This window comes from Macadamia integrifolia, unplaced genomic scaffold, assembly GCF_013358625.1.
Source record: "Macadamia integrifolia cultivar HAES 741 unplaced genomic scaffold, SCU_Mint_v3 scaffold631, whole genome shotgun sequence".
Classification (NCBI taxonomy): domain Eukaryota; kingdom Viridiplantae; phylum Streptophyta; class Magnoliopsida; order Proteales; family Proteaceae; genus Macadamia; species Macadamia integrifolia.
In genome coordinates, this window is record NW_024870502.1 from 182,922 (window position 1) to 308,908 (window position 125,987).

General features: G+C 41.6%; 1 protein-coding gene and 1 long non-coding RNA gene across 3 annotated transcripts in view; one reads left to right on the forward strand and one right to left on the reverse strand.

Annotated features, from left to right (window-relative positions):
- LOC122069531 overlaps positions 1-4,376 on the forward strand; it is a 5,659-nt gene extending 1,283 nt beyond the window's left edge. The window contains exon 2 of the long non-coding RNA XR_006137465.1: positions 4,072-4,376. This is a non-coding gene — a long non-coding RNA (uncharacterized LOC122069531). The remainder of the gene's footprint in view (positions 1-4,071) is intronic.
- A 56,339-nt stretch (positions 4,377-60,715) lies between these two features.
- Positions 60,716-120,605, reverse strand: LOC122069529 (probable transcription factor PosF21). 2 transcript variants are annotated; one of them, XM_042633570.1, is made up of 5 exons: positions 120,205-120,605; positions 119,457-120,106; positions 90,844-90,976; positions 90,581-90,665; positions 60,716-61,505 (listed from the first exon to the last, which is right to left on the reverse strand). In XM_042633570.1, the coding sequence occupies exons 2-5, from the start codon at positions 120,089-120,091 to the stop codon at positions 61,060-61,062; spliced, it is 1,299 nt and encodes a 432-aa protein (XP_042489504.1). In that variant the 5' UTR covers positions 120,092-120,106; positions 120,205-120,605; the 3' UTR covers positions 60,716-61,059. The 2 variants fall into 2 exon arrangements, with proteins under 2 accessions (XP_042489504.1, XP_042489505.1); XM_042633571.1 differs by having other exon boundaries at positions 119,457-120,122.
- Positions 120,606-125,987: the final 5,382 nt, after the last annotated feature.

The window sequence follows — 125,987 nt, forward strand, 5'->3', positions numbered from 1 at the left end:
GATGATATAGTTAATGCAATAGAAGATACTGGTTTTGATGGTGCAGTTGTACAGAGTGGTGAACAGGATAAGATTTTCTTGGTGGTAGCTAGGTTGTTCACTGAATTTGATCTACAACTTTTAGATGGCATCCTTGGGGACTTGAAAGGGGTGAGGCAATATAATTTCAACAAGATTCAGTCCAAACTAGAAGTTCTCTTTGATCCTGAACTCATAGGTTCCAGATCTATAGTTGATATGATTGAAGGAGGAAGCAATGGAAAATTTAAAGTCAATGTCCAGAGCCCCTATTCGGGAATGACTTTAAACCATACAGCAGAATCTTCAAATATGTTCAAGATTTTCATATCTAGCCTGATTCTCAGTATCCCTATCTTCCTGATACGGGTAGTTTGTCCCCGCATACACCTTTTCTCTTCTCACTAGCTTAACTAGGGTTTTGAAAAATGTTTAACTCATCTTAGATTAGCTTAAGATAAACATAATTAGTGCAATTATGTTTCATAATTAATTTAATTAAACTTTATGTTTAGTTTAATGCTCCTATACTAGATTAGGTAGATTAGTAAAAATGCATTCATTAAATGTAATTAATCTATTTCATTTTTTTTTATAAATTAATTAGATCTCATTTAATTTATAAATCTTTTTACCTATTAGATTAATAGATTAATTAGGATTGAAATAATTCATTTTACAAATTATTAGGGATTATGATTAATCATTTTAATTAATTCAATTTAGGATTTCAAAAATTCATTAATCATCTATCTAGGTTAGGCTCAATTAATCGAGTTAGTTCAATTTAGGGTTTCAAAAATTGCTCAATTAATCCTAGGTCTAGGCTTATTTAATTAGCTTAATCTAAAACTCATAATACATTAATTAAATCATTTAGGGTTTTAAATTTTTAATTAGCGTAATCATTTCATCATTTGCATCATAACCTAGCTAGCATAATTTAGACACTTGGGTTAGGGTTTTCACATGTCATACTTAGATACTTAGTTTAGGGTTTTCAGTGACCTAGATTTAGGACTAATTAGTAGGGTACAAACAAATTTTGGTCAAACAAAAAGAGACCGGCCTTAGGGCGGGGCAAACTGGGTGCCTAACACCTTCCCAGTCTGTCACTTGACACTTGTCTAGAATCTTGGTGCAAACCAGCCTTATCCATCAGAGTCATTATTCTCTCTCCCTTGATTGGGGGAGACATTTATGGGTCCTAGACCCTTTCTAGGTGGCGACTCCCTTTTATCCATAACGTGTGTCCCCCCCTTTGGCATTTGATGGCCAGGGGATACTATCCCATCTCATTAGGGTCGAACCCTAGTTGTGTACCCGCGACACGCACTATATCGCTATCCCGGTGGAGGTCCATGATACCTACAACACGATGAGCTCAAATTTCTCAATGAAAGACGTATAAAGGCCATGGATAATCTAAAGAAGCATCAACTAAGAATGGCAAGGACCTCCAACAAGAATGTGAAGCCCCGCCACATAGAAGAAGGTGAGCTTGTTCTTCAAGAACAAAGATGTTACACCCTTGCCCTGACTTGGTCTAATTTGAACTGTTCTGGTAGGTCTCAGAAAGGAGATCAAAAGCATGGCCAGGTTTTAGCTCATGGCTACCCATTGTCGAAGGGGGAGAGATGACCCCAAGTGTTCGTGCATCATGTTCCAGTCTAACTGGGGGGTTCGTACCTCCCGATCCTAGATAGTGACCCAACTCTTCACACATAAATCCTGGCACATACCGAAGTTACCGAAATACCACAAGCACGATCGAGGGTAACCACCTATGTAAGACCAGCTGTAGGACAACAAGCAGTCAACATAGCACCATCGAAAATAAGCCATCGGATCCACTGGATTAGAATTCGATAGGCTATTTCTGGTGAGTCTAACAAGCTATTGTCAAGGTTTCGATGCCCGTGGGTCCTGTCACTCGCATTGTAGACCGTCTCGGATGATCCCAAATCATCCTTCACACTTTCCCCATGATGTGAACACCTTTCTGACCTAAGTGGTCGGGTTCTTGGGCTTCAAAAGTTATATTAACCCGATCAGTCCGAATAGGGTACAACCAAACGGACCATAAGGTCCACTTTAACTCAGAAGTTAGAAATGAGGAATTAATTTCATCATTTCTTCTTTGCCCAAAACATAAGAGAGGAGAGGAAGAAAGAAAAGAGCTAGAAGAAGAAGAAGAAGGGGGAAGGGTTTACCTTGGTGTCGACTATCACCTAGTTGCCAAAATCACTGCCAGAGGTATGTACAACCTCCCATACAACTCTCTCTCTCTTCATTTTAACCTATATTAAGCTAGGTTTGGATGGAATCTTAGTGTACAAACCATGTGAAGGTTATGAAATGTTTATTCTACCCTCCCAATGTTGTTGTCGAGCTCGAACCTAGCCCAGTGAGCTCCGGTAACAAGTATTACCAAAGGACCAACTAGGGTTTCGATTGTTCGATCAATGTATCTCCTAAATGGCTCAGTGGAATTGAGATTTTATTTTTTAGAATGATGCTAGGAACATTCCTTAAAAACTCCATGGAACAAGTCTCGGCGATCGGGCCTGAGTCAGAAAGCCCCAAAATGGTTGGACACTTCTGTACCACCACCGGAAGCAAGCCACCAAATCCACTAGACCTGCTTCTAGTGGGTTATTTCCGATGAACCACAAAGGCTTGTGAGCTCTCTGTCACCACCAATGAAAACAACCCTGATATTTTTGGTTGAAATACCCTATTTCCGGTGACATTATTGTCACTGGGAAACCTTGTCTGCACCTTTTGGGGGTGACTCAAGTGGGCCTCTCCCGATCTTTTCAACAAGTACTGATGTACGATTGCCCTTGTGACTAGGACAGTGATGTGCATGAGCCCTGAGACCAAAACTGAGTGGATTGATCGGTAGCCTTATTTGAACCCTAACACAAGCAGAGATCAACAAGGTGAGGGATAGTTGCTTTATTTTTTAATTATTTTATTATTATAGAATTGCTCACATGTGTAGGATTATACATGATTATTAAATGTTCAAATGAAGATGTTCTATCACATGTTTCATTTTATAATTATGATATGAATGGTAATGGAGATGTATGGAGGGATCCGGTGTGGCCGAGGTGGTACTGATACTATGATCACCATGTGTTTGGTTGTATGTATGAGATAGAATCCAGCATGGCCTAGGTGGTACCGGTGCCGTGATTGCCGTATGTGTGTTGCATTCATGCATTGATTATGTGTATTAGACTTAGTTGTAGTCATGGGTTACACTTTGTGGCCGAGGTCTTACCAGTATCATGTACCCCAGGACTGCATTTGGAAATGGATACGCTTCGTGGCCGACGATTGGTACCGGTGTTGCATAGTCCATACTCAGAAATGGTCTCGGGTTTCACTTTGTGGCTGATGTGTTACCAGTATCCTGTGCCCAGGATTGTATTTGGAGATGGATTACACTTTGTGGCCGAAGTCTTGTCGGTATCGTGTAATTCATACTAACTGTATCATTATGAAGGCATATAGCATATATGTGGTTAAGTATCACTCCCTATGCTATGAACCCTTGCCAACAGGGTTAAAGGTGTTGGATAACCCATTATGGTATGTTCGATGTGCCTTTCCAGAATACCACACATGCGGTACGATGTGATTGTTGCTAGAGGCAGGAACTTGTCAGGCGAGGCCGATGATTGGTACTGGTGCCATGATAGCCAAGAAGGGTTTATCAGGGGTTTGTTGGGTGACCCATTGATGCATACGAGGATCGGTAGGCTTCTATTCATGGCTAGGGTTTGTATCCCTACGTAGTCGGTGATGGTTCCGAGATGAGGAATACAACCTAATGTGCAGTAATAGCATTTACCAGACTTAGTTGTATTGTTAGGGGAATAATAAAATAAATGAATTGCATCACGAGCATCATGGACTATGCGTTTAATTTCTATTATCATGCATCATAAATTATTACTACGATTGTTTGCTTAGATGTGCTTGACCCCACCCATCACTGAGCGAGTTGAAAAGCTCACCCCATGTATACACACTTTTTAGATGATGATGCAGGTACGGTTGTGCCCATGGCTAGTGATTCTCTATCCTCCAGACCTGAGTATGGAGTGAACGACTGGTGGATGTTGGATGTTAAGGAGCATAGCCAAGACTGTGCTTGTGACTTCTGTGCATACGCGGCGCCATGAGGTGTTCGGCGTATTTTTTATTATTGTGATACAGGTCTATGGATAGTATGTTTTTAAACTTGATATGTATATGTCTTGAAGGATTGCAACAGGATAAGTCAGTTATGAATATTATGTTTATCATTAGATAATTTCCTCATTTTATTGATGATTATGCTACTATACTCTGATTCCGCTACTTTTGGTCGGTTAGTGATGTGAGATTGTGAAATATTAAAGTACTGCTATCACAGATCCTGGTAGGTTTGTAAGACAGATACATGTTTTACTCACACCACCGATATTTCTAATGGTAAGTTGGGTCTACTGGATGTGGGGTGTGACAAAATAGCCTTAATTTATAACCCAAGAGGAAAATTAAGGCTCAACTGGAGTGGCCTATTCACTGTCAAAGAAATTTTACCAGGAAAGGCTATAAAACTCGTAGACCACAACGGTGAAGAAATACCCGAACTGGTCAACATGGATCAACTCAAGAGATATTATGTCTGAAAGGGTGAATAGCCCAAACTATGCTAGTCCTGATTCCTCTCAAGGGATATGTAGGCAACTTGACTTGTGCAAGTGTGGTCTCAATAATTTTAAGGCAATAATTAGTTCCTAGATTAATAATCAAGGTATCTAAAAGGATCATAATAGAATCACCATTTGGCATATAAGGCCATTAGGTATCTGTCATTCACGTATGGTCCTCCCAATTCTTATCCAGGAGTTCATCCCCCAAAAGTCACCACCCAGCACTAGTATATCAAGGCCAGTTCATTCCCCCATCCTTGATTAGTAAAAAAAAAAAAAAAAAATAGAAAAGGACTTTGATGCAACAGTGGCAAGGGTTTGGTTGTGTCAATAGCTAATGAGTGATATTTTGACAAATCATCACATCTCCTCTTTGCTTGTGATGATTGCAGTATAGGTCATGGGCTCTTTGGAAGAGACGTTGAGAAAATGGACCTTAGACATCAACATAATGGCACTAGGACTACTGGAACCTATGAATATGTAAATGCTCAGTTGGATCAGGAGTGTGAAATTACATCGCAATTTACTCCAGTAGGTGCCTCAACACTGGGATAGTAATCTTTATGTGTTTCGGTTTGGATTAGTTGAGATCTTCCCAACTCTAGAAGAATTCCGAGTTTGTATGATATCTCCACCAAGGGCAGATTGATTCAACCATCTTTGAAGAAAGACTACTCAGAGGAAATTCAGGGTTTCTTTGGATGGGAAAAGGAGGAAATGAAGCAGTTCATTAGATATAGGAAGATTGACATGTTGAAGGCGGCCAAGATCTTCATTCGGTATCTATCACTAGGAGGAATCCATCAATAAAGATCACAGGATGTTTATCTACTTCGCATGATAGCTCGCTATGTTCTTCGAACTCCTAGACATGGTGCACCACTTATTCTGATAGAAGTGGTAAAGAAATTGAAGAAAGGAGGTGATATGAGTCATAGCCATAAATTTGGAATTGATCATTATCAATGAAGTCCTACTATATTTCAAATTTGGCTACTTGAAAAAATGAACCTAACCAAGCCGTTAAATGGATGCCAACTCGGAGTTCTTTGCTACCAAGATAAGAGGGAAGTCCCAAAATTCAAGCTTATAGTTGATTGGGAGGAGTACCTATGAGGAAGAACTGAATAGGATATTGAATGGAGATGCCCATGGTGGCCACAAGAGGATTTTCTAATGAAGACCCTTGGATGCAATTACTTCAGGTTGATGGGATTGACTCATATGTCCTTTTATTTGCCCACTTACATCAGTCGCCAGTATGGATTGAAAGCTGAGGACCCAGAAGAGTTGGTGAACTTCTATCCACCCCAAGAATTGTCTCCCCACCTTGTTACCTACTGATCCTGTCTGTGGTAGGAAAGTTATTTCCATTCCATGTATTGAACTTCATAGTAAAATAGCATGATATTTAGATTTTTGTGTTATTCTGATTATTCTAAGAGAGACTTGAGTTGTGGAATTAATCGTGTCTAAAAATTCAAATTCAAAAATAAGATTTTCTTTATGTCACAGATAGATCTTCATTCATAAAAGGCCAAATCTCATAATACAAAGAGAAGAAAGAATAAACATGGGGAGGGAAAAAGAAAAGGAAAAAATATATACATGTGTTGGTGCTTATAGGAATTACAATAACAGACCCCTAAGAGTTAAAATCCTCATCTGAACCATACTCGAAGTTGTCCTTATGGAATGTCACAGAGCTGGTAGGTGCCAATCCCGAGTTCACCAGCCTCTAGGTGAGATCCTAAATTTACGTATGCTGCTGGGCATTCTCCTGTTGGTAAAAGCTGACTTGACTCTGTAAGATAGTGTTCTCAACTTTCTGGGAAGTATGAGGAATGATCAAGAAAAATAGTAATGAAGAAGGACAAGGTTAAAAAAAAAAAAATAAGGAGATGATACCTTGTTGAGCACCACCTCACACAAGCTTTGGTGCATCCTCTTAAGCTTGGCGTAGGCCTCTAGAGACACCTGATGAAGACTATGTTAGTTAAAGGAAGTCAAAAGCCAATCAAATGAGAGATGGTTAGATATTTACATAGTCATATGGAATAGGCAGCCCAAAAGAAGCATCTCTGTCCAATCTTCGCTCCAAAAGATGAGGGATACCAGGATGGGCTACGTTGGGATAAGGCCAGCCCGAGAAGCCATGAAAGGGGATGGTGGCCATCCTGAGAGATCCACCCACACTAGTAGAAGGCCCAGCTTGGGATGGACCAGCAACACCAACTTGTGACTGAATAGTATAAGGGTCTGCATGCCGCGTTCTCCCTTGAAAGAACATCAATCAAAGCCAAACAAAAGTAGATTGAAGTATGAAGAGGATATTTAAGGAAGAGCAACATACCACTGGACCACTGGGACCAAAGGGAGTACAAACCGTCTCTTCCTCAAGGAAGGTCTTGTAATCCCTATCCTAGTCTAAGAAAGAGTCATCCCATGTTCCTTCGGCCAATCTCCCTATTTGATCTATGGGGATGCATTCTGGATAGTGCATAGTAGGTGGAGGAAGACAAGGAGGGAAGCGCATGTCAGAATCAGACCACTGGGGTGTAACCCACTCTCCTATATACTAAGCATGGCCCCAAATACCCCTGAACAGGACTCGATTCTCTATTAAGTACTTGGCCCGAGTAACTTCATCAAGGTCAAGAAACCTAAGATGCTGGAATGGTCTCCAAGTAACCTACAAATTCAAGAAGAAGTAAGTGTAGCATATGACAGAAGGAAACTTCATGACAAACATGGCTTACCTCTGTAAGTTCATTCAGGAGAGAACGAGCAGTGGTCCCTGGAGGATGGCACCAGCCCCTGAGTGCTCGGCTATTTCCCTATCTCGTGGCTATGGGGAAAGGCGATGCTCGAGGATCCTTCAATATAGGAGCTATAGTCTCCTCCAAATGCTTGTAACATCGGGACTAATTTGAAAAATCAAAGTAAGGAAGTGCAACCAAATGAAGGGAAATTGGTATAGGGATGAGAGACTACCTGAAGGATGTAACCCGCTCCTTTGATGCCTCGATCCCCATATGATAGCAGGTCAAAAGTCCATAGAAGATATGCATAGGTGGCCCTGCCCCAATCCCAGGTGTCCACATCCTGAAGGTTTTAGAAGAAGGCAGCCATGCGAATGTCCACCCACCTCAGAGGTCACTAAAGAGGCACTGACCAACAATAAATAGAAGGAAAGATCGGGTCACCTGTGCAAAGTTACCAGGGTTCACCCGCAGGTATGTCCTCCACCAACGGGCACTAATCTAGCCTAAACGGATATCTTTCTGGTCATCTTGGATATCAATGCCCGTCAAATTTGTGAACTCCTGTGCTGTCAGAGTCTCAGGAAGGGATAGGGGCCTCCCTCCAAATGGTATGCTTGTCAGAGCATAGAAGCATAAGGGTGTAATGGTAATCTCTCTAGTAGGGAGATGGAAGGAATGAGTACTCGACCACCACCGCTCCATCAGGGCCCCTGCCAATGCTGGATTGAACTTCCTAGTCTCTAAGAGGCCAATCGGCTTAGGTAAGATGAATCAACCAACTACTTCACCTTGCGAGGAAGCACCTTGTACCAGTCCCGGGCTGAGTTTGGATGACCATATCTGGCCAAAGCCGGTGGTACTCCCTCATTGTGCCTCTAAAATAAATAAAATAAAAAATGAAATAAAAAAATAATAACAAAAATAACTAATGAATAAAGCAAGTGAATAAAATGCAAGGACTCACCCATGTGCCCCATACTGAGTTGCATATATGATCATGAGTCCGATGAAGTGTCTGCCCAGTGTACCAATCCGCGGGACTCTCGTCCCCTTGAGAAGAAATGTTGTAACTCTCCATGCCATCAATCTGAATTCCTCCACGAGTCATCTTTTATCTCTCAACCACATTTTTCAAAATTATAATGAACCCCAAAAAGTTTCATAATTTACAAAAAAGCCCAAAAGGAGTTCAAATTCTCCAATTGGCTCCTTCCTCAAGAACTTTGGAGATCTTCAAGTGAAGGATGAAGAACTTCAAAGAAAACTTGAAGATCCTTGAAAAATTTTGGAGAAACCCGAAAAAATGCGAAGAACATCAAATCTTCGAGAAAAGTCAAAAACCTAAGCTCACCCGCACACAAATCATTCCCAACTCAGAAAAATCAGAATAGGAAATGAGCAAGGGGGACCATTTTATCGTTAAAAAATTCATTCTCAAAAAATAAATAAAAAATATATATTTGAGAATCTAATTCCAAGGTGCAACTTGAAGATTCTTGCCACAAAACACAAAACCCAAGTTAAATCTTGTGTGGTAGATAAAAATTACATCACAAGAAAGTGGTACATGAAAATTACATAGAAAAGGTAGATAAAAATTACATCACCTAAAAGTGATAGATAGTCACATGCATGTGAAAAATGAAAAGTCAAAGTCAATAGGAAAGTAAAAGTTGAAAACAAATACATGTGAATGGCAAGATTCCAATTCAAAGATCCAAATTCAAGATTCTAGTCCAATGGTTCAAAGACTCTTAATAAAAGGATAAAAGAAGAAAAATCAGGGAAAGGGAGAAACGTATTGAACCGGCCACAGATGGCCCATTCTCATTGACTCAGCCCCAGGTGGCCCAATTTCATCGACCCGGCCCTAGGTGGCCCATCTCTTTGAATCGGCCCCAAGTGGCCCAATCTCATTGGTCTTTTCCTTAGACTGGAACAAGGAAGCTCAACCCAAGAAAGTCAAATATTAACATCTTTTACAGGATTGAAAGGGCAATGAATTTGTTTCCCATAATTTATGGTCCCAGATAGCCTAGATTGGTAAAGACCCAAATTGGAGACCAAATATCCCTAGATTGGCACATGGAAGCCCAGCCTGAGAAAAGTCTAGAATCAAGTGCTAACATCTTTTGTAGGATTGAAAGAGCAGCGAATTTCTTTTTAACAATCAAGGCCCAGGTAAGATCCTAAACTTTAAAGTAGTTAAGAGATATTATCTGTTGCATTTTCAACTCCGTTATTGATGAGAAAGATGATGGTAGTACATTGCTCTAGGTGACAAAATGTGGCCGTTTGTTTCTTTTCCCTTCGACTGTTTGCATAGGACTCGACCAAAGAGGGGCATTCTGTAGACAATAAATTTTATCACCCTCCTCTGGCTATGATGACTTACGAGTCATGGACACGGCCTCACACTTCTGATTAATAGAGATGACAGTTCACTAAGGTAACCCAACCCATGAATATTTCATACCCACCTAAGAATCCCAGAAACCAGATGCAAAAGAAAAGAAAGGTCCAATTATGACTTTTGATATACAAATAAATCTGGTCAGAATGACCATATGGATGAATAGTACTCGGAATCACGATTCCAATGATATATGGTACATCAAAATCGGACCGTCTGATCTCTAGCAATCGTTCCCTAAAAATCATACTTTGCGCTCACGTAGCCCTACCAGCCCCGCATGCACAGCCATGCCTTCCACACACACAGCCCCGCCTACCCCCCAATCACAGCCCTGCCTACCATATGCACAGCCCTACCTGACCCAAGCACACAGCCCTACCTGTCTGAGCCCCCCGTGTGCCTGCGCGCCCTTGCCTTACGTGCATGCCCCAACCTTATGCACACCCCTGCATGCCTCGCTCGTGCCCCCACGTGCCTACATACGCCCTTACGTGCCTCACGTATGTGCCCTCTGTTGCCCCATGAATCCCTTGCTGCCTTGCTACCTTGCTGCCCTGTGCATGCACCTGCTACCTTACGCGTGCCTCCCGTTGCCTTATGCACCCTTGCCCAGCCCCTGTGTTTTCACTAGAACCTTCATTCCGAAGACTAGTTTGGTGAAGGGATTCCATCTTCACCCACTTAAACACTCTACACTGCCCCACTAGTGTACCCTACATTGTAATCCCCCATTAGCCCTAAAAAGGTATCTTTTCATCTCATTGGCCCAAGAAATTAATCTTCACCCCATTGGCCTAAAAATTTACCTCTTCACCCCATTGCCTAAAATTCCACTTTTTTACCTCATTGGTTTAGAAAAATCAATTTTTAATCTCATTGGCTAGGCAAATTCCTCTTTCCTCCCCATTGGTTCAAAAATTCTATAAATACCCCCTCCCTTTGGTTTGACACACTCAAGCCTCCTAGTGAGCATCCCTTGTAGAGAAGCTCTGCCCTCTCTCCTCCTCTCCCCCCTTGAAATTCTTCAAGTCTTCATAGAGATCTTCATAGGATCCAAAGTTTTCTTCGGGCCTTCGAAGTCCTTCAATCATTTGCTTTGTGAGTGAGCCCTTTGCATAGAAGAGATTTTGCTTTAGCCTCCCCTCCCCCCTTTTGAGGTTCTTCTAGTCTTCGGAGAGATTTTCATAAGATCCAAAGTGTTCGAAGGGTTCTTCGAACACTTTGGATCTTCGAAGGGTTCTTCGAGCCTTCGAAGTTCTTCAATCATTTAGGTTTCAATCTATTCCTAACAGAAGCTCTACTGGAGTGCCACCTAAGCCAAAATCTGAAAGTAACCATTCCTAGTCGGAACTCGGTCTGAATATTACCACAGTCAACATCTCTTGAAAAAGGAATTTGAAGGTCAAGGCCTTCTTCTCCTGAGTCAGGAGAATCCACAAGAAAGTTCATATCAGCATTAATTAGGGGGTCCACCCCTCTTGACCCAAAACATGGGTCAAACTCAGGTATAAATTTTCAACTGAATTAGCATAATGTAGACTTTATATTGACCTTGTTTTTAGTGTACATAATTATTTAAATTTAGTCAACTTATATATGTTTGATAACTTTAGCCATGCATGCAGAATAGGATTAGAAAAAATTCGTTCTTAAGCATCTAGTAGGAAGACCGGTTGAACCTGGTAGATTAGGTGTCTAACACCTTCCCTACTCTACAATCTGACAATTACCCTAAATCTCTAGACCAGACCAATTTTTGGGCCCTTTTCTTAGGAATTGGGCCCACCCCTGGGTCCTAGGCCCATAATCCTAGGTGACAACTCCAAACTCTTTTGCATGATCCCAATCCCCCATATTGGACCATCATCAAATCCCTATCTCAATGACGACCTTTACACTCCTACGAAATAGGACTCCACGTATCTCCGAGGGGCGGTATGGCGGTACGGTGGTGCGAGGCCCGTGGGAAAGTACACATGACACACCACTCCCTATGAAAGAGAAAGAGAGGAGAAAGGGTCGAATGAATGCCAGTCTTCTTTCTCTCCCCGTAAGAGGGAGGAGAGGTCTTTTTTGTGGCCACTACCCTCAGAGAGAGAGAGAGAGAGAGAGAGAGAGTGACAGTGGAGCCTTGTGAAATAGGCCCCCATATATCTCCGAGTGGCGATATAGTGGTCTAGGGCCCGCAGAGGCACACATACCGGAAGATATATAAAGAGAGAGAGAGAGAAGAGAGGGCCAAAAGAAGACGAGTCCTTTTCCTCACAGTGGCGACTCCACTGGGGATTTGTCAAGCTTCCAAAAATAGATGCTACCTTTAAATGCAAGAATATTTTCCACCACATCTGTTTGAAAACATGTCTGGCTAACCCCATGTCTGTAAATGTATTCGCTAACCACATCATGCATCGTGCTCGAAGTTAAATCATTTGGCGAGGGACTCCCTGTCATGCCCGCACCCTCGAGGAGGTTAGTGTATGTCATGGAGAGTACCTTGAGAGCAAATGATAGTCGTTTCTTGTACAAGAGTGTGCGGTATCATTAAATGGTGAGGATGTTCACAATTGTGCCATTAGAGAGGTCCAGGCACTTTACGACATTCTGATATTAGATGATGGTAACCTCACATTACACTTATGCACACAATCACTAACAGTTCCACCACCCCCGTGGCCAATTGCTTAACCTCGTGTGTAGTCACGAGTAATGAGCAAGGATGCTACCACTTGATCTCGTACCTTTGGGTATATCAAAAGGATCATGTACCTTGCGTATATAGATCCTATCAAGGAAACATTGTCAGTCCTATTTTACATCCACTGCGTACTCGCATCACGTAGGAAATAGATGGAGAATGGTAGGAATGCCACAAGTTAACTTGTATAACTTGTTTAAGGCCTTGAAAAGGAATCTTCCTCTAATGCATTCTAGTCATAAGGAAATGCTCTCCTAAGTGGGTTTTGGATAAAAAGGTGTCCTTCCTCCTTAGGAACGATATGTGGATGATTTTCTATACATGACTCCGGGGTAATTCCCATCAAAGTCATGCAAAATGCCAAATTATCTAAAGACCGAAGGAAACTAGGAGGAAGGTTACCTAGTGGGGTAAGGTTAAGGAAAGCATGACTTTATTAATAGAGAACATCTTATTCTATTCAAACCATTTATGTGTATCTCCCACCTATGACATTGAATGGACTAGGGGCATTAGCCCCTATCCACACCCTATCATTAAGTGGACTAACTTTAGATGAATTATTAGTTGGTAAATGAAAGAATGAATGAACAAAGGGGTGTGAATGCAAGAATTCTAAAATAAATCACTTTTGGTTCAGGCACAATTCCACACCTCAAGTATTCTCTGCATTCTGTCTAGACATGTTAGGGTAATCAATTGACTCACTTAAATCCAGTGTCACCTCCATCGTCTCTCCGAGACTATCTCCTTCCAAGTGATTACAGTCCAGTTTACATGGATCCACCCAACGCTGAATCACATGAACAAGCATGGGCCCAGTAGAGACATTGCAAACAGAAATGGCTCAAGTCAAGAATGGATTAGCTCAAGTATTGCACTTGTTATTAAACCCTCCTAGAACTGATCCCAGGGCTGACCCTACTCTGATTATAGGAGAGCAAGAATAAAATAGACCCACGAGTCATCATGGAACTTCCTTTAGAGTTGACTAAGGAGAATCGGAACCAACCCATCCAAATGGTTAACGAGGAGCTTATTCTCAAGTTCCTCCACCAAGGGTTATGACTGAGGATGAGGAAGAAGAGTTTGCGGCACATCCATATGGAACCCTAAGAGACGGAGAGAGAAAGAAAAATTAGAAAGCAGATGGGTCAAGCATTCGTGTTAATACTATCAGGACCAGCACTAAAATGGCTCACACAGTTGGAATCTACACAGACATAGAATTGAGTAATAGTGGTGAAAGCCTTCACCAATAACACTGAAGTAGATATGAAGCGTTGGAAACTTGAGGCCTTGAGATAGTAGCCTAGAGAAGGATTCACCACCTTCTTAATGAGGTTTCGAGACAAGGCCACCAAGATGGTAGATCAACCTTCTGAACCTAAGCAGGTGGAGATATTGATTGAAAACCTATCCAAACCATACTATGATGCTCTCTACTATCAGCATCCATAAATTTTTTATTCTTTGATAGCCACTGGGACACATGTTGAGAACTGGATCCTAAGGGATGCACAGTATCATGGAACTTCTCAAGATCTGGGAAAGAATGCCAGAGGTGGGCGAGGAAAGAGTCCTGGAACAAATGTAGTAGGTGCAGTCCAAAAGTCAGTGTTGCCCATCACCTCTTCACAACCGTTTAGCAGATGCTCTCACTCAGAAGTCTCCTCGCCTAAGAAGATAGTTCACTGAGTTGGGGATGCCTTCAAAGGCAGTGTATGAAAATTTGAAGAAGCAAGGATTGTTGGGAACAGTAGTTCCAAGGGTGGTCAGTAATCCTCCCCCAACTCCGTATAAGGATTATGAGTATTGTGCCTATCTTACTCAAAAGGGGCACCTCATTGAAAGGTGCCTAGGCCTTCAACACAATGGGACCATTGAATTCAAAGTCAAACAGCCTCCCAGTGTCACTACCAACCCACTCCCGGATCATGGGATAGTCAATATATTGGCAATGGTAAATGATTGGCGAGACTTTGATCCCTGGTTCTATGATGCAACTCATCTCATCAAGAACTCCAAGAAGTACCATATCTAGAGGCAACATGAGTGGGTAGAGAAGTTATTGCATGTGAAAATTTTGTCTCTCCCCCCTGAAATGTTAAGGCATATAATCAACTTCATCAAGGTAGCTTATCAAAAGGAATGCGACTCTTTCCAAAGGGCCCTTTATATGTACTATGTGGACATGCACTTCTATCATCCCATGTTCTATGGTCCTCACTCTATTCATGTGTACAATCTAGAAGAGGAAACAACAGAAAGTGATCCGACTCAACTCATCAGATCTAGAGCTCGAAAAGGTCATATGAATGCCCATACATACTAACTTATGAGGGGTGTAGATAACCAATTTTTTCACCCTCCCCCGGCAATGACGATACAAGGACGGTGGACGTAAACTCACTTCCAATCAATGGAGATGCTCGATAATGGTAATCTACCATTAACCATCCCCAAACCTGCCCAAACCCTGATTACCCAAAAACCATAAAACCCTATACGGGAGGAAAGAGGGTCCAATTTTTACTTTTTATATGCGAAAGAATCTTATTGAAAGTGACCGTACAAATGGATAGTACTCGAAAATATGATTCCAATGGTATATGGTGCATCAAAATCAGAGTTATGGATCTCCCGTAATCATTCCCGAAAGCCATTTCTGACACTTCTAGAGATTTTCCCAAAATTCTCTCGACAATCGGGTTTTCTGCTAAAAATTCCCCCGATAGTCGGGTTTTTTGTTGAAAATTCCACTTTTTGAGAAAATATTTCATTTTTCAAAAAATATCTTCTCCACTTTCAAAAGTAAGAAAATATCTTCACCATTTTCAAAAATGTCACATCACACTTTATGTCATGTCACTGGTCTTTACCCACTGGGTAAAAATTAGGTGTCATCACCTCATTGATTTCAAAAAACTATAAATAGCCCCACTTTCACTTGTAAAAAGACAACAAAGACTCTCTTAAGAGCAACCCCTTTCTTGTTGGAGCTCTGCCCTCTCTCCTCCTCCTTCCCTTCCCCTTTGAGCTTCTTCGGGCCTTCAAAGCGATCTTCGTAAAGATCCAAAGTTCTGCTTGGATCTTCTAAATGTTCTTTGGGGTTTTGGAGAACTTCAATCCAAGTTTTAGTTCGATTCATTTTTTCCCAAAAATAGAAAGTTGTTAGCTTCCCCTTTGAGTGCTTTTGTCTTTTTTTTGCCAAAAAAAGAAAGTTTCAAGCTGAGCCCTGTCTGAGTGCCACCTCAGACAGGGTGCCCCTTCTATAATCCATCCCCAGCAAAAGCTCTACCCGAGTGTCCTTGGAATCTTTTTCAAAAGTAGTCGGTCCCAGTAGAAGCTCTGCCCGAATGCCCCTAAAATCTTTTTCAAAAATAGCCATCCCTAGCGGAAGCTCTACCCGAGTGCCCCTGGAATCTTTCCAAAAGTAGCTCATCCCTAGCGGAAGCTCTGTCAGAATCAACAGTCAACAAACAAGCCAATCCTAAGTCAGACCTCTGTCCGCAGATAACCACAGTCAACATCTCTTGAAACCGAAAGTTGGAGTTCAAGACCATCTTCCCCCGAGCCAGGAGAATCTACGAGAAAAGTCAGCATCAACCAAGGGCCCACCCCTCTTTGACCCCGAAACAGGGATCAAATTCAGGTATAATCTCTCTCCTTGTTTAAGCATAATGTAGATATCTAATTAACCTTGCTTTAGTTTACATAAATAGTTATTTTTAGTTAATGTACATATGTTTGATAATATAGCCATGCATGCGGAATAGGAATAAATTAAGAAAAATATTCGTTCTTAAGCATCTAGTAAGAAGACCGGTTGAACCGGGTAGGGTGGGTGCCTAACACCTTCCCAACTCTATAGCCTGACTCTTACCCTAAATCTCTGAACCAGACCAATTTCTGGGCCCTTTTCTCAGGAATCGGACCCACCCCCTAGTTCTAGGCCCATAACCCTAAGTGGCGACTCCACACCCTTTCTATATAATCCCAATCCCCTGTATTAGACCATTATCAAACCCCGTCTTTATGATGAACTTGGTACACCTGCAAAATAGGCCTCCCCACATATCCGAGTGGTGATACAGCAGTGCGGGGCCCTAAAAAGCACACACGAAAGCACTCCCTACCTTATCCACCAAAGAATATCAAGAGAGAGAGAAGGCCTGAATCCCAAAGACCTTCCCCTTTATAAGAATATCTCTAATCCGAGGCCCCCTACCATCACAGTGGTGACTCCTCTAGGGAATTGTCAAGCTTCTGATACTAAACGCTACCTTTAAATGCAAGAACATTTTCCACCACATCTATTTGAAAACATGTTTGGCTAACCCCACGTTTGTAAATTGTATTCACTAACTGCATCATGCATCGTGCTCGAAGTGAAATCATTTATCGAGGGTACTCCCTGTCATGCCCTCACCCTCGGGGAGGTCAGTGCATGACATACTAAGTACTCTGAGAGCAAATAATAGCCGCTTCCTATACAAGAGTGAAGGTATCATCAAACAGTGAGGATGTTGTAATTGTTCCAGCACCCTTGGGGAGGTCCACGCACTTTATGACATTCTGAGATCGAATGCATCATCAAACAACGAGGATGTCAGTAATTGTGCCAGTACCCTTAGGGAGGTCCATGCACTTTATAGCATTCTGATATCAAATGATGGTTACCTTACACTACATTTCACACACGTTCACTCATGCTTCCACCAACCCCATAGTGGTCCTTACCATCCCCTCGTGTGAAGTCACATAGAATGGGGTAGGGAGCTACACCCTTGGCTAAGTACCCTTGAGGTACATTAAAGGATCAGTACCTAGCGTTATCGATCTTGTCAAGGCAGCCTTATCGGTCCTATTGCATCCACTATATACTCAGCATCATGTAGAAAATAGATGGAGAAACTAGGAGTGCCAAAAGCTAACTGTAGAACTTGTTTACGGTCTTGGAAAGGAATTTTCCTACATTATATTCCCATCATAAAGAATTGCAATTGCTTTCCTAAGTGGGTTTTGGATAAAAGGTGTCCCTCTTCCTTGAGAAAAATGTCCAGACACGTGACTTTGGGGCAATCCCGTCAAAGTCACGTAAAGTCCTGAGAAGTCTCGAGGAAATCGGGAGAAAGGACACCTAAGTAGGAAAAGAGCAAGGAAAGCATGACTTCATTACATGGAATGTTTTATAGGAATCTTCTCAACATACCATTTATATGAAATTCTCAGCAATGATATCAAGCGGACTAGGGGCACGTTCTCCTATCCACTTTCTATCACTCTCCCCTATCCACTTTCTTTAGTATAGTGAACTGACTCTGGATGAATTATTGATTGATCAAAATGGATAAATGATTGAACATAGGATGGGGTATCAGAGATCTAAAATAAACCGCCCTTTGGTTCAGGCACAATTCCACATCTCAAGTACTCGCAGCAGTCCATTTGGACAAGCCAAGGTAGTCGGTTGACTCGTTTAAGTCCAGTGTCACCTACGTTGTCTCTTTGAGACTGCTTACCACCAAGTGAGTGCACCTTAGAAGATATGGATCCAGCAGACGGTGAAACTCTAGTTTAGGCATGGATACGCCCCGTTGAGGCATTACAAGCTGAAATGAAAGAAGTAAGGACCAGGTTAGCACAAGTACTCCACATTCTTTAGAACTCTCCCAGAGTTGATCCCACTCTGACTATAGGAGAGCAAGAGTAGAATGGACCCATGGGACATCGGGGAGCTTCCCCCACTCATCAGAATTGTCAGAGAGGAGTCTACTCTTGAGTCCCCCTCCAAGGGTGGTGATTGAGGACGAAGAAGAAGAATTTGCAACACATATCATAATAGAAGCTCTTGAGATAGAGAGAGAAAGAAAGCTTCGAGAACAGCTAAAGAAACTGAAAGATTTTATCTGAGTTAGGAAGAACCAAGAAAGTCAGATGGCAGATTCTGATGATATGAGCTTCTTCTCTGGAGCAAGAATCCCTAAAAAGTTCAAGTGGCAAACTGACAGGTTTGATGGACCAAGGGATCCTAAAGCACACTTGAAAGTCTTCCTCAGCATTTCTAAGTTATGGAAACTAGCAGACAATCAGATGGGTCAAGCATTTATGTTGACATTGTCAGGAATAGCTTTGAGATGGCTCACACAGTTGGAGCTATTGTAGACACAAAATTGGGCAATGTTGGTGAAAGCATTCACCAAATAGTATTCGTATAACACTGAGGTAGATGTGAAGCGTCAAGAGCTAGAAACCTTGAGGCAATAACCTAGGGAAGGGTTCACCGTCTTCTTGATGAGGTTTAGGGACAAGGCCTCCAAGATGGCAGAGCGGCCTTCTGAAGCTGAAAAAGTAGAAATGCTGATCAAGAGTAAGTCTCAGCTCTATTATGATGTCCTCTACTACCAACACTTGTAAACATTTGAAGCACTAATAGCTACTGGGACATGCATTGAGAATCAGATTCTGAGGGAAGCACAGTACTTAGGAACATCTCAAGATGCCATAAAGAGCTCTAAGGTTGGACGGGGAAAGGGTCCTAAAACCAATGTTGTCAGTTCAACCCAATAGTCAGTAGCGGCCATATCTCCATGAAAACCCTTTGTGATACAAACGGATGCTCCAGCTCAGAGGCTCCCTCGTCAAAGAAGGCAGTTTTCAGACTTGGGGATGCCAATCATAGCAATATATGAGAAACTGAAAAAGAAAAGGTTATTGAGAATAGTGGCTCCTATAGTGATGTCCAATCCTCTCCCAAAATGGTATCGGGACCATAAGTATTGTGCTTATCATACCCAGAAGGAGCACTCCACTGAAAAATGTCTACGGTTATAGCATGCAGTTCAAGATTTGGTGGATAACAGGATGACTGAAGTCAAAGTCAAGCAATCTCCTAATGTTACTACCAACCCACTTCCAGATCATGGTACAGTTGGTAATCTAGATGATGATGAGTCGGAAGAAAGTGACAGTTCATTCAGCCTAAGAAGCAAAAGGGTCGTCTGACCGCCCGTGACTATCGAAAGATCTTGGCGCAAAGAACAAAGGCCACAAAACTTCCATGTGTAGAAGAATCATCAGAGTCATCAAAAGAAGCATAAAGGCAGATGTCCACCTTTCCTCCTTCATCCAACCAACTATTTCCTCCCTATTGTCCGGGATCAAACCTTCCATCATCATCCAATCAACCTTTACCTCCATCTAACTACCCCCAATATCCACTATACAATCCTTTACCTCTACAATATTATCACCCTCTACATCACCAACAACCTTTACCTTATCCTCAAAGAGAGGAAACCCCATCTCCCTCTCATCATACACCCACTCCATCTTACCATTCACCATCTCCATCAGGATACCCTACCTTTAATGCTACATCCCCATCATACCACCCCGCTTCATATGCCTCATCAACTTCATTTGAATCTCATTCCCAAGGTTTAGTTCATAACCCAAAGGAAGGATGGTTTGGTGGGTACGACTGGAAGAATATGAAAGAATTGCCCGATTCTCCGAAAATGACTTCATTATCAAGATCTGTGAATGCCCCTGAGGAAGACCTCTGATTCAGCCAATGGCCTCACTAGAGCATAAGTCAGAAACAATTGAGGAAGTTTTAGATGATCTCCTGAGGACAGTGATAGCACTATCAGTGGGGGAGCAGATTAAAAAAGATGTCTCCCTAATCCACATTGGGAGTGACACAGAAGAAGATGAATCAGATGAAGAAACCAGTGACGAGGAAGTCACTGAGGAAGAAGACACTGACAATGATGACAATGATAATGACAGTGATAGTGCTCATCCAGATTAGGATGGGGCCATGGGAGTAGGATGTAGATGATGAATCTATGTACTATTCCCCCAAGGATCCAGGAAGTTACTCAGTGTTTGCCATTGGTAGCGATGACCTAGTTCTAGATCCAACAGGTCATGTTCAGCCTTCTCTCAACATAGGAGAAGTTCATTCCACGTTAGATTCAGATGATGATGGGCCTGAGGATGAATGAAGGGAAACAGAGGTTTATATGAAAGAGTAGACCCCTCTATTTGAGATGGAAGAAAAGATGTGTGAGATTTATTCAAACACACTAGAAATGCAAAGAAGGGTGGATGAAATCAGCCAGATGCTAGGTGAAGTGACTATTAGCGAACAATACTATAAGGAGCAGCTAAATGACTTGGAAGAAATTGGGCCACGGGATACATATGTAAAGGCAATGGATGCTGCATTCCAAATACTGTCCAATGCGGTTAAGAAGATGAGAGCTAGGGCTCTCGATATCTATGAAGGACCTAGGCTCCCTACCTCAAGCTGAGAAAGGGAGTCAGATGAAGATGATTCGATGGTAGGGATAATTACCATTATGGACAGTGATGATGAAGATCACTATCCCACCGAGATCATTATAAAGAAGCCAATCACAGTGATGAAAACCAGGAGTGGTAAAAACTATAAAGGCAAGCTCTAGCAGTAGAGCAGCCCAAGAATTATGAGGCAGGTTCTAGCAGCTTGAAAATGGAACTAGAAAATCTAATGTTAGCTCAATTGAAGAAGGCTCAAGCCAACATTTTCATCTGGGGATTGTTGATGGCTTCTCCCTCTCATCGTGAGGTGGTATTGAAATCCTCATGTACAAGTTTCGATTGAGATTGACCCAGTGTAGCTTTCCCACATAGTAGGGGCAACATACGTAGTACAATCTCTAGTATTCTTAGATGTTGACATTCCCAAAGGGGGGCCATACAACAAGGCATTGTGTATCACGGTGGATTACCTCAACAAAACTGTTCCTCAGGTCCTCATCGACAATAGGTCGGCCTTAAACATCTTGCCTTTAAGATCAGCCAATAGCATTGGCGTTAACTTGAGTGAAATGAAAGCAATATAGGCCAAACCTTAAGGGCCTATGATAGCACCAAGAGGGAAATTCAGGGAATACTCACCTTGGCGGTGAAATTTAACATCAACTTCCAAGTCATTGATATACCGTCTTCCTTCAACATGCTATTGGGGAGGCTGTGGTTACATCATGCTAAGGTTGTGTCATCTAGCCTCCACCAGAAAGTCAAGTTCATACATAAAGGAAAAATGATTGTCATCTCAGGGGACCCGAAAGTAGTTAATACTATGGCTAGTATAGAGAAAGGGGAAGAGAAGACAGAAGAGGTCCGCCTCGGTAGATTTGAGATAGAAGGCACTTGTGCCATGATTGTAAAAGGGGTGGTCGAACCAAACACCCCGGTTGACTATGAGGCAACATTGAGCCCTCCTGTGGGCTAAATGATGAAGAACATGAAGTACTTCCTCGTATGGGATTGGGAAAGTATGCACAAGGTGTATCAAAGCTACCAATCCCAGTTGTCAACAAGGGCAAGAATGGATTGGGGTATGTTCCTCCAAGTAAGGGCAAGGCCAAGATATTGAAGATGACTAGAAAAATATCCACCACTTACTACCCCACTCTCAATGGGTACTTTGTAATAGAAGGAAAGATTTCCTGTTTTGTGGAAATGTCGAGCCATGGTTTGATGAGACCGCCGCCAAAATGCAACCAGGATTCGAAGTGTTCTTCTAGGATGAGTTCGACTGGGTGACATATGAAGTAGAATAGTTGCAAGTTCAGAAGAGTGATCAGGAGAGTTGTATTACTGGAATAATTGTAGTTGTCTGCATTGAGAGTGGGTCTTCCAGTATCAATCCCGCAACTTTGATCCGGTCAAAAGAGCCACCAAGCCCTAGGACTCTTCTGAAATGGGAATGGGAAGAGAAGATAAATCTCACCTGGAGTCTACCTTTTCCCAATGATTTGAAGATCCACATTTTCTCTCTTCTATAAGAGCCTCAAGCACAAGAGCTTCATGACCTCAAACAAAGGTCGTTCAGGGGAAGAAGTGTTTTTCCAAGCAGAGAAGAGCTTAGAGGATGATGGTTTGCATGTACTGTGCTAGAACCAATTGTAATGGGAGATCCTATGAAGGTGGTCAAAGATGTGATCAGGGAGCAAGGATGGCTTCACTTAATAGGATGATGAAGCTGGACTACATAAAAGAGGGCTTGAGCATCCTCGACCATCACTTTTCCCTCAGCAAGCTTGGTTTCAGAGACCATAAAATTAGGCAGATGAAGTATGGCCCAATGGAGAAGCTGGACAAGTACACTGCTGCCATTGAAGAGGTAGCAATAATTAGCCTGGAAGGAGAAGAAGATGGCCCTTTGCCTCACTTACTCATCCACTAGTCTACTGAACCACTCCTGAACTGGACAAGCACTAGGGAGGACTTCAAGTTCACTCATGCCATTGAGTCAACCAACCAAATTACCACTAGCATCAAGTCGGTCGTCGAGTCTATCGATGAACCTTATGTTTACAATTCTATCATCAAGTCTTCTATTTATGAGTCTGTTGTTCCCGTAGAGGAAAGTCAAGAGTCCATGTATGTGGGGTCTGTCACTCCTTCGTTCATGAATGAAATTTTTAATTCCGAGTATGACCTGCTATAGACACCCAATTTTGTCACCCTCCTCCGGCTATGATGAAATGTGGATCTTGGATATGACTTCTGGCTTTCGATTAATAGAGATGATGATGGAAACATTCTCCTACCTGAAACCCTAGAAATCCCCACACAAGAGAGAAGAGGGTCTAATTTTGACTTTCTATATATGAAGGAATCTGGTCAAGATGACCATATAAATGGATAGTGCTCAAAAATATGATTCTGAAGATATATAGCACGTTAAAATCGGACCGTCAGATCTCCCATGATCATCCCCTAAAAATTACATTTTCTTGTATGTATGCCACGCACACTGGCTAGCCTGTTGGAATCCTGGAAAAGTCCCATACCCACCCAAATACCCCAAATTCATCCACTACTTGAAAACTCTGAAAACCACGCACGGGAGAAATGAGAGTCTAATATTGACTTTTTATATACGAAGAAATCTGGTCAAGATGACCATACAGATAGATAGTGTTGAAGATACGATTCTGACGATATAAGGCACGTCAAAATCAGACCATCAGATCTCCTATGATCGTCACTGGAAAAATATGTGATAAGGTGCACAGCGTGCGCTAGCCAGCAGGCCAGCCCACATGCATGCTGTGCGTTGGCCAGCAGTCCAACCCGCACGCATGCTGCTCACTGGCCTACATACATGTTGTGCACTGGATGCTGCCTAGCACATGCTTGCTAGCCCATGGCTGCTACCCATGCTTGCTACCCATGCCTACAACCATGCCTACCAGCCCATGGCTACTGCCTATGCCTATTGCCCATGCCTGTTGCGCATGCCTACCTGCCCATGGTTGCCACCCCTACTGCTGCCCATGCTTGCTAGCCCATGGCTATTGCCCTCGCACGTGCCCTCGCCTGGCCTAGCCCATGCCCAACATGACATGGCCTACACCTTCACATGACTCTACCTGTGGCCCCCTGGCTATAGGCTACATGCCCATAGGCTGCTGCTAGTGCCCCCACTGGCTGCTGCACGCCCGCAGGCTGCTGCTAGCACCCCAGCTGGCTGCAACCCATGCTTGTGCATGCTACTGCCCAGTCCATGTGGCTGTTGCCTTATGCCCAGCCAGCCCTGCTGTTGCCCAGCCCGTGCAGCTGCCACCTTATGCCCAGCTAGTCTTGCCTGCTGCCCTGCTAGTGCCCACGTGTGTGCGGCCCTGTGTGCCTAGTAACGCACACCCATGCCACTCCCCCGCAAACCCTCGTGCCATGTGCTGAACACCAATGCCATTACCCACACACTTTGTACACATTTCCTGCCCTCCCATACTGGCCATGCCCCATGCACTTCAGACCAATCTTGGGCACCGCCGTTAATGGCCAAGATTGGTATTCCACTAGCCCAATAGGTGAAGAGATTTCCTCTTCACCCACTTGAGACAAAATCCCACTTTTTGGCTAAGGATTCTCTCTCCCAGAACCCCCTTTTGACCCATTGGATAAAATCCCGCTTCACTCATTTTAGTCCAAGAACCCCTTTTGCCCATTGGATAAAAGCCCTCTTGACCCATTTTAGTCTAAGAACCCTCTTTTGTCCATTGGGTAAAAATTCTCCTTCCTACTATTTGTCCAAAAATCCTATAAATACCCCCCTCCTTTTGATTTTACACACCAAATAACCCCACCTCACTCCATAGTAGTGAAACCTTCTCTCTCCTCCTCGCCCCTCCTAATTTTCTTCTGGTCTTTGGAGCGATATTCATCAAGATCCAAAATCTTGTTTGGATCTTCAAAGCGTTCTTCGGGACTTTGAAGATCTTCAATCCAAGTTCTTAGTCTAATCCATTTTTTTCCAAAAGTAGTATGTTCATGGCCTACTCCCTTTGAGAGTTCTTGATCTTTACCATAAATAGAAATCCCTCCCCCTTGAGGTTCTTTGGGTCTCCGAAGAGATTTTTGTCAAGATTCGAAGTTCTGTTTGGATCTTCAAAGTGTTCTTCGGGGCTTTTGGGATCTTCAATCCATTTTTTCTAAAAATAGCCATTCCTAGAGGACGCCCTGTCTAAGTGCCCTAGCAATCTTTCCAAAAATAGCCATTCCCAGCTGAAGCTCTGCCAAAGCTCCACCTCAGCCTAGCCCTCCCCTAGCCTATCCCCAGCGGAAGCTCTGCCAGAGTGCCACCTCAGCCTAGCCCTCCCATAGCCTATTCCTAACAGAAGCTTTGCTGGAGTGCCACCTCATCCTAAGCCCAGAAATAGCCTTCCCAAGCCGAATCTCTGTCCGAATCCAAATCCAGAAATAGCCTTCCCTAACCGAATCTCTATCTGAATCCAAATCTGAAAGTAACCATTCCTAGCCGAAACCCAGTCCGACTACCATCACAGTTAGCATCTCTTAAGAAAGGAAGTTAGAGGTCAAGACCATCTTCCCCTGAGCCAGGAGAATATGAAAGACAATCCAAGCAGGTATTAATCAGGGTCCCACCCCTCTAGACCCAAAACAGGTGTTAAGTTTAGGTACAGTTTCTCAACCAAATTGTTATCATGTAGACTTTATATAGACCGTATTTTAGTGTACATAGTAGTTTAAATTCAATCAATGTATATATGTGTGATAACTTAACCATGCATATGGAATAGTAATAATTATGGAAAATGTTCATTCTTAAGCGTCTAATAGGAAGACCGGTCGAACCGGGTAGATTAGGTGCCTAACACCTTCCTAATTCTACAACGAGACACTTATCCTAAATCTCTAGACCAGACCAACATTCAGGCCCTTTTCTCAAGAATTGGGCCCAGCCCCGAGTCCTTGGGCCATAATCCTAGATGGTGACTCCAAACCCCCATTTGTATGATCCCGATCCCCATATTAGACCATCATCAAACCCTCATCTCAAATGATGAATTTTTACACTTTTATGAAATAGACCCCCACACATCTCTGAGCGGTGATACGGCAGTGCGGGTCCCATAGGGTAAGCATACATGACACAACCCCCTCCCTCACATGAAAGAGATGAAAGAGAAAGGAGAAAAGGACGGAATCAACTCCATAAGTCCAATTTTTGGCTGCTACCTTCACAGTGGTGACTCCACTGGGGATAGAATGTCAAGCTTCCGACACTAGATGCTACCATTAAATGTAAGAGCATTTTCCATAACGACATTTGTTTGAAAACATGTTTGGCTAACCCCATGTTTGTAATTGTATTAACTAACCCCATCATACATCATGCTCGAAGTGAAATCATTTAGTGAGGGTACTCCCTGTCATGCTTGCACCCTCGGGGAGGTCAGTGCATGACATACTAAGTACCCTGAGAATAAATGATATACGCTTCCTATACAAGAGTGGAAGGTATCATCAAATGGTGAGGATGTTGTAATTGTGCCAACACCCTCGAGAAGGTCTGCACATTTTATGACATTCTGAGATCGAATGCGTCATCAAATGGTGAGGATGTCCATAATTATGCCAGCACCCTCAAAGAGGTTTTTGCACTTTATGGCATTCTAAGGTTGAATGATGGTTACCCTACATTACACATTTGCACACAATCGCTCACGGTTCCACCACCCCGTGGCCAATTGCTTAACCTCGTGTGTAGTCACAAGTAATGGGCAAGGAAGTCACCCCCTTGGTCTTGTACCTACGGGTATGTCAAAAGGATCATATACCTTTTGTATATAGATCCTATCAAGGAAGCCTTGTCGGTCCTATTGCATCCACCACATGCTCACATAATGTAGGAAATAGATAAAGAAGCTAGGAGCGCCACAATCTAACTGAAGAACTTGTTTACAGCCTTGAAAAGGAATGTTCCTACACTATATTCCCGTTGTAAAGAATTGCTTTCCTAAGTGGGGTTTCGATAGATGGAGTCCCTCCTCTTTTAGGAAAAAGTTCAGATACTTGACTCAAGGGCAATCCCGTCAGAGTCACGTCAAGTCCCAAGAAGTCCTGAGAAAATCTAGAGGAAGGACACGTAGTGGGAAAAAGAGCAAAAAAAGCATAACTTTATTACATGGAATGTCATATGGGTATATTCTCGACAAGCCATTTGTATGAATCTCCCACTAATGACATTGAGTAGACTAGGGGCATCAACCCCTATCCACTCCCTATCATTAAGCGGATTAAGTTTGGATGGATCATTAGTTGTTAATCTAGTGAATGTGTGAACAAGGGGTTGGGAATTTAAGAATCCTAAAATAAACCACTTTTGGTTCAGGCACAATTCCACACATCAAGTATTCTCCGTAGTCCCTTTGGACACTCAGGGTAATCGGTTGACTCGCCTAAGTCTAGCATCACCTCTGTCATCTCCTCGAGATGGTCTACCACTGAGTAATTACAGTCCAGTTAGCATGGATCCCAACAACCCCGAATCACCCGAGCACGCATGGGTGCATCTCGTAGAGACCTTACAAATGGAAATGGCTGAAGTCAAGAGAGGGATAGCTCAGATATTGCATGCACTTCAAAAATCTCCCACAATTGATCCCAGAACTGAGCCAGCATCGACCACGGGAGATTTGGAATAGAATGGAGCTACAGGTTATCATGGGAACTCTTCATGAGTTGACTCAGGAGAACTAAAGCAAGTTAAGCCGACTGGTCAGAGAGGAGCCTCACCTGCCCATCCAAATAATCGACGGCGAACTTACTCCAAGGTCCCTCCTCCTAGGGTAATGATTGAAGATGAGGAAGAGGAATTTACAACACATGTCCATATTGAGCCTCTAGAGACAAAGAAAGAAAAGAAATTCAAAGAACAATTAGAGAAGTTGGAGAACATGATTCGAGTGGAAAAAAGCTCAGAAGGCCAAACAGTGGATTCAGAGGAAATGAGTTTCTTCTCCGGGGTAAGAATTCCTAAAAAATTTAAATGGCAGATTGATAGGTTTGATGGGTTAGGAGATCCCAAGGTTCACCTCAAAGTTTTTCTCAACCTCGCTAAGTCGTGGCAACTTGTAGATAAGCAAATGGGGCAAGCCTTCATGTTAACCCAATCGGGACTAGCACTAAGGTGGCTCACACAGTTGGAGTCACCCCAAACTCAAAATTGGCAATAATGGTGAAAGCCTTCACCAAATAGTACTCATACAACACTGAAGTGGATGTGAAGCAACAAGAGCTTGAGACTTTGAGGCAACAACATAGAGAAGGATTCACTGCCTTCTTGATGAGGTTCAAGTATAAGGCCACCAAGATGACAGATAGGCCTTCAGAAGCAGAGCAAGTGGAGATGTTAATAGAGAACTTATCAAAGCCTTATTACGATGTTCTTTACTACCAACATCTACAGGCTTTTGATGCTTTGAAAGCCACCGGTACACGTATGGAAAATAGAATTCTGAGAGAGGCCCAGTATCAAGGATCATCCTAAGATGCAAGCAAGAACACTAGAGTTGGCGGGGAAAGGGTCCAGAAACTAATGTGGTGAGTGTAGTGTAGCAATCAATCTCACCAGCCATTCCTTCATAGCCGTTTGTAATACGATTAAATGATCCATCCCAGAAGGCTCCTCATCCAAGAAGACAATTTACAGAATTAGGAATGCCTTTGGCCATAATATATGAAAAGTTGAAAAAGCAAGGTCTTTTGGGAACTTCAACTCCAAGAGTGATCCGTAATCCTCCCCCGGCTTGGTATAAAGAGTATGAATACTGCTCTTACCATACTCAAAAGGGACATACTACTGAATGATGTTTAGCTTATAGCACGTAGTTCAAGATTTGATAGACAGCGGAACCATTAAAGTAGAGGCCAAATGTCCTCCCAATGGTATCACCAATCCACTCCCTGACCATATGAACAATCTGGATGAAGAAGCCATAGAGAGTGATCTCGCTCAACTTATTGTATCCAGAGCTCGAAGGAATCACATAAATGCCCACACTTATAGGAAAATCATGAGTAAAAGGGCCATAAGGACTCCCAAGAGGAACGAATCATCAAAAGAAGAATCAAAAGATCGGACTCCCACCGTTTATCCTTCCTCATTAACAGAAGAATCTACCATACCATACCTCCAACCTTCACCATATTACCAACCTCCACCATATCATCAACCTTCACCACACCATCAAAGAGAAGGAATTTCCTCATCCTATCATTCCCAATCTTCATATCCTACCTCTCACATTACCTCATCTTTATACCACCCCACCTCATATCCCTCATCACCCTTATACCAATCCCATTCTGAAGGTTCAGTGTACAATGCAGAAGAAGGATGGATGGATGGGTACAATTGGAAGGATATACTTGCACTACTAGATTCCCTAAAGATGACCTCAACAACAGGATCAGTGATTACATTAGGGGAAGACCAAGAGAGTGATCCCACTTCTCTAATTCAATCTACTATATCTTCAGAAGATAATCCATAGGTAATTTAAGAGGTTACAATTAATCTTCTCAGAGCAATAATTGCATTGGCCATAAAGGAACAGGTCAAAGAGCACATCTCCCAAATCCACATAGGGAGTGACACAGAGGATGATGAATCAGGTCTGGTCCAACTTTGAACTAGTGATGTCAAGTCTAACCCTATGGAAATCTTTCGGTCCATATGATCTGAATACTATGAGCGTTTGGATGCAGGAGAATTTGATGGGTAAGAGGAATCTGATGTAGAACCAAGTGAGGGGGAAATCAGTGAGGAAGAGGATGATGACAACAACAATGAGGACGAGAATGAAGATGAGAAGGATGGAGATGATCTGATTCTTAAGAGGATGATGAGTATCCAGACTGGGATGACCACCAAGGGCCCTGGTACAATGACAATGATGATGAGTCAGAATATTACTCACTAAATTATTAGACATGTTTCTCAGTCTATGCTATCGGTGGTGATAATCTAATAGCTAATCCGATAGGTGGCGTTTACCCTTCCCTCTGCATGGGAGGAGAAGATTCTACATCAAATTCAAAAAATGATGAAGAATCTATAGAGCTGACACAAGTTTATATGGACAAACAGTACTCCACGTTTGAGTTAGAAGAAAAGTTGTGTGAAGTGTACTCTAACACGTTGAGGATGTAAGAGAAAGTGGAAGAAATTGACAACATGTTGGGTGAAGTAACTATCAATGATCATTACTACAGTGAGCAGCTGAATGATCTGGAAGAAATAGGGCCAGATGATACATTCACAAAGGTAGTAGATGCCGCATTCCAACAGTTGTCTAATGCAGTCAAGAAGTTATGAGCCATGGCCCTCAACATTTGTGGAGGACCTCGACTTACCACCCCAAGCAGGGAGGGGAAATCAGAAGAAGAGAATGATCCTATGGTAAGGATAATCACCATAACAAATAGTGATGATGAAGATTGTTATCCCACAGAGATTATTATGAAGAAACCTATCAACATGATGGAAACTAGAAGTGGAAGAGACTATAAGGGCAAGGCTCTAGTAGTGGAACAGTCAAGGACCCATGAGGCCGGAACCAGCAGCTTAAAGAAAGAATAAGAGAACCCAATCTTGGCTCAACTCAAGAAGTCCCAGGCTAATATCTCAATTTGGGGATTGTTGATGGCATCCCCCACACACCATGAAGTAGTTTTGAAGTTTCTCACCAATGTACAAGTGCCGATCGAGATAAATCCGGCACATCTAGCACATATAGTATCGGCAACATATGCGGTGCAATCCTTAATGTTCTCAGATTTAACAGTTCCCAAAGGGGTCCAGCACAATCAAGCTTTCCACATCATGGTAGAATGTCTTAACAAGGTGGTTCTCCAGGTTCTTGTTGACAACGGGTCCACTTTAAATGTGCTACCATTGAGATCGGCAAAGAGTATTAGCATCAACCTAGAAGAAATGAGGCTAACTACCCAAACCATATGAGCATATGACAATACCAAGAGGAAAATCCTTGGCATCCTTACTCTTGCCAAAAAGATTGGCCCGGTGAAGTTTGATATTGATTTCCAAGTCATTGATATACTGGCAGCTTTTAACATGCTCTTGGGAAGGCCTTGGTTACATCATGTGAAGGTAGTGTCCTCTTGTCTCCATAAAAAAATGAAGTTCATTCATGAAGGAAATGTAATCACGGTAGCCGGGGACCCCAAAGTGGTTAACACCTTGGCCAATATTGAAAATGGAGAAGAACAAGACCACGAAGTTCAACTAGGTGGTTTCGAATTAGAAACAACTTGTGTAGTCATTGCCAAAGAAGTTTCAAAAGAGGAAATCCCAACTAACTATGAAGCCATCTAGAGTCTGCCGGTGAATCAGATGATGAAGAATATGTAATATTTTCCTGGCATGGGACTAGGAAAATATCATCAAGGAGTTCCAAAGTAGCCTAATTTGGAAGTGAACAAAGGAAAGAATGGTCTTGGGTACACTCCTCTGACCACTAAGGGGCAGAAAGTCCTGAGGATAACTAGGAAGATCTCTCTCTCTTATTACCCTACTCTAAATGGGTATTTTGTGAAAGAAGGATAGGATTTTCCTTTCTGCGAAAATGTGGAGCCATGGTTTGATGAAACTGCCGTAAAAATGCAACTAGGATTTAAAGTATTTTTCCAAGACAAGTTCAACTGGGTGACTTATGAAGTGGAACAACAGAAAATTCTAGTCAAGGAAAGTGATCAGGATAGTTGCATCACCGGGATAGCAGAAATTGCACTGATTGAGATTAGGTCTTCCTCTGGTGACCTTACAACATTGATCCAATCAAAGGAGGCACCAAGTCCTTGAGTCCTCCTGAAAAGAGAATGGAAAAAGAAGATAAGGCTCACCTAAAGTCTGTCGCTTCCCATTGATTTGAAAAGCTACATTTACTCCCTCCTACAAGAACCAAGAGCCCTAGAGCTACATGAGCTCAAGCCTCGTCCTTTTAGAGGAAGAAGTGCGTATACGAAGGAGAGAACAGCATAGAGAATTATGATTTGTATGTACTATACCTGAACCAACTGCAACGGGAAGGCTCGTGAAGGTGGTTAAAGATGTGACCGAGGCACTGGGATGGCATCCCTCAATAGGCTTGAAAAGATAGACTTTATTGAAAGAGGATTGAGCAGTCTCCACCAATTCTCACCCCTTAAAAAGTTCAGCTTCTGAGAGCATGAGATTGACCAACTGGTATTCATCAAGAAACAGACACCTATCCAGAAGAACCATTGCTCCACTAAAGAAATAGCAGCAACTTTTTCAGAAGAAGAAGAAGGCCCTTTGCCACACCTCCTCATCCATCAAGCCACTGAGTTGCTCCTGAACTGGACAAGCATTGGAGAAAACTTCAAGTTTGCTCATGCTATTGAGTCAACCAGCTTGAATACCCTTGGAAAAAGCATCAAGCCAGTTATCAAGTTTGTAGTTGAATCTGTTGTTTATGATTTCGTGTCGGCCTCCCCTCTCGAGGAGAGTCTAGAGTCCTTGTATGACGATTCTGTTACTACTTCTTTCATGAATGAAATTTCTTATTTCGAGAATGACTTGCCTCCTTTTTCTGATGATGATCTTAATAAATATCAAGGATCAATAAAACAATGCAAACCAAAGAAAGCCCAACCCAACCATAGGATACCCGCGTTATTAATCTAGGAAACAACCAATGCCTTTGAGAGGTAAAAATTGGCACTACCCTTAATGACAAAGAAGCAGAATAGATGATTAGTCTTCTGAGGGAATTCACTGAGGTCTTTGTTTGGTCTTATGTGGATATGCCTGGTATCGACCCCAACATCGTGCAACATCAATTGCCGACCTTCCCTCGGGCAAAACTAGTAAAGCAGAATCTCCGAAGAATGGAGTGAGAGGATCAAAGAAGAAGTTGTGAAGCAATCAAATACAGGATTTCTACAAGTGGTGAAGTACCCCCAATGGTTGGCCAACATTGTACCGATACCGAAGAAAGATGGCAAGGTACAAATGTGTGTGGACTTCCTAGATCTTAACAAAGTGAGCCCTAAAGATGACTTTCCATTACCTCACATTGATGTATTGGTAGACAACACAGCGGGACATACCTTGTTAGCATTTATGGTTAGATTCTCGGGATACAACCAAATAAGTATGCACCCAGAAGATCATGAGAAGACAGCCTTCACCACTCTTTGGGGAACCTATTGTTACAAGGTGCTATCTTTTGGACTGAAGAATGCCGAGGTAACTTATCAGAGAGCAGCTACGGCCATTGCATGACATGATGAATAAAGATGTGAAAGTCTATGTGGATGACATGATAGTAAAGTCAAAAGATAGGTAGGGGCATATCCCGCGCTAAGGCGTTTCATTGAAAGAATCAAGAAGTATCAGCTAAAGTTGAACCATCAGAAGTGTGTATTTAGGGTGACAGTAGGAAAGTTGTTAGGATTCTTGGTGAGTGAGAAAGGCATTGAAGTCGACCCTATCAAGATCAAGGCAATTCAAGAAATGCCCACACCTTGGACTGAGAAGCAAATACGAGGATTTTTGGGTTACATCTAATGTATTAGCAGATTCATAACTCAGTTGAATACAATCTGTGAACCAATGTTCAAGCTGCTGAAGAAGGATCAACCCACAGAATGGAATGACCAATCCCAACAAGCTTTTGACAAAATCAAGGGATACCTCATGAACCCACCAATATTGACACCGTCAATGGAAGGAGAACCACTTCTCTTATACTTATCCGTGGAAGAATATTCCATGGGCACTTTGCTAGCACCGAAGGAGACAAAAGAAGGGGTAGAGCATGCCATATATTACCTCAGCAAGAAGTTCCTAGAATACGAGACATGATATACATCTTTGGAAAGAACTTATGCTTGTAGACAACCAATTTTGTCACCCTCCTTCGGCTATGATGAAATGTGGATGTTGGACATGACTTTTGGCTTTCGATTAATAGAGATGATGATGGAAACACTCCCCTACCTAAAACGCTAGAAACCCCCATGCGGGAGAGAAGAGGGCCCATTTTTTTATTTTTATATACGAAGGAATCCAGTCAAGATGACCGTACGATGGATAGTGCTCGAAAATATGATTAAAACGATATATGGCACGTCAAAATTGGACCAACGGATCTCCCTTGATAGTTACCAGAAAAATCCGTAAACTATACGCACTACCCACACTGGCCAGTAGGCCAACCCGCACGCGTGCTTGCTGTCCATATGGGCAGTAGCATATGGTGCCAACCAGCCATGCACCCCAGCCATGCACCCTCGCCCAGCAACCCCGTGTCCCTACATGCACTAGCCTGTGCCCCCACTTGCACTGGCCTGTGCCCCCATGTGCACAGGCCTGTACCCCCACATGCACTAGCTTGTGCCCCCGTGTGCACTGACCTGCGCCCCCGTGGGCACAAACCTGCACCCCCACAGGCACAAGCCTGTGCCCCCGCAGGCATAAACCTATGCCTCGACTGGCACAGACCCACACCCCCGCAATCATAGGCCTAAGCCCTCACCCTGCACACCATGTGAACACATAGGCTAGCCCACGCGCGTGCAGACCAACCTATGCCCACCTGTGCCATGTTGCCCACCAAACCTATGCCCACCTATACCATACTACCCACCCAACCTGTGCCCACCTATGCCATACTTCCCACCCATCTTTTGCCCACTTATGCCACACTGCCAGCACCCCCTCTGTGCCCAATTTGTGCCCACCTATGTGCCCAGCTCACACCCAATGCCACTACCCGTGTGCCATACGCCGCACACCCATGACATTACCCGCATTCCTGCCCTCCTCTACTGACCATGCCGCATGCAATTCGGCCTAGTCTGACGCATCACCGTCAATGGTCGGGATCGATATTCCCCTGACTCGGTGGATGAAGAAACTTCCTCTTCACCCACTTAAGACCAAAAAACCCCTCTTTTACCCATTGGACAAAAGCCCTTCCCACCAATTTTGGTCTAGTGTATAAAAGTCCGTTCCCCCCACTTTAGGCAAGAACCCCCTTTTTATCCATTGGACAAAGAGGTTCCCTCTTTGCTATTGGCCGAAAAAACCTATAAATACCCCCGTCCTTTGGATTTTACACACCAAAATCCCACCTCACTCCCTTGTAGTGAAACTCTCCTCCCCTCCCCCTCTTGATTTTCTTTAGGTCTTTGGAGCAATCTTCGTTAAGATCTAAAATCTTGTTCAGATCTTCGAATTGTTCTTTAGGACTTTGAAGATCTTCAATCCAAGTTCGTAGTCCAATCATTTTTTTTCCAAAAGTAGTATATTCTTCAACCCTTTGAGTGTTCTTGAGTTTTATAGAAATAGAAATCCCTCCTCCTTGAGGTTCTTTGGGTCTACGAAGAGATCTTTGTCAAGATTTGGAACTCTGTTCGAATCTTCAAAGTGTTCTTTGAGGCTTTGGGGATCTTCAATCCATTTTTAGGTCAATTTGTTTCTTTCCAAAAATAGCAGTTCCTAGCGAAAGCCCTATCAAAGTGCTCCTGAAATCTTTTAAGAAATAGCCATTCCCAGTGGAAGCTCTGGCGAAGTGCCACCTTAGCCTAGCCCTCCCCTAGCCTATCCCTAGCGGAAGCTTTGTCAAAGTGCCACCTCAGCCTAGCCATCCCTAGCCTATCCCCAGCGGAAGCTCTGCCAGAGTGCCATCTCAGCCTAGCCCTCCCATAGCCTATCCCTAGCTGAAGCTCTGTCAGAGTGCCATCTCAACCTAGCCCTCCCATAGCCTATCCCCAGCAGAAGCTCTGTTCTGTTGGAGTGCGACCTCATCCTAAGCCCAAAATAGCCTTCCTTAGCTGAAGCTCTATTTAAATCCAAATCCAGAAATAGCCTTCCCTAGTCAAAGCTCTGTCCGAATCCAAATTTAAAAGTAACCATTCCTAGCTAGAACCTTGTCTGAATATCATCACAATTAGCATCTCTCAAGAAAGGAAGTTAGTGGTCAAGACCATCTTCACCTAATTCAGGAGAACATGAAAGACAGTCTGAGTCAGTACTATTTAGGGGCCCACCCCTCTTAACCCGAAACATGGGTCAAACTCAGGTATAATCTCTCTCCTCATTTAAGCATAATGCAGATATATAATAGACCTTGTTTTAATGTACATAGTGTTTAAATTCAGTCTATGTATATGTGTGATAACTTAGCCATGCATGTGGACTAGTAATAATTGTGAAAAATGTCTGTTCATAAGCATCTAGTAGGAAGATCGATTGAATCAGGCAGATTGGGTGCCTAACACCTTTCCAACTCTATAACCTGACACTTACCCTAAATCTCTGGACTGGACTAATCATCGGGCCCTTTTCTCCAGAATTGGGCCCACCCCTCGATCCTAAGCCTATAATCCTAGGTCACGACTCCAAACCCTTTTGTATGATCTCGATCCCTATATTGGAGCATCATCAAATCCCCATCTTGAATGACGAACTTTATACTCTTATGAAATTGTCCTCCACTTATCTCTGAGTGGTGATACAGCGATGCGGGCCCTGCAAGTAAAGCACACACAACACACCCCTCCCTCACTAAAAAGAGAAAGAGAGGAGAGAGGATGGAATCAACGCCAACACTTTTCACAAAAGGGCGGAGGCATCTCCGGCTGCTACCCTCACAGTGGCAACTCCATTGGGGATAAATGTCAAGCTTCTGATACTAGATGCTACCTTTAAATGCAAGAACATTTTTGCCACATTTGTTTAAAAACATGTTTGGCTAAGCCCATGTTTGTAATTGTATTCACTAACTACATCATGCATCGTGCTTGAAGTGAAATCATTTCCCGAGGGTACTCCCTGTCATGCCTGCACCCTCAGGGAGGTCAGTGCATGACATACTAAGTACTCTGAGAGCAAATGATACCCGTTTCTTGTACAAGAATGGAAGGTATCAACAAATGGCAAGGATGTTGTAATTGTGCCATCACCCTCGGGGAGGTCCGTACACTTTATGACATTCTGAGATCAAATGTGTCATCAAATGGTGAGGATGTCCGTATTTGTGTTAGCACCCTCAGGGAGGTCCGTGCACTTTATAGCATTCTGAGATCGAATGATGGTTACCCTACATTACACTTTTGCACACAATCACTCATGGTTCCACCACCCCGTGGCCAGTTGCTTAACCTTGTATGTAGTCACAAGTAATAGGTAAGGAAGTCACCCCCTTGATCTTGTACCTACTAGTATATCAAAAGGATCATATACCTTGCGTATATAGATCCTGTCAAGGAAGCCTTGTCGGTCCTATTGCATCCACCACATGCTCGCATCATACAGGAAATATATGAAGAAGCAAGGAGCGCCACAATCTAACTGAAGAATTTTTTTACGGTCTTGAAAAGGAATGTTCCTACACTATATTCCCATTGTAAAGAATTACTTTCCTAAGTGGGTTTCGGATAGAAGGTGTCCCTCCTCCTTAAAGAAAAATTCTAGATACGTGACTCAAGGGAAATCCAATCAGAGTCAGGTCAAGTCCCGAGAAGTCTCGAGAAAATCAGGAGGAAGGACACATAGTGGGAAAAAGAGCAAAAAAAGCATGACTTTATTACATGGAATGTCTTATGGGAATATTCTCGATAAGCCATTTGTATGAATCTCCCACTTATGACATTAGGTGGACTAGGGGCATCAAACCCTATCCACCCCCTATTATTAAGCGGACTGACTTTGGATGAATCATTAGTTGTTAATTTAGTGAATGTGTGAAAAAAGGGTTAGGAATTCAAGAATCCTAAAATAAGCCACTTTTGGTTCAGGTACAATTCCACACCTCAAGTATTCTTTGCGGTCCCTTTGGAGGCGTCAAGGTAATCAGTTGACTCACCTAAGTCCAGTATCACCCCCATCATCTCTCCGAGATTGTCTACTACCGAGTGATTACAGCCCAGTTAGTATAGATCCACATGGCTTTGAATCACCTGAACAAGACTAGGTCCATCCAGTGGAGACCTTACAAATAGAAATGGCTATAGTCAAGAGAGGTATCGCTCAGATCTTACAGGCACTTCAGAAACCTCCCATAACTGAGCCGGCACCGGCTACTGGAGATGTGGAACAAAATGGAACTATAAGTTATTGTGGGAACTCTTCCCAAGTTTACTCAGGAGAACCAAAGCATGTTAGACCAATTGGTTAAAGAGGATCTTCACCTACCCATCCAAATAGTCAACGAGGGGCCTATTCCAAGGTTCCTCCTCCCAGGGCGGTGATTGAAGATGAAGAAGAGGAATTTATGGCATATGTCTGAATGGAACCTCCAGAGATGGAGAAAGAAAGGAAACTCAAAAAGTAGTTAGAGAAGTTGGAGAACATGATTCAAGTGAAAAAAATCTTGGAAGGCCGAGCAGTGGATTCAAAGGAAATGAGTTTCTTCTCCAGGGCAAGAATTCCAAAAAAATTCAAATGGTAGACTAACAGGTTTGATGGGTCAGGAGACCCCAAGGGTCACCTCAAGGTCTTTCTCAACATCGTCAAGTTGTGGAAATTTGCAGATAACCAGATGGGGTAAGCCTTTATGCTAACCCTCTCAGGGCCAGCACTAAGGTGGCTCACATAGTTGGAGTCATCCCAAACTCAGAATTGGACCACAGTGGTGAAAGCCTTCACTAAATAGTACTCATACAATACTGAGGTAGATGTGAAATTTCGAGATCTTGAGATGCTGAGATAGCAGCCTAGAGAAGGATTCACTGCCTTCTTGATGAGGTTCAGAGATAAGGCCACCAAGATGGTAGATCAGCCTTCAGAAGCAGAGCAAGTGGAGATGTTGATAGAGAACCTATCAAAGCCCTATTATAATGTTCTTTACTATCAACATTTACAAATTTTTGATGCCTTGATAGCCACAGGCACATAGGTGGAGAATAGAATCCTAAGGGAAGCCCAGTATCAAGGATCCTCCCAAAATGTAGGGAAGAACACCAAAGTTGGACAGGAAAAGGGTTCGAAAACTAATGTGGTGAGTGCAGTTCAGCAGTCAGGCCCGCCAGCCACTTCTTCACAGCCATTCATAATACAAGCAGATGCACCCTCTCAGAAGGTCCCTTGTCCAAGGCAGTTTTCTGATTTAGGAATGCCTGTGACTGCAACATATGAGGAGTTAAAGAAACAGGGATTGCTAGGGACAATGGCCCTGAGAGTAATCAACCACCCTCCTCCAGCTTAGTATAGGGATCATGAATATTGTGCTTACAATACTCAGAAAGGGCACACCACTGAAAGATGCATAGGTCTCCTACATGCAATCCAGGACTTGGTAGATAATAGAACAATTGAGGTCAAGGTCAAGCAACCTCCCAATGTCAACACCAATCCACTTCCTGATCATGTGAGCAATCTAGATGAAGAAGCCACAGAGAGTGACCCTGCTCAACTCATTGTACCTATAGCTCGGAAGACCATATGAATGCCCGCGCTTATAGGAAACTCATGAGTCAAAGGGTCAGAGTCATAAGGACTACCTGAAGAAGAGAATCATCAGAAGAAGAATCAGAAGATTGGACTACCGCCGTTCATCCTTCCTCATCAATAGAAGAAATTGTTGTACCATATTACCAACCCCCACCGTACCTTCCACCTTCACCATATTATCAGCCTCCACCATATCATCAATTTTCCCCTCACTATCAAGGAGAAGGAATTTCCTCATCCTATCACCCCCAATCCTCATATCCCACATCTCACATTACATCATCTTCATACCATCCTGCTTCATATCCCTCGTCACCCTCATACCAATCCGATTCTCAAGGTTCGGTGTATAACCCAAAAGAAGGATGGATGGACGGGTACGATTGGAAGGATATGCTTGCACTATCAGATTCCCTAAAGATGACTTCATCAACAGGGTCAATAAATGCATTAGGGGAAGCCAAGGAGAGTGATACCACTTCTCTAATTCAGCCTGCTGCATCTTTAGAAAGCAATTTAGAAGTAATTGAAAAGTTCAAAAGGTCACAGTTGATCTTCTCAGAGCAGTAACTGTATTGGCCATAGGCAAGCAGATCAAAGAATACACTTCCCTAATCCACATAGGGAGTGACACAGAAGATGATAAGTCAGGACTAGTCCAACATCGAGCTAGTGATGACAAGACCAACCCTATGGAAATATTTTGATCCATACACTCTAAATACTACAAGTGTTTGGATGCCGGAGAATTTGATGGTCTAGAAGAATCTGATGAAGAATCAAGTGAGGGGGAAATCAATGAAGAAGACGATGATGACGATGACGATGAGGACGAGGATGAGAATGATGGAGATGACTTCCAATCTTAGGAAGATGATGAGTATCTAGACTAGGATGACTACCTATGGCCTGGGTACATTGATAATGATGACAAGTCAAAATACTATCCACTAGATGACCAATCCTGTTTCTCAGTTTGTGCTATCCATGGTGATGATCTAGTAGTTGATCCGACATATAGCATTTACCCTTCCCTTTATATGGAAGGATCTGATTCTACATCGGACTCAAAGAGTGATGAGGGATCGAGAGAGCCGTTGTAAGTTTATCTGGATGAACCAAGCTCCCCAGTCGAGATGGAACAAAAGATGTGTGACATATTCTTAAACACTGTAAGCATGCAGGAAAGGATAGAAGAAATTGACAACATGTTGGGAGAAGTAGCTGTCAGTGACCTTTACTACCATGAGTAGTTGAATGATTTGGAGGAAATAGGGCCATATGACACAATAGTAAGAGCGATAGATGCTGTATTTCAAGAGCTCTCTAATGCGGTTAAAAAGTTGTGAGCCAGGGCTCTTGACATTTGTGGAGGACCTCCCACTCTCGATAGGGAGGGAGAATCAGAAGAAGAGGATGACTCTATGGTAAGGGATAATCACCCTAACAAATAGTGATGATGAAGACTGCTATCCCACAGAGATTATTGTAAAGAAATATGAAGGCCTTAGCAGTAAAATAGTAAAGGGCTAGTGAGGCGGGAACTAGCAACATAAAGAAAAGAGCCAGAGAACCCAATCTTGGCTCAACTCAAGAAGTCCCAAGCAAATATCTCAATTTGAGGATTGTTGATGGCATCCCCCACACACCGTGAAGCAGTCTTGAAGTCTCTCACCAATGTGCAAGTGTCGATAGAGATAAATCCAGCACATCTTGCACATATAGTAGGGGCAACATATGCAGTGCAATCCTTGATGTTCTCAGATTCAAAGCTTCCCAAAGGGGTCCAGCACAATCGAGCTCTCCACATCACGGTAGAATGTCTTGACAAAGTGGTTCCCCAGGTTCTAGTTGACAATGGGTCTGCTTTGAATGTGCTACCATTGAGATCGACAAAGACTATTGGCATCAATTTAGAAGAAATGAGGCCGACCACCCATATGGGCATATGACAATACCAAGAGAAAGATCCTTGGCATCATTACCCTTGCCGTAAAAATTGGCCCGATGAAGTTTGATATTGATTTCCAAGTCATTGACATACCGGTGGCCTTTAACATGCTCTTGGGAAGGCCTTGGTTGCATCCTGCGAAGGCAGTGTCCTCTAGTCTCCATAAAAAATGAAGTTCATTCATGAAGGGAAGGTGATCACAGTAGCTGGAGATCCTGAAATGGTTAATACCTTGGCCAATATTGAAAATGGAGAAGAGCAAGACCAGGAAGTCGAACTAAGTGGTTTTGAATTGGACACAACTTGTGCAGCCATTACCAAAGAAGCACCAAAGAAGGAAATCCCAGCTAACTATGAAGCCATCTGGAGTCCGCCAGTGAATCAAATGATGAAGAATATACAATATTTTCTTGACATGAGATTATGGAAATATCATCAAGGAGTTCCAAAGCAGCCTAGTTTGGCAGTGAACAAAGGGAAGAATGGGCTTGGGTACACTCCTCCGATCACCAATGGCCAAAAAGTAATGAGGATGACTAGGAAGATCTCCGTCTCTTACTACCCTACTCTCAATGAGTATTTTGTAAAAGAAGGAGACAATTTCCCCTTTTATGGAAATGTGGAAACATGGTTTGATGAAACCGTCGTAAAGATACAACCAAGATTTGAAGTATTTTTACAAGATGAGTTTGACTAGGTGACTCATGAAGTGGAACAATAAAAAATGCTAGCCAATGAAAGTGACCAAGATAGTTGCATCACTGGGATAGTGGAAATTGCACTGATTGAGACTAGGTCTTCTTCTGGTGACCCTACAACATTAATCCAATCAAAGGAGGCACCAAGTCCTCGAGTCCTCTTGAAAAGAGAATGGGAAAAGAAGATAAGGCTCACCTGGAGTCTACCGCTTCCCATTGATCTGAAAAGCTATATTTTCTCCCTCCTATAAGAACCAAGAGCCCGAGAGCTACATGATTTCAAGCCTCATCCTTTCAAAGGAAGAAGTATGTATGCGAAGCAAAGAAGGGCATAGAGAATGAAGGTCTATATATACTGTGCCCAAACCAACTGCAATGGAAAGGCTCGTGAAGGTGGTCAAAGATGTGACCGACGCAATGGGATGGCATCCCTCAGCAGGCTACAAAAGATAGACTTTATAGAAAGAGGATTGAGCAGTCTCCACCAATCTTCACCCCTCAAAAAGTTCAGTTTTTGAGAGTATAAGACTGACCAGTTGGTATTCGTGAAGAAGCGGGCACCCATCCAGAAGAACCATTCTGTCACTGAAGAAGTAGCAGCAACTTTCTCAGAGGGAGAAGAAGGCCCTTTATCACACTTCCTCATCCATCAAGCCACTGAACTGCTCCTAAACTGGACAAGCATTGGAGAAAACTTTAAGTTTACTCATGCTATTGAGTCAACTAGCCTGAATACCCCTGGTAAAAGCATCAAGCCAGTTATCGAGTCCATAGTCGAGTCTGTTATTTATGATTCTGTGTTGACCTTCCCTCTTGAGAAGAGTCTAGAGTCCTTGTATGTCAAGTCTGTTACTCCTTCTCTCATGAATAAAATTTTTGATTCTGAGTATGACTTGCCACCTTTTCCTAATGATGATCTTAATAAATACCAAGAATTAATAAAACAATGCAAACCAAAGAAAGCCCAACCTGTGAGGATACTCGGGTTATTAATTTAAAAACCGACCAATGCCTTTGAGAGGTAAAAATTGGCACCACCCTTGATGGCAAAGAAGCAGAATAGATGATTAGTCTTCTGAAAGAATTCACCGAGGTCTTTGCTTGATCTTATAAGGATATGCCTAGTATTGACCCCAACATCGTCCAACATCGATTGCCAACTTACCCTGGGGAAAAGCCAGTAAAGCAGAAGCTTCGAAGAATGCTTCCAGAATGGAGTGAGAAGATCAAAGAACAAGTTGTGAAGCAACGGAATGTAGGATTTCTACACGTGGTGAAATACCCCTAATGGTTGGCCAACATTGTACCAGTATCGAAGAAGGATGGCAAGGTACGAATGTGCATGGACTTTCGAGATCTTAACAAAGTAAGCCCTAAAAATGACTTCCCATTACCTCACATTGATGTATTGGTGGAAAACATGGCAGGTCATGCTTTATTATCACTTATGGATGGATTCTAGGGATATAACCAAATAAGCAAGCACCCAAAAGATCATGAGAAGACTGCCTTCACCACTCCATGGGGAACCTATTGTTATAAGGTAATGCCTTTTGGACTAAAGATCACTGAGGCAACTTATTAGAGAGCAGCTACAGCCATATTGCATGACATGATGAACAAAGATGTGGAAGTCTATGTGGATGACATAATAGTAAAGTCAAAAGATCGCAGGGGCATATTCCCGCGCTAAGGCTTTTCTTTAAAAGAATCAAGAAGTATCAGCTGAAGTTGACCCCCAGAAGTGTGTATTCTGGACAACAACGGGAAAGTTGTTAGGCTTCTTGGTGAGTGAAAGAGGCATTGAAGTCGACCCTATCAAGATTAAGGCAATTTAGGAAATTCCCACACCTTAGACTGAGAAGTAAATACGAGGATTTTTGGGTCACATCCAATATATTAGCAGATTCATAGCTCAGTTGACTACAATCTATGAACCAGTTTTCAAGATGCTGAAGAAGGATCAGCCCACTGAGTGGAATGACCAATACCAACAAGCTTTTGACAAAATCAAAGGATACCTTATGAACCCACCAGTATTGACACCGCCGGTGGAAGTAGAGCGACTCCTGTTGTATCTGTCTGTGAGAGAATACTTCATGGGTTCTTTGCTAGCACAGAAGGAGACAAAAGAAGGGGCAGGCCATAGCTGATCATTTGGCTGCCCACCCCACAAAAGATAGAAGATCGTTGGATGATGCCTTTCCCAATGAAGGAATCGTTGCAATGGAGGAGGAAGATATAGTTAATGAATGGAAATTATTCTTTGATTGAGTAGCTAATCAAAAGGGGTGTGGTGCGGGAATATTGGTCGTCACTCCTGACAGCATTTATTTGTCTTCATCATTCTGCCTTGATTTTTCCTGTACCAACAATATTGCTGAGTATGAAGCTTGTACTTTGGGGTTAGAAATGGCCCTAACCATTGGGGTTAAAAGGATTAAGGTGTATGGAGACTCATCCATTGTCATTTTTCAGACACAAAGAAAGTGGAAGACTAGAGATGAAAAGCTGAAGCCATCTCAAGAACATTTGGAAGAGGTGATTAAACACTTTGAGAAGATCTTGTTCAAATACTTCCAGAGAGACAACAACAGGTTTTCCTGATGCCCTTGTAACCTTGGCTTCCATGGTAGAATGCAAACCCATGGCTAGGGTCTGACCATTCTTGATAGAACAAATAAGCAGACCTATTTATCAAAATTTGGTGAACTCTCTCACTATGGATGGTCGGTCTTGGTTTTCTCACATAATAGATTTCATCAGGGAAAGGAAGTACCCAGTTGAAGTAACTGATAGAGAAAAGAAATTTCTGAGAAGATATGTCACCCAGTTTATTCTTCAAGAGGATTTGTTATACAAAAGAACCTATGACGGAATATAGTTGTTGTGTGTGGATGAAGAACAATCTATAACCATCATGGAGGAAATTCATTAAGGTCTTGTGGACCCCACATGAATGCTAAGATGTTATCTAAAAAGACCCTCAAGCTGGGATATTACTAGAACACAATTTAAGCAGATTGCGTGGACTTTGTCAAGAAATGCCACAAGTGTCAGATATTTGCTAACATCATACACATCCCGCCAATAGAGTTGCATTTGCTCAGTTCACCTTGGCCATTCTCCACTTGGGACATCGACTTTGGAAAGGTCAACCCTAAAGCATCCAATGGTCATGAGCTCATCTTGGTAGCCATAGATTCTTTCACCAAGTGGGTGGAAGCTCAGTCTTATGCAGTCCTCACATCTGCTAAGGTAGCCAAATTCATCCAAGAAGATATCATTGCGCGATATAGAGTACTTCAAGAATTGATATCAAATCAGGGATCCCATTTATAGGGCAAGACCAATAAAATCTACACAAAGTTCGATATCAGAAGACATCGCTCTACCACTTACAGGCCACAGACCAATGGGGCAGTGGAAGCAACCAACAAGAACATCAAAGTTATCTTACAGAAAATGGTGGAAACACATAAGGATTGGCCTAATAAGTTACCCTTACCTTGTGAGCATACTGAAATTCTATACGATCCTCGATGGGGGTGGGTTGAGGCGGTTCTTCCTGTGGAAATCCTAGTACCATCCCTAAGGGTGCTCCTTGATAGTCAGCTACCTGAAGGAGAGTGGGTAAAGGCTAGACATGATGAGCTCAACTTTCTCAATGAAAGGCATATGAAAGCCATAGATAATCTGAGGAAATATCAATTGAGAATGGCACGGGATTTCAACACATAGAAGAGGACAAACTTGTTCTTCGAGAACAAAGAGCCCCAATTAATGACCCGAGAGGGAAATTCAGGCTTAATTGGAGCGGCATGTTCACTATTAAAGAGATTTTACCAGGAAAAGCTGTGAAACTCATGGACCACAACGGCAAAGAAGTGTCAGGACTAGTCAATATGGGTCAACTTAAGAAATATTATGTCTAAAAAGGTGAAAATACCTAAACTATGTCAAACTTGATTACTTTCGAGGGATATGTCAGAAAATTGACATGTGCAAGTGTGGTCTCAAGTATATAAAGGCAATAAATTGGTTCCTCAATTAATAATCAAAGTATCTTAAAAGATAATCATAGTTTTTGTCCCCCAAGAATCGCCATTTCGCATGCAAGGCTATTAGGTATCTGTCATCCACCCATTGGTCCGTCACCTCTTCCCTAGGATTGTGTCCCCCAAAAATCACCATTTGGCATGCAAGCCCGTTAGGTATCTGTCATTCACCTAGGGTCCGTCAACTCTTACCCAGGATTATATCCCCTAAGAGAAAATCACCACCTAGCATTAGTTTATTAAGGCTAGTTTATTTCCCACCCTTGATCAGTAAAAAAAGAAGAGCTTGATGCAACAGTGGTAAAGGCTTATTTGAGTCATTAGCTAATGAGTTATGCTTTGATAAATCATCATATCTCTTTTGTTTGTGATGATTTCAGGAAAATTCATGAGCTCATTGGAGGATACGTTGAGAAAATGGACATTGGACATGAACATGAGGGCGCCAAGATTGCTGGAATTCATGAATGTGTCATTCCTCGGTCAGATCGGATGTGTGAAATTACATCATCAGTTACTCTTATAGGTGCCTCAACATTGGGATGCCCACTTGTATGTATTTTGGTTTGGATTAGTAGAGATCTGCCCAACTCTCAAAGAATTCTGAGTTTGTATGTTATCTTCACCTAAACGCAGGTTATTCCAGCCATCTTTGAAGAAAGATTATTCAAAGGAAATTCAAGATTTCTTTGGATGGAAAGAAGAGGAAGGGAAGCAATTTTTCAGGTATGGGAAGATCGATATTCTGAAGGTGGCTAGGATCTTCATCCAATATCTACCATTGGGAGGAATCCATCAATAGAGATCACATGATGCTTATTTACTTTGCATGATAGCTCGATATGTTCTCTGCACTCCCGGATGTGGTGCACCGCTTGTTCTGATTGAGGTAGTAAAACAGTTGAAGAAAAGGAGATGATATCATCCCTACGATTCTTGTAGAAACTCTCAAAGGATTTGATGATATGAGTTATGGCCACAAGTTCAGACTAGATCATTATCAGAGGAGTCCTACTATTTTTTAAATTTGGCTCCTCAAAAAACTAAAGTTAAACAAGCCATCAAAAGGAGGCCCACTCGGAGCCCTTTGCTACCAGGATAAGAGGGAAGTTTCAAAATTCAACCTCATCACTGATTGGGAGAAGTACCTGCAGGAAAGGACTGTGCAAGATATCATATGGAGGTGCCCAGGGAGGCCACAATAAGATTTTCTAATGAAGAACCCTAGCTATAATTATGTCAGGTTGATGGGATTAACTCACACATCCTTTTATTTGCCTACATACATCGGCCGATAATATGGGCTAGAGATAATGGACCCAGAGGAGTTAGTGAACTTTCACCCATCTCAAGAGTTGTCTCCCCATCTTGTTACTCACCTATCTTGTATATGGTTGGAAGGTTGTTCCCCTTTTCATGTAATTCACTTGATAATAGAATGAGAAAGTATTTGGATTCTCGTCTAATCCCAATTATTCTAATTATGACTTGAGTTATGGAATTGATTATGCTTGAACATTGCAAACAGAAAAAAAAAATAAAAAAAAAAAAAGGATTTTCTTTGCACCAAAGGTAAGTTTTCATTCATAAAGATGCTAAAATAAAATGATGAACAAATAAAGGGGGGAAAAAGAAAAAGGAAAATATACGTGTGTTTGTGTTTACAGGAAATACAGGAACAAATCCCTATGGGTCAAAAGTCATTGTCTGAACCATACTCTAAACCATCCTCATAGAGCACTAGGGAACCCACAAATGCTAGTCCAGCTTGCTCCAGCCTTTGGGTCGTATCCTGAATCAGCACTTCTTGCCACGTAATCTCTCGATCTTTGGTGACTATCACCTCGCACAGGCCGTAATGCTTCCTCCTAATCTTAGAATAGACCTCCGGGGACACCTGAGAAAGAGCATATCAGCTAAAGGAAGTTAAGAGTTAATTGAAGGATGATCAGATACTAACATAGTCATAATCAGTGGGCAGCCCAAGGGAAGCGTCTACATTTTGTGTTCTGCTCCAAAAGATGAGGGAGACTGGGGTTTGCTGCGTTGGGATAATTCCAAGCAGGGAATCCACGAAAGGGGATACTAGCAACTCTAAGAGACCCACCTGCACTGGTAGAGGGCCCTGCTTGTGAAGGATCAATAGCGCTGGCATGCGACCGAACAGCAGAGGGATCTATACGTCACACTCTCCCCTGAAAGAACGTCAGTCAAGACCAAAACAAGAAAGAATTTGAAGCAAATACTCAAGAAAAGGCAACATACCACTGAACCATCAGGACTAAGAGGGGTGCATACTGTCTCCTCCTCTAGGAAGGCTCTATAGTCCCTATCCTGGTCAAGAAACGAGTCATCCCATACTCCACTAGCCAAACGCTCAAACTCATCTACTGGGATGACCTCTGGAGAGTGCATGGTAGGTGGAGGAAGACCAGGAGAGGGGCGTGGCTTGATGTCCGACCACTAGGACACAACTCTCTCTGGCATTTCAAATTCCTGGTCATGCCGTTTGGGCTTACTAATGCCCCTTCTACGTTTCAAGCTACGATGAATGAAATCTTCCATCCATTCCTAATGAAATTTGTCTTGGTCTTCTTTGATGACCAGCTGGTCTATTGCCCTTCATGGTTGACTCATTTGGGCACCTGGATATTGCCTTCCATGTCTTAAACGGCCATACTCTATTTACGAAGCGCTTAAAATGTCTGTTTGGCCAACAGTTTGTGGAGTATTTAGGCCATATTGTCTCTGCCGAAGGAGTAGAAATGGATCATACAAAAATTGCAGCCATGCTAGATTGGCATGTTCCCACTTGTTTGAAAGCATTAAGGGGATTTCTGGGTCTAATAGGATACAAGCACTTTGTTAGCCATTATCCACATATGGAAGGTCCTATCACTGATTTGATCAAGAAGGGGGCATTCTTATGGACTTCTTCAGGCCAGATTGCATTTGAAGCTCTACGAACAGTCATGACTACAACCCCAGTATTAACCTTACCAAATTTCACATCTCCAATCGTGCTGGAAACCGATGCTCAGGGGTGGGCATTGGTGTGGTGTTGTCTCAAGACGACCACCCGGTCACTTATTTTAGCAAGAACACCAAGGATGCAAGCTGCGTCAACTTATGTGTAGGAGATGAACGCAATCACTCAAGCAATCATGCATTGGCTCCAATACTTGTTGGGATGCAAATTTTTCATCCGAACAGATCAACGAAGTTTGAGGAACATGACTGATCGAATGATTCAAACAACATTGGTTGTCTAAGCTTTTGGGGCAACTGTTGATACCCTATCTTAGCCACCACTATCGAGCTCAGAGCTTTATATTATATCCTCCCCAGTACCATATTTTCTCCCACAATTACTGTCAAAGGTAGCCACAATCGCAGAACTCAGATATTTGTGAGGGGCTTCACAGTAACCCAACTGCTTATATTGGGTATTCACTAAGGGATGGACTTTTGTACTTCAACCAATGACTAGTTATTGCCCCCTACTTCTTCCCTCCGACACATGTTCTTGCAAGAGCTCCACTCCTCACCAACAGGAGGTCATGACGGGTCATCACCCATAGATAAAGAAAAACAAATTATGTCATTTCCTTAACATTGATGATAGGTGTGTGTTTTGTTCATTTGAAAGAGAAACCGATTGGCACCTATGTATCTCTTATGGCTTCACAAAAAGAATTTGGGCACCAGTTATTGGGCGTTATACAACTATACGCAATGACAGTTATGCTAAGGAGACAAATGAAGTGGGGTGGGCACTAGTTATTGGGCGTAACCTGTCTTTATCATACTGCGAGACTTGACGACCTCCACCGATATAACTATTATTGTAAGTTGTTCTTCTCAAGAATTCAATAAAAGAAAAATAAAAACAAAACAAAGCACTCCGAATTACCAAAAGAAAGCAAAAAATAACATGGAACTGTCTCCCTGGCAACGGAGCAACACCCATTGTTTGAATTTTAAAAGTAACCGCAAGCGTACGGATCAGTGTAGCTAACAGCAAAAGTGCAAGGATTGATTATAGTGATCTACCTCTAACTACCGTCCTAACACAAATGCATCTAAAAGCATCCTAGCCAACACATCTAGGGAAATTGGAATTGAAATTGCAATAAAAATTGAACAACCTAACCATTCACATCTAATCCTAACCATTCGTCATCTAGGAATTTAAATACTCATACCAAGCACTTAAAAAGCAAATAACTGAAATAAAAAGTGCTGAAAAATAAATAAATAAAAAAAAATGGAATGAGGCTAGAGAGAGGCACACAAGTAGGTATCTCTGCTTAGCCCGAGGGATGCACCATATATAATATGAGCTTCCCTACTTAACTAGAGAGTACTCTTACAAGAGCTTTTTTACTTGGTTTTAGGGGAAGGGATGCAATATAAATAATCAAAATAAAATTATGGTTCCATGACTAGAGAGGAGCAAAGCCAACAAATAATCTAGCCATGAAACTTGGGGGAAAAGGAAAGCATTAATGTAAAACTAAAAATTTAAAACCTAATTTAAGAATGATGAGTAGAAAGAAGAGGGAATGAGAGGGGGGTGAGAAGACTACTGTAGAAGCCTACTTACTTGAACTTCAATGCTTGAACTTAAAAAGTTGATTGAGATTTGAAATACTACCAGTACTAAAAACCAGATCTAGAATAAACCAAATCTGAAATTGCTAGTACTAGAGAAAACAAATCTGAAAGAGAACCTTGAACTTGAAAGGAAATGCTCCACAGCTTGTTCTTGTCACCCAGAACTAAACCTAGAACTAGAACTTGAAAATTACAACTTCAATTGCATAACAATAAAATTAAAAAACTAAATCAAAGACAAAAGTGCTTGCATTCATTAAATAAAAGAGGATTACAAAAGTGTTTAATAGAAAAAAACTAAAACTAGAACTAAAGGGGGAGAGAGAGAGAGAGAGAGAACAACTAAAAAAAAACCCTAAGAAGAGAAGTGCCTCCCTTTCTCATATGATTCTTATTTATAGGGAAGGGGAGAAAAAATCCAACGAATTGGGTTTCTAAAAGGTAGGATTTTATTTTTAGGATTGAGGTCCTGAAGTGGAGGGGAGAGAAGAGAAAAATTGTGCAAGATGGGAGACCCAACGATTTTTTCTTTTTTTTCTTTCTTCTTTTTTCTCTTATTTCCTATTGTTCCTCTATTTTTCTCTCTCCTTCAAACTTGCGCACAACCCTTGGATGATTCCTCTGCTTGATTGAAGATTTGGACATCTTTGTTGATGATGTGGAGGAGAGAGACACGATTTGGATAGGATTTATTTCTCTTTTTTTCTTTCTTTTTTCTCTCTCTTCTTGTGCAACCCCCCCCCCTCTTGGCTGAATTTCTCTTTATTTGCTTTGACCAATCTTCTAATTTAATGGGAAATCTCCTCCATGCCCTTGGTCTTTAAGTGGTTGGAAAATAGGAAAGCAAAAAAAATAGCCTAGATGTTCAAAATTCAGAACTCTTGGTTAATATGGGATTTTTGCACACCACAACTCACCAACTACGCTAAGTAGTTGTTGTTACCAAAAAAAGAAACTTCAATTACTCAAGGGGGTCCATCAATCCTTATTGGCATTTGGAATATTCTTTTGTACCCCTAGACAACTGCAGACGGACTGGCCTACATCTTGGTTCAGTTCTGGTGTATTATTCTTTTTCTAGCCTGAAAAGAATAATTACATGTACGGGTGCCAAAACGAATGCGTACTTTTAATGCAACAATGCATCTTGCTCAAAATTTCGTCTTCTTCATAGCCATGAAAAGAAATTAGATCTCTTTACATGTAAAATTGGAGATATGACACCCGATAGTCCTTAAGGCCTTTAAAATACAAAATCTGCAAAAAGAGAGTAAAACCAAGGTAGCTCCATTCTAAATATGTAAAAATGCATGCTTTACAACCTAAGATTTCACACATAAATGCGCTCATCGTCGATTCCCACCTCTGCTCTTTAGGTTTCTGAGAGAAATGCGTTGAGCTATATTTTGAGTGCTATGACTTTTTTACCCCTACCTTACACCTATCCCTCAAATACATTATACACTTTCTAGAAACAAGAAACAACCCTCACTACAAAACCCATTTCACCTTTTTCTAAAACTCCAAACAAACATATACACCACAGTTTCTCCTCCTTCTTTCTCTAACCCATCACTCTCCCACAATCATTCTCCTGCCAAACCACCAATCAGGTCCTAGAGTAGTGTTCGGCCTCCACATCACTAGTAGTACTGATGTTGACTCTGACAAAAAATCGACCCAAATACCCACCAACACCGCCTTCAGCTTCTGTGCACCCTTCATCTATGGCATTCACTGCTCACACCAAAACTTCTAGTCCAAGTAAGAATGCCTGCCTCAAATCCTGCAGATCCAATCATCGGAGCCATTATTGCTCCCTTTGGAGCTCACAGTTGAACCATCCATACCATGGGAACAATGGCTCTCTTAAAGGTTGTCATGCCTCACCACTATACTTTTTTGGATATATCGTTGGATTTCCAAAACCAAATCGTGATGTCTTAAGAGACTCTTTGGCTCGACTTTGGGAATCAAAAGGTGTATCCTTTATTGCTTGTTATGACAATGGCCACTTTTATGTGGAGTTTTCCACCTCTCTGAATAGGGATCGAGTATTGTATAACTCTCCCTGGTGGATTGACACCTCACTTATACACTTGGTTCCCTATGCCATTTGATGATGCTATGCATGAGGCTGAACAAAAGTTTATTCTCCTATGAATCCAAATATCGGTATACCCGATTCTTGTTTCTTTGAAGAACCTATCCAAAATGCCATTGCAGGCATTGGCAAGTGCATTGAAATTCTCCTTAACCCTATGGAACTCAGCCTTCCACCCTTAACAAATATAGTCAAAAGTATTTTTCAAGAAAAGCAGAGACTTGTGCCTCTTTTCTAAGCTCAGAAAAAAATATGGGAACAACACATCCATTGCCATTAAGTATGAACTCCACTCCATTTGTTTCACTTGTGGCCAATTACTCCATAGCATAGATTATTGCCCTTTTGACAAGGATGATATGGGAATTCCACTTCCCCCCAAAGGTTACTTCACCAATGCCTTAAATCCTCCAATTCTGGTCAATAAATGGCCTTGGTTTGAGACACTAATCCAGCATATGAATGGTGAGGTTGATCCTAGTTCAAGAAATCAGAGAATGCCTTTCTACAATATTAATGGCATTCCCTTACACAATGATGTTAATGTTAGATTTGCTATGGGTACAAATCCAAACCCCAATTGAAGAAACCACACAGAGAAACAAGAACATGAATCTAATAAAATTATAGAGGATCTAATTGTACCTTTCACCAAGTATGTTGAAGAAGATTTATATTGGTCACTCCCACTTTCGCTCTCTTGGCTTGGCTATGGATCTTCTACAGCCCCTAAAACCTCCTTAGTTCTCTCACTTTAGTGGTAAAGTGGGGAAGAGTGAATAAATGGTTGTAGGGACCCAAAACCTAGTATTTATAATACTGTCCTGCACCCAAAACCCTAAACCACAATGGGTTGAGCCAGCATATCCCTAAACTTGAGAGTGGACCGAACCGGTTCATGCAATTTGACTCTCACCCATTTAATCAACCCGAATAATTAATTTAGCCCATAAATCCAATAGTTATTCCCATGCTTGGGTTCCCAAATATGGATACTACTGGTCCTTATTTCCCTGTAGATTTGCACCTTGTGGTGGGGCATCCTGCTCCTTTCTAGTCACAACCGATGGAAGACACTGAGGATTTCTCTCTTGCATCCTTATTTATGGAGAAACAAACAAACCCCATTACATCCCTCTTTGACAACTCCACCCACTTGCAAGTCAACAACCATAGCACTTTGGATGGAGCTACAAGCCTTGGACTGGTGTTTGGATCATTTCCACCACTACCATTCACCTTACCACTCGTGTCCACCATTCCTTACACCCAACCTCTAAATGCTGCAGCACCAATTAGGCCATCAAACCAATTCATGCCTTGCATCACCCACTAGCTGCACTGACCTGCCAAGCCTTAAACTACCCACTCCAGCCTCCATTACAATTCACCAACACTTCTACTCTCAACATGAGCCCAAGAAAACCATCCCTAACCCAACTGATGCTAGCCCATCTGCAACCACACTTGGCCTCTCATAGGCACAATCACTACACCATACCTGGAAGGTCTTTGGGTTAAGCAGGAAGAGAAAGAGAAACTCACAACTCCTAACTTTTGACCTTGAACTTCAAAGCCTGAAAGCTTTCATACTAGAATCCATTACAACTTCTTCCAGATCTAAGCAATTGTTCGAAGCACTCAAATTATGGCTTAATGATTTCTCTTCGGATTCGGACTCCTCGCCACACAAGGATGCCCAATCTAACACTCAAGGGATAGAGAATAGAGCATCAGATGGGAATTGGGCTGTTGCTGACTCGTCAGACCGAGTACAACCGTCCCCTCATTCACACTCTTTATCAAATACCGACCATCATTATTTATTTCTCATCTTTTGAATTGTTTTTTCCCGGTATAATCTCAGCCACCGAACAACCTATCATTTTTAATCATTCATTTTATTTATTATACTATCCTATTCTTACAATATCTTGTTATACTCTTACATCCCTGGTTTGATCGAAGCAGTTTAGTTTTTCTTACTTTATTTGATTTCCTTTCTCTGTGGAATTACTACCCCAAACCTTTGTAATTAACTTGTTAGAATAATAATTTTTTCATGGAATGTTCGGGGTTTGCATAGTTCATTTACAAAAAAATGTCTACTCCATCATTGCAAATCTTTACATGCAGATATCATCTTTCTATGTGAAACAAAATGTAGGGATCATGAAACCAATAAATTGCCAGGTTTTTTCAACTCCTATAATGCCAGGTGGTATATCAATAGTGCAGGGGAGAGAGGGAACAAGGGTGGGCTATGGGTTCTTGCATCAAAGCTTGATCAATGTTGATACAATACTTATTTTCAACATTTCTTGGCACTAACCATAAATGACAGATTCTGGGGGAACTGGTTCCTTATCTGCCTCTATACACCTCCACAGGTAAATTTAAGAATTCCTTGTTGGCATTATCTACAAGATTTTCTCATGTCAATCTCCATTCCATATATTATCATTGGAGATTGGAATGAGAAACTTTCCAGCTCGAAAAAATTGGAGGGCTGCCTTTCTCTCTCTCCACAGTTGGATCCATCCTTGAACGTATGATATCCGATGAGAATATTTCTGAATTGAAATTAAAGGGGTCTAGATACACATGGTCAAATAAACAAAAACCCCCAAAATTAATTAAAGAATGTCTAGACCGATGTTTTGTCTCCCCGAGTTGGATTAACCTATTCCCTACTGCTTCAGTGTCCAAAATTGCATCTACTGGCTCTGATCATAACCCAATTATTCTCAAACTCAAAGGTACTAGACCCCATTTCAAAAAAAAAAATCCACTATCAGGATGCTTGGTCCTATCACCCTGAATTCTCAAACTTCTGCAATATGTCCTGGCCGTTGAATAAAAATGGCAATTGACCAAATTAACCAACTTCAATCATTTGTTGTCCAAATGGAACTTCTCTACATTTGGACACATTGACTCGCTCAAGTGAGGATAATTTGACAAATTATTATCCATGGAATCTCTTCCTATGGATGATATGAGTTCCTCACAAGTACAAGAGCATATCCAGCAATTACAATGGATTTTTGATGCATAAGAGGTATTATGGCTCCAGAAGTCTAGGCATTTCCATATCACTAATAGTGATCGAAATACCCCGTTTCTATCATGCCATTTCAAAACACAACATCCAGAAAAGGAGAATTGATTTTCTTTGGGATGCAAATAATTCCCAGATTGATGACACTCAAAGCATTGCCCAGGAATTCACATGTTTTCTAAAGGACCTATATAGAACCTCCAATCTGCTTGACCCTTGCTTTGTGGAATGTTTATTCCCAAATATTCTTTTGGATTCTTATGTAGAGTATCTCAACTCTATCCCAGAAGAGGCGGAGATTAAAAAAGCAGTTTATGCAATAGGTCCTTATAAAGCCCCTGGGGCAGATGGTTTCAAGGCTTGCTTTTACCAGAAATTCTGGGCCCTGATTGCATCTGATATAATTGCTTTTGTAAAGGAATTCTTCACACATATTCATTGCTATGTGGTATCAATCATACATTGATATGCATGGTCCCAAAGCGGGACAACGCATCAAGAGTGGAGGAGTTTAGACCAATTAGCCTTTGCAATGTCTCCTATAAAATCATTGCAAAAAATATGGCTAATAGGCTAAGACCATTTCTACCAAACTTTATCTCCCCTTTTCAGGCAACTTTCATTCCAAGCCGCCAAATTTTCGAGAATATTATCGTTACTCATGAGATATTCTATTTCCTCAAGAGGAAAAAGGGTAAGACAAGATTTGTTGCTATTAAGCTTGACATGTCAAAAGCTTATGATAGGGTGGAATGGAGTATTATCCGAGCAGTCTTTGAGTTCTTGGGTTTTGGGGGACACTGGTAACCTAATCAATTACCTTGTCTCATCGGTTTCATATTCCATTAAAATGGAAGGCTCTTATTTCGATTTTTTTGAACCATCTCGAGGTATTCGACAAGGTTGCCCACTGAGCCCCTTCCTTTTTTGCTCTGTGATGGAGGTTCTCTCTAGGCTATTATCAACATCTAAAGACCTCAATCAATTCAAAGGGATAAAGATTGCTCGGCATGCTCCAGAAGTATCCCACTTACTTTTCGCAGACGATACTTTTATCTTCTGCCGAGCAACCATGGAGAACATGTTGACAATCAAGGCTGTGCTAGACCTCTTTTCTGACCTCACTGGACAGAATATCAATTTTGATAAAAGTGGGCTATATTTTAGCAAGAATGTGCCTAATACTGATTGCGCCTGGTTAAGCTCCATTATTGGAATAAAAGAAATATCAAATCATGCGATCTACCTTGGGATAGACCTACTACATCCAAGATCTAGGGTAGCCAGCCTTTGCAAAGTTGTGGATAGAGTTAAAGACCGCCTCGATACTTGGAAGGCTCATATGCTATCCCATGCCGGTCGGAAAATCCTCATCCAATCAATTCTGTACTCAATACCCTCTTACTTAATGTCTTGTTTTGTATTCCCATCCAAAATTTGTAAGAGCATTGATTCTATTTGTGCTCGCTTTTGGAATGGTGGAACACCCAATGGTTAAAAAACAAATACATCTTATTGCATGGAAAAAAATTTGACAACCCAAATATCTTGGGGGCCTAGGTATGAGGGATGCCACAACCCAAAACCAAGCTCTTCTACTAAAACTTGGATGGAGATTGTCATCTCAGCCCAATTCTATTTAGGCACAAATCCTATGTTCGAAATACTTCCATAACAAGTCTATGTTTGACCCCAAAGTTCTCAACGACCATGGTTCATGGGTGTGGAATAGTTTGATATAAATTCTCCCTAGCTTCGACTATGTGTCAAATCAAAATAGGCAATGGGAGGAACACTTTTCTTTGGTATGATCCTTGGCTCTACCAAAACTCCTTGGCTAACTCACAGTCTGACTTGGGAGAATTCAACCCAGTGGACAGGTTTAGTTTGATCATACAAGGGAATTCTTGGAATCTGGCTCTCCTCTATAACCCTGCATACTCCTGTGTCAACCATAATTTGGGTAGAATCATCCCTTCCGACCAAGAGGATAAGTGGACCTGGTTTTTAACAAAGCATGGAGGCTTCTCTACCATATCTGGAGCCCATTTTCTAAAATCAATGTCAGATTCTCAGTCATTGAGACTAATGCCTGACAGATGGTGGAAATTTCACTGGAAATTAAAAATACATCCTAAATTCACTATGTTCTTTTGGCGTACCATTAATAATGGGGTACGAGTCAAGGAACATTTGGGTAAATGGCTGAATATACCCACTACCTGCTCATTCTGCAATATGCATCCGGAATCATTGGATCATCTCTTTTTACATTGTGATTTTACATCACATATTTGGATGGCTAGCACTTTAGGTCTCCGTTTACAGAACCTAACTACTTTATCTTTTGTGCAAGTGGTAAGGTATTTTTTCACCCATCACCAACTCTTCCCTCTCTCTTTAGTCTTGGCTATTTAATATCTTTGCAATCACTATATATTTCATTTGGAAACATAGGAATGATGTTGTATTGCCTCATGTGCAACCTAATCCAATTATCATATTGAACAATATTCATAAATGGATTGTTGCACTTAATCTTTATGATGGAATACTAAACACGTCTGCTCTCATGCCTATAGAAGGTCCACCGAGCTTTAATCAAAGCTCTAAACTTCCTTTTTTGAAATGTACAGTTTTAGTTTGTATTGGTACCTCTAATCTTTTGCATTCAGGTTCCATGGACTTTTAGAATCCTCTCACAAGGTGAATTTAGGTTTCTAGAGTCAGGTACTACCAAAACTGACCGACCGAAAGTAGTGGAAGCGGAAGGCATTCTACAAGGTCTACTAAAGGCTAAGAATGAGAACTAGGAAGTTTTTGAAGTATGGTTCTCCAACAAGAAGCTGCTCAACCTCATTCCCTATCCAACCAAGGGTGCATGGCCACTACTTCATTTTGCTACCTTTTGTAAAATATATGAACTCTCACGGTCCATCACTTCTGTGTACAAAAGGAAATCTAACACCACCATGGCAGCTCTAATGGGGGCTGTTTATACTACTGATCTCCTTAGATACTGTATCCTCTCTTTTATAATTGAAGTTTTTATTTCAATCAAAAAAAAAAATCAATCTTGTTAACCTCTATCTTATGTACGTGGATAGAATAGTTTTTGTGATATTTGTTGCAATATTCAGCTGGAAATTGGAGCTCTTAAGGTTACAAATTTGAAAAGAGTCTATACTCGCGAGGAATTAAAAGTCTCTCTATAGGGGCCTAAGAGTAACAAAAGAGTGAACACTGGCAACTCACACGGATATGGGTACTGTGTATGGGATGACTGCATAAGACAATTTGGATAGACAAGAGAAGTTTAGTTGGCATTCTTACTCCCGTCATTGCACTTGTGTGTGGGTGTGTGCGCCTTTGGATTAGTGGTTGTTATCAGGATTTCACTACTATTTGATGTAGAGGAGTTCTTGACTGAGTTTCTGGATCATCTGGACTGGCAGGAGGCCACATAGTCCGGCCAAAAATATTGATTTTCCGATGTCACTATTGGGACGATTATTTCTGACTCGGATAGACTTACAGGAGTCGTAACCTCAATTCAGAATCAACAGCCAACATTTTTGTCGGTGTGTGGGGTTTTCCAGGAACCACAAAGTTTTGTGCGCAGTTTAGGGTTTTTTCTTAGTTTCTCGTTTTTACGCTTTTGCCCTTCCTTGTAAGTTAACCTACCTATATAAGGTCACTTTAGGATTTCTATAAAGTTGACTTCCACTTCGAATGAACTAGCTGCATTTGCTTTTCTTCCTCACTAGAACTAAGATTTCATTCATCTTGTTGATTCAAGGGTTCATCAATACTAGAACGAAATCTAACCCACCTCATCTCCGACTGCATGACTATTATTCTAGAAATGTGGTAAATTCCATTTGAATCCAAACTTGACACTTGAGTAAGGATGAAAATTTGAGTCCCCCAACCAGAGGCCATGTGAGAAAACATCAAGCCCCAACTGCATTGAGAAAGCAAGTCTTTCCATCCACCCTGCAACCCTGCACTGCACGCCCAAATGAAAACCTGAAGTGACAAAGAAACCTGCCAAAACGACAGAACGTAAAATAGATCCGAGTGTCAGTAATTGTGAAGCAGGGTGGCCCTGGATTGGGTATAACTCGAATCCATCACTGCGATGGGGGTTTGGTTGAGACCGAGTAGACCTACTATTGTATAGGTTGTGTAGACTTTCATTGCCCAAACCGGCCAGTCAACCTGCCAGAACTTGCTGTAATTGCTGCATTCATCCTTGCTTTGCAAAAGACATTTCCTCATCTCAGAAAATCGACAAGGTGGGGGAAGATGCTATAACCATCCTGTGCTTCAAGGTCAACATAACTTTCAGCATAAGGTAGAACGATCAGAATTAAGCACTAAATTGTTGAGCTCCCCCCTAAGCCCCAAAAGGCATCTCAAGGTCCACTGGGACACCCCCCCCCCCTCCTTTTCTCTCCATCCCACACTAGGGTACACCCAAGGCCGGGAACATGCTCTATTTAATAAAGCTATGGTGAAGCATAACTGATTACTTGCACAAGCAACAGGAATTATGAGAACCAATAACCCTGAGATGCATTCCTCCATTTCCTAAGTTAAATGTTGATAGACCTAACCAAACAAATTCAGAGAACTGCCTTGTTTGATCCTGCTTTTTTACGGGGTAGTTTTATGTCCGGAGTCCAAACTGGATCAAAAAAGGGGCAGTTCCAGTTTTCGTGGTTGACTGTTTGTCTGGTCCTGCTTTCAGAATCATCCTGCAATACGGTAATCGTTGAGTAACAAAGCAGCAGTAAAATCAAATGATTTTTCATGGGCTAAGGAGCCAACTGCAGGTTATCACCACCAGCTTAATTACACATTCATTTCTAAGTGAACAATAAGCTATTCTACGTTGGGTGTGAGGATAAGCAAATCCCTTTCTAAAGTTCTTCCTATGAAAAATCAATTTAACATCCATTGATTTTAAAGTTCTTCCTATTCTACGGGTGTCAAATGAAAAATCTATTTAACGGTTTTGAGTATCATATGAAAATAAAGTTCTTCCTATCTGACAAATAATACTAAGCGAAAATCTAACAGAATAAACCATGAATTTGAACAGATGCCAGTCCCTTAGTACTAGACAAATTGTCCCTCAGTCCTTAGATGCTGAGCTAATATCCAATGAGCTATCCCTCTGGCTTGGAGAAGCCAATGCACCTTTCATTCTCAGGTCTGCTGTTTGCTGTTGCGAAAGTTGCTGTTGCTGAACCTGCTGTTGAGGAACTTGCTGTTGCTGTACCTGCTGTTGTTGCTGCTCCTGCTGCTGCTGTTGAAGATGAAGGGACTGCTGTTGCTGTGTCTGTTGCTGCTGCTGAAGCTGGTGCAAAAGTGACTGCTGTGGCTGCTGCTGAGAATGAATCTGAAGCTGCTGAAACTCATGGGCAGCTAAGAGGGTGCGCATCGCATGGCCATTAGGATAGAACTGCTGGTTAGCTCCAATGGATGGTCCATAACTCATCATGGGACCACCATTTGGAATGGCTTGTCCAGTCATCAGTTTCAAATGCTGGACTTCCCCTCTGAGTGTTTCATTCAGGACTATCAACGAAAAGAAACAAAGTAATGTTAATAACAAATGATGAAAAAGGTGGTACAGACATACAGTTAATAATAAAATATGGAAGTGCTAATGTAATGCATAATTACACATTAGTGTGCGCTTGGTGAGTTCTACATAATGGAAGTGTCGCAGGCAGAAGCTCTACAATTTACAACAAATTTTAAACAACTTGAACAAGTCACACAAATTAACTTTAGTTCCTTTCCCTAACACCCAACCCAGGCTTTGCCTAAGTTACACCATACTCTAGATCAATTAAGACTCCCTGTCACCACATAAATTCTCTACCACCCAAGGTCCCAACATAATACTCTTGAAAATTAGATGAGAAGGAACAGGGTCAACAGTGGGGGGAGAATGGTAGGATGAAGATCTAGTACTAGACATGGTTATCAGTGCAGCTACTTTTACTTATTCACATATGGTATTACTAGTGATCCTCCTTTTGTCAGTCTCGGCTGCATCCTATCTGTGAGAGTTTGGCTTGACCTAAACCAGCCCCATTTTATGGTCAAATTGTTAAATCAATTAGATTTCATGAGGTAATGGTGAAACGGGGAAAGAAGAAAAAAACGCATCATTAAATGGTCAGGAGCATTCAATCAAGCTGAATAATTAAATCTTATTTCATTATTGAAAGCATTCCGTGCTCAATTAATTAATACGTATGCTTCTATCCTGCATTCAATCATCCTAACAATCATTATACTTCTGCAGTTCATCATAACTCTTTTACACTCTCATCAGTAGGTTGAATTTCCCAAAGACCAACTTAGGGAGCCAATAGTATAGATAACAAATCTTCGATTAGACAAAAGCAGGTTGTCATAGTGGATCCAAATTGAAAAATCCCTAACGATGTTGAAGGATTTAGCCAGAAGGAAGGTCAAAATGAGATCCCCTTGTCTAATACATTTCTAGAGTAGGAAATTGATCAAGGGTTTACCATTCGTAGTGATAGCAAATGAGCAAAACAAAAAAATCCTTGATCAAGTCTCTCTTACTGCCAAAGCTTTTGTTATCTAAAGCACAGTCAGAAAAACCAACCCATTATTCACCTATGCATTAGTACCATGTTTTACTTCATAATTTCTCGTCTTATCCCTGCAATTTTTCCATAAAATATTTTTGTGAATAAGCATAATTTTTCATTGTTGGAGCATACTTATAATATGAATCATGCAGTAAGATATGTAGAACAAACATGTGATTGTGTTAACTTATTTCTTGGATCTCAAGAACAGCTATAATCAAAGTTTCTGTGAACTAAAGCACATTTGTTGTAATAATGGGTGCAATATGGGTATAAGGGTAAATCAGTCCATAGGGATATAATTGTACTTGTACCTACCTTTCACTCATTATAAATAAAGAGGGCCTATCAACTAGACAGATCAATTCATTCCTCAAAATCAATCATGGTATCAGAGGCAAGATCCAAACCCAGAGCCCTCACCTCTCTCTCTCTCTCTCTCTCTCTCTCTCATAGTTAGTAAGTTCGGTAATGGCAATAATACGGGAACGGATACGTACAGCAATTAAACAGGTCATACAGAAATAGTACTTTTCAGAAATCCAGCCCAATAAAATGCGCATGGCAATGATACGGTACGTGTTTAATACATGTTTAATACGATTTCTATGTAAAAATACAGGTTTATACAGGTTTATTTTGGTGTTAAGAATAAACAAAAACTGGTTGTTTACAACTAAATTCTAATATCCCATGCTCTCATGAACACTTGAATCCGATCTAGCTTTCCAATTGGGGATCATTTCTCAATTTTCTTTTATTTTACATCTAATATTGATAGGGATCATGTCTATCATAGCCAATGTTGATAGGTGATCCATCAACCACTTTCTATCATAGTAAATACTAGCATATATGTGTCAAAATAATAATAATAACATGTGGATAATCATTTAACAAATTAAAATATCATCATTGATAGTATCTTATCAAACAAGAAAATCTAGAACAACCCCTACTGATGTGGATCCGTATTCTAAAATCGGAATCAGATCGCGTATAGGTCCATTCAGATATTCAATAATTCAATCGTAATAACCAACGGTATATTCATAATTAAAGTAAGATTTTAAATTGGGTGACAAAATTATAATTAAGCAGACTTAATAGGCTAATAGATAGGAACAAGAGGGTGGACACATAAGGTTCTTGATTAATAGATTTAAGATAAACTTGAAATAAAGTTAAATAAAGGGTATAAGGTAATAAAAGAGATGGGAAGGGGCAATATGGAAAGAAGGGTTGGAATTAATAAAATAAGGGAGAAGCGTGTCATCCACATTTTTCTCAAAATCGAGAGACCTATGGAAAGGGAGAAGTGTCATTTTGACTTTGGGGTTGAGTTTTTTTTTTTTCCAAACTAAACGTATAATAAGAATGAAATGTATTATAAGCGTAAAATACAGATTTTTTAGATTGATACGCCAAATTGTGAATTTTTTATTGAAATGTTCGGATACGGCAAAAATCCACGTATTAGACGCGAATTTACTATGCTCTCACCTCTTTTTCTCTCGCCTCTCTCTCAGTAGTGATGCAAATGCATCACCGAAATCGGCTTGTTTTATTAGGAACAAACCTAGGGTTGGGTTCCACACATGTTGGGCCTTTGATCTCATGTGTTTTGAATGTATTAGGCCACTTTTTTATGGGCATAAACTAGGGATTATAAGGTTGCATACGGGATTAACTAGTTTGTTTCCTTTTTATCAGTTTCCTTTCTAGTTAGGTTCAAGTTAAGTTGTTTAATCTTTGTTATTTCTTAGGAGTTAAGTTATTAGTTGAGTGTCATTAGTTTCCTTTTTTAGTTTGTTTCTATTTTCAGTTTTTTAGAAAACTAATGTAATAGGCAATCAATTGTCGGGTTTCCTATTTTGGAGTCTTCCATTGCTAGGCTGTATTCTGTCCCCCATTATCACTATCAATACAAAGCAAGGAGGCTCCCATAGCTCACAATTTTGAAAAAAACAATTTCTGTAGCCGTTGTTACTGCCTTTTGTATAGAGATTTGTCTTGTGCTTGATCAAGGCTGATGGAACTAGTTTTTGATCCAATTGACTCTCTATGATGTGAAGCCCGAGAGGTCCTCTTCTTGACCTTATCTTCTTCTTTCAGCTACTCAAGGATCTACTGCTGCTGCAACTCCCTACAGGTATTAAATTCAGTTTCCTCTCAATTCTCTGCCCAGAATTTCCGGAGTTACTTGTGCACCAATTCATAACTCCCTAGAGCAAACCAGACATTATCCAAGGCTGAGATTTTGGTCGAACCATCCACCCATCTAGGGTCCCCTTCAATCCAAATTTCAGGTCATTCTGACCTGTGGTTGGTGAGATACAAGAAATCACCATAATTTTGTCTTGTAGTGATTTTTACTCTGTTTTCAGACCTGAAACAGAGATATACCCCTGCTTTATATGATGTTTAATTATGTTTTATGAATTATCCCTAGTCCTATTTCAGTATCCAAGTTACCCCATTCATCTAGTGCTATTCTGGTCTCAGAAACCCTAATTTCAGGAATTGGTAGACTTGTTTTTCAGATCTGATCTCCTTTTATTCTGACATACTTTGTATTGCTGTAATGCCTTGATTGTTGGTTGTTCTCTGAGAGTATCCTGCAGCATTGGGATTAGGCTTGACTTGTCAATCTAATTCTACATTAGGTAGTGCTTCCCTAAAACTACCGAGAGCTTCTCTAGCCCCTCTCCTCCTTGTCTGGACTCTCAGGTCTCCCTCCCTAATGATCTGAGAGGTCCAGCCCCTTTCTTCTATATCGATTTTTAGGGTTTTTTCACCCTAATCGATTTTTTACACCAGGGTTTTGTCTCCCTTTCTTTTTGCACTGATTTGGATTGACGAAGCCTTCTTCTGGGGTTGCTCACCTGCTATGTGGCTTGTGCAAGCCATTTTTCCATCTCAAGTCACCTCTAGAGCAAAATCAATTACTCAGGGTTTTCTCCTTTATCGATTTTTGCCTTCTAGGGTTTGTTTCCCTACTGCTTGGCATTGTTGCTACTTGCGATTTATGTTATAGGGCTTTGTAGCTTGTTCCATAAATTCTACTTCATCCCTGTACAACTCTTTTGCTGTTACACCATGTCAGACATTATTGATGAATCGACCCGATCAGAGGTGGTGAGTCATGGAGCACATCAGTCTTTCCATCAACACTCCCTATCAATATTGTTTGCCTTGACTGGAGAAATTACTTGATGTGGTCCTATTTCTGTTATCTTGCTATCAATGCCCGTGGCTATGCTGGTTATCCAACAGAAAAGATGGTACAGCCTAAATCTGAAGGCCCATCCCAGGATAAGTGGAGTTCTGAGGACTCGATGGTGATGTCTTTCCTTTTAAGCTCTATGCAACCATAGCTTGCTCGTGGTTATCTCCTCCTGAACATTGCTGCAAAGATCTGGAAGCCTGCAAAGGACACATTCTCAGGTTAGGAATGTTGCCCAAGTGTTTGATTTGCATAAACGTCTCCACAGAGACACAAAAGCTTCAAGTGGTTTACTTCCGGTTGATTGGTCGTGCTAGAGATTGGTGGAGAGTCCATAAAAAGCAACTCCGAGTTCGAAGACATGAGCCTAGGACTTGGGAAGAGATGAAGTATGAGTTAGTGACACAATACCTCCCTATATATTTCCAAAGAAGGCTCTTCCCTCCACAAGATTTCCATCAGAATACATCTACTGCTGCCCAATCTAATGATCAACCATGTTATTTTCATGGGGAATTCCTTGAATGGATGCGTGAATTGGACATGTACTTTGACAACTACAACTTAACAAAGACACCAAAACGCCAATATGTATGTTCCCAGATGAGTGATTGTGTTTGAATGCAATGGAGAGTCAGTGAAAGGCAACTTCAAGCTCAAGGATGTAAACCTAGAACGTGGGACGAGATGCAGTATGAGTTAGCAGGCATTTACCTATCTGAGCATGAACGAAGCAGGTACTTCCTTCCACCAGATGTCCAAAAGCCACCCACAATTGACAAGAGCATGAAGGAATCATCAGCGTCTAATGCAAAGGAGCAACAAGAGAAGACACCTCTGACCAGTGAACCAGAATCAAAAGTTGAAGTTAGTGCTGAAAAATTTTCAGCCATTCCTATTGTTGAGGAAGAACTAGTCATTGATGTTCCCATCAACGAGACTCATGTAGAAGAAATCGAAAGCAACAATGTTGCCACAATGGACAATGGGGTTGAAACTGAGGAACTTGACACTACAACAACTGTGATGATTGTGAACAGCTAAGAGGAAGATCCTAAGGAGTTCAAGAATACAGTTGTGTTTGAACCATCAACGGAACTGATTGGGAACCACCAGGTAGATGAACCAAAAGAGCTTTATGTTGCATTGAAGTTAAAAGAGATCAAAGGTGCATATGTAGATGACCCAATGCATTCCATTAAAGGATCTTGAAGATCAAGTTCCTCACATCTAGACTATATCTTTATTATTAAAGAGCTACCTGAATTTTTCTATGGCTTGAAGAGGGATGTGCACCATGATATAATCACCCTCAAACTCTACAAAATTCGAGGACGAATTTTTTCTAAGAGAGGGCGAGTTGATGTAGATAAGTCACTTGGGCTTATTTTATTGCAAATCAGCCTTGGGTTGTGTTATATATGTGTCGGGCCTTTGATCCCATGGGTTTTCTTTGAAATTGACCACTTTAATGGGCTTAAAATATGGGTAAAATGTAAGAAAATGGGATTTAATTCATTAGTTTAATTAGTTGTTATTTAATTCAATAAAGGCTCATTAGGCTATTGGTTGATTGTACAGTCCTATATGGACTATTAGTTAGTTAGTCCTACTCCATGTTGGAGTCATGAAGTCAAGTCCTAGTCCTAGTTGTAGTAGGAGTGTCTAGTCCTATTGGGAAACTAGCTCCTAGTAGTAGTTTGATTGCTATTCTGCCCTCTATAAATAGAGGAGCCTATGTACTCATAATGGTATATTTGAATAAAGAATATTGCAGTTATTATGTTAAAACAACTGATATAGTTGTGGGTGAGAAGCCTTAGCCGAGACAGCCACTCCTCCCCCACTTTCCCTTGTTTTTTTCTTTGTTTAATCTTTCTATTTTCATTCTTAATTGCTGCTGTTTGTGTTTACTGTTGCTGTGAGTATTAAAGAAGTTCAGATCTGTCCAAGCATTAAAAACCAGAATCGATCAGCCAAAGAGTTCCTGTTCTTGAAGCCAATCGACCCTCATTGCTGCCCAAGTCTAAGATTTAGTCTGCAGATCCTTTTGGGGACTGGTTCTACACTTTTCGAAGATCAATCGATCCTCTCTTGAAGACCATCTGACATCGACCAGCTGTTCTGAAGAATCTTGAAGTTTTCTCTCTCCCAGGTCAGAAAATCAAGAGAGCTTGTAACTTCACAACCAACCGTCAGAATCCTCTCAACTTTGGGGGTTTTGTACCCTCCCTAGGGACTATCTACGCCCAAGAGTGCAACTCAATCGGACTCTTACAGACCTAGCCGCACCTCTCTCTTTCCAACTCTATAGCAGGTCTTTCTCTTTCCTATCGGGTTGGGTTTTGGGCTAGTTTTACTCCTGTATGGTATTGTATCCTTGGGGTTTTATTTGATGGTCTTATTTCTTTGTTTCCTGCTCCTATTTGTATTGTTTAGGGTTATAAACTGCTGGGGTAGTTTCTTGTAATCTACTCCTGCATAACACAGACAATGTGGGTTCCAACACTCACCCTCGTGTAGGTGTGTTGGAGCCATAGTTGTCAAGGTGGCCTAGGAGTCACTCAGGGGACCGCCTTGGCATCCATGTGCGTTCAAAACTAGTGTCGCCATGGTCACTTAGGTGGGCGTTTTAGGCTCTGTATTGTAACGATCTAAAAAATGGATTCTATTGTGTTTTCATTTTTTTGGAACAGAAATGGGGTAAAATCTGTATGGTACGCCCGGTTCAATTTCTTGTTTTTTTTTAAATGAACCGGACACTTTTAAGGTTTTGGAATCCCTTTTTCGGAACATAAAAGTGGTGCTTCTCATTTTCAGAATTGATTCTGAGCAAAAGGCGTCAAACCAACTGTGTAACTTAAGTTAAGAGGGGCAAATATGTACTTTACCCTCAAAACATAACAATAGGTGAAGGTAAGTGAAGCAAAACCCTATTACCCTCTTTCATAGTTGTGACGGCTAGAGATACGAAGCATATGCAGCGTGAAAGGAACTGAAGCAAGAACACAGAGCCTCTGTCGATCTGTCATCGGTGATCCAAGGTCAAGGTCTCTCCCTCTCTTGCACGCTCTGTCTCTCCTTCTCCCTACTGATTTTCTTCTTCGTTTCCAACTTATTTCGTTGTTCCAACAGGATTTAAGTTTGTTGCAGCAACCGTCTATGAAGACGACGCAGATCTTCCGTCAGCAAGGTAGGTCGATCTCTTTCCCTGTCTTTCACTCCCTCTGGTAAACTTTTTTTTTTTTTTTGCTGATTACCTTGTTGATCCAGCCAGGTCGAAGTTCCAAATGCTTGTGTTCACCTATGTTGTTTCGGATTATTTTGGAAATTAAAATGTTTGTATTGATCGTTTTCATGGTACAATAGGAAAACCAATGACCAACAACTAGTGTTAGGGAATTGATCAGTGATTGCCAAGTAACAAAACAGAGATAGAGATCTGGGTTGCCACTGGGGGTTGTTAAGAGAAGTGTAGTGTTGATTTCAAAATAATAATGGTTAGCTATGGTATTCAAACCATGGATTTAAGGATACCCACTTTCCACACTCTTAAAAGTCTTTTGATGGAGAAAATGGAATCAAATGAATCATCCTAATCTGGCCATTTCTGTCAAATCAGCGAAGAAGATTCACTAGTTGGTAGAAGGGCCCTGTTAGTTTGTGTGCATGTATATTTGTCTTTGTGTGGCTGTGTGCCTGTGTGGGTGTGAGAACCATCTAAAACAAGCTTGGTCTGGTTTCATGGATTCTTGCATTTTCATTTTACTTGGTATGTAGAAAGGTTGCAGGGAACAGAAGCTTCTTGAGTTCTTGGGTCCCATCTACATGGAGGATTTTCATTTTACTTGACATTCTAATGGACCATTGACTATTCTTAGATTTTATTTAAAAATCACAACTTTTGACACCCATGGTGAAGATGGCATTTTATGTAAATATTGGTTTCTAACATAAACGATTCTATTAAGTGCAAACCATACAGGTTTCTATTTCTTCTGGTTATAAAATCATTTTTTTTGGGGGGGTTACCACACAACATTTAAGATGCAGAATCACTCCAAAAAAATAGAAATACAAAAAAGTGTGCCAGACCCAGAATCAAGTTTAAAAAATAGAATCGTTACAGTACAGAGCCTTAGTCGCCTTGGTTGCCTTACAACCAGGCCCTCTCCACTGCCTTGGTTCACCTAGAAGTCGTGCTAATTATGGTCAGAACCACTGTACACATGGACGAAGGAAGGGGGCACACAAGCATCATATAAGGCTTCGACGTATATTTCGGCTTCACAGTCTATCGAAATGAAACAGCCTAATATACTAAAGGATTGCAATATTTCGACTGAAATTTCGGTGATTCGTTTCGTTTCACCAATATTTCAATCAAAACCATTCGAAGCCTTTAGTATAAATTCCGTACCACGAGCGAAATGGGTCAAAATTTGTTTCTTACTAGGCCAAATTACAGTTGTACAAGATTGGCACAATTACTTGGGCGGCAAAGGAACATGGCAGAAATGGCGATTTGTTTGTGTTGTTGGAAGATTTGTGCAAGATTCAAAGCTGGAAGTTCACTTTTTCAAATAACTATTTTTGCAAAAATAAATAAATAAATACATGCCAGTGATAATTCCACAGGCATCATCTAGTAGCAATGGCTCACGATCGAGTTCCTCAAGGTTTAGAGATCTATACCCTAGGTTATATAGGGCTGTTGTGGAGGACTTCAAGCATTTCTTCAGCCATACTACATAGTTGTCAAGGCGTCCAAGCGGTTATTTAGGGGTCTGGGTTGTAACCACTTTATTTTTATCACAAAAGGTGACAACTGCCTAGGTGACCGAAACCATTTATCGGAATCGGAACAGACTATTTATGATCAAATCAAACCGGAGAGTGAAGAAACAACACGATTCTGATTTCATAGGTTCTATTCCCAGTTCAGTTCAGTTCAAAACCGGAAAATCGACAGTTGCACTGAATAGAAACCAGATGCGCCGGATAAAAAACTTGAAAAATATTGACTAAAGTACTAAACGGTAAACATGGGTCATGGGGTGACTAGGTGAGTGTAACCATCTAACACTCTTAACCAGACAAAGTTACTAATCCTAATCCCTTTCGTATACCCTTTTACATTTACAACTTAATCTTTCCGCCTTGATTGTCATAGGCTCTTAGCGACTTAGCCTTATTTGGTATATGTATACAAAGATTGGAATGCCTGGAGTTAGCTATGTAGTAATTGAACTAGAGTTAGATAACAGATCAGTGGGGTCAATCATACCTTCCTCTACCTCATCCCCAAAAAGGAAAGGGCGGCTACCATGTCTAATTTCAGACCCATCTCCCTCTGTAATATCCTCTACAAATTCATTGCCAAAATTTTAGCTAAAAGGATCCAAAAAGTCACCTACTCTCCAGTTAGCCCTAACCAGTCTACCTTCATTGCTGGTAGAAACATTGCTGACAACAACATTCTATGTCATAAAATTTTTAGTCTTCGATCGAAAATCCCACTGCCTCGCCGCTCTTCTCAAAATCAAAATTCATAAAGCTTTTGACTACACTCATTGGGACTTCATCTCCAAAGTCCTAATTCAAATGTCCTTCCCTCCCGTCTCCTCCACTCGCTTTTCAGTCACGATAATGGTAGCCCAGCAGGTTATTTCTCCTCATCTGTTGGTATCAGGCAAGGTTGCCCTTCCCCTTCTTCTTCTCCTTAGCCCTTGAAGTGCTTTCTAGATCTATCCAATCTAACACTGATCATCATCTCATCTCCTCGATCCCCAAATGCAACCCCTTTTGCTCTCCCACCTTGGCTTCATTGATGCTCTTATGCTCTTCTCTAAAGCGGACCCGCTTTCCATCTCCACCATCATGTCTTCCTTCCATCTCTTTGAGAACCTTTCAGGCATTCACATTAACCTCCTCAAATCCAACCTCTTTCTTTCTAATGTCTCTGATTCGGTTCAAGCCCAACTTCTTGGCCTTGTTGGCTTCTCTCTTGGTTCCCTTCTGGTTAAATATTTGGGCCTTTCTCTCATGTCTTCTAGGCTGACTACCCACCACTGCTCCCCCATGCTCGATCTCTTGAGGAAAATACTCCAACTTTAGAAGGGTAAGATTTTGTCATACGCAAGTCGCTTAACTCAGATCAAATACATGCTTCAGTCCATGTACCTATATTGGTCTAGCAGTTTTGCCCTCCCCGCCTCTTCTACCAAGGCTATAGAGAACCATTTTTGCTCATTCCTTTGGAAAGGAGTTGATTCCTCCAAATTTCTCCACCCAACTACTTAGGTTGTTGTCTACCTCCCCAAATCTAAGGGTGGTCTAGGGTTAAGCAAAACTAAATAAGCCAACAATGTTGGGATCCTTAAACTCTTTTGGAAAACTTCCTCCAAAACAACATTTTTTGGGTGTATTGGGTCTATTCTTCTCCTCTTAAGACTGAATCCCTTTGGTCTACTCCCTCCCATAGGGATGCCTCTTGGATCTAGAGGAAAATCCTAAATCTTAGACCATTAGCTTTGAATGCCATTTTTTGCATCATTGGCAATGGATCTTCGACCAAGGTTCAAAATATCAGGTTTCGACCCTTGGGGAGTCCAAAATTTCGGTGGAAATTTGGAAAATTTTGAGCAAATCACGGAAATTTTTCCGGTTTGGTGGGAACTTTGGTTTCGATTTTTTTTTTTTTTTTTTTTTTTTTTGGTGTCCACGAGTTGCATACCATAGTAGATGTCGTAGCCGCTCCTCCGAATGCACCACATATGAATCTCATGACATGTTTGGGCCCCAATTGTTCTGATAGTCCGTCACTGCCCATCATAAGATGCATCATCAACATCAGCTAGGTATCCCAGCCAAGGGAATGGCCCAGTTGTGAACCATTATAAATCTTGGTCTTGTGTGGTTGTGAACTTTATTTTATTCTGCATTTTTTTTTTTTTTTTGCAATCACACTTGGGATATTATTTCGAAAAGATTTAAATTTCCCTTAGCATAACCGATTCAAACCCCTCTAGGTTATTTCAATTGGTATCAAAGCAAGAGCTCAACTTATTTGGGACTATTTTGTCTTAAAGTGAGTCAAAGATCATGGCCACATCCCAAGAACCACCAGAAAGCAAGAACGCCTCAAGACCCCTTACTCTCCTTTTGGAAATGTAGGTTTAAGAATTTTGTTTGTGGACATAACATTCTTGAGTGGAGAGCTATAGAGAATGGACCCTATGTCATCACTAAAGAGGTTGAAGGAAAGAAAGTACAAAAGGACGAGATGGAATGGATTGCAGATGATAGTCTTCATCTAGTACAACTTCAGAACCATCACCTTTCTACAGTGTGCCGTAAATGAAAAAGAATTCAACCGGGTAATAACATGTGACACTACCAAAGAGATTTAGGTCATGCTCCTAGTTGCACATGAAGGTACAGAAGAGGTAAAGGAAAGAAAGGTAGGCCAACTAGTTTCAGTTTATGAATCTTTTGTTATGAAAGAAAATGAAACTATCTCTGAAATGTTTACACGCTTTACTGATATTGTGAATAGCCTTAAAAGTCTAGGTAAGACCTATTCTAATGCTGAAAAAGTCAGAAAAATCTTGAGATCCACACCCATAGCTTGGAGACCAAAGAAGACTGTTATAAAAGAGGCTAAAGACCTAACAAAGATCACTCTCGACTATCTATTGGGATCTCTACAGACTCATGAGATGGAACTGACGGCTCACAAACAAGCTCTAGAAAGCAAGATAAGAACTATAGCACTAAAATCGTCCCAAACGGTTGAAGAGGTAAGTGATGATAATGATGACTTCGACATATAGAAGGAAATCTCCCTCATCACAAGAAAGTTCAACAAGTCCCTTAAGAAGAAAGGAAGAGTACCATACAGAGACAAATCCTACGGGGAGCAAGGTAAATCCAAATCCAAATCTAAGGAAACCTCTACTGATAAAAAGGACGTGATATTCTTTGAATGTAGGAAACTTGGACACTTCAAAACTGAATGCCCACACAAACCAAAGAAGAAAGCTTATGTAACCACATGGGATTCGAGTGATGAAGAAGAGAAAAATGACTCCGAAGAAGAAGTCACCAACCTAGCCTTGATGGCTCTTGGAGATGAAAAACAAGAGGTAAGCCAACAAACCCAAATTGAATCCTCCTTAAATGACTCGAATGAAGAACTTCAAAAAGCCTTTGAGGCTTTATATGAAGAGAGTCTAATATTAGAATTAGACAAAAGTCAATTGGAAAAGGAAGTAGTCACTCTAAACCAGAGAGTGGATGCTCCAACTTCCCGGGTGAGTGAACTTAAAGAAGAAAACTCAAAGTTAGCCACCACTCTTAGTACCTTTACCAAGGGACAAAGAAACCTTGACAATCTTCTTAGATCCCAACGCAAAGGTCCTCATGAAAAAAGGACTGGGATATGATGGACAAAACCCATCTAGAAGAAAAGAAAAACAGGTTAAGAACCCAAGAAGGATTGACCAAGGAAACCAACCATCCACCTCTTATGTTAAATGTGGTTTTTGCAAGAAAACTGGTCACTCCATTAACCAGTGTAATGCTAAGAAAAGAAAAACCATCAACTATCAAAATGAGAGACAAAGAACCAAAGCCAACCATGCCTACTACTATACTCCCCAGAGAAGGCAATATAGACCTCAAGAGGACTCAAGACCTATGCCTAGATATAGAAGATTCCAACTTCAAAGGCATTCTCTGTTGAAATGACACCTAGACATTTCCAAACATATAAAACATACCCAGAAGACCTCAAGGGAAATACCAATCTCAAAGACCATACAAATCTCAAAGATCTTATACACCTCAAAGATCATATGATTCATATGAACCCAAAAGAACTTAGAGAAACCCAAGGTCATCCCAAAGACAAACTCAGAGACCCAAGGTTCACGGTATTGGGTTTCGACCCCTGGGAGACCGAAATTTCTGTCGAAACCTAGGAAATTTCAAGGATACTGGGGAATTTTTCCCAATATGGTGGAAACTTAGGTTTCGACCCCCAAACAGTGTTTTTTTTGTCTGATTTTTTGTGTACATCCTATTTTAAACATTTCTAACACATTCACATCATTAGTTTCACAAAAAAAAAAAAAAACACAGTCTTACTTGTGTGGTGAACCAAAGGTCCAATAATCATTACGTTGACTTGTTGATTGAACTATGTTATAGGTAAATGCATTTAAAAAAAAAAAAAAACATTGACATGCAAAAAAAAATTCGGCCACCGTGAATGCGTAGATCGGGTCCTCACAAGTAACATAAAAAACTTACATAATTCTACTCTATTTATAAGTATATTCTATACATAAAATGATTTTTAGGAAAGTTGGGACTTACCTTTTTAGTCCAAGGTGTCTTTCTAATGTAGATGAAGCAAGAACCACCCTTAGATTCAACTTTGTTAGGAAAAAAATATAAATCTCCACTGTTTCCCGCTCCTAAGAGAAAAAACTAAGAGAGGGTCGAATTCTGCTAAAGAAGGCTTAGGTTTCTTTTCAAACTAACTTATATAGGACCTGGGTCAAGTCAAACCAATTGGTTTGGTCGAAATTTCCCATGTTTCGGTCGAAACATGGAAAATTCCGTCGAAACATGGTCAAAACCTATGACTTTTAAAAGTCATAGGACATATCGTTTCGAACCTTGGGGATACGGTCGAAACCTGCGAAATTCTTGAACCATGCAGAGACCTAAAAGCTATAAGACCACTTAAGTCCCAATAGGGACATTTGACACTAACAGTGACGGACCCATGAGATTATGGGGACCAATGTACAACTGAATTTCTGTTGTAGGTATGCTTGAAGAACAAGATAGAAGTTGAATGGATAATAGATAGTGAATTCTCTAAACACATGACATCCAACAAGAATCTGTTCTCAAGCCAACGTGACCAGGACGAAGGATGGATCTCCTTTGGAGATGATAGCAGAGGGAAGATTGCTGGAATTGGAAAAATTAAATTGGGAGGTATTTCTATTTCAAATGTTTATTATGTGAAAAATCTTAATTATAACCTGTTTAGTGTGAGTCAGCTATGTGGTATAGGTTATAAACTAGATTTTGATGTTTCACATTGCTATATTAAAGATGCCAATAATGATTTGATTTTAAAAGGATCAAAGAAGAATAATATCTATGTTTTGCATGCTAGATGAAACAAGTCCTTTTACTGCTTGTTTGGTATCTAACCATAGTGAGTCATCATTATGGCATAGAATGCTTGGACATGTAAATGTCAACCTAATCCAAACCATAGCATCCAAGGATCTTGTTAAGAATCTTCCTAAGATCAAATATAATAAAAGTAATTTCTGTGATGCTTGTCAAAAGGGCAAACAAACCAAGATATCCCATAAGTCAAAGAACATTGTTTCTTCATCCAGACCTTTGGAACTCCTTCACTTGGATTTGTTTAGCCCTATCAATGTATCTAGTTTGAATGGTAAAACATATACTTTTGTGATTGTGGATGATTACTCTAGATACACATGGACTGTTTTTCTTAAATACAAAATGGCGCATTTGATAAATTTGTAACTATGCAAAAGATTACAAAATCAAAAAGGTTATTCAGTAAGAAGCGGTGATCATAGAGGAGAGTTTGACAATATAAATCAATTTGATTTATATTGCAACAAGTATGGCATTGACCATAACTTCTCCACTCCTAGGACACCTCAATCTAATGGGGTTGTTGAAAGGAAAAACAGATCACTACAGGAAACTGCTAGGAGCCTAGGACAATGCTCAATGAGTATTCCTTGCCAAAATATTTTTTGGCTAAAGCTGTAAATACAGCTTGCTCAGTGCTTAACAAGATAATCCTTAGATCTATGCTTTCCAAAACTCCCTATGAGCTATATTTTGGTAAACTACCTACGGTAGATTACTTTAAGGTGTTTGGTTGTAAGTATTTCATCCTAAACATTAAAGATCGCCATGGAAAGTTTGATGCCAAATCTGATGAAGGAATATAAGGTATATTCCCTCAACAGTAGAGCATCTACTGTTGAAGAATCAATGAATGTTGGATTTGATGAATCTTTGCCTAAGGACATGTATAAACCTTTTGTTGATGATGATGATGATGTTGTTCTTGATGAAATAAAAAATAAAATGAATGAAATAACACTTGAAAAACCTCAAGAAAAGGACAAAGAAAAAGGCCGTTGAAAAATTAGAAACACTACCTAAGGAAATAATTCCCCATAGGAATCATCCCTTAAATAACATAATAGGAGATCTGGATGAAGGAATGCAAACTAGATCAAAATCTCTTGAGATATGCAACCATACTGCATTTTTCTTAAAGATTGAACCTACGAACATAAAAGAAGCCTTAAATGATAGTGACTGGATTGTTGCCATACAAGGACTTCACCAATTTGAAAGAAACAAGGTTTGGGAACTTGTCCCAAAACCTAACCACCACACCAGTATTGGTGCCAAGTGGGTCTTTCGAAACAAATTGGATGAAGATGGAAACATTGTAAGGAACAAAGCCAAATTAGTAGCAAAAGGATATAATCAACAGGAGGGCATAGACTATGATGAAACATATGCTCCTATTGTAAGATTAGAATACATTAGAATGCTACTAGACTTCGCATGCCATAAGAACTTCAAACTATATCAAATGGATGTAAAGAGTGCCTTCTTGAATGAAGAGGTGTATGTAGCTCAACCCCCCGGTTTTAAAAACCGAAAATTTCCAAACCATGTTTTTAAACTCGAGAAAAAAGCCCCCTATAGACTCAAACAAGCTCCTAGAGCTTGGTATGGGAGATTGAGTACTTTCTTAATAGAAAGTTGCTTCGCAAGGGGGAAGATTGATACTACACTATTTGTGAAAAATTAGAAGGATGGATGACAGACTCATTGTTCAGATTTATGTGGATGATATTATTTTTGGCTCAACTAATGAGAACATGTGTACTGATTTCAGTAAGAAAATGAGCAATGAATTTGAGATGAGTATGATGGAAGAATTGAATTTCTTCCTTAGACTTCAAATAAAACAAGCTGAAAATGGTATTTTTCTAAAGCAAAGTAAATACACCAAGGAACTTCTAAAGAAATTTGACACTAACAGTCAAAAATCTTCAGGCACTCCTATGAGTGCATCCTTGAAACTCACCAAGGATGAAGATGGCATTTCAAAGGATGTTACTAGATATAGAGGCATGGGAGCCTTCTATATTTAACGGCAAGTAGACCGGACATCATGTACAGCGTATGTGCATGTGCCCGTTTTCAAGCAAATCCTAAGAAATCAAACATCACTGCTGTTAAAAGAATTTTTAAATATTTGAAAAGCACGTGTGATGTAGGATTATGGTATCCTAAAAACCAACCCTTTGACTTAGTCAGTTTTTCAGATGCTGACTTTGCGGGCTGCCATGTTGATCAAAAGAATGCCAGTGATAGCTGTCATTTTCTTGGCTCTTGCTTTGTTTCTTGGTTTAGCAAGAAGCAAAACTCCGTGGCTTTATCCACCACCAAGGCCGAATATGTCGTGGCTGGTAGGTGTTGTGCCCAAATCCTTGGATGAAGCAAACTCTTCTAGACCTTGAGTGAAGTTCGAGTAGTGCCCAAATGTGCGATAACACCAGTTCCATAAACTTGAGTAAAAATCCTATCTTACACTCAAGGGCAAAGCACATTGACATTCGACATCACTTCTTGCGAGATACTATTCAGAATGACGATGTCTCCCTCGAGTACATCGAAATTGAAAAGCAACTCGCAGATATCTTCACCAAACCCCTAAATGAAGAAAGGTTTTACTCTTTAAGAAAAGAGCTTGGGATTTGCAACCCATTTGGATGAAGTAGAGGCATATTCATCAACCCAAATCCCAATGCAAATCTATGTCCAAAATCCCACTACAAACCCCCTACCAAAAACATTTTTTTTTTTTTTACTTTTTGGGCTTGCAAGTCGACCTCCCCTGAACCACAGGTCAACCGCCCTTCACAGAGACTCTGGCCGGTCGATCATCCCTAAATAGCAGGTCGACCGCCCTTGGCCGAATGACTGGCCGGTCGACCGTCCATGAACAGCAGGTCAACCACCGCCGTCGTTTCTTGCGAGATTGGGTTTTAAGAACTCGACTTTTAGCTCTTATTTCCCCACTTTTAAAAACCTAAACCACTTAAACCCCAATTGCGATTTTTCCCCTCTCAAAACCCTAGCCAAAAACCCCTTCCTAACCTAGATCCATCAAATCTCTCATCTTCTTCCCCAAAATCCTTCACTTTCTTCATTCTCTCTTCACCTTCTCTCAGTGGCTTCTCAACGCCCAAGCAAGGGGAAGAAATCCATGGCCAACAAAGGGAAGAGGAAGGCTTCAAGCTCCACCAATGAAGACAAGTGGCTCTCCTCCTCCTTGGCTAGAGAATGTTGAGAGATGTACATCCCTTGCCAAATTGAACAAGGTAAGAACATCAACTTTGTCTCTCTCACTACATATGCTATCAAAGATCATTTTGATGCCCTAGGTTGGGGGACTATTTTGAAATTAGATGCCCAATGCTACCCCCATCTTGTGAGAATGTTCTACTGCAATCTTACAGCGACTGGTGTGGAAGAAGAGTTAAAACTCCATTCCTATGTGAAAAGTGTGTACATTGAATTAGATATCTAAACCTTGGGAGATATCCTTGATATCTCGGTTGAAGGGGATCTAAAATTCTACCAACCCAAGACCTACATTGAAGAGTTCATGGATGTGGATACCGTGTACTCTAGTATCATGAAAAACTATGACAACACCCACTAGATCACATCCAAAGAACTCACGGATTTGGGAAGGATAGTGCACCTTATCATTCAATACAACATCTTACGTAAGGGAGGTCACCGGGAAGTAGTCTCTCCATTCCATGCCTATGTTACTTACTGTGCTGGCGAGTCGGTGAGCATCAATCTCACATATGTTATTCTGATGAATATGGTAGCACATGGAGATAAGCTTCAGAAAGGCAACCTGCTCAATGGGAGACTGATTTGTCAGATTCTAGAGTACTTTGATGTGGACTTCTCTGAAGAGATATTTGAGCCCATCCCCCCAGGGATAGATCTCACCACTGTGCAGAAAATGCACCTCATCCCGAAGCCAAGAACTGCTTCCAGGCGTGCAGCAGCTGAACCGAGTCACCCTGAAGAAGGACAAGGGAGTGAAGCCTCTAATGCCTTCGTCACTGTTGCCGACCTTCAAAAGTTTGGTACTGAAGTGTTTACTCGCCTAGACCAGATAGAGAAGAAGCAGAACGCTATTCTGGAGCTGCTTAATGATGAAGAATAGCATGGTTGTCTCTTTTTATATGCATTCTGTTTGAATTCTATTGATTGAAAAACTCTATTTTTAATGATGCGGATCCGGATTCCAAGGACGGGATCTGATCGCTTATCAGCCCACTATTAACAAATAATTCAATTTAAAACAAACCAGTGGCAGTAATGTAATTTATGGCACAACTTAGAACCCTTTTTAGGATGAAATAGCTGAATGGGACAGATCTGGAATTAATCCCAAAGAAAACTCAATTCTGGAAATTTATTTGGTGTTTCTAATAATGAGTGGCAGAATTGTAATTATAAGTCACCAAGCTAATAAATGGAAACAAGGAATAACGTGAGATGAGGGAGGGGTATTCTGGAATTAGGAATAAAGAAACTCAAGGGAATTAAAAAGTAAAGGCAGGGGTATAAATGGAAAAACAGAAGTTAAACGAGAAAAAAATAACTCACGATAGAACTAGGTCTTCTTCCTTAGTACATAACAGAGGAGGCAATGGGGCGTAACTTCAATTCAATGGAGCTCAGCCGACAGGTCTCAGTTTGGCCTTAAAATTTCAGGCGAAGCTTCTCAATAGGAGGCTCTATCGATCCCACAAGATAGCCCCTTGGATCTGCAAGCTGGGAGGCTGCGGGAAGAACCAAAAATAAAGCCAGGCGGTAGAACTTCTAGCAGTCCAGTTGCAGGCTTGGTTTCTCAACACAGAGGAGCCGTTATGACCTGAGTTTCAAAGAAGGTGAGTCGCCTAGGCACAGATTACCCTCGACCCAAGTCTTAGGGTCACTCGCTGAGGGACCAATCTTCAGGGACAGATTGTTCAGTTCTGGTAGGTATCACCCAGAATAGAGTTAAAAGAAAACAGAAAAATCATGAAGATATGAGGGAGATAAAAGAAGAAGAAACAATGAAGAAGTAGAGGAATGGATTTCAGAGAGTCAGGGAGGGGAAAACAACTCATGGCAGCCATGGTTTCCATATCAAATTTCTATTCTTAAAAACTTCAGATCTCAATATCAGTTTTCTTCCATTACATGGCTATTTAAAGAGAATCAAAACATAAAATTGGTAAGTTATTAAAAATAGAAACTATCCTAATTGGCAACTGAAAATAAAAATTCAATCTATATAAAAATACTACCAACTAATTCTAACTCTAAAAGGAAAGAAAATGAATCAAATCAAAGGCTATCTCAAGCCCAATGCCCAACTGCATCAGCTCTCCCGATCTTAAAAGAACTCGACTTCGTCGAGTTAGGTCATGCTCCCAAGATTCTCATATAAGTTGCTCATTGATGAGGTGGCACGTATCTCAAAGCAGAAGATGGGAACATAAGAACAAGAGGAGGGAGAGTAGGCTGACGTGTCACTAGAGCAGGAGTCAGTCGACGACATGGCATGTCTGATAATGTGTGTGGCCTCAATAAGTACGTACGACCTCCTTGCTTCACCTTGATGGTGTTTCGTACGCCATCATAGAGAATACCAGCATGTCGCTGCCAAGGTCGCCCTAGAAGGATGTCGCAGTGCGCCAATGGGGTGACCAAACAAGTGGCATGGTACTGTAACGGCCCAAACTGTAAATGTACTCAAACAAATTTAGCAGATATAAAATTTGCTTCTGCCCCAGTATCAACAACTGCATGAACATCAGTAAGGTCGGAGCCGTGCAGGAGAGTACCATTCTGTCTGAAGAGAGGAGCCTTGTCAACTAGTCTGTTTGAAAATGATGAAGGACTAGCTGAATGAGCTTCTACATCCTCATCATCATAGTCAAACATATCATCTTTCTCGAGGGGATAAGGATATAAAGTAGACTCATCTTTAATCTTCTCTGTCGGTTGCTTCTCTACTGCATTCACAGAGCGAGTCCTATTGGGACACTTGTTGGAGTAATGACCCTTCTCGCCACAACTATATCATCTAATGTTCTTCACCCCATCACTGTCCTTGACAAACTCTGACCTTTTTTCTTCAACTCGACGAGCTTCAGGCTTCTTTTCCTCCATACGTGGTGGAGGTCTATAAACTGAAGAAGTCTTGAGCATACCCTTCCAATAAATGGACTTCTCTTCAGTTGTCTTGGCATGAGCCGTTCCCACATCAACAGACATGAAATAAGTGTTAGCCAACTCGAGTCAAATCTCAGTACTTAGACCACTGATATATCGCATCACCCGTTGCTGGTCTGTTTTCTGAAGTCGACATCTTGAAGACAGCTTGTGGAATTCGAGGGTGTAGGAATCCACATCTTTGTTCCCTTGTTACAAGTTAAGTAATTCAAGGAACATTACCTTTTCATAATTAAGAGGAACAAATTTTTCAATCAGGATCTACTTCATGACCTCTCAATTAGTAACGGGTCCAAGTCTTCTAACAAACCTTGCATGCAGTACATCATCCCACCATGAACATGCATACCCATAGTTGTCAAGGCGTCGCCTAGGCATCCAGGCGGTTTGCCTGGGGCCTAGGCGACAGTCGCCTTCTTGCACTGCATATTGCCTTGTGTTTTAACACTTATTTATGCCAAATATCATTTAAGTAAATGCTTTTTATATTTGTTATTTCATTTACTTAAGATATTATTCATAAATAAGCAAATACCCCCTATTTGAATCCGATAAAAATAGTTTAAAAATCAAATTCCAAAAGGTAAAAAGTCCCCCCCCCCCCCGCGTCCAAGAAGAAAAACTGGATTTTGGTTATAGGGGCGATTTTCAACTTTTAAACACTGGAGTTTTTCTCAATTATGAAAATTTTATAAATTCTATCATGTTAAAATTGCTAAAAACCAAAAGTCCGGTAAAATAATTTTTTTTTTTGATATCCATAAAATCATTTTCATTTAGGCGATTTTAATAGCATTCACACACTTCAAAATAAGTTTGACCGGAGCATAACTTTGTCATTACAACTTAGATTTAAGTAATCTTAGACTTATTGGAAAGCTGGTTTTATATTATAACTGATACAAAAAGTCATGTAAAAATAATATCATTTGACCAGTCAAACTTATTATAGAACCAGAGCATTTCTCTAAATTTTGATTTTTTATAACTTAATATGACTTAATGTTAATTTTTTATGATTTAATATGGCTAAATGTTGATTTTTAATGACTTGATGTTGCCTAATCTTGATTTTTTATGATACAAGGTATATATAGCTTACTAAATAATGTTAGAAAATAGGAAAAATAAAAAATAACAATTGGTCGCCTTGTTCGCCTCAAGGCGTGCGCCTTCCCGCCTAAGCGCTTAGACAACCCTCCACCGCCTTGGTTCTCCTTGGCACCGTGACAACTATGTGCAAACCCAATAAACTTGATGAGGATGAGTTCACACTTCTTCACGTCTGGAAGAGACTTATATGCAAAAATCCTCTCAACTTTGGTAAGCCAGTCAAGAAATTCCTTAGGTCCCTTTTCACCACTGAACTCTGGAACTTCAACTTTGATGCCATAATCTCTATCAGAAAATTGCCGAGTAACATCTTGTGGGACAACTAGATTAAGTTGCTACCTCTAAGGTGTATCTTCAATCCGTAGGGCATTAAACTGAGGAGGTGGTGTAGATGGTCCTTTATCGACTCGCGTTTCAGACTTTTGCATAAAGGTAAAAATCTTAGCGAGGGCACCTTGAGTGTCGTCCATAAACTTGTCATATTTGGCCTCATTCTTCTCAATCCTAGCATTAGTTTTCTATTGGTTCTCAAATACCTCACGATACAATTTGTTCAACTCAGTATTAGTAATGTTACCTGTCATGGTTAGAGAAGTGCAGGAAATTTTGCTCTGATACCACTTGATGCGGATCCGGATTCCAATGACGGAATCGGATCACTTATAAGCCCATAATTAACAAATAATTCGATTTAAAACAAACCAGTGGCAGTAATGTAATTTATGGCACAATTAGAACCCTTTTTAGGATGAAATAGCTGAATGGGACAGATCTGGAATTAATCCCAAAGAAAACTCAATTCTGGAAATTTATTTGGTGTTTCTAATAATGAGTGGCAGAATTGTAATTATAAGTCACCAAGCTAATAAATGGAAACAAGGAATAACGTGAGATGATGGAGGGGGGTATTCTGGAATTAGGAATAAAGAAACTCAAAGGGAATTAGAAAGTAAAGGCAGGGGTATAAATGGAAAAACAGAAGTTAGATGAGAAAAAAATAACTCACGATAGAACTAGGTCTTCTTCCTTAGTACATAACAGAGGAGGCGATGGGGCGTAACTTCAATTCAATGGAGCTCAGCCGACAGGTCTCAGTTTGGCCTTAAAATTTCAGGCGAAGCTTCTCAATAGGAGGCTCTATCGATCCCACAAGATGGCCCCTTGGATCTGCAAGCTGGGAGGCTACGGGAAGAACCAAAAATAAAGCCAGGCGGTAGAACTTCTAGCAGTCCAGTTGCAGGCTTGGTTTCTCAACACAGAGGAGCCGTTATGACCTGAGTTTCAAAGAAGGTGAGTCGCCTAGGCACAGATTACCCTCGACCCAAGTCTTAGGGTCACTCGCTGAGGGACCAATCTTCAGGGACAGATTGTCCAGTTCTGGTAGGTATCACCCAGAATAGAGTTAAAAGAAAACAGAAAAATCATGAAGATATGAGGGAGATAAAAGAAGAAGAAACAATGAAGAAGTAGAGGAATGGATTTCAGAGAGAGTCAGGGAGGGGAAAACAACTCACGGAAGCCATGGTTTCCATATCAAATTTCTATTCTTAAAAACTTCAAATCTCAATATCAGTTTTCTTCCATTACATGGCTATTTAAAGAGTATCAAAACATAAAATCGGTAGGTTATTAAAAATAGAAACTATCCTAATTGGCAACTGAAAATAAAAATTCAATCTAAATAAAAATACTACCAACTAATTCTAGCTCTAAAAGGAAAGAAAAGGAATCAAATCAAAGGCCATCTCAAGCCCAACGCCCAACTGCATCATTTAATTTCCCTAATTATGAGCTGGAACTCTACTTTATTCTACTTTTTGTGGAATCCTATATGTGTAAGACATTTTATGGTGTTAATGACTTATGGATTTTTTTTTTTTACTTTGTCACTTTTTACCCCTGGCATATAAGCAGGGGGAGCATGTCTTATCTTACTCCTTCTCATGCACCCACCTTTTTGCTGTTGAAAAAAAGGGGAGAAATATGAGATTGTATGTGGATTTCTTGTTTCTGAAAATTACAATTCTACTTGCATTATATATATTTTTTTTCTATTTGTTTGTTATCACCAAAAAGGGGGAGATTGTTGGGAACATGCCCACACTCCTAAATGTGTTTTGAAGATAACAAACAAATAGTGGCATCAACCACAAGTGTTAAGAGTTGCTTAGTGTAAAAGGACATCTTGAAGCCAAGTTCTTGCATAACAAAGCTTCAAGAAATCAAGCTTTGAGAAAACAACACATGAAGCTCAAGACATGGAATTGCAAACAAGAAGAATAGAAGATGAAGTGTCAAGAGTGGAAGTATCAAGTGAAGATGAAGACCACTAGGATAGAATAGTCTTCTCGATGTGATATGTAACCTCTCAAATATATACGTGCACGCACCTCATACATTTGCATTGCACCATACTAGAATGACCTTAGGACATACTTTGATCAAGTATGAAAATCCCTATATGATATGGAACATATTAAGAAAAATATGCTCTAGTGAAATTTAGTGAAAACCACTTTGACCTGACTCAAGGGTATTTTGAGTAACCATAGAGTCAGTATCAGGAGATGGGACCTTCATGAAAGTTGTAAGAAATCGAGTCACGGTTCCAACACAATTGGAATTGGGTCAATCTGAGGTCGGACCAGAAAGTTACGGCCGAAACACTAATGACGGGTCAGTATGACAGTAGTCTGTCAAAATCTGGACAGAACTGCAAGAGGTCAACCGGCACTGTCTGAGCCTACAGGTCGACCGGAACTATCCGAGCCTTGTGGAGGTCAACCGGCTGAAACCCCCGGTCGACCAGTGCCTGTCTGCCTGGCTCCAACGGCTAGTTTTTTACTCCAACAGCTCTTGGAGGACAACCGGCTACCGATGGAGGTTGACAGATGGACCCAAAATATAACTGTTAGACCCAAATTTACTACCTAAAAGGACCACCTAACCTCACCTATAAATACCACTAATGCTCTCAATTAAATATTCATTAATACTAAGCATTAGAGCACACTTTTGATAGCATTCAAGGTCAAAAGGGATTCCACATTACTTGAGCACTTATCACTTTATCACAAGAATAAGCTCAAGTCCTTATCAAAGTCTTCCATATTTCTATTGTTCAAAGTCAAAGCTCACTGAAGACTCACCAAGGTGCATTCATTCCATTATTGCATATCTCATTTGCACCAGCGGTAACCCTCTTCTATTCCACTACTTTTATTTCTCTGTTTTTACATTAAGTCTAGACTGTACTTAGGCTTGTGTAGAGGATTCTCTCATCTTTAAAAGAGTGTAAGGTGTCTCTCTACCTTAAATGAGATTGTAAACATGCCTCTCTACCTGTAAAGGGGATTGTATGGATTCTCTTATCCTTAAAAGATTGTGTAAAGGTTTTCCTCCCTACCTACTGTACTAAATGTGAAGACCTAGTGGAATACCTTACAAGAGAATCTTGTAGGGAGTGGACTAGACTCAAGTTGAGTCGAACCACTATAAATCTTGGTCTTGTGTGGTTGTGAACTTTATTTTATTCCACATTTTTATTTCGCAATCATACTTGCGATATTATTTCGAAAAGATTTAACTTTCCATTAGCATAACCTATTCACCCCACTCTAGGTTATTTCAATGACTACCAGGACGGGGTTATTAGGGGTTTGCCAGGTGACCGATGGTCACATTCCGGGACCGGCAGGCCGATGGTTGTATACATCGCTGGGTGACCGATGTGTCATTTTTGGGACCAAGGATACAACCTAATGCGTCGTAGTACCATGAACCCACTTAGTTGTATATTAGGTGGTTTAATGTAAAATGAACTACATCATTCTTGCATCATGGACTGTGTATATGCTTGCATAAACCCCATCCCTCACTGAGCTCGTTGAAGCTCACACCACGTGCGTGTTGCTGTTTAGATGATGATGCAGGTGTTGTAGTGCCACTGGGAAGTGACACTTCTTCCTCTGTGTCTGAGTACGGAGTCGATGACTGGTGGACACCAGAAGCCGAGGAGCACCACGATTGTGCTTGTGATACATGTGCGTATGTAGCACCGTGAGTCGGGTGGTGATCTGTTATCATCCTAATACCTTATTTTTGGATGGTATTCTTTTTTGAGTTACTATATGTATGTTTTGACAGATGTGAACAGAATAAACTTTTGTAATGTAATATATTAACATTAGTTGTTTTCCCCGCTTGATTCATGATTCCACTATATTATACTCTGATTCCACTGCAATTGTTTAGCTGATTCGGTATTGTGTAATTGTGACGGTTAAGGTACTACTATCAGAGATCCTAGTAGAGGCATAAGACGGTAAGCGTCTTATTCACACCGCTAGTATCCTAGTGTTGGGAGCGGGTTGTGACATTTTGTCTCTTTGTGATTTCCAGATTTTGTTTCCTTTTCCATGGACTAGACTTTGTTTCTTTTTGTGTTTTTCTTAGTTGACAAGTAATTGTTTTAGCTGTTAGTTTCTTAGTTTAGTTACCTCCCTTTTTATGTAGTTTCTTATTTCAACTATTTCCTTTCCCATTACTTACCAATTTTGTACAATGCTGTCAAGCCTATATAATGTAACTGATTATAAGCCTTAGAAGAAGATTTGATTAATGAATAGCTGAGAAGTTTCTACATGGCTATGAGGGTCGACGAGGGGTGGGATGCCCAAAAACTCAAGAAGGTGAAGAGGCCTGAACCAACTACCATTCTTCTTTCCCATTCTCATCCCTCTGTATTATTCTGTTTTTCCCTTTTAATTTCTGTTATTTCTTTGAGTATTGTAAAGCTATCAAGAGTGCAATTGATTTTTGATTCAAGGATCAAAACCAACCAGAAAAGCTGCTACTCTGCTGAACAACGGAGGAGCCTGTGACAGCTTTTAGGTGATTTTTCTGGGCAGATTCCGAGCCCCCTGATCTCAGCATCCCTTGAGCTTCTACCACCAGGCTTTTGTGTTATATTAGGATTTCCAAAAGGCTCCTTCGACCTGCAGAACAGGCCCTACAGTAGTTTGCAGCCTTGTTTCCTAAAGGTTTCCTAATTGATAACCTATCTCCAGTTCTCCCCAAACCAGCCAGTAGTTGAGGCTCAACTTTTTAAGGACAACAGATAGGCATCATACAAAGAACCTTCAATCCAATTTTGAGGATCATCTGGAACTGCTTCCCTAAGTTCTTGGAGAAGTACCAAAGTTTCTTTTTTCTTGCAACCATAGTTGTCACGGCACCAAAGCAAACCAAGGCGGTGGAGGGTTGTCTAAGCGCTTAGGCGAGAAGGCGCACGCCTTGAGGCAAACAAGGCGACCAACTGTTATATTTTTTTTTTCCTATTTTCTAACATTATTTAGTAAGCTATATATACCTTGTATCATAAAAAATCAAGATTAAGCAACATCAAGTCATTAAAAATCAACATTTAGCCATATTAAATCATAAAAAATTAACATTAAGTCATATTAAGTTATAAAAAAAATAAAATTTAGAGAAATGCTCTGGTTCTATAATAAGTTTGACTGGTCAAATGATATTATTTTTACATGAGACTTTTTGTATTAGTTATAATATAAAACCAGTTTTCCAACAAGTCTAAGATTACTTAAATCTGAGTTGTAATGACCAAGTTATGCTCCGGTCAAACTTATTTTTAAGTGTGCGAATGCTGTTAAAATCGTCTGAATGAAAATAATTTTATGGATATCAAAACAAAAAATTATTTTACCAGACTTTTGGTTTTTAGCAATGTTTTAACATGATAGAATTTATAAAATTTTCATAATTGAGAAAAACTCCAACATTTAAAAGTTGAAAATCGCCCCTATAACCAAAATCCAGTTTTTCTTCTTGGACTGGGTGGTTGACTTTTTATCCTTTTAGAATTTGATTTTTAAACTATTTTTATTGGATTCAAATAGGGGGTATTTGCTTATTTATGAATAATATCTTAAGTAAATAAAATAATAAATATAAAAATGAAATAACAAATATAAAAAGCATTTACTTCATTTGGCATAAATAAGTGCCAAAACACAAGGCGGCATACAGTGCAATAAGGCGACTGTCGCCTAGGCCCCAGGCAAACCGCCTGGACGCCTAGTACGCCTTGGCAACGCCTTGACAACTATGCTTGCAACCGGCATGTCTCCCAGTTCAACCATCAGAAATTGACCAAATTTGGGGGGGCTTATTGAATCATACAAGTGCTCCATTCGATCCAAAAATTAGGCTCATCTGAGCCCTGGTTTGCAAGATACAGACTACCCTAATTCTGCCCTAAACCGCGTTTATTTCTCAGTTGAACTTTCTGACGATATTTGAGTCTATTGTTTGAAGATTTTTTTGGAGCCTATCACTAGTCCTTTACTGGGGTTGATTACAACCCTAATCTTCCTTACATCACCCTTCAAATGCCTTTTCCACAAATCATGACCGTCTCAGTGTAGAACATTATAAACAACAACATCCAAAACCTTATCCCAACTTAATCGGGTTGGCTATATGGAGATTCCAAGCAAGGACGAGAGCGAGGATCCATGCAAAAAAATTGACGGGTTATGGCTAATTATAAAGAATTACTTAACTGATGGAAAACCTTTAGTAGGTCCATACATAGAACTCTTCCATTGTGGAATATCCATAGCCATTAGCTCACCAGTACAAAAGTCAACTAACTACAGAAATTATTTTCAGAATGCTATATAAGCCACTTAAAATAAATAATAAGCATTAGGTTGGAAGCTCCAATCAAGTAAGCATGTACACTGCATGAATGTTAGTAAACCAAGTAACTTATGCCATCATATATATATCCTAGGGCTTTCACAAAATCCTCTCAGAAAGGACAACAAAGAAAAGACAAAAGAAGTAGCACAACAGTAGTTTTGCTAGGTCTAGCACAACAAATGGCCTGATTTGAGTTGCATGTGGGGATGATATAGCCAACATGAATGTTGGATGGGAGCACCTGCAAAATTTGGCGATCCAAATCAACCATAAGGGTCACCATGTGTTGGACTATTACCCCTATAATTTCAGCCATTAACCTGATTTGGCCCACCTTGACTTTCCAATCACTTTTCAGAGCATCGTTAAAAGCCATGGAAATCCTCATCTCACTTGCACTTGATACCTAAATAAGGAGGATGGGGCTTACCTGAGCATCAATTTTTGGGTGCCAGGCAACTGAAAACTGCCCCTTGTACCACCTTCCCCATAAAAGAAACTTAAAAACAAGCAAAAAGGTTAGATTCTATCCTTACCATCTTGCAAGTGAACCTGGTGCTCCATTGTCTGCAAACGCAGTTTCAGCTCACTGTTTTCAGCAGTCAGACCTGTGGTATCTCTCTGCCCATGGGGAACCCAAATAAAAAATATCAATCAGATCCAAATAATAGGTGAACAAGCAAGCAAGGTTTATTCAGGGTAGACACTGTAAAACAAGCAAGAATGAGAGGCCATGATTTCAATTTCTACAATGAGATTCGACTCTTCAGTTTGAAGAGGACAATGGTATGAAATACACCTGCAACATTGACAATTGAGCAGACAGTGTAGTTGCTTCGGTTTGCAGTGTCTGCACTTTGCGTTCAAGCTCAGATATGTAGCGCATTTTCCTTTCTTTTGACCTTGCTGCTGACTGCCTATTAGCCCAGATTCTATTCACATGAAACAGATGGTCAATAATTGTTCAATACTTCTTGCCTGGTAATTTAAAAGACCAAGATAAGGGCAAAGTTCTTTTTCACTCATCATCCGAGTAAATTGAAACTAATATGCACATCATCACTAAAGAAAAAGAATTTGAAGTACCTTGAAGTTAGGGTGGCAACGAGGAGTATAGGAATGGATGATGACCTAATCCTTACCCTAAGGGATTTTCTGGGACTTTACCCTTAACATACTCCATCAGCTGATGCCCTCACCTCTACCTAAAGGAGGAAAAATTCATCCACTCGGTAAATAATAAGGTAAGGCAGCTAAAATCCTAATGCTGAATGCTCTTTTAAGTTTTAACCTGTAATTCTGGTCTTGAAGCCACTTACGTTGGGAATTTCAAAGGGGCAATGGGCTTGATAGACTAAATGTTATGGGATGGGTTATGGGTATATGGACCATAGATGTTAAATTTGCGAACTACTCGGCAAATTATTCAGCCAAACAGAAATAATATGAATAATTTAGCTGAATCCAAACTGCTCCCAAAGATTTGGAAAACTTGTGATTTTTTTATCTATCAATGTTTTAAGCTATTAAGGGACAACAATGTATATCAACACACAACAACCCCACCCCTCTCCCCCCCCCCAACCCACCAGCACATGCAGGCCCACACAAGCACACATAGAGCTCTACACGTGACACCATCATGTGGCACCAAGGGGACAACCCATTAGAGAAGCACAACACATAACACAAATCCCTCGCACTTAGCATGGATCAAACACCCAACCTCTAGGTTTTAATACACCATGTTACACCCGCTTACCCCAAAACTGTAAAGTAAGGGCCACAACAATGAATATCAACACAAAACAACATATATAAATATAACAGGAATAATTCAGCCAATTATGAACTATACGAATAATTAGGCTTGGACATGGATGTGATGTGGCCGATGATGATTCCAGTATCATATTAAAACTACCTGTATCTTTATAAAAGGCATGTAGCATAACGTGGTTATGTTTCATTCCCTATGCTACGATCCCTTGCCAACAAGGGGTAAGGTGTTGGATAACCCAACTGTAGTATGTTTAATGAAACCTTTCGGAATGCCACTTCCGATGTTGTGGCTGCCAGGAGAGGGTTATTAAGGGTTTGCTGGGTGACCAATGGCCGTATTCCGGGACCGATAGGCTCCTAATCATGACTAGGGTTATCGCTGGGTGACCGATGTGCGATTTTCGGGACCAAGGATGCAACCTAATGTGTCATAGTAGCATGAACCCGACTTAGTTGCATATTAGGTGGTTAAAGTAAAATGAATTGCATCATTTTCGCATCATGGACTATGTGTATGTGCTTGCATGAACCCCATCCGTCACTGAGCTAGTTGCAACTCAAACCATGTGTGTGTTGCTTTTTAGGTGATGTAGATACCATCGTGCCACTAGGCAGCGACACTTCTTCCTCTATGGCTGAGTATGGTGGCAATTGGTGGACACCAGAGCCCAAGGAGCACGATCCCGATTGTGCTTGTGATACTTATGCATATGTTCCACCTTGAGTTAAGAGCGGGATTGTCGTCTTCTCTGATGCTATATTTTTGGATGGTATATTTTGTGGGTATTTTATAGGTATGTTTTGTTAAATGTGGAAACGAATAAACTGTTGTTATGTATTATAATTAACATTATTTGTTCCCCCAAATTGGTTTACATGATTCCATTATATTTTACTCTGATTCTATTGCTATGATTTTAGATGGTTCAATAATATTGTGCTTGTGATGGTTAAGGTACTGCTATTAGAGATCTTGGTAGAGATATAAATTGGGTAAGCGTCTTATTCACACCGCTGGTATCCTAGCAGGAGGGGGGTGTGATAGCTTGGTACTAGAGCGCGATGCTCTACCTTAACTCACAATTTAACTGAACCTTAGGATATTAGGGATTAGGATGGAATAAAAAACTTTAAATTGACCAACCATTTGATAGTGCACAACTAGGAGACAAGAATAGGTGTAAAAGTCGTTTCATTGATAAAGAACTTGAATACATAAGCTTTTACATCAACTTTCTGAAACATAAAGTACTAAAAGCAAGAAATCCTAATTAAACCCCATAACAAGTGCATAATTAAAAGAAAGTAAAAATAGAAGAGAGAGGTGCAGAAATAAAACCTAAAACATCACAACTAGAATTTAAAGCCTGCTCCACTACATAGGAAATCAAGGAAAGGGAAATCCTAAGGCTAGACAAGCATCCTAGTTCCACTACTCCTGATGTGATGCTGGTGGTGCCGAAGGCATCCCAAAAAACACTAGCATCTCCTTCATCTGCTCTCGAGGGACATAACACGATCATCCAAGATGCAGTGCCTCCGGTCTATGCTTTCGAGCCAATTGTCTACCCTTCTGAAGATGTTGTTCATGGCATCCAAACGACTGACCACGTCACCCATACTCCTGTGGTCCCTGAGAAGAAGAGGCCACAAATGTTCCCATCAATGGTGGTGGTGGTGGTGGTGGTGGTGGTGGTGGAAAGGTCCCAAGAGTGGGTGGAATGTCATGATCTTATCCGAGTGCACCTTCGGGGTTCCCCTCGACATCCATGGGCTCCTGATGCATCTGTGGCTGCCCCTACTGCTGCTACTGCTCAAGTCCAACATCCTCATCTTCATCTTCCTCGGTAGCCTCATTGATGTTGGTGGTCATCATCGTGAGGCATTCGTGATTGAAGTCCGACAAGTCCGCCTCCAGAGCCTCCTCCTCATAGTTCACCCTGAAGTACCATAGCCCAAATTCCCAACCCATCTGTCCTCAACCTTATTCACCATGCTTCACATGATATACGGAAGGCTGGGTTGATTCTGCACATAGATGCAGTATGTCACGTATGCCTGTAGGATGGAGACCTCATCATAGTGACCGCCAGTGGGTAGGATGTTCAGCTGCATGGTCCTACTTATGATTTTCAGGGTAGCGCAGTAGTTGGAGTGAGACCACCCAAACTCCTCCCTAGTCAGCATTCGGTCCATCTCCTATAGACGCCCAAGTTCTGGAAGCCAGTCAAGGCAATCCTTGGAGGGCAGAACACTAACTCTCTAGCATTGGCTGACCTCAAAATGTAGGCCAACTCCACCATATTTAAGGAGATATCAGTCCCCTTCACCCTTGAGGTAATGCGAAAACTCTCTGTGCCACGGTTCTCGCATTAGATGTTGCAGAAGAAATACCTCACGAACCTAGGGTTGTCCAAGTACTCCGGCTTCAGGATTCAATACTAGTCCATCGTATCAAACTTTTAACGAGATACGGAACCGTCGAAAATCCCTAGTTCTAACATACTTGTCTGGGTCGACATTTTTATCCTCGAAGGCATCCCAGTGGGCTTGTTCCACCACCGAACGGAACCATTGGTGATTGTACATAGCGAGCAGTTGCTTTGCAGTCATACGGAGGGAAGAGGTGCGGCATACCAACATTGTTGTGAAAAGTGGAAACCTAGGGTTTTGGAGATCAAAAACCTAAGTTAGAACAAGAAAAGTTCAGCAAAATCCTAGGTTAGAATTGTAGAGAAATTCACCGTGGACACATGTACAGCGAAGAACGAACGCGTAAAGGCTCGAGAAAGGCGGCAAGCAGCTAGGGTACCTTCCCTTGGCTGTTCCCCCATCTTCTCCAGAGCAAAAAATAGGTTTTGGAATGAGAAAGTGGGACCCTCATAATCTATTTATCATAAGTCTGGGCTTCACCGGTAGCAACCGATGAAGAAATTCCTCCTTCCAATGACCTAGTTCCGGTGGAGTTTTAGGGCCAATTGGCCTCTGTTTTCTAGCCAGATTCAACAGTGCCCTTCTGGTGACCTGTTTCCGGTGGGATATTTTTACTTTATTTTGGTTTTTTCTACTGTCATGCTCTATAGTCATATGTGAGCCCCCTCCCCCATGCATGTTATAACTGTATGACATGCTTATCCATGTGTTTGTGGTGGCTCATGGAAATTCCCAAACAGGAATTATGTCGCGTCGGAACACCCAATCCAACTCAAATCCACCACCTCCCGCTTCCCCAACGCGAGGTAAAGGCAGGCCATCTAATGCACCTGTTCACCCACCAGTCCTTAACGCACAGGATGTTGCCGCAATAATTGGTAACATGATGCAAGGTATAGAGTAAAGGCAAACGTAGTTTATGGTTGGGATTGATACCCACATCTTAGCTGCTATAGATACTAGAAATGCACCTCCTGCACCTCCTAGTCCACCTGTGCCAGTTCCATTATATACTGGCCTAGCCACCCCGCCCACACCTGACAGACCACCAGAGCAGGTGAACATATGGACGGTTCTCACAAAGATGATGGAGAAGTTCCAGAGACACCGATCTCCGTACTTCTCCAATGTTGATCAGGATCAACTCCAGCTGCCAAGATGAATATGGGGCATAGAGAAGGTTTTCACAATGATGGATTACATCAATGAAAAGAAGATATTGTGTGCAGGCAATATGCTTCAAAATGAGGCGGATGCTTGGTGGGGGTCCACCCAACCTATTCTGACTGCTACAAACCCCAATCCCACATGGGAAGATTTAAGTTCTTCGGAAACTACTTTCTGAAAAGTTTAAAAGATAGGAGAGAGACTAAGTTCTCAGCATTGGTTCATGGATCCAGGTCGGTGCTAGAGTACCAACAGTGATACGAGGGGCTATTCTATTTTGCTCCCGAGCACATCAAAAATGACAGGGCCAAGGCCAGGAAGTTTGAGAAGGGGCTTAAGCCCAACATCGGCTCAACAATAGTGGGACAAAGTATGGGAAAGAGACAAATGAGGTCACAAGAGTTTAAGGGAACCAGTAAGGCTTCTAGGGGGCCTTATCTTAGTCCAACACCAGTTCAGTTTCAAAGGCCATAAGCAAGTCAAGCTTCCCAATCATCCCAACCTAGTGGTGCATCTCAACTAATTGGGCCCAATCCTCGATGTTTTCATTGTGATCAGACAGGGCATTTGGCCAGGACATTCCTCACCGTCGGCTGGGTGACATACCATACACTTTGCCCCTAGGCCACAGCAGACTTACTCGGCCAGCCATCCAACTAGCCTCAACAGGGTAATAGGCCTTAGGCACATGTTTTTGCTATGACTGCAGAAGATGCGAGGCTGCTCCAGGTATGGTGACAAGTACCTTGTCAATTTCATTATTGCCTGCTCACGTATTGTTTGACTCTGGAGCATCTCATTCATTTATATCGCTGGCATCCGCTAGAAAGATGGGAATTCCACCCAAGAGCTTAACTCACAGTTTACCGATTAGTACACCCATAGGAAGTGTAGTGGGTCTAGATTCAGTGTATGAGCCTTGTCCGGTAACTGTTAATGGTTATGACATAATAGCACACCTAATCAAACTAGACATGACCGACTTTGACCTGATTCCAGGAATGGACTAGTTATCCGCCTATAGAGCCAATGTCCAATGTGCTATGCGCAGAGAAGATGATGATTTTTAGAGCCCGTGATGGAGATGACTTCACCTTTGTGGGAGATAAACCCAAGAAGCACAAGATCATTATATCAGCCCTCGAAGCTACTAGACCAAGGGTGTCAGGGTTACTTGGCATCTGTGATGGATACTGAGATAGAGGTCAGACCATTAACTGAGTTAGATGTGGTAAGGGAGTTTCTTGATGTATTTCTGGATGATTTGATGAGATTCCCACCGACCGAGAGATAGAGTTTGTGATAGACTTACTCCCAGGGTTGACACCTGTGTCAAAAGCCCCGTACCGCATGGCCCCCACAGAGTTGAAGGAACTACAAGACCTTTAGAAAAAGGGATTCATTAGACCATGTGTGTCCCCATAAAGAGCACCAGTACGGATGTACATTGATTACCGGGAGCTTTATAAATTAACCATCAAGAACTGGCATCCTTGGCCAAGGATTGATGACCTATTTAACCAGTTGCAGGGTGCTAAGGTGTTTTCCAAGATTGACCTTCGATCGGGCTACCATCAGCTCAGGATCAAGGGTAGTGATGTGAGCAAGACAGCTTTCAGATCTCTACGAGTTCTTGGTAATATCTTTCGGATTAACCAATGCACCAACTGCATTTATGGACTTAATGAACCGGGTATTCTAGGATGTTTTGGACAAGTCTGTAATTGTGTTCATTAATGACATCTTGGTATATCCCAAGAGTGTAGAGGAAAATGGCATCCACCTAAGACTGGTATTACAAAGTTTGAGAGAGAAGCAACTCTATGCCAAGTTCAACAACTGTGAGTTCTGGCTTCCTCAGGTGGCATTTCTAGGCCACATTGTCTCAAATAAGGGTATAGAGGTTGACCTAGGAAAGATGAAGGCAGTGTTTGATGGCACACTCCCAAGAGTGTAGCTGACATCCATAGTTTTCTAGGATTGGCCAGATACTACGAAGGTTTATTGAGAACTCACGCATTTTGGCACCAATGACCCGACTGACACGGAAGGGCATGAAATTTGGGTGGTCCGATGCATGTGAGAAGAGTATCAAAGAATTGAGATAGAGATTGGTATCAACTCAAGTTCTGACTATTCCAACCATTACAAATGGTTTGGTTGTGTATAGTGATGCATCCAAACTGGGTTTGGGTTGTTTGCTAATGCAGGATGGGAAAGTTATTGCTTATGCGTCCCACCAGTTGAAGGACTATGAGAAGAACTACCCTAACAATTTGGAATCGATAATTGTGATCTTTTCTTTGAAGATCTGACAGCACTGCTTATGTGGTGAGAAGAGTGAGATATACAGTGACCGAAGAGCCTAAAGTACTTCACCCAGAAGGAACTCAATATAAGACGAAGGCGGTGGTTGGAACTAATGAAGGATTATGACAGTACTATCCACTACTATCCAGGAAGGGCTAATGTAGTAGTCGATGCACTTAGTAGAAATTCACAGATCCTGACTCTTACTTCATTGACAACCAATGAGCATCTGATTGAAGAGGCCAGGAAGTTGGATTTGGAACTACTAGTGGAAGGTGTCAACTTGTCATTATCGGCATTAGTGGTATAGCCTAGCCTTGTGAACAGGATCACTGCAGCTCAAATTATTGATGCAGAGTTGTAGAGATTGATAACTGACATCAAAAAGGGAAACAGAAAGACCAAATTTCACCTTAACTGATGAGGGAATCCTCAGGTTTAAGGGAAGATTGTCCGTGCCCGAGGACGGTGACTTGAGGGATATTATCCTGAGAGAAGCACACAACTCTTCATACTTCATTCACCCCAACAGCACTAAGATGTACAAGGACCTTAAAGGTTCCTACTAGGTGCCTCACTTGCCAGGAAGTCAAGGTTGAGAGGCAGACACCCTATGGGTTACTACAGTCACTACCCCTCCCGATCTGTAAATAGAACATCACCATTGACTTTGTTATTAAATTGCCCTGCACTAATAAGGGCATGGATGCCATTTGGGTGATTTTTGATCGCTTGACCAAAGTAGCACATTTTATTCAGATGAAAATCACCTTCCCCATGGAGAAGCTAGCCAAGTTGTACATTGACAACATAATTTATCTGCATAGTGTACCAATTAGCATTATCTCTGATCAAGATCCCAGATTTACTTCTAAATTCTAAGGAGGCATACAGAAGGCTATGGGTACACCTGAACTTCAGTGTGGCATTTCACCCTTATACCGATGGGCAATCAGAAAGGACCATTCAGACCTTGGAGGACATACTCCAGGCCTGTGCTCTTGATATGAGTTACAGCTAGGATGAGCACGTCTCACTTATCGAGTTCTCCTACAACAGCTATCAAGCTACCATCGATATGTCCCCGTGTATAGCACAGTATGGTAAAAAGTGTCGGACTACTCTTTATTGGGACGAAGTTGGCGAGCGGGATATCTTAGGTACAAATTTGAAACAGGCCACTAGTGAGAAGGTGGGTGTGATCAAAAAGAGAATTAAAGCAACTCAATCTAGACAAAAAAGTTATGATGATGTTAAGACTTAAGAGAGCATCTAGAATTTGAAGTTGGAGATAAAAGTGTTCCTGGGAATCTCCCCTGTCAAAAGGGTGATGCTGTTCGACAAGAAAGGAAAATTAAGTCCAAGGTTCATGGTGGACCATATGAACTGTTGGCACGAATAGGATTGGTAGCATATAGGATAGCACTACCGCCAAAGTTGGTGTTGCACATGTTGTTTTCCATGTGTCAATGTTGAGGAAGTACATACCCGACCCAACTCACGTCCTGACTTACATACCACGTGAGCTGGATGGAGATTTTTCCTACATGGAGTATCTTGAGAAGATTATCGTTCGAAAGGACCACACCTTCCGCAATCATACTGTTTCCTTCGTCAAGGTACAGTGGATGAACCACCCAGAGCAAGAGGCATCTTGGGAGCGAGAAGATGAGATAAAGAAGAAATACCCCGAATTGTTCATCTTACCAGGTAAGATAAATTTCGAGGACAAAATTCTTATAAGGTGGGGAGAATGTTACACCCGTGACCTAATCGGATCAAATTTAAAATTTTGTGATAGGTCTCGTGCCAGATGTCGTTAGCACTAATGACTTCTGGATTGCAGCAAGCCAACAATCTACTATCGCGAAGGAAGGGATGACCCAACCTATCAATGCATTTCTTGGCTAAAGCATTGGAAGGGATTTAAGCCTTCCAAGCCTAAGCGGTGAGTGACCTCCCCACTTGAGTCCCCACACGTAGTGAAATTTATTGGGAAGACCTTACACACATGCCTAGGGAACCCCCTGGTGATTGGCAAAAGATGGACAAAAGGCTGTCAAATACAGCACTAGGGTCAAGGGCCTAGCCCCATTGGATCTCTTACAGGCAAGCCTTTATACTCTAATAAGAGAACCAAAACAATAGATCGTTTGTCCTTCGCCCGAATCTGCATCGAAGTCTCGGTTGATCGGATTTTGCCTTCATCTGTCATTGTTCTTGAAGGAGATGACCACTCGTTTGAACAAGAAATCCACTATGATTGGATCCCCCCCAGATGCTCAACACCCAACTGCTTCGGACACTCAACCATGTGTTGCAGCAAAACAAAAGAAAAAATAATTTCAAAAAATACTTCAGATGAAGATACTGGGGGAAACACAGTTGAGTCATCTCTAGGATCAGCCAGGCAAGACCCGATCGATGGTTTGTCTTCATACTCGCTCCCTATCAGCCATTTGGGTGACCAGAACTCTCCAAGAAAAACACCCAGACGTAAACGAGGTAGAAGCCAGTGCAGTCCGATCGCCATCTCCGATGATGTTCCTCTTCCATCTAGTACCGCTGGTCCATTGGAAGATCTACTAGGTAATAATTTGTACTCTTTTGGCCTGCCCTGATGATCTCGATGTTGTCAAAGCCCTACCACCTACTCTTCTCCCCCCTTGTTGCTCTTCTGACCACCCTGTTCCCTCCTCTGAGATGGCCTCGGTTCCCGGCTCTCACCCTACTACCCTCTCATCCTCTGGACTTTCGCCATTACTTCCTCTTCTTCTCGCCCTGCTTCGACAATCAATTCTGGTACGATCTCTTCCCCTAATCTCTCGCTTTATCCTTCTATCTCAGCGCTGCCGGTCCAACCGGTTAATCCATTTATACCCCTCAACCAATTCCTCCCAGTCGAACTTCTCTCCAAATTCTCGAAGTTTCCTCTAGACCACCCATTGCATCCAACTAACCTCTACAACCCGACCATATCCAACAGCTCCTTCCTAATCCAAACCTGTCCCCACCTTCCCCCACCCCACCAGACCCATATCCTGGGCCTTCCTCTTCGGCCCAAAACCCTGACCCGCCTCCTTTACCCGCTTCTTCCTATCCACTGTTGGTGCACGAGAACGGTTTCAATGACGTCTCTTGTCTCTACTCTTTGATTTCGGACTCCCTCGAGACTCTCCTCATTTGTTTGCTCCGCAGCCCTAGAAGGCGCCTCGCCCATTTGCAACCATGCTCCTGATTGCCTTGCCGAAGACTTCATTGTTAAAATTTCTTCTGTCGGCCTCCCCTTAGCATTTGTCGTTGCTTCCGCCATTGCCACTACGATTTCTAGCGCTTGTGAGACCTCCTTTGTGCCTGCTACGACTGCTCCCTCTACTGCAACCTACAGCACTGGCCTAGGTACAATTAAACCCCCCATTCCTACCACAGCTCCTCTGCAATTTCTCGCCTTAGAAGGCGACAGCTCTAACTCTCCCGACATCCAATCCGTGGCTATATTAATCGAGAACATTGAAGGCCTGACTTCTAACCTCACTTTAGGGCTTCCGCCTGCCTCCCCCACGCCTTGAAGGCATTGACATCCACCTGCACAGATGTTGCCAATGCTCCTCATAATACCACTACCATTATTGATGCTTTTGGTGCTCCTCACCACTCATCTACTACTGTTCTTGGTGCTCCACTAGGCACACATCACTTGGAATATGCTCCCAATGCCAATTCCCCCCCTGGGAATCATAGTTCTGTGGCTGAAGCAGCCTCTCCCCAATCCAGGTTCAGATTGGATCCCCCCAGATCCCTTACAGCTGGCCACAAGAAGGTCTCAGTCACCATTGACCCAAGGGAATTCCTAACCCCAAACCTATCACCACCACCCTCTCCTCTCCTCTCAAGGAATACTCTCGCCGGACTAAGACCAAGTCTAGTTTTTCCACTGGCTCAAATGAGCTTCGTCAGCCCCCCCACTCCCATCCTCAATGATCCCTTGGATTATATGGAATGTCAGAGGGCTCAATTCCTCTAACATGCATCCATCCGCTCCCAAATTAAATCTTCCAAAGCTACCATTGTCTGTCTCCTCGAAACCTGTGTCGTCGAATTCAATGCCCCTCGTATTGCTGCTTCCATTGAACCCTCTTGGTCCTTTATCTCAAATTATTCCCACTCCCCTAATGGATGCATTTGGATCCTATGGAACACTCTCCTTATCCACATCTCCCATATTGCCTCCTCTCAAGTCAGCCATTTCTCCTTCTCTCCTCCTTCGGGCTCCCCCCTCTATCTTTTCTACAGTCTATACCCATAATAGGGCCCAGGATAGAGTCCCTCTTTGATCTGATCTCCTCTCCTTTTCTTCCTCCCTCTCCTCTTCTTCCTCCCTCTCCTCCACTCTGTGGAGTATTAGAAAAGACTTCAATGTGATCAGGGCTTCCCATGAGAAACTCTGTGGGGCCCCTATAGACACCACCTCCTCTGACCTCTTCAATAAGTGCATTGAGGATATTGAGATGGATGATCTCCGTTGGTCTAGCTCTAAGTTCACTTGGCATAACCGTCATAGTGAACATGACAGCGTGGCTTGTAAACTTGACCGTCTCCTTGTCAATGAGACTTGGCTTACACCCTTCCCTACTTCCCATGCTAGCTTTGACCTCCCGGGCATCTCTGATGACTCCCATCTCCCTCTTTGTCCAGGCCAATATCTCCTTTGGCCCCAAACCCTTCAAGTACTTTGACATGTGGTCACATCATGAGGGATTTCTTCCTTTGGTTAGAGACACCTACGCCATTCCCACCCGTCTCTACCACTCCCCTCATTACTTTTGCAAAAAGCTTAAAAATGTTCAAGCAGCCCTTAAATCCTGGAACCTTGCTACTTTTGGCAATATCTCTGATTAGATCTCTTCCTGCCAAGCTAAACTTGACCTCATTCAGTCCAAGCTTCAACTTGATCCTCTCAACTCCTCCCTGGCTAAGGAAGAAAAGTTGGTTGCACTTAATCTTTCCTCCCGCCTTGCCCAGGAAGAATCCTTTCTCCATAAAAAATCCAGGATCAACTGGCTTGAGCTTGGAGACTCCAACTCAGCTTACTTCCACCGCTCCCTCAAAGCCCACACCAATACCAACTCCATTCTCAAGCTCCCATTCTGGCACTGAGCTTCTCTCCCCCTCGAATATCAAAGCTGAAGCGGTCTCGTATTTCGATGACCTCTTCAACCCTCACTCCACCCCTTCATTGCCTCACCCCCAACATCCTTAATAAATTCATTCCCCATCACCTCATCCCATCCCTTCAAGCCATCCCCTAGAATGATGAAATCCTATCCGCTGTCCTCCATCATAAAGCTAACAAAGCTCCTGGTCTGCATGGCTTCAGCATAGGATTCTTTTCCACATGTTGGCATATCATCCGTGATGCTCTCATCTTTGCCATCTGCAGCTTCTTCCTCAACCCCTCCTAAATCTCTGGCATCAACCACTCCTTCCTTTGCCTCATTCCCAAGAAGGATGGTGCCCAGTGCACGTCTGATTTCAAACCCATCTCCCTCTGCAATCTTCTCTACAAATTCATTGCCAAGATCATCGCTAATAGGATCCAAAAGGTTATTGATTCCCTTATCAATCCAAACCACTCTGCCTTCATTGCGAGTAGAAGCATCTCAAACAACATCATCCTTTGCCAAGAGATAGTCAAAGGCTTCAATCGCAAATCCCACTCTCCTTCCGCCCAAAGATTGACATTCATAAGGCATTTGATTTCATCCGCTGGGATTTCATCTCCAATGTCCTCCAAATGTCCTTCCCCCCGTCCTTTGTTCATTGGGTCCCTCCCGTATTTCCACTCCCCACTTCTCTGTCCTCACTAATGGTAGTCCTTGGGCTATTTCTCCTCCACTGTGGCCATTCTACAGGGACGCCCCCTCCCTCCTTTCCTCTTTTGCTGGCTCTCGAAGTCCTTTCCCACTCAATCCAATCCTCCATCGATCAGCACCTTATCTCCCCCATCCCCAAATGTAGAGCACTTTCTCTAACCCACATGGCTTTTGCTGATGATCTCATAATCTTCTCTAAAGCTGACCCCACCTCTATCACCAACATCATAACCTCCCTTCACCTTTTTGAGTCCCTCTCTGGCCTGAAAATCAACCTCCTCAAATCCAACCTCTTCCTCTCGGGTGTCTCTGATGCGCGTCAAGCTCAGCCCCTTGCCATCTCTGGCTTCTCCCTGGGATCCCTCCTTGTCTGATACCTTGGCCTCCCCCTTATTTCCTCTCATCTCTCCTCTCAGCACTGCTCCCCCATCATTGATTCCATCAGGAAAAGGCTTCACCTCTAGAAAGGTAAGCTGCTCACCTATGCTGGTCGCCTTGTCCTCATTCAATCAGTCCTCCAATCCCTCTACCTCTACAAGTCAAGTATCTTCTTACTCCCCGCTTCCACTTGCAAGGCCATTAACTCCATCCTCTGTGCCTTCCTGTGGAAAGGATCTGAAGCCACCAGATTCCTCCACCCCATGAGCTGGTCTAAAGTTTGTCGTCCCAAGGCTGAAGGTTGTCTAGGTCTCCGCAAAATTAAGGACATTAATTCAGCTGCTATCCTTAAGCTCATCTAGAAGATCGTCTCCAAGCAACGCAGCATCTGAGTCTCCTGGATTTACTCTGTCCCTCTCAAAAATGAATCCATTTGGACCGTCTCCCCTTCCCCTGTTGCTTCCTAGAGCTGGCGTGGTATCCTCAAGTCCAGACCCCTAGCCCTTTCTTCCATCTCCTGCACCATTGGTAACGGCTCCTCTACTCTGCTCTGGCTTGACCCTTGGCACACTGCTGGCATCCTTCTCCCCTTGGTCTCCCCTAGAATTATCGCTGACTCAAGCTCTTGTTGCTCTGCTATGGTCGCCTCCATCCTTTCCCACAATGGCTGGAACCCCCGTATCTCCCTCCCCCCCTTAGCAGACCTTTGGTCCACCCTCCCTCCCACCCCTCGAGCCACAGAGGATTCCATGATTCAATTTTTTGAAGCCCTCCTCCTCGGGCATGTTCTCGTTCGCCTCTGCTTGGAACTTCATTCGCTCAAAAGACCCTCTTATCCCCTGGAGAAACATCCCTCGCCATAGTTTCACCGCTTAACAGGCCCTCTACTCTGCCTCTCTATGCAGGCCTTCCTCAACTACCGCCACATCCAGGTCCCTACCTCCTGTTGTTTATGCTAGAATGGTACGAAAGATGTTGACCATCTTTTCTTCACTTGCCCTTTTTCCTCCTCAATTAAGAAAAAAGTCCTCCGCTCCTGTAGGCCCTCCCCCCGGCCCATTCTCCCCCTCCCTCAGGAATGGATCTAGATCGACATGACCTTTAGTGGCTCCACCATTTGCGACACGATTGGAAAGCTCGCCTTTTGCACCACCATCAATCACCTTTGGATGGAACGTAATCTTCGTAGATAGACCCCCAACTCCCGTTCCTTCGAAGGGATTTGGAAAACCATCTATCTTGATGTTACGTCGAAACTTTGATCTTTGCGTATCAGCCCGGTCCGTGACACCCCAAGGAACAGGCTCATTGTTGTCTCCTGGGGCCTCCCTGCCATTACCATCCCCCCCCCCAATTAATGTTTCCCTTGGTTAGGTTGTCTGGAGCTTAGCCCTCGCGGTCCTTTTGGGTTTGTTCCTGTTGGTCCCCCCTTTTTCCCCTTGTATATTCTTTTCCCTCTTGGTAATGAATCATTTATTCATCCAAAAAAAATACAGCACTAGGACCACCACCAAAAACAGCCCACCGATAGGACCACCTCAATCCGGTGACCTCCTGGGGGTTGTGTTTGCTGTACTAAAATGGCTCAAATGCCCGTGGGACCCGTTAAGCACGTCGTGGCCAACTCCGACCAACCTCCCACACTACAGTATACCTTTCCCCATGACTTGCACACCTTGTGAGTCTAGGGTGGTGGGCCCACGTGACCCGACCAACGGCTTAACCCGTTTTGGTTCTGAACAAGTGCCTAGGAAAACAGGCCCTAAGGCCACTCGACGTGGGAGAGTGGAAAGAGGAAAAAGAGAAGTAGGAGGAAGAGGGAGAAGCTCCCGACTACGTGTGTGTTGCCGGTTACCACCGAAGGTAAGTGCATACCTTCCCCAATCCCCATTTCCTTCCATTTTGGTTTTTGGGTTGTTGGCAAACTTGGGATTCATTGGGTTGGAGGGGTATGCCTCGACCCCGATGACTTCCAATAGTCGAGATGGTGTGTATTGCACTCCCCGCGTGTTTTATGAACTTCGGTGACATTTTGACCAAATAGGGAGCTTAGGGTTTCGACCATTCCTTTGCCATATCTTCCAAATGGCTCGGTGCAAACGTAAATAAATCAGCTTAAATGAAAGGTGGGAAGACCCCCCACAATCTCCACAAATTAAATTCCGAAGGCGATCGAGATCGAGCTGGCAAAGCCCCACAAAGTTGCTGAACTTCTGACCGGCTAGACTCCCACCAATGGGATAGTGTCAATCCGATGACCTAAATCCGGTGACTATTGGGACCCCAACAAGTGATGCGGATCCGGGTTCCAAAAGTCGGAATCGGATCGCTCATGGCCCACAATTAACAAATAATTCAATTTAAACAAACCAGTGGCAATAATGTAATTTATGGCACAACTTAAAAACCCTTTTTAGAATGACATAGCTGAATGGGGACAGATTTGCAATTAATCCCAAAGAAAACTCAATTCTGGAAATTTATTTGGTGCTTCTAATAAAGAGGGGCAGAATTATAATTATAAGTCACCAAGCTAATAAATGGGAAACAAGGAATAACGTGAGATGAGGGAGGGGTATTCTGAAATTAGAACTAAAGACAGGGACTATAGAAGATAATGGAAGAAGAGGGGCAATATTGGAAACAGAAAATTAAAAGGTGAAAATCTCACTTTTCGAGGGTTGTCTTCAACCTTCAGCAACGAACAGAACCAGCAGACATGGGACAACCTCAGATTGAGAGAACTTCTTCAATAGGCCTCCGTTTGGCTTGAAATTTCAGGCGAGGCAGAAACTGAAGGGTCTATTGATTCCGACAGAGTCACGCCTCAAAATAGCTGGCGCAATGGAGTTTTCTGCAGCTGCAACTAAATCTGGTGCTGAACAGAGAAGCAAACCCTTATTTTGCTCGATCCTCTCAAAGGAAGATGTTCTTAGGGCTAAGCATCAAGGGCTTAGTTCGCCTATCAGTAAACAGCATTCGCGCAGAAATTTATGTGGGAAGGGGCTGTATCGGTGGAGATCTATCCATTCCAATGGTGCTGCAACTGCCGCCCAGAACAGGGGCTGGGAGAGACAACCAGAAAAGAAGAAGGAGAAGATAAGAGAAGAAATTGGAAAATGTCAAAGAAAGAACAAGAGGGAATTGGCTGCCATGGTTTCAAAACCAAAAAAATTTTCAACCAAATTTTTATTCTTCAAACTTCAAATCTAAAACTCCATATTGTATTACATGACTTCTTAAAGGAAAACTCAAGCATCTCAATGGTAACTAATTAAAAATCGAAACTAGCCTAGATAGAAACTGAAATAAAAATCAAATCTAAATAAAAGATTGCCAATCTAATTTCTAACCAATAAAGGAAAGTAAATAAAAAATCCAAAATCAAAGAGATCCCTTCCATCGCCCAACTGCATCAGTTCTCCCGGTCTTAAAAGAACTCGACTCCGTCAAGTTAGGTTGTAGTCTCAAGATACCCTTATAAATTGCTTGCTAATGAAGTGGCACGTATCTCGAAGCAGAAGATGGGAACATAACAACAAAAGGAGGGAGAGTAGGCTGACTTCTCTGGAGCAGGAGTCAATCGACAACATGGCATGTCTGATAATGCGTGTGGCCTCATCAAATACATACGACCTCCTTGCTTCACCTTGATGGTGTTCCGTGCGCCATCATAGAGAATGTCTGCATGTCGCTGCCAAGGTCGCCCTAGAAGAATGTCGCAGTGCGCCAATGGGGTGACCAAGCAAGTTACCTGGTACTATAATGGCCCAAATTGTAGATGTATTTGAACAACTGCATTGGCCTCTTCTCAAGCTGTGGGTCCAAAACTTTGCACGTGAATCTTCTTGAAAAATTGCTTCTGTGGAAGGTTGTGTGCTCGAACAAATTCATCAAATATAAAATTTGCTTCTGCCCCAGTATCAACAACTGCATGAACATCAGTAGGGTTGGAGCCGGGTAGGAGAGTACCCTTCCGTCTAAATAAAGGAGCTTTGTCAACTAGTCTGTTTGAAAAGGATGAGAGACTAGTTGAATGACCTTCTACATCCTCATCACCATAGTCAAACATATCATCTTCCTCGAGGGGATAAGGATATAAAGCAGACTCATCTTCAATCTTCTCTGTCGGTTGCTTCTCTACTGCATTCACAGAACGAGTCCTATTGGGACACTTGCTGGAGTAGTGACCCTTCTCACAACTATGGCATATGATATTCTTCACCCCAACACTATCCTTGTTGAACTCTGACCTCTTTTCTTCAACTCTGCGAGCCTCAGGCTTCTTTTCCTCCATACGTGGTGGAGGTCTATAAACTGAAGAAGTCTTGAGCATACCCTTCCAATAGATGGACTTCTCTTTAGCTGTCTTGGTATGAGCCACGACCACATCAATGGACCTGAAATCAATGTTAGCCAACTCAAGTCGGATCTCAGTACTTAACCCACTGATATAACGCATCACTAGTTGCTGGTCTGTTTCTTGAAGTCGACACCTTGAAGACAATTTGTGGAACTCAGGGGTGTAGGAATCCAGATCCTTATTACCTTGTTGGAAGTTAAGTAATTTATGGAACATTACCTTTCATAATTAAGAGGAACAAATTTTTCAGTCAAGATCTGCTTCATGACCTTCCAATTGGTAACGAGTCCAAGTCTTCTGACAAACCTTGCATACAGTACATCATCCCACCATGAACATGCATACCCAATAAACTTGGTGAGAATGAGTTCACACTTTGTCTCATCTGGAAGAGACTTATACGCAAAAATCCTCTCAAGTTTGGTAAGCCAGTCAAGAAATTCCTCAGGTCCCTTTTCACCACTGAACTCTGGAACCTCAACCTTGATGCCATAATCTCTGTCAGAAAATTGCCGGGTAACATCCTGGGGGACAATTGGGTTAAGTTGCTACCTCTGAAGTGTATCTTTAATCCGTAAGGCATTAAACTGAGGAGGTGGTGTAGATGGTCCTTCATCGACTCGCGTTTCAGACTTTTGCATAAAGGCAAGAATCTTAGCAAGGGCACCTTGAGTGTCGTCCATGAACTTGTCATATTTGGCCTCGTTCTTCTCAATCCTAGCATTAGTTTTCTGTTGGTTCTCAAGTACCTCACGATACAATTTGTTCAACTCAGCATTGGTGATGTTACCTGTCATGGTTAGATAATTGCAGGAAATTCGCTCTGATACCACTTGATGCAGATCCGGGTTCCAAAAGTCGGAATCAGATCACTTATGGCCCTCAATTAACAAATAATTCAATTTAAACAAACCAGTGGCAATAATGTAATTTATGGCACAACTTGAAAACCCTTTTTTAGAATGACATAGCTGAATGGGGACAGATTTGGAATTAATCCCAAAGAAAACTCAATTCTGGAAATTTATTTGGTGCTTCTAATAAAGAGGGGCAGAATTGTAATTATAAGTCACCAAGCTAATAAATGGGAAACAAGGAATAACGTGAGATGAGGGAAAGGAATTCTGGAATTAGAACTAAAGACAGGGACTATAGAAAGTAATGGAAGAAGAGAGGGGCAATATTGGAAACAGAAAATTAAAAGGTGAAAATCTCACTTTTTGAGGGTTGTCTTCAACCTTCAGCAACGAACAGAACCAGCGGACATGGGACGACCTCAGATTGAGAGAACTTCTTCAGTAGGCCTCCGTTTGGCTTGAAATTTCAGGCGAAGTTTAGAAACTGAAGGGTCTATTGATTCCGACAGAGTTACGCCTCAAAATAGCTGGCACAAGGGAGTTTTCTGCAGCTGCAACTAAATCTGGTGCTGAACAGAGAAGCAAACCCTTATTTTGTTTGATCCTCTCAAAGGAAGATGTTCTCAGGGCTAAGCATCAAGGGCTTAGTTTGCCTATCAGTAAACAGCGTTCGCCTAAAAATTTATGTGGCAAGGGGCTGTATCGGTGGAGATCTATCCATTCCTATGGTGCTGCAACTACCGCCCAGAACAGGGGCTGGGAGAGACAACCAGAAAAGAAAAAGGAGAAGATAAAAGAAGAGAATAGATTGGAAAATTTCAGAGAAAGAACAAGAGGGAATCGGCAGCCATGGTTTCAAAACCAAAAAAATTTTCAACCAAATTTTTATTCTTCAAACTTCAAATCTAAAACTCCATATTGTATTAAAGGAAAACTCAAAGCATCTCAATAGTAACTAATTAAAAATGGAAACTAGCCTAGATAGAAACTGAAATAAAAATCAAATCTAAATAAAAGATTGCCAATCTAATTTCTAACCAATAAAGGAAAGTAAATAAAAAATCCAAAATCAAAAAGATCTCTTCCATCGCCCAATCTCTTCCATCGCCCAACTGCATCAACAAGCCTCTACCCAAGCCACCGGATTCACACAGTGTCAATCCGTTGCCCTGTTTCCGGTGACACTTTTGAATTTGATAGTTTTGATACTTCTTGGGGAAAACCCTATGGGTCCCCTTAGATGTTCTCGACAAGTGTTAATGTCTCTTTACCCTTGTACCTAGGACAAAGAAGATGACAACTCGGTAAGGCCAAGCGGGGTTGGAATCAGGTATCCAACTTGGGGATTTTCACCCGTCCGATCGACAGATGAGATGAGTGGTGATCTGACTTTCTTTTGGAGTGTTTTAACATTATAGAACTACGTGCACGCCATAGCAATCATGTGTAGCTAATTCAATTGCGTATATGATATATTTGAACTTTATAACATGTTTTATTATATTTGAACTGTATATGTGATTTTGACTGTGACAGGATCCGGTGTGGCCGAAGTGGATTCCAGTACCGAGATTGCCGTGTGGATGATTGCATCATGCATTAGGTGCGCATTAGAGCTAGCTATGGTTGTGGATGCACGGTGTGGCTAATGGTAATTCTGGTACCGTGTACGCTATGGCCATACTTGGAAATGGATGCACTGTGTGGCCAATGGTAATTCTGGTACTACGTACCACATACTAAACTGTACGAATGCTAGATAGGCTTGGAAATGGATACGATGTGGCCAACGGTGATTCTAGTATCGTATTCCATACCACCTGTACCTTTATGAAAGGGATGCAGCATATCATGGTTAGTTTTCATTCCCTATGCTACGATCCTTTGCCAACAAGGGGTAAGGTGTTGGATAACCCCACTATGGTATGTTCGATGAACCCTTCCAGAATGCCACTTTCACAGTACGATGTGATTGTTGCCCAAGGCAGAAACTTGTCTGGTGTGGACCAGGAGGGGGTTATCGGGGGTTTGTTGGATAATAGATGGTCACATTCCAGGACCGGCAAGCTCCTAATCAAGGCTAGGATTTGTATCGTTGGGTGACCGATGTGCGATTTCCGGGACCAAGGATATAACCTAAAGCGTCGTAGTAGCATGAACTCAACTTAGTTGTATGTTAGGTGGTTAAAGTAAAATGAATTGTTTTTCGAATAATGGACTGTGTATGTGCTTGCATGAACCCCATCCCTCACTGAGCTAGTTGGAGCTCACACCACATGCGTGTTGCTTTTTAGATGATCCAGATATTGTGGTGCCACTAGGCAGCGACACTTCTTCCTCTATGGCTGAGTATGGTGGCAACTGGTGGACACCAGAGCCCAAGGATCACAATCCTGATTGTGCTTGTGATACCTGTGTATGCCACACCTTGAGCCAATAACATGATTGTCATCTTCTCTGATGTATTTTTGGATGGTATATTTTGTGGGTATTTTATATGTATGTTTTGATAATGTGGAAATGAATAAACTCTTGTCACGTAATATAATTAACATTAGTTGTTCCACTAAATTGGTTCACATGATTCCGCTATATTGTACTCTGATTCCACCGCTACGATTTTAGATGGTTCAGTAATGTTGCGATTATGATGGTTAAGGTGTTGCTATCACAGATCCCAGTAGAGATCTAAGACGGGCAAGCGTCTTATTCACACTGATGGTATCCTAACGGGAGTCGGGTGTGACAATATGACCATCCTTGTTTATGGTTGACCCCAGATATCTAAAATAATCACTTTGCGGTATCTCTCTCTCCTCAAGTTTCACCATTTCGTCATCCGTCCTCAGTGTGACTAAAGTTACACACTATGTACTCCATCTTTATTCTACTTATATTAAAACCTCTTGATTCCAAGATTGATCTCCATAACTCCAACTCAACATTAATCCTTGGTATTGTCTCATCCACCAAATAATATCATTGGTAAAAAGCATACAACACGGAACCTCATCTTGAATGTTCCTAATTAAATCATCCATGATAAAGTTGATCCCTTATGGAACCCAATTGTAATTGGGAATTTACTACCTTAGTACCTTGACCAACCACTATTCCCACACTAGTCACCGCGCCCTTATACATGTCTTAGATTATATCCATATATATACTTGACACCCTTCTTTTCTCTAAAACATGCCAGATTAGCTCTCTAGGGATATCATATGATTTTTCCAAGTCAATAAAGACCATATAGAGATCCTTCTCGCAAACTTTACATCTTTCCATGAGCCTCTTGAGTATGTATATAGCTTCTGTCGTGGATCTACCTGACATGAAACTAAATTGATTCTCTGAGATATTAGTTTCTCTTCTCAGGTAGGCTTTAATAACCTTTTCCTATAGTTTCATAGTATGACTCATTAGTTTTATGCCTGAACAAATAAAATTCAAATTACAAAATACAAAATACCCCAAAATAACTAAATATGTGCCCGATTATGGTCGGTCACCTTGTAACAGCTTCAAGTGTCTTATATATACGAAAGTGGAGGAAAGGTTGGAACATATTTTATTCAAGTGTTCTTCTGCTAGGGCAACTTAGTTGCTTCATCTTTAGGTCCTAGACCAGATTCCTTGTGTTTCCAAACTTCATGTTATTTTGTACTATTTATTGGGCTATTTAGAAAACCTGCAATCAGTTGGGACAAGACTTTGTTGTTGTTGTTGTCGTCGTTGTTGTTATAAATCCTGTAATCATTTGGTTCCTAAGTGTGTTCAATCCAATTGCCTAATTCCATCATTAATTAGAGTCCTTAATGCGTGTTTTTGTAAGATTATGGCCAGCTTCTAAGAAGCCATGTTATGGGTGTTAAAAACATATGGTGAACCAAATTACAAAGCAAAGCCAGAGATGCCCAAAAGGAAAGATTTTATGGAATCCAAGACCCCAGCTAAGAAAAGATGGGAGTTAAAGAGGTTGGTGTGAAGACTAGAAAGATTTTCAAAGAGGCGGTGGGAGGAAATGATGGATTAGATGGAGAGAAGGCCTGCCGGCAAAGGCAAAGTGGGTGAACTTGAGGGCTTTACACTTGGGAAGGGGAGAGATGAGGTGCAAGTCGGTGGAAGATTGGATAAAACGAGAGAGGATTTCCCGGGCCAGGGAGAAGAGGAAAGGGATAGGGGCAACCTTGGCTGATGCCAACAGAGGAAAAGAAGAATCCTTTAGGACTACAACTGATCAGAACAAAGAAGCAGGGGGTGGAGATGCATGAATAGATCCAATTAATGAAGTTGGGGGGAAAGCACATCTCATGGAAGACTTTGGAGATGAAGTCCCATTGATATCAGGCCGATTACAGATGTAGTCAACCCCAGTAGATGATCATAGAAGACTCCAACAATTAATAATAAGCAGATTCAGATCCAACAAGAAATCTGGAATTTAGACAAAATCCTTATTTAGGTCAAAACTTTGTTAAGTCACAACACACACAATAGGTCTCTGTTGAGGCTGAAATTTGGACTGAATGGAGATCTTATATGGTTAAACAAACCATCAAAATTTGATCAATATCCGACAGCTGGATTGGAAGATCTGCTGGTTGCAAAAAAAAAAAAAAAAAAAACTTCTGGTCAATCTTCAAGTTGAGTTTCCAGCTTCAGATGATCCTCAAAATTGGAGTGAAGATCCCTCGTATGATGTCTAACTGTCCTTCAAAAATTGAGCCACGACTGTGGGCTGGATAGGGAGAATCAGCGGGTCCAAGTCTCCACTCAGATAAGTCTCAATCTGGACTCGAACAGGGGATTTTTTTTATTACAGCAGCTGCAGGCCACCATAGGCCACAAAACTCTGGCTGAGTTCCCCTCTTGATGTACCTGATCAACCCTCAAAAAAGGGGCTGAAGCTGATCCCTCGTCTGCAAAATAAGAAGACTCGATTGGCACTTCAAAACCTTAACAGATCTGAGTCGATTCTGGCTATAGGTTGGCTTCTATTCTTCAATCTTGCTGATCAGTTTTGTAATCCAACAATGATTTTACAGCACTCAAAAATAAAGGAAAAACAAAGGAAGAAAAGGAATTCAATGGAGAGGTGAGGATGTAGGAGAGAAGTGGTGGCTTGGTTCAGGCCACTCACCTTCCCCTGGGTATCTCACCCTCTCATAGTGACTCTCTTAGCCATGGAAGATAACTTCTCAAACTTTCATTAATTCAAACTTGTTAAATCCTTACAATGTATGTCTTTAAAAAGGTTGAGAAGCCTTAACCAAATAGGAAACTTACTCTCTCCTATACGGAATTACTTACTTCACAAGAAATAACAACTAGCTACTTTGTTTAACAAATAGAAGGAACCTAATTAACCACTAAGCAAACATAAAAAAGAAATAAATCTCTAGCACCCAAAAAAGAAAACAAATCTTTTAGCAATTGTCCACTCCTTGTAGCTTGTTGTCCAAGACATCAAATTGGCAACATCTCATCCAAGCCAACTGTCGATATTGGGCCTCCAAGATGCTGTTCACGTGAACAGTACCTGCATGAACAGTAATAGCACTCTAGCTAGTTGATTGGCCCATGTTGGGTCTGGCTTGTTGCTGGTTTGAGTTGCCAAATTGGAACTGGCTGGCCTGATTTGATCGGGACCAACAGCCCTTCTTTACAAGCCCCATCTACATCACCCATTTTACGTAGTCAATAGCTTTATGGATGTCAACTTTCATAAGGGGGTGGGAGGAGAGTGAAATTTTTTATCGAAACCTCAAACAATGTCCTGACAAAGAATAGTGTTATAGATAATGCTTCCACCAACTATGAAGGCAAACTAGTTCGGGCTGACAAGGGAGTCAATCACCAGTGGAATCCTATTGTCAATGAATTTATAGACGTGATTGCAAAGGAAGATCGGCCTAAAATCATACATGAAAAGAGGCTCCTTCTTTCTTGGGAATGAAGCAAAGGAAAGTGATTTATCCCATGGAATTGAGAGGGAGTGAGAAAGAGACTACAAATAGCTTTAAAGAGATCAAGCTTCATTATGTCCTAACAATAGGTGAAAAACCCCATGCTGAAACCGTTGGGACAATGGGCTTTGTTGGCTTTGTGAGAGAGGACAACAGCAGAGATCTCGTCCTCATAAGGGATGGCTTGGAGGGAGGCAAGGAGATGGTGAGAAATGAATTTGTTGATTAATCTGGGGAGATAGGGGGAAGCAAGAGAACGGGGCGGGTTGAACAGATCAGAGGTGTATCCCGGGGCTTCAGCTTTGATAGCATCAAGACTATGGAGAAGGGACCCATCTCTAGCAGTGAACATGGGAATAGAGTTAAGGTTGGCTCTGGCCTTGAGAGATCTGTGAAAATAGGAAGAGTTGGTGTCACCAAGCTCAAGCTATTTGATATTGGATTTTTGCTTAAGGAAGCTTTCTTCCTAGGCAATGAGAGTAGACAGCTCAAGGGAAGTGGCCTGCTCTTCAGTAGCCAGAAGGGGACTGTGGAGATCAGATTGGAGGCTGATTTGGATGGAAGCCTGTTTGGTTCTACAATCAGTGACCCTGGAGGATATGTTACCAAAGGAAGAGTTCCAAAACCTGAGAGCAACTTTAACATTCTTAAGATTTTTAGCGAAGGCAATAATGGGGGAGGAAAAAGCTTGAACCAGCATACACCAGGCATCCTGACTGTGGGGAAAAAATCCTGATGGTGCACCAACATGTCAAAAAACTTGAAGGGCTTAGGCCTAAAGGAGATATGGGGGTTGGATAAGGAGGGAAAAATGGGACAATGATCAGAAAAACCAAGCAGACCAAAAGTTACATAGGAGGAAGGGAAAGAGGTGAGCCAGGGGTCATTCACAAGAATTCTATCAAGCTTGCAAGCTATGCTATTCACCTCTGCAGTTAAACAAGGAGATCTTGGTCCCAAACCATCTGAAATCATGCATACCGATGTCCTCCAGGCAGGAGTTAAATGCTCGACAAAGGAGGGATCAATGGCGGAACCCCCTTAAAAGTCACCCCCCATGCCCCAAGGGAGAGGGCCAGCTTGGGAGGGAAATGAGATGAAGGTCATCCCAAAGAAGGATTCTCTCTGTTGCATGGTAGAAAATTTATTTTATTTTTATTTTTATTTTATTTTATTTTTATTTTATTTTTTGTTGTTAACGATAGGAGTCTAAATAGAGTTCGAGTCGATTTTGATTTAGACACCCATGCTAGCCTGCACTATAGAAGAAGGAAGAAGTCCAGCCAGCCCTGTAGAAACGCAACCCTAAAACGATGCAGAAGATAATGGAAAAACAAAACAAACAATGCACACGGATTTTACGAGGTTTGGCAAGGTTGCCTACGTCCCCGGTGAGATGAGATCCTGCTTCACCATCAATGGAGAATAGGGTTACAGCGCTCGTCCTCACACCTCTCAGTATTGCTTGCATTACAGAGAAAGAAACCCTCGCTACAAATATATAGCGAAAAAAACCCTAATCCGGAAAGTACATAATTGCCCTCAAATAAAAAATTCGAGCGGGGGGCTGCGCACCCCTACACCCCCTGCTATGCAGGGGGGCCTCCTGCCCCCCTTGCAACCCCCACGGCCCGCTAACCGGCTAGCGGGACGGCCGTCCTGCCTGTCTAGGTGCTGAACCAGTACTCCCTGGATTAAACTGCGACGGAATACAAGACATCATACACCAACAAGCCCAACCCCCCAATTTTGTCCTATGTTGGCCCACCTTTGCAGCCATCGAACCAGTAAAGCAACCCCATATTATGCCTATATTTTGCTTCCTATTTTCGTCTTCTAGAAGATCCTCCAAGGTGCCATCAAACCAGCATTGCAGCAGTTGTCCAGAAGCTTCCAAGTTGTGTCCTATGATTCTCCATGCAAGTAATTACTAATTTTAGGATTTTCTATTTGTTAATTAGCCACAAGTTAGATCTTAATTTGAATTTAGTAGAGGGTTTCCAAAATGTAAGAAGACTTCCTTTCCATGCATGGAGGAAACTATTTAAGGGGCTGTATTCAAAGACCCAACAATATGAACGAATGAAAAAACTGATTTGTGTTAAATGAGTGTTGTGAGAGGCAGTAGAGTAGGAGAGAGTATGTGAGGTGAGAGGCCTAGGTGTGAGTGAGAGACATAACCCTATCTTCTTCCCCATTCTTTATTCATTGATTTCCTTATTTCTATTTATCGTTCTGTGGGTTGATCTGCAACTGAGAGACAATCAAAGGCTTGATATTACTGCTGAAAGTTGCTGTTGGTTCCTAGATGATTGATCCAACAAGCTCAGAGTTGGATTTGCAAGAAAGCACCCTGCAGCACCTGTGTATGGAGTTCTCTTATTCACAACTTCAAATCCAAGGAACTGAAGATCCTTTCATCCGTTGCAGCCTACTTTTCCAATGCTGTAATATCCATCCCAAGACCTCCTTTGACAGAGTACTGGACTGTTCTGATGGCTAGATTGATGGTAACAGTGAGTTACTATTTTTTATTTCCAACCTTCTAATTCTGAGTCACCTTCATAGTTCTGTATTTATCCATCAGTTTAGGCTGATATTTCCAGAAGTTAATACCCTCAACAGGGGCTACCTTCGACTGGAAGATCTGGTCCATCAGAATGGTCAGTTGCTAAATCTGGACACTTTCTAATTCTGGGATTCAGTCCTCTTTGGTATTTGCTAGAACTACTCGTTAGACCTGCTATTGATCCTTCTATAGAGTTGGTTCTTAGTTGAACTGGTTCTACATTACATTTCGTCCCTAGATGATAGATGATGTACTTTGTAGTTTGATTTGCTTTTAATGTATCCTTTCCATCAAACAGGAAAGGGGGGGTCTGGGGGATGGGGAAGGAGGAGAGCAACCCTTACCCTCACTAATATACGAAATCTTTGCAATCCAAAGCTCCAAACTAGGATAGGTAAGGCAGGCAAAAGGTATCCATTGTCACCCTTTCTGGAAATTAATGACATAATCTAATCTAAACTGGTAAAAGAGAAAAGATGAGAGAAAAGGAAATAAAAAATGGTCTGCAGTGCCATCCTAGTTCAGCTGGTAGAGCGTGTGGCTTTAACCACATGGTCATGGGTTCGAGTCCCACGGACGGCGTTGCCTTATGACTTAACCCCAAGGGAGTGGCTCAGTTAGCAAGAACCAACACCTCACAATTAAGAGGTGTGAGCATGGTTTAAAGGATCTTCGATATGAACGATGCCCCTCTGATACATGTCTTAAATTTAGCTGACCGATAGGGCGACCGATACCAATACTTTAGTCCTTGATCTTTAGCATATCTTAGCGTATCTTTGATACGATATAATACCCTCCGATACGTATCTTAAATTTAGCCGATCAACACGACGAATAATACCAATACTTTAATCCTTGGGTGTGAGTTCAACTCTCCTTAGGGCCTACCTATCTAAAAAATAAAAATGTTCTGCAACTTGAAGGTTCCATGCTTTTCTTGGATCCAAATACTTTTTCCTTGTATGTAAAACAATCCTTCAGAGAGTACAGGGATCTGAGGGGGATTTTGAACCATGTAACAGAGAATAGATGAAGAGGACTGAACATGAAAAACAGTACAGAAAGGGACATCACGACAATAACAGCCAATTAATATTGTGGCAATTATATATTCTTTCCCCAAAAACAGGAATATCTCTTTTGCCATATAAAATTACTGGTGAATCAACTACAGCTTATTATATTCTTGCCCCAAAAACAGGAATATCTCTTTCGCAGTATAAAATTACTATTTACTAGTGAATCAATTACAGCTATTCATCAATAAAACCCTAACTACATATGCTTTACATGCTTTCCATGTTTGGAAATAAAATCATGATAGATTTCATGCATGCATTTATTAAATACACCCACTCCGTTGGTCAGTGAAAATCTAACAAATATCACTGAAGGGAACAATTTCAAAAAAGTGGTAAAATAACACCAAAAGCTTAAAGAAATAGTGAATAAATCAGCCCCTAAAAAAGTTAGTACAAATGCGGATATGTGCTACTACCTTTCAACACACCTAACCACATCCGCATATACTGATTGCTCAAAACTCAATATAGAGCATGGACATGCTCCCTAACAAAGAAACGCCGAATTATATAATGCAGAGATTCTCTAGGAGCAATGGATAAAGCAGAACCAATGTGAACCAATATTTAAGCTCATGTATACTAAGATTGCCCAATAACTCAATAAATGCCTCCGGGAAATTTACCTCTTTGCACGCTTTGGATCGATGAGAGCAAGGTCAGCAAGCTTAGCTGCGGAAATAGCTTTCTTGGTTTCTGCTGAAGAAGCACCTTCCGGAACTAGCAACTCTGCCTTGATTGAAGTTGACCCATCCATGGACTGGCTGTGCTGGTGCCTAATCCTTGGTCTCTCATTAACCATGTTCTCAGACGAAGGAGCTCCAGTTGCCACTGCAGAAGCTTGTGCCAAAGATGACTCACCTACTTGAAATCCAGATGTTGCAGAAGATGAGCCAAATTTCTCCATGTCAATGTACATGGAGAAGAAATCTTCCTCGGCATCATCTGACAATGAAGGACCACCTTCTCCAGAACCCACAACACCAAGGTCGCTATCGAAACTGATGTCATCAGGGAGACTGAGTATCTCCGATTGGGCTCTCCTGTGGCCAACATTCTTTGGGGGGAAATCCGGCATTCGGCTTAAGTCACTGCTGAAATGGCTAGAATCCGTCTCGAGGGCTGGTGGTGGCATCGTCGACGACGACGAGGAGGCTTCAGATTTACCATTAAAGCTACTCCCGGAAGAAGGAAAAGCAGAGTAACGAGATGAGGGAGGGGGAAACCCCCCTCCATGGCCCAGGGATTTATCCTTCTCCATGAATTAAATTAAGAACTACAGCCAAAAACAACTGGGCTTTTCAAAATCAAAGTCAAAACCCAAGAATATGATTGAGAATCCAAGCTTAGTTTTTAGCAGAATTTGCGATGTACCTTAACAGAAACACCGACTTCCCTCAAAAGCGATACAAATAAGACCTAAGGCTTCAACAGATAAGCAACCGAAAAGCTCTAAATTCCCCAACCTAAAACTTCAACATCAGAAACGACTAGCAGCAACGGATAAAAACATAAAATAACCCTAGAAACCAGAGATTTGAGCATCTTGCATCGATCTTCGCACATACTGAACTACGAAGCACCGGAATTTTTAACCAAATAAAGAACAATCCGTGGATTCTCCAGAGTTCACTGACTTTACAGAATGACAAAATGGGAATGGGAATGGGAATGTGGATGGGAATGGGAGTGTATGAAATACACCCTCCATTGATGACTAAAGAATTTCACACCTTCTCTTAATTTCTCTTAATTTCTCCCTGGTTGTCATTGTCGTGCGATTACAAATGTAAAAAAACAGTATTACCCTTAATTATAAAAAAAATTGACACCCAATCAAGTCTGTCGAGTCAATTTTGATGAGGCCTAATCGGCTTCCACACCTTAAGTATCTTTCATCACAAATTCACAACTGGCCCATTTAAGTTTTTTGATCTTCATATGCTAGGCATGGGGTCCCATTTATGAACAGTTACTCATCAATCTTTAATCCGGCAAGCAATAGGAGTGTCAAAACTTAACCCAATCTGATCGAAACCGATCAATAAAACCTAAATCGAGCCAAATCGATCCTTATTAGATTGGTTTTGGGCTGAGGTATGTTGGGATCGACTGAAAACTAGACCAAATCGAATGAAACCAATTAAAAAAAAAAAAAAAAGTGATTATCAGCTTTTCAGTAGGTGAATTAATTATTTATTTTTTACAATATTAGTGAGAATATTTTTTGTTGTAAGGGGAATTGTTACAAATCAATGAATATGAGGTTATGAATTAGGAAATTGATTTATAAATTGTAACATTTCTTCCATTGATCTCCTTGTTCACTGTACAATTTTGTTGGATAGTAGGGTTCATTTTGTAACTTCATTATTGGTTTTTTTTTTTTAAAGTAATTAGTTATCCATTAGTTTCAATATTAGGTATCTTTCCCTTACAATGATAAACCATGATTTCATCACAATTTAAATTGTTTTAGCCAAATCTTTCATCATTGCAAGTTATGAATGATAGATTTCATCATGGTTTCGATAATAAGCCAATCTAAACCAATATTAACTTGATATTGAAAAACCAAAATAAATCTAACAAAACCAAAACCGGAGTTTCTTAACGTATTGGTTTTAGCCTCCCTCATTCCTAGACTGAAACCAATTCAGCTTGGCCGAAACCAAGTTGAGATGACCGTTTGACACCCCTAGCTACCAATAATTAAGTTAAACGGACCTTAGTCGGGCTTTAAACAGGCTAATGATACATTTATTTCTAAATGAGCTATAATCAGGCTTTAAATGGTCTGTAAAAGTATTGGACTTAGTAAACGAGGCCCTAAACAAGCTCTAAGCGGGCTACAAAAGGGCCTTAAACATGTTCTATTAATCGGTTGATCTCTATCAAGCACTAGTCGGCTAGCACCCTTGCACCAAGAGCTACCTATTAACAAATGTGTTGGGCTACAGCCCAACACATTTAGTAATCGGGTTAGGTCGATTCAAGTTTTAACGGTGAAGCCTGATCGAACCTACCGATTCGATCCTATAATTGACACCCCTACCTCGAGGGGTGTCAATAAAAAAAATCCCTAATAAGTAAATCAAAGGAAAATAAATGACAAAACATGGTCTATTGCTAAAATTTGGGTGAGGGTTCCCTCTAACCAAGGCTTTACTTTACTTCAATATCGATCTCAACCGATTGGATTGGTATCAATCGGGATCAAATGAATTTACTCCTGGTGTTACAGAATAACTAAATCAAAGGAAATAAATGTGACTTAAAACACAATCTATTGGTTAGATTTAAGGGGAGGGTCCCTCTGATGTCACATGTCATTTCGGATTTTGTAAGGATATTATGGAAAATCTATAGAATAGGGGTATTTAGAGAATTTTATAGGTGTTACTACAATAATATGGGTGGGTGCATGCAGTTTGGTTTTAAACTTTAACCCTTCCACGGAGAGAGAGAGAGAGGGATATGGGTCCTCCTCAGTCATCGAATGCCCGGTTGGGCACCCAACGCATTGGAGAGGTTCTTTCTTTTAGAGAGAGAGTTCTCGGACAAGCAATAAACAATGGCACTGGAAGCGTAAGTATGGTTTAAATGCACCATTTCTATGTATATATGAAGTACAACCATGGTTAGATTCTATAAAAAGGGGGGGGATGAGAATGGTCCCTAGAGTGGTCACGTTCTCTACACCCAGGCACAACTGAGCATGAAAAGACCTGTGATACCCTACTTTCTAAACCCGGTCTAATTTTCCGGTTGGTTCAATTTGGTCTTGCAGGACCTGAACCTGAGCAAGTCGAGGCAAGTACCTTATGGAACATGATGGCTAGGGTAACTCTGAACTCGGGTTGGCCAGATGAGTTAGAACCAGTGCCAAATGAAGTCCGTGTACCTAAGCTGTGCACTTGCACATATCGCCGGGCCATGTACACACAATAAAGGTACTCGACCGTCTTTTATGTTAAGTACCCACATTATTCGATTATCGAGGGTGAAATACGTGTCGGGACCGAGCCCTGTCAAAAAATCCCAATGTTTCGGCTAAGTTTTTGCAGATTGGTGGGTGGTCATGGTTGGTTCGGACCCACTAGTGTGTCCTACCACTTTGATCTTTAGATATTTTGACCCTACTATAAATAGGATTTATTACTTTCTTCACCATCATTTATTGTTTTACACGGTGGGTGAGAAAAGTAAAGAACAGAGAGAAAAGAAGGAGAGAGAAGGGAAGAAGAAGGAAGAAATGGGGAAGAAGATGATCATTGAGCGTCGCCGGAGTAAGATTCTTGAATCCGACATCGGATTAGCGACCCTCATCTCGAGATCTACGTTTTGAGGTGAGTAAAGACTGTATTTCTTAAACCCTCATAAAACCCTAAGTGAAATCCTATAATTTGAGTAGGAAACCTTTAGATCTTGTTAATCTCTTTTGGGAATGTGAATCTAAGGTTTAATAAAGTACCTACATATTGTTTATGAAGGATTTTGAGGAAGAACTTGCAAGATCTGTGAAGCATTTGTTGATCTTTTGAGCTAAAGAGAAGATTTGAGATTTTGAAGTGTTCTTGAGCAAAGAGGTAAGATCCATGCTTGAGACCTTGGATCGACCCTAAATCTACGTTGGAATCATGTTATGGAACCTTAGATTTGTGGAAAATGCAGTCGAATCGACCTGTGGAGGGTTCCCCAAGGTGGGATAAAGAATGGGAGTGAAAAGCAAAATCCCAGTTTCGATTGGTGGGTGCCCTGAAAGTGGATGGACCCACCAATCCGAGCTTGTTAGCCCAGACAGTACCCCAAGGTCGAGCGACGAGTAAGGACTGGTGGGCACCTGGCTTGACTCTCCAGGTAGGGCTCCTGGGCCGACCGGCAAGTAAGGACTGGTGGGCACCTGGCCCTCAGCTCTTGGCCCTCTGGTCTAGGCAGTGTCCCTGGATTGAAAGGCGAGCAGGGACTGGTGGATGCCTTGCCCACCGGTTGACCTACCAACCTGACCTTTCGGATTTCGAGTGGGCCCTAATTTATCAGGCAACCTTCTCTAATGATTTTAAATACATTGGGATCATCATACCTCATTGTTTATGAGCCTAAAGTAGAGATATACTAAGCTCGACCTCTTTTATGATAGGTTGAACTAGAAACTCGCGTCGTCGCACGCCGAATCTTCTTCGTGCCAAGGGTGATTATGGTACACAACTAGGTAAGTGGGGAGAGGACATTGACTTTATTTTTGCGTGTTTTTGCATCATTCCACTATTATCGTAGACTAGCCATGTCATCATTTCATTATTATGTGTAGCCTAGTCATCCTCGAATGCCATTTGCATGCATTGATGTGTGCATAATGAAATTCATTTATGACTTGATATGCTGATATCTTTAATTGTTAAATGCTTATTCCTGCCTTGAGATATAAGATGGATGACTTTAAGTTATTAAATATGATGCATTGCTAGACTAGATGCCATAGTCAGCTTGGACACAAATGCATTGGTGGCTCGTGGAATGGGACGCGGTGGCACTATGCAGTTATACTATCTCATATAGGACCATGCGGTTAGGAATGACATATCCCTATGCTATGACCCTTCACAGCAGGGTTTAAGTGTTGGGTATATCACTGGGGTGAAGCCCGAGGTTGTGTACCAATGGTGGCGGTTAGAAGTACGCTCGGCCGATCATTAGGACGGTTGGCAACTTTGGTGATATAACAAGAGGACCAATCATACTGCTTTTAAATTAATGCAGGGTAAGACCCATTTACTTTTATGATACCTAAGGCTGGCCTTCTCTAGTAACCCTATGGGCATATCGTGGGATGGGGTTCGTGGCTTGTACCTAAGGCATACGCACACTGTGGTTGCAAGTAGCATATGAACTATGACTTAGATGTGATGTGTAGGTGGTTTAAGATAGTAAAATGAACTTGCATACATATAAGTGCATTTGTGTTGCAAATGATTGCTTGGTCTTTCTTTTCACTTACTGGGCTAGTGAGCTCATCCCACGTGTGCACCACTTTTTAGATGATCTTGCAGGTAATCAGGCTGAAGAGCTAGAGCGGGGACCCACTGTGGAGTTTTCAGCTAAGGACTGGTGCGTCCCGAAAGATCTTGGGCACGGGGCCGAGTGCTCGTGCGAGAGTTATGTTGCGGTATAGCAACACTGATACCAACCCGGGTTTCATTTTTATTATTTTATGATGTTACCCCTTTTGTGCTGGATACATAAATTATAATTCTTGTGTATATATCACGCCTTCGGGTCCACATGTATATGTATTATGTAATACAATTTGGATATCAAGAGTATTGGGGTATTTAAAGGTATGTACATATAAGATTTCTTCTTAAATATAGAATTTACTTGACTTAGAGTGTGTGTATGTTGTGTTGTGGTTACTGTATCAGATGATCCTATCACGTTTTGAGTTAACAGGTATTAACTCGATCACCGGCTCGATTCAGTATGAACGAGAGTGTGACAGTGGTGGTATCAGAGCATGATGCTCTATCTACTCACAGCATACAAGTTAGATCCCATAGAATCTGTAATAGGACCTAGGGTTGGGTAAACATAAAATCTTCAAAGGACTAAAACTTGTAATAATATGAAAAAATTTTGAGTCTTGCATTTCATTTCATACATGAGAGTAAAACCTAAAGAGACTAACAAAAAACCAATTGGTCTATTCCATAAACTATTAAGTCAAATTTTAATAAAATTTGGGTAGCATAACGGTGCTATATTGGAATTCCAAATTTTTTTTACAAAGAAAGTCACCTGATAAACCATATACATAAACATAATTACTAAATAGGGTGACAACCATTATCACCACCAAACCACCACCGAATAAATCAAAACAAATAAAACTGTTCTAAGAATACCAAACTACCACATAAATACTATCCAATTTCCAAACCATGAAAATATATCAAAATATACAACCACCAAGTATTAAAATCACCATCATCAACTAGGAAAGAAGGAATGTAGTGGAGGATCTGCCGCTTCATTGATCGTCTTTAGGCACGGTGGATGAATTTTCCCACTTGGGCCACAATTTACAATAGAATTGGTAGTCATAAAAGTCTAACTGGTCATTTATTAGGACCACCTCCTGTTGCACTTAACCGAAATCA

Bases quoted from the DNA above. Each gene is read 5' to 3' on its own strand.
- LOC122069529 (XM_042633570.1), bottom strand. From the start codon at position 120,091: ATGGAGAAGGATAAATCCCTGGGCCATGGAGGGGGGTTTCCCCCTCCC. The intron at 90,666-90,843 runs GTGTATTTCATA...CCCCATGGGCAG, and splicing joins CTCAATTGTCAATGTTGCAG to AGAGATACCACAGGTCTGAC. The intron at 61,506-90,580 runs GTAAGGATAGAA...TTTCGTTGATAG, and splicing joins CCAGGTTCACTTGCAAGATG to TCCTGAATGAAACACTCAGA.